At 46.5% G+C, this 117173-nt stretch overlaps 3 protein-coding genes across 4 annotated transcripts; 2 read left to right on the top strand and 1 right to left on the bottom strand.

The window, feature by feature from the left end:
• Nucleotides 1-12649: 12649 nt before the first annotated feature.
• On the top strand, nucleotides 12650-17499 carry LOC144139606 (uncharacterized). The gene is made up of 3 exons (XM_077671901.1): nucleotides 12650-12735; nucleotides 13639-13789; nucleotides 17169-17499. Exons 1-3 carry the CDS (start codon nucleotides 12650-12652, stop codon nucleotides 17403-17405), a joined length of 474 nt encoding a protein of 157 aa, XP_077528027.1. The 3' UTR covers nucleotides 17406-17499.
• Nucleotides 17500-31833: 14334 nt separating this feature from the next.
• LOC144137950 (cytochrome P450 3A24-like) lies at nucleotides 31834-64497 on the top strand. Of its 2 annotated transcripts, none has more exons than XM_077669987.1 (15): nucleotides 31834-31915; nucleotides 33398-33517; nucleotides 39571-39667; nucleotides 40801-40853; nucleotides 42051-42147; nucleotides 44250-44375; nucleotides 46130-46379; nucleotides 47394-47524; nucleotides 50329-50404; nucleotides 51970-52045; nucleotides 52363-52471; nucleotides 53845-53933; nucleotides 54780-54920; nucleotides 56439-56604; nucleotides 64196-64497. In XM_077669987.1, the coding sequence occupies exons 2-15, from the start codon at nucleotides 33462-33464 to the stop codon at nucleotides 64277-64279; spliced, it is 1551 nt and encodes a 516-aa protein (XP_077526113.1). In that variant the 5' UTR covers nucleotides 31834-31915; nucleotides 33398-33461; the 3' UTR covers nucleotides 64280-64497. The 2 variants fall into 2 exon arrangements, with proteins under 2 accessions (XP_077526113.1, XP_077526112.1); XM_077669986.1 differs by lacking the exon at nucleotides 31834-31915 and adding an exon at nucleotides 31924-32135.
• Nucleotides 64498-78426: 13929 nt separating this feature from the next.
• On the bottom strand, nucleotides 78427-89366 carry LOC144139102 (uncharacterized). Its single transcript, XM_077671573.1, has 2 exons — nucleotides 89213-89366; nucleotides 78427-78889 (listed from the first exon to the last, which is right to left on the bottom strand). Exons 1-2 carry the CDS (start codon nucleotides 89331-89333, stop codon nucleotides 78576-78578), a joined length of 435 nt encoding a protein of 144 aa, XP_077527699.1. The 5' UTR covers nucleotides 89334-89366; the 3' UTR covers nucleotides 78427-78575.
• Between the last annotated feature and the right edge of the window lie 27807 nt (nucleotides 89367-117173).

Here is a 117173-nt window from a genome sequence, read left to right as displayed (position 1 = left end):
ACAATCAATGAACAGTTGCAGCATCTAGGACACGGTAATTGTCTCCATTCTTTGAATGCACAAATTTATGTGGAGGGAGATAATGATGGTGCTATTTGAGCATAGCTGAGATAATTCACCTGTTTAATAAAGCAAGGTAGCTGTCATCAAACCAATCAACCGTTGACTGCCGAACGTGTGTACTTCACACAGTTTAGTTGCTCAAGCAAGGTGTATAAATAAAAAGCGGGGAGCATCATTTAAGAAAATACAAATGGCAAGCTGGTGCAGTGTGCAGTTGGCCTCAGCCGTGTGGTGGCGCCACCTGCATAAGAGTTGCTCAGGAATCTGGCAACATATAAGAGGAAGAAAATAGGCAGCCGCAAAATATGCATAGCATGCAGCTGGCCTGTGGCGTGAATCATGATGCAATCGCATCATGCCTCAGCGCGCGCGCGAGTGCTTGATCCGTGGCATCTCTGCTGCTTGCGCGTTAATTTCAAAAAGGAACTGCGAACTTTAACATCTTTACACTCATCTGGTCTCGATAACAATGGAAGCTTAAACAGGTAACCAAGATTGCGTGAAAGGCGCAACTCGTGCATTCAGCTTCACACACTGTGTGTGGGAAAACGTGAATTTCTGAAATTATGTTTTATTGTGCTTGTTTACAAGGTTCCAGTTGTTGTGAAATGTGAAGGTGTAAAGAATTACAGGCAATTCTGCATTTTGACTTCATTTTACGCACCAGGTACTAGGTAGTACTTAGACCCCTGAGGGACTAAGGGCCGGAAGCACATGCGCTGGTCCGGTGTGCAGCCAAGTCTGGCAGAAAACACCCCCACTCTCAGATGGCAGTGAATCTTTGTCTAGGCAAGCTGCCGTAGATTTAGCAGTACTCAACACTAAAACTCTGTCGATCAAGGTTAGCTTGGAAGGAAAAGGCTTTGGGTGGAGCTCATGATTTACAAAGACAGTAGGGAGTGCGGAGGAATTCTAAAGCAGTAGTGGGGAGGTCATGGCTGTTATGACCAAGCTACCAAGTTAAATAAGAGACGCAAATTAAATTAGTACCAGCTGGTGCACCAACCTCTAGTTAAGGGGATGCCGTGGCCACAACGAAGTTAACTTTGCTCGGTAAACAATAGCAATGGGAGGCTTGGATGCACAAATTACACCATCTTCCCGTAGGGGAACCCTGAGTAGTACGAGAAGCAGCCATGACATCGACTGAAGTTCCCATTAGTTTTCAGTTCGTTGTTTCCGTCGACGTTCAGCTTCGCGTGCCTTCGTTGTATCAGTAGCTTCTTGACGTATTTGAATGAGTGAAGGACATAAGGCGCGTTCGTAGCACATGCTCCCGTCTCGGTTTGTAGCACAGTGGGAAGAGCGCCACGTACCTCCCGTTGCGGCCAGAGTCGTGGGATCGAAACCGAGCGCCGCCTAGCTATTTCTTTTTATAGTGGACTGCGCTGACGTCAGCCCAAACGCTGACGGGGCTGAAGAGACGCGCATGCGCAGTAGATTGCGGACGGCGGACAACGAGGGTGGTAGGGGACACAGGCCCGCGCATGAGATGCTTCGCATCTAATAAGACAGCGCGTGGGTAAACATGCAGTTGTGCACCTAATTAGTTGTAAAACTGAGCAAGGAATAGTAAAACTCACTTCTGCAGTTAACGTTTATAATTATTCGGTTATTGCTAATCCTATTGTTTATAACTTTTTTTTGGCTCGATGCAATGGACCTTTTTCAGTACCGGTCCCTCTAGCGGCCGCCACGGCGAACTAAAAATGGCAGTAAGGCACACCCCCAAGAAAGTTTGGCTTTCGGAGAACTCGTGCACAAAATATCCTGGTCTTGCTGCCCCTCCCGCACTGACCCGTCACCCGCACCTTTCACATGAATGTCCCGGTAGCAGGCGAACGTTCTCGTGACTAATCTGCCGTGTTCGAAGTGCCCCCCCCCCCCCTTTTTTTTTCATTTTCGTAACCCCCTCACTTGCAGCCATGTGCTGGCAGCGTGGTCAGTCTCAAGTGTCCTTCGCCCCTTTTCTTAGAAAGCCATTATTGTATGCACGTACGAACCCACCACGAGGAGTCCAAAGAGAGAGAAAAAAAAGAAAACGTGCAGATTATAGCCGCTCCTAACCAGAAAACCGAGGGGCGCGCTTGTGTTTATTTTGCCCGAGGCGACTGCCAAGAATGGCGGACCTGCAGCCCGCGCATGCGCAGATCGCTACTGGAAAAAGGTCCATTGCGCCGCAGTGTGTTCTTTAGCTCGCCATGACAGCTTTGCCGCGAACCTCGTGCCAACTTTAAAGCCGATCTTCATGCACCTGCCACGCACATCTCAAGGTTTGGAAAAAAACGCTAACTTGTAACACAAAGTAATTTTATCAAGGTAAATGCCCGTTCTAGCACTCAAAGAAAGTGGGGAGGGAAGGGGGTGGCGCTGCCTGGACGTGCACGGTTGCGGGCGACGGCACCTCCAACGCTCCCGCCGGCAGCGCCACTCACCGATTATCCTGGGTGCTGCCCAGCAACTCGCTGTCTTGCGACGTCAATCGGCGGCCTGTTTCGATGACGTTTGACATATCGAAACGTAATGCGAGGCCTAACGTCAAGATGGCGGAACTGGCGTTCCCCCTCCCGCTGCACTGCCAGTAGTTCGTCTCACCCCTTGGCAACAGTGACGCCATTGCAAAGGCTTCCTCTTATCCGCGATATCGATACAGGTAGAGTACAAGTTACTCCGCTTTTCAAATAAAATTAGCAACCTTCATGCATAGGTAAGAATGGACCTTTTTCCAGTATCGGTCCTCCTAGCGGCCGCCGCGCGAACTAAAAATGGCAGTAAGGCACGCCCCCCCCCCCCTCCCCTTCCCCCAAAAGAATTCGGGCTTTCGGAAAACTCGTGCACCAAATAACCTGGTCCTGCAGTTCATCCCGTACCCACCCGTCATTCGTACCTTTCGCATGAATTTCACGGCAGCAGGCTCACATCCCCATGACTAATCAGTGAGAGAGGGTGGGGTGCAAACGATGGCAATAAATAACACGTTACGTACTTACGTCTCTCGTCTCTCTCTCTCTCGTCTCGCAACCCAACTACCCAACCCCTACGACAACAACAACTACAACTACCACAACCTACGCCACGTGACCACCCCCAATGCTCTGCATTTACTCGTGTCCCTCGCGCGGGGGCATGCGACGGAGGTTTTTTTTTTTGTCATTCTCGTTACTCCCTCACTGGCAGCCATGCATGTGCTTGCAGTGTGGTCAGCCTCAAACATCTTTGCCCCTTTCCTTGGAAAGCCTTTTTTTGTATGTGCACGTACGAACCCACCACGAGCTGTAGAGGAGGAGGAATAAACTTTTATTGTGCACACCACGATGTCTCAGCCTATAGAAAGAAAAAAATAATAAAAACGCGTAGCGCGCTAGACAGCCGCTCCACAAGCAGAAAGTCGAGGGACGCTTTTTGTTTATTTTTCAGGAGGCGCCGGCCAAGAATGGCGGACCGGCAGCTCGCGCATGCGCAGATCGCTACTGAAAAAATGTCCATTGACGTAACACGAAGCATTAGCGAGTGCATCAAGAAATGAGTAACGTTCAATTTTTCAATCTCCCATGTGAATACGTGGTCAATCGCACCACCAGTTCTTGACGTAGTCAGCGGTGAGTGAACGCATGAAATCATCCGACAGCAGAGATCAGCTTGCGGCCAAACGACGCGGCGCAGCGCAACTCCAGGAACGTTTCTACCACCAAGAAAGAAAAGGGAACAACGCCCTCCTTCTGGCTGCGCCCTCTTTTTCGCTGTCTTGGCATGCTTGCGCTCAGTAATCTTCGTAAAGCGGTTTTTCTTTAGAACGGCGCATCTAGAGATCTCGCACTGAGACATAAATGTTCTCCCGCCGTTCTGGCCCAAACACGTGCGGAAACTACACCAGGAATCATCACTAACGGCATGGGGTAGCCGTTAAACGTGCTAGACATTTTGCCTTGGCCGCTTGAAGAATTCTGAAAGGCGTAACCAGAGAACGGTTGGCCGTTGGCCTTAGGAGCGCATGGTAAACAACTAACGAAGCAGTGCAGGCAGATATTGGCTGGACGTCGTTTGAAGTTCGAGAAGATCAGAGTTATGTATGTTTTCAGGGGAGTTTGAGAGAAATGGATCCACGTAAGTGTACAGCTTAAGTTTTAAGGTTGTCTTTGTCAAAATTTTGTGGGCCACGGCTAACGTGGCCGGAGCAGGCACGCGGCCACGAAGCGGCGCTCCGGCTGCCGCTATCGGCTGGTAGCGCGGCTAAAGAGAGCGAGAAGAACTTTCGCTCTTGCCTTCGTCTGTCCGGCGCGAAGTACCTGCGCTGAAACCATGGATGGCTGAAACGAAGTGCCACGCACTGCTCTTGTCGCGCTAGCCACACAACAAAGGCAAGAGCGAAAGTTCCCCTCGCTCTCTTTAGCCGCGCAACCAGCCGATAGCGGATAGTGGCCGCGTGCTTGCTCCGGCCATGGTAGCCGTGTCCCACAAAATTTTGACAAAGACTATACATGAAAAGCGTGGGCGCGCAGTGCCTAGGGAAGAGTAGGCTGACGATGAAATATGGAAGGAACACTAGGCTAACGATGAAATGGGGAAAGAACAGGGGAGAACCAAAGACAGTCAAGGTGTAACCAAAAAAAGAAACAAGGCAGACAGAAACAAACAAATGAAGAGAAAAAATGGAAGCAGAAACGTCCTTAGTGATGTACAAGGCAGAGAAAATGGACATTAGAAAGGAAAATTTCCGCGATAATTCCCAGGGCAGTGCTTCGCTTTTTGAGGCCAGAGCAGGTTTAACTGAGGACTAAGACCTTTGTGGGGAAATATACACAAAATCATGAGATATGCGTGGTCTGCGCAAAGGAAACAAACTATGCGGTACATAGTGTTGGAATGTGAGTGTATCCATCCAAATATATAGAGCGAAATATTTGGCTTCCCGAAGCTCCGGGATTAAAGGGCAGCACAGAGGGGGAAAACTTCAAGGCGGTAGAGCTGACTAAAAGAACATTGTAGTGCTGGTGGGAGAATAGCAGAGAGGAGAATACAGCCACCACCTGTAAGAAACACAATTTATTTTGAGCCTGCTCTAAGAAAACGCTAAAATTAAACCAGTACAGCATGGATATATTAGATTTTTTGGTCAGATGACGCGTCGTCAAAAAGTTACAATTATGTTGTTTCGGGAGCAGGCCTAAATTTATTCGTGTTATGTACAGAAAGTTGAGCTGTATACGTAATTACCCGATTCTAACGCGCCCCCGATTCTAACGCGCACCTGATTTTCCTGGCAAAAAAAAAAAAACGAAAAAACTTTCACCTCCGTTTGTAACGCGCACGGAACTTTGTGAGCAAGAAAAACGAATGCGAGAGAAACCGGCGATTTATGTCTTCAGGTAATGTCACTTATCTCACTCCTCGTCGCTCTCCGCTGACCACAACATCTCGTCCTTGGTGCCGTGAGAGTCCTTCAATAAAGCATTGAAGGACTCTGGTGCCGTCAAGCGCGTTCGCGATGCCACACTTCTGAACGAACGTTCAACCATGGTCGATGGGATCGTGGCCCACGCTTCAGCCGACCGCTCGTTTTGAGCGCGTGAGAGCGTTGCTGCCATTGCTGTTATCAAGCGCGCAAGTGGAACGCTTTGGCGATTTGTGTGAACGCCGATAGAAAAGCCTAGTCGCCTATGCTTCCTGCGTCCGAAAAATCGTTGCTGAAAGCTTTGGCGCCATCTTGAGATGGCGATGGCGATGGGTGGAACGAAATTTCCGCTGTTCCGGCAGTTTCGTTTTCGTATCCGATTGTAACGCGCATGCAATTTTTCCACCTATTTTTCAGGAAAAAAAGTGCGCGTTAGAATGGGGTAAGTACTGTAATTGTACTAGCTGGTTTCTGCTAACGATTTGCTGATTCCAGGAGGTACTTATAGCAAAGACCATCTGGGTACCAAGAAGTCCTGGGAGCAACTGTTGGTTCCAACAGCAGCCCTGATAATCCCAATTGCAGCCCTGCTGGTCCCAACTGCAGCCTTGTTGGTTCCGACAGTAGCCCAACTGGTTCCAACTGAAGCCTTGCTGGTCCCAACAGAAGGCCAGTTGGGACCAACAGTGGGACCAGCAGCAGCCGAGCTGGGACCAGCAGCGGCCCAGCTGAGACCAGCGGAGACCAGCTAAAACCAGTTCAAATATTTTCTCTTGAGAAAGGGGGTACCATTAACAATCACATCAGTCAATCCGCCCTGCGGCCGCAGCCAATGACAGCACTGAACGCGAATTCGTTATTAAGGACGACCGTTGTGTTATGCAGGGACGCACCTCTTCAAAATGTAGCCAAGCCGGCTCACGTTCCGCAGGCGCAGAATGTGCCTCGAACTGTTTTTTTATGCTTCGACGCAACCTCCGTATGTTTTATTCAAATCCCACACAAAATTTTTGACCGGAATGGCCGCTAAAGATTTTCAAGAGGAGCTCAAAGATCGCTACACCAGAGAAACGGAAACAGAGTCTCTTCCGCCATTTCAGGGCCTTGAGAACTCAGTCCTGGACAACCCAGTCACGATAGCCGAAATAGGAGCTGCAATCAATAAGCTAAAAATGTGATCGGCGGCTGGACTAGGCAGTGAACAAGATCCTCTGAAACGTAGGCTATGGGTTGTAATCTCGCAACATATATGCTGGAATGGTGGAACACACGCTTGCTTCCTTAAGAATGGAAACTTGCTCAGATAATCCTAATCCCAAATCCGGTCAAGAAATTAAGCCTAGGAAACCTGAGATCTATCTCGCTCACGTGCGTAGGAAAGCTGATGGGCCATGTCGGGCAAACAAAACTGACCAACTACATGGATAGTCACGATCTCTATCCAAACAACATTATAGGCTTCCGTCCACCTTTATCAATGTGTGACATTATGCTCCAACTGAAACATCAAAATTTGGAAAACAAGACAAGTGAAACCAGAGTGAGTGTGGCGCTTGACGTTGCGAAGGCCTTTGCCAGCGTTAAAAACACAACCTTCAAAGCCTTCACGTGGGGGAGAAGATCTACAACTACATCAAGAACGTTCTCAGTGAGAGGAAAGCAAACACCACAATTGGGCAATGCTCACTTGTGGGGTAACAGAGGTACCCCACAAGGGTCAGTTCTATCATCAACCTTTTTTAACATCGCCATGATAAGACTCACTGAACGCCTCTAGAAAATAGAAAATCACAGCATATCTAAATCACAACAAAGCCTAAGCTACTCCTTAGGCCTTTTTTGTTTACCAAGTAGTCTGCCAGTTTTTGTTGATGTTTGATAGCTTCGAAATATTTCGTGCTAAATAGTATCATATCAAGTTTTGCCAATTCCCCTCACCTTTCGCGTTTTGGCCGGCATAGTATGTCGGCAGATCTCACAACAGCTAAACGGGGCACACGATTACTCAAGACATTTTTATTCAGTTGGTCTTCAGTTGATCTTTAATAACAAGCTGGAATTTATTAGCTTACTCAGCGATCCCCAATACCATCTTGTGGCATGGTTCAATTCTTGCTTTCCACATCATCATCATCACCACCTCGCCATCCCACCACCGATAATTTTTCTAAGAGGCTTAGCCAGAGAGAGTCTTTGAAGGTCGTTCCGTCGTATCAAGCCGGTTTCAACAAAATGAAGTCGAAAAAATCCCCGCTATATTTGTGTCAGATTCGATTCGATTAAGGTTTAAATTCGTTTTATTTAGGTTTAGGCTAGTGTAGGTTAGGTTTAGGCTTACTTAGGTTTAGTTAAAGGGGCACTGACACAAAATTTTGAAGGCGAGATAACGTCGGAGATAGATTGGTGGGAACACATATACATCATCTGCAAAATATCAGCGGCGAATACAGCCTAGAACATATTTAAAATCAATTTTGAAGTGTGCGAAACGCAACCGAGCAGCCAGCAGAGGACCACGCGCAATTGTAAATAAACAACATCCAAACACGTCACGAGTTTGTGTTTGCCGCTTCCGCACTACCGGCGTTTTACGCGGGCTCGCCCGGCTCGCCGCTCCAATCGTAGGGCCGGAGGGCGGAGCTTCTGCTCTCGAGAACGAACGACCCGATCGTTGGCGGCGGAGGCGCCGTGATTTCGTCAGCTAATCGGGCAGCTGGCCGCGACCAAAGTTCTACAGCGATTCCAGGCACTCTGTTTCTATTACTGTTTATTACCATTGGATGCGAAAACGCGCCGGAGGCACGAAAAGCCCACTGAGCTAGCCGCACGGTCGCTGTGCAGGCGGCGGCCACGGCCGCGAAGTGGCCCAGGCCGGCGCAGGTAGCTCGAGTGATAGCTTGTTACCGCTGCACGAAATTGTCCCCAAGTCCCGACCATGGTGGCATACATGAGAAAGGAGTTAATGATGCGATGGCGGGTTGCATTAAAAATTGTCATCTGCACCGCTTACGAGAGCGGCACTCGAATATCCGCCGCAGTGCTGAGCCGAACACATCTGTAGGCGGACCTGTAGGCAAACCGGCCGGCTGCTCCCAGCGCGCGTCTTGCCACCCACCGCCTCGAGCGTCGCGCGTCGTTCTTTAGCCGCGGTAGCATTTGCACTCGCATCGCCTGCGTCACATCCACGGTCGCTTTTTAATTAAGCGCCTCACGAGATCAGTACGTGGGGGCATTCGCAGAAACTGCCGTCGATGCGGATTCGGCAGTGCTACGGCGGCTCTGCTCTGTGATATCCCTCCGACGGTCACGTGGTCAGCTTTGTTCACACAAAATCCACAAAATCCATCGTTTCGCGGCACTCGCTGAAACCGAAACTGCGACTGGCCGCATTTAAAATCTCTCTAATTAAAGAACCGTCGCACGCTGAAGCAAATGAGGTTTCTACAGGTTATAAGTAGGTCACTAGCTACTTATCGCAACGAAAAAAACAAGATGCTAAATTTTTGTGTCAGTGCCCCTTTAAGCTACGTTACGTTGAAACAGACTTTTTAGGCAGGTCATGCGACGCAACGACCTGCAAACAGACACTTCCGCATAGCCAGGAGGGTTTGCAGTCGTTAAATCAGGTGGAAAAGAAAACGAAGAACAATTGTCACGAGCCGCGGGCGCTGCGATCGCAGGAGGGGCAGAGGGCTGGAATAACCTCGGCGGAGCAGACATGCTGGGCGGAGAGCCCGTGGGCTACGTTTGCCCCCACCATGCGAGGGCAAAGCACGGCGCCCAGAGCGGAGAAGCTCCGCTGTTCTGCTTCTGCTCACAGCCCAGCTTCGGAGCCGGCCCAACCTGCGCCCACGCTGCAGGGTGAGTTGCATTCCATCGTACTAGCGCTGAGCCGAGGCACTCGGGCATTGGCCGCTGTCTTCGAAGTGGGGTTCCACGCGCCGAAGCTATCACCCGCGGGCTCTGAGGCGTGCCGGAGGGCACGGTTACGGATTACTTTTCACCACCTGAGGTTTTTAAAGCGATAGCTTTCTTCGTGGGACCGATGGCGTCCCCTCAAACCGATGGTGTCCACTTTGCGGCCGCAGCGCGACGCTCTACCGACTAAGCCACGGACGCGACGTTGGTATCAGTGTTAGTAACGCGCCTTATATCTTTAACGCATTCAAACTACGTCGTCAGCGGCGTGCGTTGGCGACTCAGCGGCGTTATAGCGGCTTGATAACTGCGTGGTGTACACGTGATACTACAAACCCGCTAGTTCTGCATTCTCTCACGTGACTGCGCCTCCTCTCCCTTCACTCCGGTCGGCGCTTCGCAGCTGCGGTGCGCTGCGGTGCGGTGCGCTCCTCCTCTCGAACATACACGTTAATTCACCAAGATTTCCGCAGAGGGACAAACGAGGCGTGTTAAGCCGAACGTGATCACGAGGGGGTGTTAATGTAACTAACGGGCAAAATGCCACCAAACTTCAACAAACTCCCCCTCATAGCATCACCCCGTGCTTCGCACTTCCTCATACTCCCCTTCGGGGAAATGCGGGGGAATTTTTTTTTCCCCTTTTGCGGAACCGATACGCAATGCTCTTGAAGTTGATACTCGCTCGGAACGTACACGTAGAGCGGACGAAGTCGGCAGGGGAGAAGGTTTTGTACATCGTTAGCGTTTATCTGGGCACCTATCTACTGATGTACGCAAATATACCTGGCTGCTACGCCCGCCTTGAAGAGGTAGGAAAGTCACTTAGTTGGGGTGATCAAAAAAAGCCGAAAAGCCTGACGTGTGCTCGCAATTTTAGGGGCGAAGCATCTTAAGGCCGAGGCTTGTCCATCCGGCGTCCCGTGTCCGTGCTCACGGCACACCACCGTGTAAGTCGAAACATCTGTGAACAATAAAAATTCGCAAAAGGTTAACAAGAACAAAATAAAAGGTTCACGAAAGGTTAGATAGATAGATAGATAGATAGATAGATAGATAGATAGATAGATAGATAGATAGATAGATAGATAGATAGAGAGAGAGAGAGAGAGAGAGAGAGAGAGAGAGAGAGAGAGAGATCCTGGAGAGCCGTGCTGCGCATGCGCAAGGAGTGTTGGATTGGATTGAATTGAATTGAATTGAATTGGATTTGATTGGAATGGATCGGATTGGAATAAATTGAATTGTATTGGATTGGAAATCGTTTTAGCAGCAGGAAGCACTCTGACGGGTTATTTACGGTAAGAACGATCCCCAGTGCTTCGACCACTCGTCATGATTCACGTCGTGGAGATGCGTGAATTTTTTTTTTCTAGAACTACGGAGCACCGTTTCCCGGAAGCTATATGCTTCAAAACGAATTTATTGAACGAAATGCCGACGGTACAGAACACAAAACTATAACCGTGGCTAGGAAACACCAGTGTCGGCAGAAGTAAAGCGAGCGTTAAAACAAAGGGATCAAAAACCAACGTTATGTATAGTGACGTTTTCTAGCTCTTATGTTCCCAGCCGTCCATTATACTGCAAGCTTCAAATACTCTCAATCTTGCTTGTCCGTGAAATGAAGGTCTGCATAGTAAACGAAATTTTTATTTGACATACATTTTCAAGAAATGTTTGTGTTACCTACTAGGAACACTAGGAATGCTAGTAATGTGAATTTCAACACAAAATTCCTGTAGTCAACGTCTACTGCAATATTACGGAGCAAAAGTTTGGAACACTCTACCTGTGGAAATAAAAATTGCTAAAAACTTTATATCTATGCTAAAAAGTTACTACCTACACAACATCGCACGAACTCCCGTTCTTTTTGTTCTGTTCAGTTTTATGTAATTCTTTGATTTTAGTGCACTGTATGTAAGCAATATCTTTCAACGCACCTGTATAATGTTTGCTGCTGTATTGTATATTTATGTAATGGGCTTAACTAGCTTCGGCTATTGGCCCAAATGTTTTTGTTATGTATTTTGGGCAAATTGACGGTAAATAATAAAAAAAAACATGAATCTGGGAACAGAGTCCTGATTGTTAGAGTACTATCTCAATGAAGCACTTAACATGAAGCCTAGCCTTTTTGTTCGAGCGTGTATAATGAGGCGTGTGAATTAGAAGCCAGGAAGCTGAGCCATTTCACGAGGATGGCATAAAGGAAGGGTCGTATTCTTCGTAGAGTTCTACGTACAGAATACTCCTTTAACATGTACGAGCTGAGCCTGATCGTGGAAATACACCCACGCTCTCTGCTTCCTTGCATACCCTGAGAAGATCGATCGCTGAAGTTCACCGAAAGAAAATTGAAACTGTGCAAGATGCAAAGAGTGGAAATGAGACATCGTTGTTTTTCCCCCAAATATTTTGTTACTCATACTCTGAGTCAAAAAATACGTGTCAGGTCGAAACAAAAAAAAAAAAAAAAAAAATTGGCCGCCTGGCGTCTCTGCCAAGTAAATGCCCCCTTCTCTTTCCCGCTCACCTCTCATGCTGTTTCTCTCCGGTTTCTATCCTCCCAAGATAACACGCTAGAGGTCTGCTCAAGTGAATTTAAATTTACCGCGTTCCACTGCTCCAGGGCGGGTGCCTCGATGCCAGCGCTGCCGTACGTCAGAGACGCGCGCGAATCGAGGTGCCCTACTCCAACGTTTATAGAACCACGTTGCCCTACTCCACGAGCGTTCCAAGCGGAACGTGTAAACTATCTAGTGCAACCTTTTAGATGCGACTGCATCTCATTCACTCGCCTTGTCCCTCCATACGGCGTTGTTGTTGTCCGTCCACATGGAGGTAGAAAAATTCCGTCCACACCCCTCCCCCATCCTCCTCGCCGCGCGAGCTGCGCTCTCCGCCGCTCACCCCTTCTCCTCTGCGAACACTCTCTCGCGAGGGGCATTGTATTGGATTCGATTGGGTTGGCTTGGCTTGGCTTGGCTTGGATTGGATTGGATTGGATTGTGTTGGATTGTGTTGCGTCATAGCCGTGCCACGTTGCCGCGGTCGTTCCAGCACCGGCGTTCCGATTTCCATCGATGCGTTGAATGGAGCCAAACAGTTCTGCTATCGCCCAACAACCGTAACAAGCACCGATCACTGTGATAACAGGCACCACTGAAGACAAGGCTGCGAAGCGGCGTGAACGGCGGCGTTACGGTCACGACCGTGTACCTCGCACCCAACCTCTCACGCGCTCAAATCGAAGAGTACGTGCACAACGCGATGGAGGAGTCTCACTACAGCGTCAACTCGACCACACCGTTCCTCTTGGCCGGAGACTTCAACGTGGACGTGCGCAGGCACGATTGGTTCGTGCGTCACATGGCGGTCAAGTACTCGCTGTAGTGCATGACCACTAGTGCCCCAACAACGATACGGGGCGCGTGCATAGACTTGATCTTCGCTGCAAATTGCACGGTGGTCCCGTTACTTCACCATCCACTACCCGTACACTTCAGCGACCACAAGGCCGTCATCGTTGACGTTACGCCGCGTGAAAGAATACATCATACGCGTTCCTCACACGTTTCACGCAATTAGAGAATCAACCCAACGGAAACACCAAGTGAACCCCCAAGATGCGTCGCATCACCACAGGGTTCCCCTCGCGGGAAGGTGGGGTAATTTTTCGTTACTGTTGCCGTTTGAATTCTTAAATTGTCGCTAGGAGCTATAGTAGCACGGGCAACAGCAGGCGACGGAGTGAGTTTTTTTTCTGGAGTAGATGTAGTATTTCATTTGGTATTGCAAAAACCAAGCATCCATGAATTTTTCAATAAAAGAACACCGCAATTATCACTTATGTATTTATTTTTTGCCTCATAGTTGTGTAATGTCTTGTTCTTGTTCAACAATGTTGACATAACAGGCTTAGACAGACAGACGGACGGACCAACATTTCTTCGTTTAAGTAGCCCAATATCGTCTTTAATTATAGAATGTTTTGGCGAAAGAGGCAGCCGTGCATATCTCTTCACTTTGCACTGCTGTGCTCAGTGTTGCGGCAAGTTAACTTGAGACCACAACGTACCCCAGCCAGAGAAGGCTTCCCATGCGTTGATATGTGAAATCTCTCAAAGGGATCTTGAGATTTTATCCTCTTAATAGCTTTAAATTTTCAACGCTTTGCGGGCACAGCTATAGACTACATCCGAAGTTGTAACGCTTTAATAAAACCGGCTAAATGTTGCCAAACCTTCCTGGGAACTCAGGTCATCCACGGCTTGGAACCAGCCAGCTGACGGGAAGGGTGACCTGCCCAGCATCCACAGCAAGACCCAGTTGCCGGTTCCCCTCCCGGAGCCAGAACAATCCGGCTCGGTCTCATTCAAGGACATCCTCCAGCGCATGTCCGACATTGAAGTGAGTGCGGAAAGTGCATACGCAATCGCGATGGCGCGCAGTAATAGTTTTCGCAGTCCGTCTTTTCCGTCGTTACGTAGTTACCGTGATTACCGGGACCCGACTGTGCCTGCGCGTGCGGAAGGATGAGGAGGAAGGGCGAGGAGGCGCACCCTACCGTGACAGATGCACGAGCATGGCGAGGGCCTGCCCGCCGAACAAATTTCCCTACCGCGTCGAATGCGCAAGTGCCCAGAGGGGTCCCGGTCAACACGGTAACCACGTACAACACGAAACAAACGTACTGCTAAAACTCTCTATTAGCTACGCCCAACCCATGGGCGCGTAATAGCGGCGTACTCGAGCATGGACAGAGTTCGGCGTAAACACGTGCAGATGGGTGTAACTCCGGCGTACAGCGAATGCACTGGTACGCATCTGTTCCGCCGAAGTTTGTCCGAACCGCGCGGAAACTAGTTCCGCTTGCTGTCCAAGCCGGCCCACGGAGTAGCTAGGTAAGGAGAGCGGGGTACGGTGCATTCCCTTTGCGTTTCATCCGAGGTTGGCAATGAGTTGTCATGCAAAAAAAAAAAAAAAAAAAGAAATCCGGTTTACATTGTTCCTCGTTCGGGTGCAGTTGAATAGTCAGAAATGTTGAAGACAATCTTCGGTTGAAGCGGGATCATTGGCGTTAGGCCTATATTTCATCTCACAAGCTAGCTGCAGCACTGTGGAGGCTACATTGTTATCAATAGTGTGCCCACTGAGGGCGCCTAATCCGCCGTGAAGGGGGTCCTGAAAGGACACTCCCTTCTCCCCTCTCGGCAAGTGGCACCGCACGGCCCCGGCGCCTTTTGTCACTTCCTTCTCGGTGAGTTAGGCGCCCTGAGGGTGACAACAGTTTAGCCTCCACAGTGCTGCAGCTAGCTTGTGAGATGAACTATAGGGTGTACAGCGGGGGTTGCTAGGCCTCGCGGGTGTACTTTTACGCGCGCCTACGTCGATGTGCGAATATTACGAGCCCATGTGGTTGGGCCGTGGCCCTCGCGCAGATGCATTGGACAACCATAGTGCACTTCGTGTGTCTTTGCACCCGCATTACGTCACGCGGCGTTGCGTTGTTATACTGCTGGATAAGCGTTTGACGTAGCTGCCTTACTGGGAACATAAAATCCTCGAAGTCCGAAAGGCGTGTATGCTCGCGTTCGTTATTTGGTTTTCTTGGTCTGAACATAAAACTCGTTTTCTTAATTCAGAAAGCCTATATGATTTCCTTAAAGGGGCCCTGAAAGGCGTTTTGAGCACACTAAATTGACTAGCGCAATCGTTAGATTGGGTCGTCAACATCATCTGTGCCAAGTATTACTCTTTTACGCGCAGCGGAAAGCTCACACTTTTGTTGCAAAGTTTGTCGCTTTTTTCTCACCCTTTCCTTCGTGTTTTTGGACGCCGCCATCTTCACATGTCTACATCATCGATTCCCAGATGTTCGTCATGAGCTAGACATCCTGCTATTGGGCGGCTTTTTCACGCACTTCCGGCAAAGAGATGAGTCGTCTGCTCAGCGTCGGCTCGCCGGCTGATCTGCCAGCGGAGTGCCGGAGTGCTTGGACATTTTACGACAAACGAAACAAGTGTAAACAAACGCTTAACCGTTTGTATTGAATGAAACAGGGCCATAACACGACATGAATATTATCTTACTTGAGTACGTTCCATAAAGAAAGCGTTGAAGCCCCGTGGCACTTCTTTCTTGCAATCGCAGAGAACGCCCTGAGCCGAATGCCCGGGTTTGACGCATACATTTTATTCAACTTCCAAACAATCCAGAGATGCGTTTCGAACGAACACAACGTCACAACATGCGTTGCAAGACCGAACCGCGATTGACAGACGATGGGTTGCCTCCTCCTGCCCCTCGTAAATTCGGCACTCACCTCGCGCGCGGTTTGCGGGGACGAACAGCAAGTCACTTAACTCTGGCGCACAAACCGAGATGGCTTTTAGCCACGCACACTGCACATACCCCATGCGAGGTTGAGTCGTACGCCGCTTGAGAAAGATAATCCAGACCATGGGAAGCACTATCCACCCGCAGAAGCACAACGTAGCATTTCATCGCGAAACAAAGGCGTCCACAACACACACACCATCGCCTCCTGTAATGCCAAACGCATCTCGCACTTCCAAATAGGAGTGTGTAGTATGCCTGCAGTGCCCATATGCCGCGAGGTGGGGCCCCAAGCTGAACCGGGATCACGCAACCGTAACTGACTTGTAGAGCGGTTTGTGCCTTGTTGCCAGGGCAACCGATGTTTAATATTGTCAAAGAAATGGTGCTCGCTCCAGCGCTAGAAAGCTCAGAGCCGCGCCGGAGCATGTTTTGCCAACGTTGCCGCTCTCCACCACGCGTCGCCCCAAGCTGAACTGGCGTTTTGTGCACGGGTTCTGCATCGGTTTAAAATGTCTTTTTCACATGCCGCCGGCAGGAATTACCACCGCCGCAAAATAAGACCCGGCACCAGCGGGGCCACATCTGATACGGCGCTTTTTGGATAAACAGTGCGCTGTGCATCCAAGGGAGCGAGCGCAGGATCCTCCCGGTGCGGCTGCGAGTTCGCCGCCGATAATAAGTCGCGTGCCGCCGATAGCAAAGTTCTGCAGCAACGTACACCGCGAAAGGGCAAGGCCAGGCCGCCGCACACATGGGGCCAGATTTTTCGTTCGCTTTTCCAGCCTTGAGCGGAGCGCGTGATTCATGGTGTCAACAAAGCTTGCCCGTAGCAGACGGCTGTGTGAGCAGCGCAATAGCGGAAGTACGTCACCGCCGGGGAGCGCAGAATCATGGGAGGGAAGGCTCGCTAGCCGTCAACAGCGGAGAGTAAGTTGAAAGGAGGAGGAAACGCGGCGCGACGATAATGCGCGGTTTTTGATTTCCGATTTCTCAGCTAATACTCATCGCTTCAACAAAATTCTTGCGGGAGGAGATTGCTAATACATTGCTTTATTTGGTTACATGTACATCCACGCATCGGCGGAAGGTATTTCAGGACCCCTTTAACATTCTAGACCACTGGCTTTCTTTTCTTTACTCTTTAACGAGCACGTCACTGCTACGTAAATTAAGCCGTGTAAATTTGTCTGTGCGTGCGGGTGTGCGTGCGGATGCATGGTGAACACACTCATCACCTGTCATTACATTCCAGAAGGGTATGCTGATGGGCCAGTTGGTACATTGTTAGACTAAGAAAAACAGCGCAAACGACGGGACGAAGTGGTTTAGTCTTACCTGTCTTCGTCCCGTCGTTTGCGCTGTTTTTCTTAGTCTGTCATTACATTCTGTTTTCTTACGAATTCTCCCGAAGAAAACCTCGTTGCCTCTCTTTTTTTCCCCTTCTAGGTGAGCATGGAAGACATGAACAGCTCCATCAATGAGATCCTGGAACGCATCAGGGGTCGCTCGGGGCCCAGCAACAGCGAGAGCGGCCGCAAGGCCAGCAGTGGCGCCAGCAGCAGCGCCTCGAGCAGCGCCAGCGAGACGAGCGACAGCGACGACGATGACAGCGCCTCCACCGGCGCCAGCTCGGCGACGGAGAGCGACGACGAGTCACGCCCCGAGTCCCCGGCAACCCACTAGCGAGGATTTTTGGTCGGAGAAGGCAATCTACAGCAGCTTGAAATAAAGCTCCCGCAACCTATTAATTTGTCGGGAATAGGGTTGCAGGCGAAAGTGCCGCGCCCGTGGAATTCGTTATGTTCGCTACGGCGGCCGTATAGGTATGTACATGCATGCATATTGTCACGTGGTCAAAGACGACGCGGTTGTCTTCAAGGAAAATAAGTTTCTTGGAGCGAATTTGTGCTCCCCTAACAACTCAAAACAATACAGAGGCGGCGAAGCAGTAATCAACCAGAGTGACTTGCGCAGACGAGTGTCGTCGAATCACCCGCCGCGGTGGCTCAGTGGCTAAGGCGTTGCGCTGCTGAGCACGAGGTCGCGGGTTCGTTTCCCGGCCGCGGCGGCCGCTTTTCTGATGGAGGCGAAAAGCAAAAACGCCCGTGTGTACGAGATTTCGGCGCACGATAAAGATCCCCAGGTGGTCAAAATTAATCCGGAGCCCTCCACTACGGCGCGCCTCATCGCCTGCGTTGCGTCGGCGCGTTAAACCCCACAATCAATCAATCAGTGTCGTCGAATCGAATGCCGCGGCCTCTGCTCTGCAGGCTTTTATCTTTCGGCGCAAGTGTTTCTGAACCGTTGATTCACATCCAGAACATTGTTGATCACAGAAGATTATTCTGGGCTAGCGACGTTAGGGCGAAACAGTCTGCTTATCTGAATGTGATAGCCCGTGCGGCATAAAAATAATGGAAGACTTTGCTTGGAACGCAGATAACACAGCCGGGCTTGACCCGGCAGTAAAAACAAACAAACCCATACATGGTTCGCGGCAATATGTAGGCACATTCTATACCTACATTACACAAATACATACACATACATGCATACATATACATGCACACATACATACATCATACATATACGTATGTTTTCCATTCTCATGTGACATAATACCGTGAGAATATATATACTTATTCCATCATGCTCACAGCGCAAAAAACGAACCCCGCAAGGCCATCAGTGGCGCCAGCAGCAGCGCCTCGAGCAGCGCCAGCGAGACGAGCGACAGCGACGACGATGACAGCGCCTCCACCGGCGCCAGCTCGGCGACTTGTTCTCTGTCCGCGGTCCGCTTTTCTGCGCTAAAAACATCTGAAGTGACTTATTTTTATTAGTAGCACTTAGTGTTTGTATTGCACAACCTTTCCAGTATTCCTGGCCAGCCCTGGCTGTGAACTGGTACCACTGTGCTCGGAATGGGACCCGTGATGATAATAGCAACCGGCATCACGGGGCCCATTCAGAGCACTGCAGTAATAGAAGGTACCGTCGAAAGTCTGAAATAGATACTGTTGCTAGCGAACGCAAGTCAAGACATAACAGTACTCTGCGGGATTAAAATTGCCCATGAAGTTGCACAGTGTGGGGTCTATTCGCCACTGTACTTTTCTCTCACGGATTGTAACCAAATAATCAGGCTTTTTGTCTTGACTTTTAAAACAAAAGCTCTATTACTCCAGGTACAAATTCCGAAAAAGCTTTGCTGCGTCAATCTGACTTTAAAGCTCACTTAAGGTCAAGCCAGCGCCTCCTGCTGTTGCGCAGTGAAAGCATCTAATCGCTTGTTGTGTGGAGAGAGTGATACGGAGAAAGAGAAAGGGCGAAAGCCATTGGGAAAGGATACAAGGAGGCGCTGGCTGCATTCAGTTTACTGGACGTTCGCGCCTACAGCCCGAGCAGGGTCTGTTTTGTCTTGTGATGTGCGCACATTCACTGCGCGCTCGCTCTTCCCACCCATCAGTACGTCGCCTTTACTGGGCGTACCATCCACCCGACATACGCCCCACCTGCGTTCCCGCATCGCTTCCTGGGAGGACTGGCTGAACCCGCGCCATGGCGGGGACGGGGTGGCGGCACAAGACTCCTGGGTGCCATCTTCCGTTAGTTAGGGACTCTGGGAATTCTAGGGACCGGCCGTCTCCCAATGAAGAGACTAAGAGGCTGTGGCATGACGGCCCGGACTAGGGCTCTCTCTCTCTCTCTCTCTCTCTCTCTCTCTCTCTCTCTCTCTGTCCGTCCGTCCGTCCGTCCGTCCATCCATCCATACATACATCCATCTCTCTCTCTCTCTCTCTCTCTCTCTCTCTCTCTCTCTCTCTCTCTCTCTCTCTCTCTCTCTCTCTCTCTCTCTCTCTGTGCGAAAACCGCGTTCAAGCACAGCAAATTTTGTTTCTTGCATACACGTTAGGTGATGACCACAAGAGCTGCGGGTGGCAAACGAAGTTGGAAAAACCTATCGAAGAAAGTCGTTAACTCAGGGGGCCCTGCAAACTGACTTACCGCCAATACGAATGACCTTTGAAATGAATTTCGGTAAATGCGCGGGAACAGTATATCTCTGTCACACAAATGGGAGGACGATGACCTGTCTTCTTGTGGAGAGTCGCATTGTTCAAATGCTATTGCGTGCGTGCAGTGCTGAGAACACAAATCTCCGTTCGAAGACGCCGAGCAACCAAGCCTCTAGATCTAGCGTGGCGAGAATACAAAGGCTTGGGGTTATCACTCTCTTTTAGTGCGACAGATTGCCGTACGACATAACGGGTTATCAATCGAATGGCATTGAACAGGTGTTCAAGTTAAAGGGGTACTGACACACATTTTGAAGGTGAAATAACTTCGAAGATAGATTGATGTGAACACGCATACATCATCTGCAAAATATCAGCGGCGAATACAGCCTAGAACATATTTAAAATCAATTTTAAAGTGTGCGAAACGCAACCGAGCAGCCAGCAGAGGACCACGCGCAATCGACATCCCGTGGATATTTTGTAAATAAACAACATCCAACACGTCATGAGCTTGTGTTTGCCGCTTCCGCACTGCCGGCGTTTTTCGCCGGCTCGCCGGCTCGCCGCTCCAATCGGAGGGCGGAGCTTCTGCTCTCGAGAACGAACGACCCGATCGTTGGCGGCGGAGGTACCGTGATTTCGTCGGCTCATCGGGCATCTGGCCGCCACCAAAGGTCTACAGCGATTCCTGGCACCCTTTTTTTATTACTTTTTATTTACATTGGATGCGAAAATGCGCCGGAGACACGAAAAGCCCACTGAGCGAGCCGCACGGTCGCTGTGCAGGCGGCGGCCATGGCCGCGAAGTGGTGCAGGTCGGCGCAGGTAGCTCGAGTCAACGTTTTTAGATTAGGTTAATCTAAAAACTTTGGCTCAAGTGATGGCTTGTTGCCGCTGCACGAAATTGCACCCAAGTCTCAACCATGCCAGCTTATATGAGAAAGGAGTTAATGATGCGATGGCGGGTTGCATAAAAAATTGTCATCTGCACCGAGCAGTGCAGATGACATTGCTCGTAAGATATCCGCCGCAGTGCTAAGCCGAACACATCTGTAGGCGGACCTGTAGGCAGACCGGCCGGCTGCTCCCAGCGCGCGTCTTGCCACCCACCGTCTCGAGCGTCGCGCGTCGTTCTTTAGCCACGGTAGCATTTGCACTCGCAGCGCCTGCGTCACGTCCGCGGCTCATTAAGCGGCTCACGAGATCAGTACGTGGGGGCATTCGCAGAAACTGCCGGCGATGCGGATTCGACAGTGCTACGGCAGCTCTGCTCTGTGATATCCCTCGGACGGTCACGTGGTCAGTTTTGTTCACATAAAATCCATCGTTTCGCGGCACCCGCTGAAACCGAAACTGCGACTGCCGCATTGAAAATACCTCTAATTAAACAACCGTCGCACGCTGAGTCAAATGAAGTTTCTACAGGTGATAAGTAGGTCACTAGCTACTTATCGCAAAAAAAAAAAAAACAAGATGCAAAATTTTTGTGTCAGTGCCCCTTAAAGGAGCCATGAGGAAAAAATACAACTTTGTTGAATTTGAAAGAACTAGGATTCAGTATCTCACTCAGGTCCATTACAGCCACAAAAGATGTTTTTTAACGAAAAAAGCAAGAAGTATTTAAAAACTTTCAAATTTCAGTTTTCCGAGTCCTGTTTGGGAAAGCTGGATTCCACTACAGACACAGTAGGCACTTATACAGGTATGGCCGATCGCGCTGTATTCTTGCATGCGGCGTTGTGTTTTTGTTGGTCCTCAACGTCGGAAATTCAATTTCTTAATCTGCGTATCTTAAGCCTTGCATCTCCTGACTAGAATGCTATTTGGCTGCAAAGCGCCCGTAATCATATTCAAAAATGTGCCTATTCATAGCCTTAGCGCCCCGAAGAGCAGTACTTAATGCATTCCAAAGCAGTGACACCGTGCGCCATACATTAGGGTACTCTGAGCTATCCCTTTCAGCATTTGCTAAAACGAAATACCCAAGCGACCATGGCGTCAGGCTTGCATGCAAGTTACTCGGATTTTAATAGGGTGACATTTTTTTATTCATTCGGGAATAACAACATTTTTATCACAAATTTAGCTAATGTTTTACTTGTGGGCCGTGGTTGGTTTTGCTACTTTTACGATGGCTTTCATAGAAGGCGCTGCGGTTTTTGTTGACCTCTCAACGTTATACGCAGATGAACTTGTTTCCTTGGCTTCTTAAGGCTAAAAGTTGGGTTAATTAGTTCCTGACTCGAATAGATATCACAGCAAAAACAAAACAAGAACAGAGAACCAGCTGCGGTTTGTCTGTGTTGGAACGGTGTGAAAGAGGCTTCAATTCCGAGAATTTACATCGCGTATTGTAGATGGCGTCGCAAGGGCGAGCGATGATATTCGCATCTTTCTTCCTCCTTTGTTTTCGCCGGTGAAATGCATCCTCGACTGAAAAACGGAGACCGGTGCACCAGCTCACCAAAATCGGCGACTGGAAGCCACGGACCTTGGTTTAAGTTCTGTAGAGCAAAAAAGGTGGTCAAAAGAGAGTCCCCGGCGCCGCGACTACCTTTTACGCTTGGTGAGTCAAAAAGATGTGAGCTAGCGCCCACTTGTGCAGGTGTTCCGCACCGTGTCCCTAGTTAGATGCATACTCGCGGGAGGGCGCAGCGAGCCCGAAGGAAGGCAGTGGTCCTCGATTTGAAGAACATCCCCCTCGCGAGGGGCACGATCAAATGCAGAGCATTTCCGGGGCGCACGACGTTAAGTAGTTTGCGTTACGTTAATGTTGTTGCACTTGTGGCAACTGCTGACGAGAGAGCGCTCGTCAGCAGTAATTTGAATGAGTCAACGATATAAGGCGCGTTCGTAGCGTACCATTCTGTGTCGGCTTTGTGGCGCAGTGGGTAGAGCACCATGTACATTGCGTTCCACCCGCAGGGTCGAGGGATCGAAACCTGGCGTCGGATAGTATTTTCTTTTATATAGTGTAGGGGGAGGGGTGCGGACTACGACTACGGACGTCAACGCGGGTGACATCGTGAGTTACTGAAATGCTCTGCATTTAAAAGTAACCAATCATTGTTTCCACAGACTGCAGCGGAACAGCGTCGGTTCGGCATGACGGCATCAGCGATGGCTGAGGGGCTAAGGCGCTGGGTTGCTGAGCACAAGGACGCGGGTTCGACTCCCGGCCACGGCGGCCGTTTTAAGTGCGAATGCACTTCTTAAGCGACCCTGAACCTGCGTCCACCGGCGATGTCCGCGCACGTGGAGATGGGCGCGCGCAGCCTGGCCGCTGACATGGCACATACCCACGTGGGGGATTGGCCAGGAATCTCCTCGTCTTCCTTGGCAACGGGGGGAGATGGGCGCGCGCTGCCTGGCCGCTGACATGACACATACCCACGTGGGGGATTGGCCAAGAATCGGGCGTGAGAAGGGCTAATGCACCCGCTTAAAGGAGTACTGACACGAAATTTCAAAGCTGAGATCCGCTCTAGCAATCAAGTACAACGACAACACAAATAGGTGTCTGTGAATAAATGCATCTTTCTTTCTTTGTAGTTGTGTGTGTGTGTGTGTGTGTGATCTCTCTTTCGCGAACATTACCGAACCGCGCAAATTCAACTCGTGCATTCGCACTTTCACATTCTTCCCCTCGGGGAAATGCGGGGAATTTTTTTCTTGTGGAGGCGAAAAGCAAAAACTCCCGTGTGTACGAGATTTCGGCGCACGTTAAAGATCCCCAGGAGACTAAAATTAATCTGGAGCCCTCCATTACGCCACGTCTCACAGCCCAGGCATAGCTTCGGTGCGCTAAATCCCCCAAAGTTTGCAAAAATATCATGTAAAATAGCGAGAGTAATGAATATATATATATTTGAAGTGTATTTTTTTAATTTAGCGTAGAATTAACGGAAAATGAAATATGACTATAATGAAGGAGAAAGTTGCGGTGGTATAAGAGATACGAAGTAGGGCGAGGACTTTGAAAAGACATACTCATTCCAGGACTCACATTGGGAAACTCAGTACTCTGCTCATAACCAGACACCGCACCATGCCTAGCAGTGAACCATAAAAGGTAGGAGAATTGGTTTCAGGAGCGCATGGCAAAGCAATTAATAAAGAACAGAGCGGTCGATCGGTTGAGCGCCGTTACAGGTCAGTGAAGCTGCATAAAACTGAAATATGTTTTGAAAGGAAATAAAAACAATGCATCGACGTAAGTGGACAGCTAAAGTGTTAAGCTTCCTCTACAGAAAAACTCCGTGTAAAAAAATGAATATGCTACAACAACAGCAAAGGCGTTACGACAGTAAGATAACTAAAGAGATGCAAAAGAAACAGAGGAATAAATGCGAGAGAAAATGAAATCGAAAACGTTGTTAGAGATGGCAGTTTCTAAATTTCCCCGGCTTTAGTGACCAAAGTAAAAGCAATGCATAAGGCGCTTCGCCATCTATGCGGGTGGCTTAATCAGTAATAAAACTTGCCAGTACGAAAAACCAAAAACCTATGCAGGTTGTTGCCTTGTGTATTATTGACGCCTTATGTATTGACGCTTTATATATTGACGCCTTATGCTTTTACCCTGTTGACGAAAGCCAGAGTGTTCCAAAAGTTACCATTATGTCCTGTGGCTTTTGCAGCATGATTTCGCGCTGTTAGAAATGTGCAGGCTGACAAGTGGGATATTTGAGTGGAACATTTCAATTCGATAGGTCCAAGGGTATAGGGCTTCTCTTTTTTAAGCTGCAGCGAGTTGCTTGCGTACATAAAAAAAAATCGCTGTAGGGAAATATACCCGAAAGGATTGCGCGTGCGTCATCTTTAGAGGGAAAACAGAAACGATTCAGCGCATTTTTTTTTGAAATGTAGTAAAATATCCACACCAATCAATGTTAGATAAATGCCCCGTTGCCGAAGTTATAGTGTTAAAATTTACCAGACAGAAAGTAAACGGAAACCCGTGGAGGTGACTAAAAAATGTTCTAATGCTAGCCGAGCAGAATAAGACGCAAGAATGTAGCGTGGCACACCACCACCTTTTACGAACAAAAGTTCTTACTCGAGAAAATCACTAATATCAGCTATGAAATTAGCAGGGTAGTGTAATGTGGATGCATTCGCTTCCAAGATTTGATGGCACATCATCCCCCCAACAGGAAGTGGACAGCGAAGCATTCATTATCACTATCGTCATCCTTAGCACTCCTCGTGCGCTCGGCATTTCACAATACAGAAATATAGGTTCTGTTCTTTTTAATAATGAACAGCCTCTCCCATCTATCAGGATCGAAGGCTATAACCCACGTGAGTATCGTTCCAGATGAACCGAAATGTAGAGAATGTACTGCTAATGTCCTAAAATAAGAAGCACACTGCTGAATCGTGCTGACTTTTCCGCACAGTTTTTGTTGAAACACGCGACTATTGGGGAGGTACATGTCCCTGCAACCGCGGAGAACAGGGCTTGTATGACGTCATCTTAGGGATCGCCGCATGTGGTAATTACGTAACTCGGGCTCCACTTCACCACTGTCTTGTTTTTCGCTGCTGAGTGGACGTTTGATGATAGTTCGCACACGGTGAGAAATGCGAAGGATGAGAGTGGGAAAGATGGAGTGCTAACGATGACGTATTTTAGCCAAGGGTAATTTATATCGTAAAATAAAGTTCCCAGTCGTAAAACCGCTACAAGATTTTTATAGGTGGGCGCCTTGACGGTTTTTGTTGCTGCTGTAGTTGTTGTTTTTGTTATTGTTGGTTGGTCGGTCGGTCGGTCGGTTGGTGGGTCGGTCGGTCGGTCGGTCGGTCGGTCGGTCGGTCGGTCGGTCGGTCGGTCGGTCGGTCGGTCGGTTAGTGGGTTGGTGGGTTGGTTGGTTGGTTGGTACCAAAAATGAATGGCGTGCACCCACTCTGGGGGATTGGCCAAGTCAGATTGGGTAAACTGGTTAAGGATTCAAACTAGGTAAAATAGAGCTGTTGTTACAGGTGTAGTCGTCGTCGTCGTCGTTGTTGTTGTTGCTGTTAGCGCTCACGGCTAGTGCCCGCTACTTCGCGAACTTCCGTGCAAGGCGTCGGAAAATCAGCGCCGCTTAATACTGTTAATGTCTATTGGTTCTCTTGCACATTGAGCGAGCCCAGAAGAAGCGTGAACAGGCCACCTATTAATCCCAGCCAATTGGGTATAACGAAGAGGATGCAACAAATGAGAGAAGTCAGGTTTTCGTTCTGTCGTAGGTCGTGGAGTACGCAACACGACATTTCAATGATTGTTTTTGAGGATTGTTTGCAAGTCGACTTTAACATAGTTGTTTGTAAAAAAGTTGCTGAGTGGTTCAGAACTCCATGTGATTACCTCACAACTTCAGGAAGCATTTCCTTTAATTTGAGTGGCATGTAACAAGGCTGCGCAAATTCCTTGTGCACCCAGGCGTTTGTATTTTAGTGTGCTAACAAGTGTGACATGAAGCTTTTGCATGCAAAGACATTTACTGTGCAAGCCCTGACGCTTGCAACATGGCCGGTTGAAGCTCGAAGGTTGTCTGTGGAACTTGTCTGTGAAGGTTGTGTGTGAAGGTTGTCATAACTTCTCGTAACTAAAGAGAGTTTTAGCAGTCCGTCTGTTCCATCGTGTACGTAGCTAGCGTGTTGACCGGGACCCGTCTGGGCACTTGGGCATTCGTCGCGGTAGGGGATTAGTTCCGCGGGCCTGCCTTCGCCATGTCAGCGCCTCCTCGCCCTTCCTTCTAACCCTTCCGCGCGCGCAAAAGTTGGTGTTGAATGGACTCAAAAGACAAAAGTAATTATTTTTTCTGCCGGTTCATACTGAAAGGTCGGGACCGGAGCAGAAACAGACCATAACTTCTTATTCACAAACCTAATGTCGACTTTAAAGGAAAAATAAGAAATATACAAGTTCTGTATGGTCGATTTACGCTAGACGGTCATCTGCAGAGCAGAAACGTGTGCAATAACTCCATATATCTTCTCAGATATATTGCTGGTTTGCAAGGAAAAATGAAGAAGTAGAAGATTTTTTTCAGGAGTGAACAAGTCAGAATACCAATCACGCCAACTGCAGCGCATACTTGAAACGAAAAATATTTTGGAAAATTTGCCTGATTTCCAGCCAATTGATCGCCCTGCCTCTATTACGTCAGGGTAACTGTTTTGCGTGATTGGCCGTCACTAACAAAAGCTGCCGCCAATAAACATGATTTGGTCACGGCAGTGGCGCTCCCAGTTTGGTTTACTAGCACGTTTCCAATCTATCACGCAGTTAACACACCCATTACTCTGTTTTTAACAACTCCGTACCGGCCGCACAGCTCACATTCTGTGGCGAGACATTTGAAATTTGTAAATATTTGAGATCTCTTTTTTTATTGCTTGAACGCAAAGTTTTTGAGGATTGAAGTTGAACTGAGCGAGTTATAACTGACTAGTTCTTCCAAATCGAACAGGTAAGTAGGCTGTCAGAATGACGCTTTTTTTTCATCGCTCAGGAATTGAGAGATAGAAGTCTAAAGGGGGTGACTTGGAGGTGTACTTGCGGACACCTTCTCATTGCAACGCAAAGAAGGCTAGCTTTTAGGTGCGCGCGCACATGAGCCCATGCGAAGTATATATTCCTGGGTGGTCCGGCATTCCATTTAGTTTCGGTTGTGTTTGACTAGCGGTGCTTGTGTGATTCGCTGGAGGCTTTTCGAACCAAAAATGTTCTTTATACCATCTTCTCAAAGGCGTTTTGAGTGTACTTAAGTTCTTCAATGGGCTCGGTTAAGCCCTAAGTATCTGCCACAAATGATAAGACAGGAACTCGCACTGGTATTGCAGTACAGGCAACGAATCAACTATTTATTGCGGAGTGCTTCTCGAGAGCATTCCAGTCGATGTATATTTGCATGACTGATTTCTTTATCGCAGTTCAGATGGGTAGTGATACCATGCTAGTCTCGCACCGGCATGTATTGCGGTTTCTTGTTCTATTTTCCGCCTCTTGAACTTCATGGCGACATAAATGTCGTCTACAAAACCCCGCAATGAGCTCTCGTAATCCGAGGAGCTTTGGTAGAATGGTGATCGTGCTCCTGAAACCACATGGCATAGGTTCGGCCCTCAGTACGTGAAGTAAGGGGGAAAACAACACTCGAAGAACGCGACAGGGGGAGGGAAATACAAATACTGCGCCGGATAGCAATGAACACATCTGTTGTGGGTGCTATTTAGCGCATGTGTTATCGTCTTCTTTTTTTGTCTAATCCCACGCGCTGTTTTCATTCATTTCGTAAGAGGTTCTCCAAAAAGAATGGACCCCCCGTTCTCATCCTACCCCACCGGCCTCTGGCCTCCCCTTCCATTAGAGCTCGCAGCAACAACAACAATTACATAGCAATCATCCCAGGATTCAATATTACTGAGAAGTATGCTATATCTTTGTTTGAAATGTCTGCTGAAGTGCCCCCTCCAGCACGCACGTACGCGCGCATAAAAAGTGGACGATGGTTTTGGAAGTGCTAAAGGTATTTTGTGCCTAAAAAAGGGGATGTCTTTCGCGACTCTAAAACTGACCAAAGGGGCCACGAAGACAAAAAAAAAAGTTTATTTCATTAAAACGACTGCTTTGGCCGGAGAACAATACCAGTCTTATTGCGAACTTTGAACAAACAATGGAGATATTAAAAATACATGGGAAGCAGTGGCGCCTCACCAGACACTTTCCGGGAACTTTTGTTTGACGTCACAAAATCTTGTTTGTGCGATTGGCGGCCGCCGAACTGACCATCGCTAAGACTCGCGACTGTACGATTGTAGTGGGGCCTCTAGTTCCGTTTGATCGCATCACTTGAAAGCTAACGTGCAGCTAACGTGCTAACTGCTAATGAACTGAACTGCTAACGTGCAGTTCACTCTAGTGCAGCTAACAGACAGGCGATTACGTTAGTGCTGGCCCATATAAAGTCACTCCTGCCCATACACGTCACCGTAGCGCGAAATTTGGAAATTTTTAAATACTTCTTAAGTTCCCTTCGGTTAAAAAACGATTGCGTGGCTGTTATGTATCTGAGTGAGACACCAGATACAAGTTCGTTCAAATTAAACTAAGCTGTTTTTTGTTTTCATTGCATCTTTAAAGGGACACTGAAGTGAATTTGTCAAGCTCCCGGTTTTGCTTGCGCTGCGTAGGCTGGCTCAAATTAACACACTTCTCATCGTTTATCCGGGCGATAAGGCGATATTTGTTTTATAAAGCTTGAAAGAAGAAAATATACCACGCGTGGTTTGCGGCGGCTGCACCAACTAACAGCAGTGACGTCAGGTAAAGACGCTACGTGATTGGACGATGTTCAAACAAGTTTCAGTTTTGGTTCTGTAAAACAACATGCTGGGCATCCGATGTCATCATTGGATGGGAACTCTCCATATCTCAGTAATCAGCATGCCGCGCTTTTTCCGTGTTGTCGGCTGTAAGCACCAAAGGTGGGGGCAAAGTGAGTCGTATTTGAGCGTGTCCGGTGACGTGGAGGGCGTTCGTTCACTGCGTACGCCTGGGGTGGGGATCGTTACGATCCTAAGCTGTGCCGGCAGGCTTATCTGACGCATTTTACAGCCGACGACATGGCAGATGCCCAGCATGCCGATTACTGAGATATCCAGAATGCTCAGCCAAGGATAAAGTTGGATGCCATGCATTTTATTTCACAGAACCGAAACCGAAACTGGTTTGAATTCTAATCTCGAGCTTCGTCCAATCACAGCAGCACCTCGTGTGGACGTCACTGCTGTTAGTTGGTGCGGCCACCGTAGACCGCACATGTTAATTTTTCTTCTTTCAAATTTCATCAAATAAATATCGCTTTATCGACCGGATAAACAATCAAAGGGGTGTTTATTTGAGCCCGTCTACGTAATGGAAGCGTAAAGAGAAGCTGGACAAATGCACTTCAGTGTCCCTTTAAAGCACCTGACAGGCTCGGGATGAACTATTTTAGGCGTCACAAGCAGGTAGGGAAGAGCGCGCAACGTAGACTTCCAAAGCAGGCGGCCATACCACGTGATATTTTGCGCTCTAGACATTTGGTTCACTGGGCTAAAACCCTGGCTTGTGGCGTATAATGACGAGCGGTGGCACCTGTATGGGAGGAGGAAGGAAGGGAATAACTTAATTTCCCACTATTTCGGAACGGGTATCTTTTTCTTGAGGAGGGGAGGTGCCATATTTTAGGGCCCCTGTAGCCCTGGCCTCACTCGCGACCAGTCGTACCAGCTGTCATTGATCTTCCGGGTCCGAGCTTAGCAGCGCATTTTTCCACCGGTCAAAAGTTGGGTTGGGTATTCGGGGAATGTTTGGGATGTCGGGACATGCACACGTAACGTGGTCAAAGAAGGCACACTCAGTACAGGAAGAGCATTTGTTTGAAGGGTGAATACAACAATGCTCGAACTTCCCTGCTCCAGAATGGCGGAAGGCATTAAGTTTGGGTGCTGCGGTCGTGCACATGCTAAGTGCTATGTGGTGTTGGGGGTTTTGGAGGATGCTCCAATACCCTCAAAACCCCTCTTAAGGGTACTCGAAAGGGTATGTGAGGGTTGATATTTTCAGAGTTGTTGTGTTGTGGTATGCGCAGGTTTCTGGTTTTTTAATGTGGCGAGGTGGAAGCAGAAAGGAGGATGTAGCAAACCAAAAATGAACGCGACACAGCCTCTCACGTGCTCCCGCAGCGCCACACATTACCGAACCTTTTGAACAGTATCAATGCACAAAATGTTGACTTTTCGCGCATATCATTTGCAATTTTGCAAACAATCCTTTTTCTACAGTAGTTTGTAGTTCTCTCCGTTTCTTGTTTCGTATTCAGGTTATTTCTGTTGTCATTCATGTCTTTACGATGGAGGTTGTGTACCAATTCTGTGTCAATTGGGAATTTTTATAGCAGCCATAATTTGTTGAATTATATCGCATTCGAAGTATCGTACCTTTGTATTAGGCTTAAGTTTCGTTTTTTTTCGCTTTTACGCTTAGGCTGTGTAATTGGCGGCAGACACCTGCACAAATATATTTACGTTCCTCTTTTTTGTGTGCGCTGGCAATGAGTGTGTAACGTTTGCCAAAGATGCCGTGCGTACTGTATCAGGGTAGTGGGTATGCCAAGATGCCTTGCGCAGCCTTTGTCACTCTCCTTCTTGTGTAAGTTGTAGGTAAATAAATTGTATATAAATTGAATGAGAGAAAGAGAGTGACGTACGAGGTATGAGGTAGATGAGTTGGCATGGACGATGGGTGTTGCAGTAGGCATTTGTTTGTAAGCGCCGCCAAATAAACACTTTCTGCTAGGTTAGTTGATCGGATGATAAAAAGACGGTAAGTCGAGGGTTTGAATATTTGCGGGGGGATGTCATTGTAGTGAAATAGAAGTAACACGTCACCGCAACCTGAGACGCGGGCCGACATATTAGCACACACATGCGCATGCACGCACGCACGCACGCACGCGCGCACGCGCACGCGCACACACAGGCATTCATAGATTAGCCGGAATCGGCAAAATCATTCCGTAGCTAGATGGGTACTCAAATTATCTTTAGTGTACTTTCTGGGTAATTTTGTGTTGATTTTTATAAATATTTGCGCTGTGATTGACGCGCAATTTATCATACACTCCGATTTATGCATTTCTTGACTGAAAATTTTTGTTTGCCATGCACGAACAAGTTGGCACAATTTACTGCGTTTTTTTTTCATTCTGCTGTTAGGCTGCTTGTGGGAAGCGTTTATGACACGGGAAAGTTTCCAAGAGCAACTGTTTGCCATATTCTACGCCATAACGTACGCTTTAATGTGGAAACAAACAAAAATTTACCCGAAATCCGCAATGCGCACGTGCGTCACGCTCTACGGCACAGGAACTAATGCAACCTTCATGCCACATGCTACGAATTCGGGCTTTTCCCCAGGCTTTAAAACATTGCCTCCTTCCGGCCCGGAAGCTTGTTCGCGCAGTTCATGCGATCGACGACCATATGTAGGAATAAAAAAAAAAAACGACGGCGTTTTTTTTCTGCTTCCGGTTTCGCGCAGCTGGCATGCATCTGTTGCCAAACACACTAGGTGGTTTCTTTTTACTCCGCCGATACCAAACGCTGCTGTAGTGCGGTGGGCACTTCATCATCACGGTGGGTACTACATCATCCTGGAGGGTACTTCAAACAAACCTAGCTGCATCAGCGACTTTTTTAACCTAACATTGTAATAGCAACTTGTAAAACAAAACCTCTCTCTGGTGGAGCTGCCACAGTAGGCATCCAAAGAAATCTGCCGTGTATCTACCTACGTACTTTCTTCGCTGCAACTTCTTTGAAAGACGCTGAACAGCGTTTAAAGACGACCTGCTAGGTAACTCACACATCCGCCCTCCAAGTGCTTTTTCTCCCCTTTGTCCTTTTCCATGAGAAATATCATGAAAGTACTTGCGTTAAGCTAGTGGTTCAGCATGCGGAGTCAGAGATGAGTTTTTTTGTGAGTTTTTTTTTTCAGGCTCAAAAAACCAAGTTTCTGGTAGCGCTTTTGATGTTGTTAGGTCCTCGTACCTGCGAAGATTGTAGGAGTGGTATTTTTTTAAGTGAATTGGTTTTGGCGAGAAGGTAGGGTGTTCAGCGCGTTTTGACCAAGCTTACACGTGCGGATGTTTAAGTTGTGAAAGCTAAAATATTTAAAGAGTATATGTAAAGTTATTATATATGGCCGTTTTGATGAATATTGCGTCGTTGTGGTAAGCACTCAATCGCAGTTAGTGTTCTACTACTTAATTTGGGCGGGGCAGGGCAGAGGTAGAACTCTCTGAAAGGGCTTTAAGTTTAACCGTAGCTTAAAAATAAGAGTGCAATTTAAATAAAAAAGAACATGTCTTTGTGCGATCAAAAGATATATGTTGGTGTTAGTTTTATCGAAATCAGACGAAATTGGGCAGAGTTATGGCCTTAAAAAGATCTGGCGAAATAATCCCGGGCCATCTCCACTAACGTGAAACCTGGGGAGGGGCGAAGCATGCGGTGTACCAGTGTATTCTTGATGCCTTGGCGGTTTTGCTCACGGAGATGAAACTTTTGCGGGGTAGAGGTATACAACTTTGTGGTAAGTCTGGTGTCTTTGAAGAACGAAGCATTATAGCGCGAGGCGTCGAAACACGTGTGTCCTGGAGTGTTCTTTTAGTACGCGTTACGTTCTAGCACGGGGAAATGGAAAACGTGTGTCCTAGTTTTTTTACTACCGTGACTACATGAAACGACGACGTCGACAGGAGACGCCGACAGCCCGAGGCCCTAATGGGCTTCGCCCCTAAAATAGTATAAGGGCAGATTGCAGAAGCTAACTCAGTGAGACCTTCCTTGGCGGCGTCCATGCGGGAAGCAGTTCTTCGAGTGACAGACAGACAGACAGACAGACAGACAGACAGACAGACAGACAGACAGACAGACAGACAGACAGACAGACAGACAGACAGACAGACAGACAGACAGACAGACAGACAGACAGACAGACAGACGGACAGACAGACAGACAGACAGATCATAGCTTTCACGTTTAGATAGCCCAAGAAAGATTCTCGTCCGTATTGAATAGCCAAGTAAGCGACACACTTTCGGTGCTTTATTCAGATCCCGCCGGCGACCTGCTGAATGATTCCCGACTTGGTGCTGCGGAGAAAAGGAGCAATTACAGATGGCTGACTTGCTTTCCCTAGTCCTCTTCGTAACCATCCTGTGCTCAATCTACGCGTAAGTAGCTCAGATCTATTATTCTTTGTTTTCTTTATTACAAAATAAGTTGCACGTTTGGATAGAGAACAATATGTTCGAATGGACGACGCGATGTCATTCTTTTTTAAAATTAGTCCGCATTCTTGGTACTCTCTGTAGTGCCGGGCCCGCTTTTATGCGAGTTTTGACGCAAACTGCGAAAAACATTAAGCTACCTTGACGTAAACTGCGAAACAGTTAAGCTACATTGTAAGGACAAGAGGCAAAAGAATGATTGCTTGCGAGAAGCTGCCTTTGTGACATTACAAGGACATGTGCGTGCGCTTGGCGGCAGCTCACATTGTAAAGATGGTTGCGCGATTGAAGTGAGGCTTCGGGTTCTGTTTTGTTACATTGCTTGAATGCCATCGTAAAGTTACCCCGCAGATTACCCTTTTTGTGCCTAAGCAGTAACGGTGCTCAACGTTGCGTAGCTGTAATATTGAAACAACGACCTTATTTGTTACCTTTCTTGGGAAAACAATGGTATTCAGAGGAGGAGGCTAGTTGTGCTAGTTATGAAAGGTTAGTTCTTGCAAGGAATAACGGTTCAATGTCGTCTTTTATGATGCCTGTAATAAAAAAAACCTAAGTAGACAAGTGGTGAGAGTGGTACTCTATTTCATTTATTTGCCTAGAAACGCCCCAGCACACTACATAAACGAGGAAGGGGACAGACGAACCAGTATAGTGCAAGAAAATACTAGTGCAAGAAGAAACAAGTGCAAGAAAAAAAAAAGAAAAGAAAGAAGAAAAAACGCATAAACTACTTAAAAGCTGTCAACCTATTCGAAGGAGAAACAAGTATAACACATCAAGTAAATGGGTATAGCAGCAGCCAAATATATTAGGCAATCAATTCCCGCGGGGAAATGCGTTTGTGCCGTTGTTACCACGAAAAAAACATACAACAAATTTTTCTTAAAAAGCAAGCACTCTTCAAGGTTTTTGAGGCTACAAGTCACCGCCTTTCATAGCTTTTGAGACCGTCCGAATAGCTTATATCCCATAGAAAATATGAATCAAGTGACACAATTCCGGCTTCCTGTTATAATATTCTAAATGGTTTGAACTTTCCTGTGATTTACGCAAAACACAGTTCACAATGTTACTATGGTTAGGTTCTCGCCATTCTAAGGTTCAGACCCACGTGTGCATGATAGTTCGGTGAACGTTGATAAGGAGTCCTGGCTATTATCAATTATTCAGTAATTGATAGCAGTTGACTTCACTTCTGAGTGAAGCTTCGACTCGTAAAACTTTTGATTGGAAATTTTCGAGTCACAAAAATGCACCCGTGAATATCGTGTTTAGAATAAATTTTATTGTCATGATTACATCGTACTTGATTGTAGTAACGCCCATGAAGGTAAATATTTTTCGTATTAGCCAAAAAAACATCACCGAAAACAACTCACAAACTGTGAGCGTAGTGTATTCAATGAACAACATCTCGAACAACACGCAAAAGATATGGATGAACGGTAGTGTTGGCCACTCGACTTGCTGCTGAATTTGGAAGGTGATTTCTGCGAAATACATAGGCTTAAAAGAACGTCTATGTGCGCAGTCGAGTTGTGAGTAGCCAAGATGGGGATCACATACATTAACACATTAGGATGTCTGCACTTCGAGGTTTATTTGGTTGCAGGCGTGTTTAAATTTCGCAATTAGTGCGTGAACAACAAAAAAGGTCGACCACTGGCTATGATAGAGTGAAGAATCAATTTTACGCTGGTGACACATGAAAACAGTGCAGACCAAAATGAGGTCACTACGGCAGCTTGAAAGCCAGCCGCTAACGGCATACGGCGGTTATTTTCGCGATCATTTAGCACAAATTAAGGATGCAGACTACCGTCATGCAGTCTAACAATGAGTTACGTGGGTAAACATGCACAATGCAGCTAGTGTAGCAAAAGTTTGCTTCACTGTCCCAAATGGTATTTGCGGTGTAATATGCTGAATAATTAGGATGGAGAGCTTGTAGGCCCATAGGTTGGTAGGCTTACTCACGAGTACACTCACCCCTCCACCCCCTCACTACTCACAAGTTAGTGATGAGTGAGCCTCGATATCGTTTTGACGGGGTGAGTGAAGGGCGCTCACCACTCACTAGTGGTGAGTGTACTCGCGTGAATTGCGGGGCTTACCGCGGTGAGCGCCACTCGCGTTTGTACTCGCCGCCGCAGGAGCAGCTCGCTGTGGTGGTTGTTAATTGCGCAATTATGTTTAGCTTCAGGAATATGTCGTCACTGCACTCCTGCTATGGGGAACCGTGGAATTAGCTCTCTGGTGGCGTGTTGACTTAGGAATACGATTTGGGTGGTCTTCTGACGCCGTAATGCACTAATACCTTTCCGTGTCGTGACTCATGAAGGAACTGCTGCGCAGACTAGCGTGCGACTGGTATCGACGAATGGTGAGCGCGAGCGCGAGTGAGTGTGGCTGGTGAGAGTAAGTGGTGAAGGCGAGCGGTGATGGCGGGTGATGAGCTTGAGCGCGAGTGAGTGCGAGTGGTTACGGCGAGTGGTGAGCGTGAGTGCGTGAGAAAAAATATATTTTTCTGAGTGAGTGAGTGAGTGAGTGAGTGAGTGAGTGAGTGAGTGAGTGAGTGAGTGAGTGAGTGAGTGAGTGAGTGAGTGAGTGAGTGAGTGAGTGAGTGAAAGTGAGTAGTGTCCAGTTTTGCCGACGCATGTGTAGGACTTCAATATTTGGCACAAGAAGGCGCTCACTAAGCCACACATTTAAAGGTACGCCTTTTCTACTGGCCGGGTGCACAACATAAGTCATTATCCTTTTACGTGTGTTAAAATCGTGGAGATAAGTCGAACATCTGTATGATGCGACGTACCCATTAGGCTGATGTTTTGATGCCATTCTATGCTAGATGGAAAAATCTAACTTTAAAATTGCAACTCTCGGCAAACGATAACGAGCCGTTCGGCGGCAGTTCATCGAATGATGTCGTTGAAGACACCTCTGAGAATTTGAAGGCCCCCGGTGCTGACACAGTTCGGCCACGAACACATCACTGCTGCGAAATACGAATGGTTCTAGCAAATAGCATGCCGAAAGAATTGGTGCAGAACAAAGTGACATTTCTGAAGTCTGAATAGCCTACATTTCCAAGAAGGACGACGCAGAGATGTGCACAACCCAAGTCCACTACACAAATTACCCGCGCATGGCGACTACTGTTTGGTATACACCTCTCCTTCATCCTTCTCAATTTGCGCTGTCCACACTGAAGTATCTAATAGGCAACGAAAACAATCACAGGAATTGATAAACGTGACAGTGTCGCCGCATATAGGATGGTCCCAGAATGTGAAAACGATTGCCATTCCGCGGTGCTGTGTATCTACCTAGTGGTTTCTCGAGATTTTCCTATGAAAATTAAGAACGTTTAGAGCACGTGTGCACAGCATGCGGCCAGCTGGGATATTCTGTGCGGCGTGCGCGCCCGCAGTGAACGAAGAACGTTCGTTAAAAACTGCATTGCCTGCCACGGTAATGATTGACGGAAACGGACACCTTCGACGATTTATTTGTGAGCGGGGCGGCAAATTTATGATTAAAAAGTCTAGCAAAAAGAGATGACACAAAACTGTGCCAAAGTGTGCGAGAAGAACGGACTCATTTTGTGTGCGTTGTATCTCGAAGCCGCAGCTGCCTAGAGGATGTTACTCCCTGAGCGTGCGGCCTCGAACAGAAAATCCCGAGGGCTTTACCTTTCATCGGGGTCGTAGAAAAAAACTGTGCTGAATTAATTGGAGCCGGTGTAGCTGTCGTCGTTGTCGCATCCGGCCGGATGCAGTACCGTGTTGCCCAGCGGAAGCAGCTGGAGTGGAAAGCAGCAACGAGAAACATTTGGCGCAGCATGCACTAAGGGTGCAAGGTTGGAGAAGCAGCACAGCTGGCAGCCCCGCTCCCTTCTTATAGGAGACCCGGATGTTGCATTTGACATGAATTTCCAAACTTCCCGCTGAGAGTTTACCATGACTGGTAGGCCTGTTGCAGCTCACATGGATTTCCGAACTTGCCGCTGAAAGTTCTCTATGACTGGCAGGCCCGGATCGTTTTGTCCGCAGCCTTTCACATCTCTCCCAGAGTGGACCGCGCTAGCACATGCTAGAACCCGCGGCAACCGGCTTCGAGAACTCGGCGTCTGTGCTCGCCACTTCAGGCGCGAACGCCCCTGAACTGGTGAGGAGAAGAGCACGCGAGAGATCACGCCACGAACGCTGGGCAGAGTGTTCTCGAAGGTCGAGCTTGCCTACGCCGAGCGCTGCTCACGATGCGCACGCCCACGTGCGCTCGATATTTTAGATGCAAAGCATCTCTTGCTCGGGTCTATGTCCGTTGTCCTTGCGGCGTCCGTCCGCACCTCTCCTCATCTCCACGCCAGCTGTGATAACGTCACTCTCTCCCCTCCACCTCTCCACACCACCTGTGTGCGCTGCTCCTCCTCTCCCCCTCTCCACGCCAGCTGTGATAGCGTCACTCTCTCCTCTCCCCCACTCCTCGCCACTTCAGATAAACCAGGTCCGCGCCGCTGCTCCCTTCAGTTGCTGCTTCGGTCTGCGCCGTCCAATGAGCTGACAATGGACGCCAACGATTCTGGCAGTGACCTGCCGCGGTGGCTCAGTGGCTAAGGCGTTGCGCTGCTGAGCATGAGGTCGCGGGTTCGATTCCCGGCCGCGACGGCCGCTTTTGTGATGGAGGCGAAAAGCTAAAATATCACACCATCTTCCCACGTGGGAACCCTGAGGAGATGCAAAGCATCTCGAGTTTGCGCGAATTTGCACGGCTTTGCATCTCCTCAAGGTTCCCACGTGGGAAGAGGGTGTAATTTTTTTGCTTTTGCACGAATTTGCACGGCTTTGCATCTCCTCAAGGTTCCCACGTGGGAAGATGGTGAAAGTTTTTATTTGTTTTTTTTTTAATTCCTCACGTAGCGGAAGCCCACGCGCAAGCCTGAACGACTCCGTGCGCTCCTCACAAAGCGCACGCTCACGTGAGCTTGGTGTTTGTTGTTGGTATTTTTCCTGAAACTTTTTGCGAACGCCACCGGCCAATCTCAAGCTTAAACAGCACTGCTGTTTAAAAAACTGTAGAAGCGTCATTGGTGAAAATTCAATATTTTATGACTACGACAAACTTCTCCCTCCCAAACTTGCGGCTCGGCCAGCGCCGCCACGCCAGAAGGTTTTTTTGTTATGTACCCCTAGTTTATAAAACTAAACCATGGCTTCAGTAGGCCTCAAGGCCTGCTGTAGCTTGCGACAGATCTGTCGCAAGCTACAGCATTTTAATTGACACGTAAACGAGAAGAGCATACCAATGTCAATGTATGGGTAGCAAAACATGGTGAAAAAAATCAGCAACGTCTTTTGTTCATCTTAGCAACATCGCGGTGAAATGCTGAAAGCAAAGAAAGTTTTTTGGTGCACGGACGGAAACGCTGTCAAGCAGTGTAATTAACGTCTTATCACTATTCTTGCTAAAGCAGAAAGCACAGTTCGAGGCGGGATCATGCGTTATATCGTGTTATCCCACTCTTCAAAAGGGCGAGGATGGTGGTGAGTAACGCCATCGTGGTCCCATTATTGGGACCATGCAACTGTTCTTTGCATTACTTTACTCAAAAACGCAACGAGCAGCGCATATAGGAGCGGGATAAGCTGGATGCTACTGCACCTACTCGCAGTTCCGTGAAGTCGGCAGGAAAGACGAGGGGGTCATGACCTCTCTCATAGTCAATGGCAGAGGCCTCTCATCTTCCTCCTCACTAATATGACTAACCTACAGTAGAGAACATCTAGGATACTGGAACCGCCAGAGACAACGCGCATACGCAGACCCAGTCTCCGAAAAGGGAGGCAGTAACGATTTCAACGTTAAACACTTGCGTCACAACAGCGCGCAACGTCACGAAATCACACAGCATCAAATTAATCCAGCTGCCTGAGTGAACTAGCAGGTCTAGGACAACACTGTCTCGATTTATATTTTGCCGTTGTTTTCAGATGGCGGAAGAAGAAGTTCAGCTACTTCAAAGAGATGGGCGTACCCGGACCCCAGCCGAGTATTATATTCGGTAACCTCCTTGAAATCAAGAGCCGAGTAAGTGTTCCCGATTTTTGTTTTAAAGACGATAGTCTTTCTTGTGCTACTTGAGCCCAGAAATTTTGGTCTGTCTGTCTGTCTGTCGGCTGTCTGTCTTTGACTCGATTCAGCTACCCGGTCAAAGTAAAATAGATACTACGCAATAGTCTTATATACTCACAGCCAAATGTAAACGTCTAAGCCCGGTTTATATGTTCATACTTGTCAACTTTGTTGACCAAGAACAAGACATTCCGCAAACACAAGACAGGGAATCAGTACATAAAGGATATTTACAGTGTTCCTTTATTTAAAAAAATTATGTATGCTTGGTTTTTTGATAGCAAATGATATCCTACATCTACTCCAGAAAACCTCCGCCTGCTGTTGCCCGCGCTACCTCTTGGCGGCATATGAGAAATCACGCGGCAACAGCAACGAAAGGTTCAACTAGCTAGGGTCCACGTTCTGCTTGGAACGCACGTGGAGCACGGCAACGCGGTTCTATAAACCTTGAAGTCGGCCGCCTCGATTCACGCGCGTCTCCGCCGTACTACAGCGCTGGCATCTAGGAACCTGGCCTGTAGCAGTGGAACGCGGTAAATTCAAATCGCCTTGAGCAAACCTTTAGTGTGTTTACCTTGGGATGAGCGCGACGGAACAGGAACAGCTAGCATAAGAGGTGAGCGGGAATGCAAAGGGGGCATTTCCTTGGCAAATATCTACAAAGGCTATGGTCTTTTGACGACATTTGCAACGAAAGGAGCAGATACGCGGCCATTTTTATCTTTGTTATCACTCACGAGTCTCGCACGGTCGTCGAAGAGGAAATTTTCGATATTGTTTTCATGGCGATGTCGCTGCCGACCGAGAAGAACTTTAGAAAGCTTTTTACCGCAGTGATTTTCAGCTGCCTGGATGTTCTGTCACTGAGAATTAGTTGATCCTTGATCTCGTGTAGCATTTTGTGCTGTAATACCGGGCCATGAAACTGCGCACGAAATGTCTAACTTCTCTTGCTTTAGCTTCAGATATATGTCAAAAATTGCTTCTTATTCCTGCTCAATAAAAGCAACGGAACATTCATGGTGACATCCGGAATAGCCGATGCACATTTTATTTTCAATAGACGGAAAATTTTACCTTTACAGGGTGCGGCAGAGATGTTCGAAGAATGGATAAGGAAGTACGGAAACATCGTCGGGTATGACTGTACTTTTTTATTAAATAAAAGACCCACTCTGAACGTGGAGTTGTTTTTCAAGTTAAGTTCTACTAGTGTCGGCTTAAAGGTATACCAGAAAACTTTTTTTCTGGCATAGCCCTGCCAGCATACATGAATTTCACCGTAGGCAACAGGCTTGTCAGTAGAAAATTTGCTTAATTCTGGAAGCTTCTTTGTAATAGGTATATAATGCGCCCAGAGTGTTCTATTATAATGCGCTCTCGTTATAATAGCCTTAAAGCATTGTTAGTCTAAAAACTGGATTGACACATTGTATGAGGCATGTTCTGAGCTAGTGCGCAGGGAAAAAAACGCTACCGGGGCCAGCGTCATACCTGTGTTCTCTTGTTTACGAATTCGACGTTTTACCGACTTCGCGTCACCTGTTTGTTGTTCCCTCTAAGAAAAGCGTTGTAAGTAATCACTTCCGATGACTTGCAGGTTCGGTGAATAGGTTATTCTTCCTAGGGCGATACGTTTTCAAATTTGCTCACTAAAATGTTTCTTCATTACTCCTCCCCTCTATTATTTTAGCGCAGGTATGTTTGGTGGCGGCAGCAGGCGACGCGCTCGTTATGGGGAACTAATGCTCACCCTCACGCTGTTATATAACTGAGAGCTGAAGTTGAATGTGCGCCCTGTGTTTTACACAACGTAGTTAACCCAACGCAAGGTAACGAGTAAACGCACTGAAATGAATTAGCCCCTTTACAAGTAAAGCGCCCGGATTGTGGTGCGTTTTTCGCAAGATGCGCCGTTTCGAACAATACGAGCAACCAGCATCGAAAATATAAAAAGAACAGCCCTTAAAATGAAGCCGCAAGTTACTTATGATTAAGAACATTATACGTGAACTTTTATCAAGGTTTGATTTCTGCGAGAAAAGTTATGGGCGAACAACTATACCATCGTGTACCACCACATCGTGTGCAATTTCTGCGTGCGGATTGTTTTTAGTTAGAAAAAAGTAACAAAGCATAGGCTGAACATTTTCAAAAAAAAAAAAATATGGCTTACGACGCGCATACTGTCGGTGCCTTATGTTCCTGTTTTGGATATACCATCCAGCAAGCAGCTTAACAACGGTCTTGGTCGTCAACATGTTGCTTTTCAGCGCCCGTCTAGCTGACGTGGGCACCCTTTTTCACATGAGCACTCGTGCCGCCTGTGACGCAGGTTCTACAACGGCGCCATTCCTTTCCTACTAGTCAACGACCTGGACCTGCTAAAGAAGGTGGAAATTGAGGAGTTCCACAATTTTGCCGAGCGAGGGGTGAGTTAGAGCGGCACAATCGTGCGCACGCAAAAGTATCCACACACACCTGCTTAAATAGGCACATGGGTACGCCCACAGAAAGCGTACACACATCTGCAACGGAGGAAAATGCAGTCGAAGATTTTGCAGCCAACATTTGCGACATTGTAATAAACAGCCATGCTATCTCGGCACCACAGAGGATCCACATTTGTTCTTGAACGTGTTTGCGCTGCAGTACACAGCCCTTCATCTTTTAAAAAAGCTTTGAAGTTTCCCGGCGTCTGATTTTTTGTTCCATGTCGTCTTCAACTCTGTAACTTTTATGTGTAAGGGTAGAGTTGTAGTTAATTGTAAAACTTGCTAAATGCCATAAACCTCAATTCGTGCGCCTTCCCAAGCAACTACCGTCAGGTGGTCAGGTGCAGATAACATACCAGAAGTATTTTTCGCAATTTTGGAGGCCACATAGATATGCACGCATTTCAGTATGTGCGTTAAGTCTTTGTGTATTTCCTGACTTCCAATTAAAAGCTATTCACCATCAATTCCGGCGCCTATAAATTGCGTAGGTACCGTAGGAAAACAATACAACTCTTCTGAACTCGCTTCCACACTCAAAACAGGCATGACAGTTGGTGGAAAGCGAACTGAACTCGACAGTATAGAGCAATATGGCACGTACGAGAACTAGGAAAAGTTTAGATTTTATCTTCTAAGAAGTTGTGGAATGTATACTATACGCGACTATCTTAAGCGTCTTGTTTTGGCGAAAGATTGTTCCTCCCGTGAAAACACAGAGGTGTATATTCTCTTTTTCACCACGTGGCCCGGGTTTAAGTGCTTGTGCTTTAAATTGTTGAACTTTCCAGTAGCTTCTTAGTGTTTAAATTGCGCTGCGGGTATTGGAAATATAAGGTATATATTGTATAGCCGTTTACTCTTTTATTTAGTTCTAGCATTTCAAACAGATTAGGTGACTATTTGTTGTATAGCGCTGGTGCAGTAAGCGTCCCCCAAATTTCCACAATATTTCACGTCTAGGAATTGCATTTCTTAGACGGAAAAACGTTCGCAGATGCATAGTCGTGCTGCTGATCGCTGTGCTTGCTCACCAAGCGCAAAAAAAGTGCTTCCTGCTCCCTAGTTTCACGCTGTGCGGTAAAAGTTTCAGTTGATTTTATTTCCTTAGTACCTATATTGACTTCGCTGGCTCTTCTCCCGCCTTCAAGTGGCCTTAGATTTTCCTACTAACGTACCAGTCAGCGAAGCGTCGCATGTGCGCTTGTGCAGGGCTTGGGTGGAGCGACCTGGACTTGGAGCTTGATACAGTGTACAAACTAACAAAGTAAAGAAAGGCGCATTCTTCCATCCACAAACGTGTGGGGCTTAGTTTCAACTGAGTGAACGAATTGCGATGACTCGTCGGCGGCCGGCGGACTAAACGCTGGGCCGACTGACTCTGTCGGAAGGTCGGCGAGCCGTGCAGTAGCGTAGTCAAGCCAAGCCATCTCCTCCTGACGTCACACGAAAGCCTCACAGAAAATGGGCGAGCATGCAGAGAGGAGGACAGCGTTTTCGAATTGATTTTGCTACTAAATAAATTCGCGTATAAACGCACTCAGAGTGGTCGAAACATGGCGTATGGACTCCGGGATACAATTTGCGATAGTAATCCCGCAATGTTTACAAATCACTTCAGTGTCCCTTTAATTCGAGCAGCCGAAGAAAGCCAAGTCCGGGAAAAAAAAAAGAAACCTTTTGAGCAGGTTTTTAAGTTATCTGATGAGCAGAGAGCAGTAATTTTTGGCTGAGGTAATTTGTGACTTCTTATTCTGAGTACTCGATGTGTTTGTTGATCCGTTTTGAAAGCATTTAGCATGTAGAGAAAAGTAAAAAAAGGTTGCAGGGTTCCTCTAATATTTTGTTTCACAGATGTATATTCATAGCTGTACATATAGTGTTCAATTAATTCATGAAATTCACTTCCTATATTCAAGAAAGACATGTTTATACTGGAAGGCATTCGGAGCCTAATATTGCACCACTGCCTCAAAATCGAGCTTCAAATTGCTATTATTGTCTTAATTGCTTCTTTCCTCCAACTTCTTATTATCCAGAGGGTGATCGAGGTGCAAGCGGTGCCCGACATTCGTCAGAAGTTAATTGTCACTGCACCTGTTAACCGCTGGCGCGAAATGCGGGCAGTACTAAGTCCAGCATTCACAACCAAAAAACTGTCGCAGGTAAGAAGTAATCCGGTGTATGCTGCGTAGTATGCGGCAAACATACTCTCACCACTTTCCCTTCCTCGCCACCAGTTGTTGGAGGAGTGTAATGAATTTGCATAAAAGTGCCTCGTCAGGTCACCTGTTTACCCCCCCTCCCCTCCCCACATGTTCCTCTCCACGAACATAACGCCAACAAAAAGATGGATCTGCACGAGGTTGTGGTGCAATGGGGTGCAACATTAATTAACGCTGGCGGGGTGAAAGGTTTATGGCTGATTATAGACTCGAACCATTATTGCAACGAATTGTTTGTTTCCTTTTATCATCTCTGAATTACAGGGACTCTGCAACACTGCCGATAAACGCTTTCCCTCTTTTGTTCGTGTCTGGAAGCACTGAGAAGGCTGCAGTTATCGCCAGTCCAGAGCGGCATTGCATGATTTGCTCGTCGCAGCAGATGTGCCTTCCGTTTCTACTTTGGTGTTGTGGAATTATTAAAGTGGCTATCGAATACACTAATCGCTGCAACTGAAGGTGTCACTGCGCTCAAGCTATCCTCCTCCCTCCCGACTCTTCATTCACGCCGCGTCATTGCCTACCTATGCCTAATCCACAAATTCTTTTACTGGCCACAATCTAGGCACGCTTTACTGAGGTAACTTTACAGAATTTCATCTCGTTTAAATCACAGTCGTCCAATAGCTCTTATTACCGGCAGTACATCAGCATTTAGCTCATCTTTTCTTCCTAACGCTGTAACACTATGGAACGCGTTGCCCGACGACATCGCCACATGCATTGATAATAAACGTTTTAGAGATAAACTAGGAACAAATATTCCCACTCAAGATTAACCTTCAACCTTCAAGTTCTACTGCTGTAACAGATGATATTTTGTGCAAAATGTATTGTTCAACTTGTTCAGTGTGTACTGCTTCGTCCTATTGTAGCCGCTGTATAATTATGTAACTTATTTTGCAATCTTCCCACCTTAGTCAATGTCTCGAACTTTGGTGTTTTAGTGCTTTTGTTTTTTTCTGTGTTTGCAACAATATCTAGGTTCATTTGTATTTTTCTAAACAGTGTTCCGTGGCACCCCTCCTCCCCCTTATGCAATGCCTTCGGGCCTTTATGGGTATATTAAATGAAAGGAAATGAAAGCCAATCAATAGCCGCTACACCGCTGTAATGACGTAATTGGAACACACGAAGAAAAGCAAAGCCCGGGAAAGAGAGAAAGTTCTTTTCGGCAAGTTTCTTAGTTATCTGACGGGAATATAGCTGATTTTTGGCTGAGGTACTTCGTGACCCGTTATTTTATGTACTGAGTGTGTGTATTGACTACGTTCTTAAAACATTTACGATATTAAAGAACGTAGAAAAAAAGTGTTGCATGCTTATTTTAGGGCTTAATTATTAAAACGTAATTATTTTACCACCAAAAAAGCAGATTTTGTGAGGCTACGTGCGAGAACCGAGCTTCTAACGATACGCTGTTGTTCCATGTTTGCCTTCTTAGTTCGTATAATCTCGGAACTGAGAAAGCGCTTGCCACGTTATACATGCCGATGCCGGTATGTATAAGGTTGGTAGGGGTAAATTAACTTTATTTCTCAATATGAGCAGGCAGGTCACGCCATCAGGTCTGCTACCCTCGCATTACGTAACTTCCTGCCTGTATTCAAGCTGCAAACGCACACTGTCGCGCAGAGCTTTATTGAACGGGTCTGCTTGCCGTACGACAAAGGTCTCTTGACGTCTCGACGCAGATCTTCCCGATTATGGACAAGTGCAGTGACACCATGATCGAGTTGCTGGACGAGAAGCGTATGGCAGGGCAAGCCGTCGAGGTGACGCTCGCCTTCCGCCGTGCAACCATGGACACCATGTTCAAAGCCGGCTATGGCGTCGACCTCGACGTGCAGAGAAGCCTCCCTGGCGGTCCGCTCGACCAGATGGGTGCCGGTGCAGGAGAACTCATGCGGAGCGTGCCTTTGCGTGGAGTGACTTTCCTTTCTAGTGAGTGCTGCTCGGTGTGCGTGGAAACGTATTTATTCATCTTCGCTGAAATTCAGGTCCACGCTTATGGTATTCAGGAAGGAGGGCAACACACCAAGAGCCACAGTTGGGGATGGGGGCTAGGTTGAATGCACTTACGTTAGCAATAGGATGTTCGTATTCCTTGGCAGATACACGCAGATTAGATTAGAGTTAAATGTATGCTATTCTGGTGGACAAGGACGTCTTCTCGGTTTTTCGAGAGAAGCTTGTATTGGCTGACTTGCGCCGTCGGCGGTGGCGTACGCAGAAACACCTTGCGACGAAGCCAATTTTATCTACCTGCTCTAATGACGATGATGATCATGATTATGATTATGCCTTTGAAGTGCTCAAAACGCAGCCACTCGAGGGATTGGCAAGGGATAAAGTGCTGACTGTGCCTTTGTTGGAGCATATAGCACTTATCCGGGATATAGCCTAAGTGTCGCGCCAAACCACACCACAATGAGAGCCAATCAGCGTCGTCACTCGCAGCACGCCACATTACAGGTGCGGTGACTCGCTCTGGTCGGGCAGTTCCCTTTATAGCATGACATGGGTAGGCAGCGCGTTGTTCTCTCCGAGGAAGAGTGGGCAGGCACTGAAGAATGTAAACGTTGTCAATGAATGCAAAAGAACGATCTACAAAAACGTATACCGCACATTTACGGAAAACTCAGCGAAATAAAATGATTTTATTTTGGTTCATCGATTTTTTGTGTTTTTATTCCGGTCATTTCGTTTTTATTTTCATCGTTTCCGTTTTCGCTGAGGTCAAGCTTTGCGTGCACTTCTATTTCCTGCGGGAAGGGGTTCGTTATTTTTTTAACTGAGACAATGGCGACATTAGTTTTGGTGAATATCTCCGCGCATAATTTCGCTAAATATAGCTAAAAGTTTTGTCGCACACATGAAAATACATGCCGCATCAGGATTTTTCGCTAAGTTCTGATTTTAAAAAAAGAAAATGTGCCGTGTTAATTTTCTTTGCAGATTGCTTCCCGGAGTTGCATCACATCTGGTTTCTCCTCACCTGGTTGACATCACGGCTAGTTGTTCCTTACTTCATGCTAACCACCAAGCTTATTCTTCCTGTCATGACGGCAAGGAAGGCACAACAGCTGGTGAGGTTATTATCAGACTATTAGCACTGAAGTTGATATGGCTTACGTTTTCACGGTCTTTGAAGAGGTGCAGGTAAGAAAGTGGGTAGGGGGCAAGCAACTCAGCAAAATACAGCGCTCATTAAAAACGTAAAAGCGTGGTTTACTGCTTCGTAGTAAAATACGGAGCAGAAACTTCATTTTAAGGCGGCTGGCACCGAATCTCACCAGATAGGGTTATACTTCGCTAAAAGTGAACACGACAGTATAAGTTGTATAACCCGTCATGCACGTATTAATAGTTCCCATCCGGATAAATTCGGATGATTTCAAGTTTTTGAGAACATTCTACAAGGGCTACCAAGCAAAAGGCGGCCTGTACAGCATGATGGTGCCCAGGCAGCGGTACACCTTACACCTTTGCCTCAAACAAAATACTCTACCTAAAAGAATATTAGCTATGAGTTACGCTTATATTCATGCATTACAATAATGCATGAAACACGTACACATCATTCTGTCATTAAAAAAAGCATACAGGTAGCACACCACTCAGCCATAGACTGCATCATTCTATTAGGCGAACGCAAAGCGTTATAAAAAAAAACTAGAAAGAAAAAAAAAAGACACCAGTATACGCGAAAAAAGATGTAATTTGAAATGTTACGCAAATATTAAAAATGAAGTGAACTGTGAGAATATATGCAATAATGAACGCAATGAAACAAAATCTCGATTTTCAGCACCCAAAGAGATATAGTCAAGATGTTGATAGTTCTCATAAATATCACACTATCTGGCGCTCTAAATGGTCATTTTACATGGCTAACAAGGACGGGACAAGGAAGGAAGACACAACACGGCGCAGACGTACTACGAAACTGAGTTTATTATCCACGCGCTTAAATACTAAAACCTACCGGCACGTGTGTAAAAAAATTGCTGAGGGTTAGCTTTGGTTAACCCTCTTTGATAGCGAAAGCTTCATTGCCCTGGCTAGGACCATTGTCGATGTGTGGTCGAGGTGTGGTTTCGCAATGATATGCAGACATGTTTACCATAAATTCACTGTTTATTCATCATTTTTTATTCACCGAGGCGAATCACAGTCTTTCATCGACGCTCCGTCTCGCTTAGAACACGTATAGACGACGAAGAATATACTCACAGGTGAGTTCGGCTGTGCGTTGACGTTGCCGTGTTTCAGCAGCTTGCTTTCGGCGTTTCTGCAATCTTTCCTTGCGCTCGTCTGGAATTTCAGTAACTTGCTTCCTCTTTTTCGCCCCACGGCGTTGTTTAAGCCTCACCGCTGCAGGAGCGACCACAGATGGATGTTCGTCTTACTCCATCGCACACGGCTTTGCGCCGCACGTGGCCTCCAGGCCTTCTTTCGTGGCGCGCGCTTATCGCTGCAGCGGCGGCCTGATCGCCTTCCTCCGCCAGGTGGCGACACGGGTCCCGAGTACGTCTCTGTTCCCTCCTGGCCGACCTCTTTTCTGCCGCCTATCTCTCCCCACCATCGGGCTGCTTCTCCGTGCCAGACGCTTGCAGAAGGGGGTCTAGTTTGACCTCTAGCTCTGAAGGTCAAAACTGGCCCCCACGAAGACTGCCCGAGGTAGTGTAGTCTAGCTTTCACTACAAAAAGGAGAAAAACAGACTAAACACACATTCACTGAACACGCAAGCAGTCACAAACCGGTCAGCTTTCATCACGAAACGCGATTTTTTTTAGAAGGTAAAGATATTTACGCAACACTTATGCACTCTTCGCGAACACACGCAATTCATCGGGCTTTTATAATCGCCCGTGTGAGCAAATCACGGCTTCTATAGCGATTACTTCGGTTTCGTTTAACATAGGGAAACATCTGCAATTATGGCAATAAACAGCAAGATGCCCATTGTTAGAATTACAGACAGTATTGCTCTGTTCACGTAGCCTGTCATTAATGCATTATTACGCTCAGTTTGCTGACTACTGCGCTGTACTGTGTCTTTCTTCCTTGTCCCGTCCTTGTTAGCGCATTCCTTTTCATCATCGCATAAATATGTTGACAATTTTTCCAGAACGAAGCAAAAATTAACCGAAAACCATTCTACAATTTTCTAAAATGTAGATAAGTTGCATCTACATTGCAATTCTGTAAAAGCAAAATTGCTTTTAAGATTGGTGACTTTTGTAGGAACTTATCAATCATCGCATAAAAATTACGATCGGTAAGTTTATAGGAAAATATCGCGAATCTTTTTCAAATCTCAATTTAGTGTTGACAATAAGAATGAATAGGTATGTTTCGTAGTGGCGGTGCTGTGTCACTGAAATGTACGTTATAACTTTCCTTCGCGTACGTGTCTAAAGTAAAGGTAAGGGAAACTATGCTTATACATTTTGTCACTTACTCTCAATGGCTGACGCGGGTGTCGTGCATTTGCGTCGATTTCATTTCTATTAAGTACTGTGGAGGCACTCTAGCACACTGCATCATCGGTTTCTGCAAACGGACACACCCACAGAGCGATGGCATCGGGAGAGGTCACTGCCGCTCAGACCTGTCCCTCGCGCACTGCCAACCGCGAGTGCGGTAATAAACAGAGACTACGATTTTGGGTTACGCCAAGGTAGATCCAGTGTCCGTCGGATCCAGCCATACGTGGCTTTTTTTGGCAAAGTGACGCCCAACGCCATAAGCTGAAGAAAATTCTTCGGACAAAGGAAAAAAATATACATTTCTAGTGTTGTGAGCCAACTAAATAACTAATCGGTGGTCGTTCTTGCATCTTTCTTTTCGCTGATAATAACCTTCCTTGATTTCTATTTTTTTCAGCGAGAGAAGGTTGACGTGCTGCAGCTTCTCCTAAACAAAGAGAACACGGGGGAGCTGTTCAAGAACGATGGCCACGGTAAATCTCCATTACCTAAACAGCGCAACAAGTGAAACTGAGTTTTCCGTACACTGTCGAAAAGCAAAATATGCTTTCCAATACACAATAAGGCAAAGAATACTTTCCGAAGCTGGTTTCGAGTGCTGTTAAATATTTTGTGCGAGAGGTGAGCTACCCCTAAAGCAGTCGCGACACGGCAGACGCGAACCCCGCCGTAGCGAGGAGACAATAGAGAAGCTGCTGTTCTCCAAGCAGACGCACGGGTAGAATTCCAGACAAAGAACGCAAGCTGCGAGGAGTTTGCTCGGATGGCAAACAAAGAGGATGAACTGTCACGACCGGCGTCAGAGCGCGGAGCTCAATGTGCCGCAATCCTTGCTGGAGTGAGTGAGTGAGTGAGTGAGTGAGTGAGTGAGTGAGTGAGTGAGTGAGTGATATATAAAGTGGGAAAGAAGTGAACTGGGGATATTTTGAACTCCTTTGGGAGTTCACCAACATACAACCCAGTCCGGGTAAGGGGAGAGGGGGAATGAAAGGGGATAGGCGAGAACCAATGGGGATAGAGAAAGAGGGAGAGAAAGAAAGAGATAAGGAGTGTGTAAGGCTGGCCGGCAGGCATTGGGCTACAGTCGTTTGATAAGGTCGGTCTCCTCGAGGAAGGCCAGGACAAGTCGGAAGGCTTCCCGCCGGATGGAGTTACATGTGTCACATAATGCGTACACCGTGTGTGTGTCATTGAAGCAGCAGTAAGCATGATAATCAAGCCAATCTTAGACAACCAGGAAAGCTAAGAATAACCAGCTGAACCTTAGCTCACGCTACGTATATCCTGGCATAGCCGAGCTTAGCCACTGCTGATTTTTTTTTTTGTTCTAGCGGACAAACATGAGCCTGTCCGTTTTTCTTCCTGTAGACGCCAATGCATTGAGAGCAGACGAGAATTCCGCAATAGTTACAACTTCATTATGAACTGTAAGATAATTATGGCCAGCAAATGATACTTGGCGTAATGATTGAGTTGTCCTAGCGTCAAATTGCCATGAAATTTGTTTCGGGGCAGTTCTGATAGAAACATGGCTTACACCCGTTTTCTGTAACCATACTCCCTAAATCCGTATCTACATGGTGCGAATTTCCGTTCTACGCGACGGCGTAGACGCAGGCTATGCAGAAAAACCAAGAGGTATACAGCTTCCCTCTAATACACCTCGTTTTGTTTTAACCTAGTCCGCAGCCTTTAGCTAACGCTTGATGCATTTTCAGGGGCAGAACAAACCGAGAAACCTTTTCGAAGTCGCCCTGGTCAGACAATTCGAAAGCTACACAATATTATTTCTTGTCGGGAAATCACGCTATTCTATTTGAATTTAAAGTCCCCTTTCCGCGCGGCAGCTTGCTTCATTATAAGATTGTGGTCGGAGTTAAACTCAACTTCTTAAAACAATTTGCTCTTTTTTGTCACGCTTAACTGACTTTATATCTTGGTGATTCAATTTAGTGACCGAGCGTTGTTTTGCACCGCAAGTCAAGAGTGGCAAATGGGTAATTCAATAAAATGGTTTGCTCTGTTTTCTACTAAACAGGATTTGACGGGAAGACTAAGCTTGCATTAACCAAGGGTGAAGTCATTGCGAACTCGGCCTTCTATCTCATAGCCGGGTAAGAAAACAATTATAGCGCATATTTGATAAGCCTCGGCGTCAAAGCTCAAAACTTCAAGGGAAGATTGCACACATTGCTTAAGCAAGAGAGGAAAAGTTTCTTATCCACTTAAGTCGCAGGTAGGAAGCGTTAGAGCAGTTCCATTTTTACTTTTGCGGAATTCATAATATATTTCAATCATAGATGAAAATAAACTCTGTGATATTAATCTAAAATAATGTTACTTAGCAATGCATGCTGTGCGATCATTCATTACATTTGCCTTGAGATCTTGGAAAAGCACGCAGCAATATAATTTTCGCTTTCTTTTGCAGAATGGAGGCCACGCCAAATACCATGGGTCTGACCCTGCACATGCTCGCGTGGCACCCAGAAATGCAGGACAGGCTCCGGGAGGAAATCTTTGCTGTGCTCAAAAGAGACGTAAGTGTGGGCTTGATACTCACAAAGAGTTAATGCACCAGCCGTTTTGGCTTAAAGCTTGGCAATACCTGGATAATTAGCTTAGTATTTTTGGGCATTTTAAAGCGCAACAAGAATATGCTGAGAAATTATTGTCCATACGTTTCAACAACTTCCCTTTAAATCCAGAATTATTGACGCATTTTACTCATGCAACTGAGGCGAAACCCATCTGCAATAGCTGCAAGGTAAATGGCGGTTATAGCGATGACTACGTATCTCGAAATTTCATATGTATAACAATTTTTCGTCTATGAGAAGGTCGTCCACCAGAAAAAGTCCCGGAAAAAACTGTTGCCAGTCACTTTTATTACCATGGTGAACGAACCCGGGTTTTGCCCACACAGGTGCAACTTTAACGAGGAAAACCTTCATTGTTTCAGGCGTCTTTCACGATTATATTTCAGGACCTAGCTATGTGTGCTTTGAGCAAGGAGTTCTGTTGCAAATAATTGCTGCAGAAACAGTAAAACAGTCAAAAAGTAAGAAGTTTCAGAACCCGTACGGGTTTCTTGTTCACAATCTTGGTGTCCTTTGTTGATCAAATAACTCTTTGTTCAGTGATGGTTTTACTGTTTCTCTAAATAATGCGCCACCAGACCAACTTTCGTCGAACCCTCTACTACAGGTCATTGCTGTGTTTATCCTGTTATTTTCCCTGTCGTGGTCCGAATTTACGTGTTTTTTTTATTTTGTATCCAGCATAACCTTGTTATATGATATCGTACAGAACAGGGTTTGGCAGCCTGCGGCCCGCGGAGCAGTAATTATGCGGGCCCCAGCACGAAGTCAGAACCCCCCCTCTCCCACCCGGGTCACCTCTTACCTGAAGGCCAACATGGCAGTTTTGACCTTCCAGTTTCTATTCCATGATTTGTATTCCAGTTTTGCCACTGCAAAACTGGAAAGCATGCCACTGCAGTGATCGCACACACAACGGTTGTAACATTTGCGATCTAGCAAGGACGCAGTTCATGATGGCGGCCTTCTCGAAAAGAGCGCTGCTGTTTTAGCCACCCGCTCGCTGAAAATAAACAGTTCAAATTTCAGTCTTCGCTAGGTTTTTGCACTTGTCTAATCACGGCCCTAGTCTGCACACAAAACTTGTCTGTGGGGGGATGCACATGCGCAGTGAAAATCTTTTCACACCGCATGGAGGGCACTCACCTTTGCGGTTCCAAAAAATAGTGTAATTACAAACACTGAAACAAAATGAAATTGTGCGTGCGCGCTATTTTGATGTGCCCCAGCTCTTCGTATTTTCTTTTTTTCTGTTTGTAAACCTGCATAAAAGATGCTCGCCGGTATTCAAGACGCTGTGCGTTATTTTGCAGGGTGTGTTTACGCAGAAAAACGTGATGGAAATTCCCTACCTGGACATGGTTTTAAACGAAACGATGCGCTATTACACCGGAGTAGTAGGGTGAGTTGACCATCAGGTATATATTCCTGCTTTTCTGAATGAAGGCAGGAGCTGTGTCTTCGCGTCTTTTCATGTGTATGTGAATGTTTTATTTTTAGACAACCGAAAAAGTTACAGGGGAGATGTTACTGAGTAAACATCGTAATGAACACATAAAAACATCACAGAAGCGGTTGTCTTCGGGGGATGCCGAAAAGGCAAACGAATTACCTGAAAAAGTGACATCCCCCGGCCACCCCTCCCCCCTCTACACACAACTCAGCAGCAACGTGACTAAGTAAAAAAATTTCGAGCTCAGAAAACATAATGCAGAAAACATAATACAGAAAACAAACTCCATTTGATACAAAGTTTACCTAACAGAAGTAAAGGTACAATTTGTATTACTTAAGAATTGGCATAGCAAGTATAAACAAGATCACAAAGTACCATGCGCTGTTAACCTAATGGTGAACATGCGTGTACCTATACCTGGTGCAGGAGAAATTCATGCGGGCTTTAAGGAGGTAATTTGAGCTGGCTACATAAATACAATATTTAAAAGTAACTGCCTTTATTACAGTTTCCAGTTGTAACCGTGCATTTTGCACTAGCATCTGCACGATGATGAATGATTGTGGGTGGCCTGTTTCGCCATGTCCTCCAGACGCTGTTGGGGATCCGGATATAAGCTGTACAGTTGACTCGCATCTAAGTAATTTTTTCTAAAGTTCTGTATGGCCGCCTATCCCAGCCAAGCCTGTAAAAATGAACGGCACGGATACGTGCGTCGCGCAACACTAATAGGGATTATGCCTTTTGGGAAGGCAGAAATTTTACTGGTGTCCATGTCTTCATTTCTTTCAGATTTGTTTCTCGGCGAGCAGAAAACGACTACGAGTATAATGGTGTGAAGATTCCTAAAGGCCTGAGCATTATGGCGCCTGTGACGTACCTCCATCACGACCCAGAGGTGTGGCCTGAACCGGACAAGTTTGACCCAGAGCGGTAAGCCTTTTCGCCTCTTGCTTTTCAGATATGAGCAATGTTTTATCGCCCTCGCTTCCAAAGAACAAAGTTTTCAGGCAGACCCAAACAAATTTCTTCAGGCATGCAAAAGGGAGAAGCGGCCGCAAATTCGATTAATTGAACGATATCCTATATTGTCCAGGGGGAACACATTCGCGATTTTCCGGATATTGCTTATCTCAAATTCACCACAGGCGTTTGAGATATCTCAAATCAGTACGTTTGAGATATCTCAATCAGTCATCTCAAATCAGTACAAAACCACACAGCTCACTTCGCAACTTAACGGTGCTCTGAAAAAAAAAACAGCATAACCGCACCAAAGACGACAATGCAGGCACATATGCTATATAATTTTGCGCCTTTGCCTTTGCCTTCTGCACAGCTCTAGTATCGCCTACAATAAGAGCAGCAGCTTCTAAAGCCACCAGACAAAACTTCTTCCTGCATTGACCAATAAAAACCCATTTCACGCACAAACGGCCGGGCATCCACAATGAAACGGCCGGGAATCCACAATTTCGAATCACCTTCCCAAAAATATGGCTGTTGGCCCGGGCCGTAACTCATTCCGTCAAAAGCTGCACGCCCCGCTACAATTCCATTAAATGGTCGACCGATTGCTGTGCATATCTTTTGTTCGCATACGGTACGTATTAATTACAGCTGCAAATTATTGCTATCCCGGCCCTTGCATAAGGTGGAAATTATTGCTATCCTTATTCTCGGTTATGACTGGCTACTAGGCAAATGTTCATTTATGTATTACGTGCGTTGTTTTATATACCAAGTTCTAGATCCCCTCATTTGATCCTCCCCGCTCTTTTATTCATCATAATTATAATGGTAAATTGATTGATTGATTGTAGGGTTTAACGCGCCGACGCAACGCAGGCGATGAGGCGCGCCGTAGTGGAGGGCTCCGGATTAATTTTGACCACCTGGGGATCTTTAACGTGCGCCGAAATCTCGTACACACGGGCATTTTTGCTTTTCGCCTCCGTCAGAAAAGCGGCAGCCGCGGCCGGGAATCGAACCCGCGACCTCGTACTCAGCAGCGCAACGCCTTAGCCACTGAGCCACCGCGGCGGGTATAATGGTAAATTACGATGATGTGCGATAGCGCCCACCGAGCACATGCCCATGCCGGTCTCTTGGTCGCCCGAAGGGATGCAGACAATGAATAACCAGGGCTGGTGCCATCATGTTCGTTCTGGTAGCCCACGAAGCAGTTTAAAACTTCCCCATTACCTCCACTTATGCGGGCATTGATTGTCATTGTCATATCCGACACACTGCAAACTCTGACTTATTAATCACAGTACCTTTTGAAATTAGGTTCTTGTTAAGAATGTCATGTTATATAAAAATCTTCCAAGAGCGCAGAACGTATCCGTCTGTACCGCGAATAGAGAATTGAGCTCAGCATACCTGAAAGTCGCACATTTTGAGATGGTCACTTGCCTCTGCTCTCAATATTGGACACTATTCTCGCAGGTTCAATGCCGAGAACAAGCACCGCATCCATCCGGCCAGCTTCCAGCCTTTTGGCAAAGGTCCTCGGGAGTGCCTGGGGCGCAACTTCGCCCTCTTAGAGATGAAGTTGATGTTGTCCAAGTTCCTGGCCAGTTTCAAAGTATCCGTAGATGAGGAGCATCACAAAGTTAGTTCGATTGTTTCTTCTAGCGTATACTGTTGAACTGACGGTGCTCAGTAAGTACAGCCACGACAGGGAAGAGACCAACTTGATACAACTGCAAAAAAAAGCACTGCAGGGCACATGGACACACAAAGTGTCATTCCTAATTGCATCTATTAAAAAGGTGGGAGAAGATCCCTATTTATTGCAGGCGCTGGTTCTGTCGAAATGCAATACCGTCGAGGTCTATAATTGCTGAATCATTAAATGGGAAATTAGCTAAGTTGCCGGCCCCTCTTTAAAGATTATTAGCATTTATCAAGAGTACGTTAATTATGACATCCTCTTCAGCCGCTAAACTTCATTCAAAAACGTACCGCGTACTGCTGGGGGCACGCGTTGCGTATTGTGCTGTTGCGTAGTGCTACTATCGGTCCCATTCAGTGCTTTATCAAACATTTTTGGGGGAGTGCTATAGGCTGCCGGTAAAAATAATAAGAAGAGCCTGCGCCCAAACAATACCTCAGTGATTTTTACGCTTTAACGGGGTTGTTTTTACACCGGAATACCCTGTTTCCCCTGGTTATGCCCCTGGTACGAATATTTTTTGTGTTACCTCTGCATGAGTGCAATAAAGAACAATCATAAAGTGTAATCTCGCTTGTCCTATTATGAATTCCACTCGTTCTATAAGCATTTACGTGGTATAAAACAGTAATTATAAGTGTGGCAGCCCAATTTCCTTCTTTTTTTATTTGTGAATTTTTTTTATTTGTGAATACCCTCAGTGTGAATACATTGAAGAGGGGAGTGGGGTACGAAATACAACAATAACAAAACGTAGCAGCGTAAGTACAAAATATGTAACAATAGACATTGTACAGTGGCTCAAATTGCACGTACATGCGATAATAACAGCAAAAGGTGTTTATACAGCGCACGCCGCTTTGTTAAAAATAAGGTTACACAACGGTATTATGAAGAGCAGCATTAAACAACTCGGAATGAACGATTGCAGCAATGTCACGGGGAAGGTGGTTCCAGTCTTTTGACGTTGACGGGATAAATGATTTAGAAAAAGTTGTTGTATGGCATGAAATTTCGCCTACTTTGTGGGAGTGGTCAAGACGTGAAGATAGATATGACGGCGGGGTTATAAGAAAGTCGTGAAGGGTATCATGATAAAAGATTTTATGGAAAAGGCAGAGCCGAGCGATTTTACGACGCGTGGTGAGCAATGGCAGTCCCAAGTTCAATTTCATTGTAGACACACTGGATGCTCGCTGATAATTTGAAAGAATGAAACGCGCAGAGTTGTTTTGTATCATTTCTAGTTGATGAACAAGTATTTCTATGTGAGGATCCCATATTGATGAGGCGTACTCGAGTTGGCTGCGGACAATGGATTTGTAAAAAAGTAGCTTGATAGATGAAGGAGCAGACTGAAAGTTTCGTTTAAGATAACCAAGCATGCGATTTGCTTTGTTGGTGATGAAATCAATATGTTTTTTCCAGGAAAGATCGGTTGTTATATGAAGGCCGAGATATTTGTACGACGGGACAGATTCAAGAGCAATTTGATCCAGGTGATACGAGGGTGGGATTGTCGAAATACGTGAAACGCGCATGAATTTACATTTTGTAACGTTTAGCTTCATCTGCCACGTGTCACACCAGTTGGAAATGGCATTGATGTCACTTTGAAGAGCATGAATGTCGTCATTAGTTGTTATTTCTCGGAAAAAAACACAATCATCGGCAAATAAATGAATCGAAGAGGAAACGCAGTTAGGCAGGTCGTTTATGTAAATAAGAAAAAGTAAAGGGCCGAGGACTGTTCCTTGAGGAACGCCTGATATTACGGGGGCAAGCGATGAGCTAACGTCGTTAGCTGTGACAAACTGTTGGCGATTAGTAAGAAAACTTTCAAGCCACTTTAATACGTTAGTTTCAATTCCAATATTGCGGAGTTTTAGTAGAAGTAACCGATGAGAGACCTTATCAAAAGCTTTTGCAAAATCTAAAAAAATGCAGTCTGCGAAAGAACGACGGTCAAGAATAGCATGAAGTTTGTGAGTGAATAGGAGCAGTTGCGTCTCACAAGAGAATGTTTTGCGGAATCCATGCTGGGATGGGTGAAAAAATGAGTTGGACTCGAGGAAGTTGGAGATGTGCGAATATATTATATGCTCAAGAATTTTGCACGGCACGCTAGTGATGGAAATGGGTCTGTAGTTTAAGGGTGAATGCTTATCTCCAGATTTGAACGCTGGTACCACCTTTCCGATTTTGAAATCATCTGGTAATTCGCCGGTGTCCAAAGATTGCTGAAAGATTTTAGCTAACAGAATGGAACAACATACATTGGTGTTTTTTAGAAATTTAGGACTTATACCATCAACGCCAAACGCTCCCGATGTTTTAATAGAATTAATAATCTTAGAAATACCACCGGTGTCAATTATTATTGGATACATAGGCACATACGTATTGCGGGGAAACTCTGGTAGTTGCGAACATGACGGCTTTGTAAACGAATCAGAAAACACACTGTTTAATACGCTTGAGCATTCTTTGTCGCCAATTGGTTCACCTTTAGGGCTTGTAAGAACTATTCTATTGTTTTCGGGGGGGTTGAGAACATTCCAAAATTTTTTGGTGTTATTAAGCAACATGCTTGGTAAGGTGTTTTTAAGGAAATCCTTTTTTGCGGTTTGAACCGCTGAAACATACGCTTCTGCAGCTGCGCGGTACAAAGTCCACCGGTGTTGGCTTCGGGATTTTTTCGCCAGGCGATACAAGCGTTTTTTTCTGTTTGAAAGCCGTCGAATATGGGCGTTGTACCAGGCCGCTTTAGGGTTGTACGAGATTACGCGTGCAGGAACAAAACGGTGGGTCAGCTCAAGGATTTTGTTTTTGACTAAACACCAGTTATATTCTACAGAGTGGTTCTCAAAACCTGTCAAATACGTCGTCAGGAAAGTGTGTAGCTCGTCATTGATTTTGGCGAAATCCGCGTTTCGGTAATCACTTAAAATTTTGGTTGTTCTAGTAAGCTTTTTTACTGGAATTGAAATAGAAAAATTCAGTAATGAATGATCACTCAACTTAGGCATGAACGTTATCGGAGAGCACAAGTCTGGGCAAGTTGTAAGAACTAGATCTAATAAGTTTGAGCTTGTGGGGGTTGTCCGAGTAGGTTGGTCAACTATTTGTGTTAGGTTAAATGTGGAGCATAAATTTATAAATTCCTCACAAATTGAAGAGAATGGGTTTGAATGTGGCGTCGGTGCGGTCCACGTAATCCCAGGGAGGTTAAAATCACCCAATAGAAAGAGGGGGACTGAAGGATAACGGGTTATTACAGAATTTATGGTGTCGTGAAGCTCTGCGGCAAAAGAGGAGGAGGCATTTGGCGGTCGATAGCATACGGCCAAGATAAAGCGGCGATGGGATAGTTTTACGGATACCCAGACTATTTCTAGATTTGTCGGAATATTGAGGGCAAAGGACTCAAACTGTTTACTTATCGCCACAAGCACGCCCCCACCTTGCCTCGCTTCTCTATCGCAGCGATAAATGTGAAACGTGCTGGGTGTTTCGAAGATTTCAGAGTCACGTATATTACGGTGAAGCCATGTTTCCGTTAAAACAACGATATTTGCGGAACATGAATTGATTGCCGCGGAAAGTTCTGTACGCTTTTTTATTACACTTCTAATGTTCGTAAACAGAACAGAAACATCCTGAAATGAGGATTGTGTAGCCACACCCCTCGCCAACCGTTATTGCGATGTGTTTTTTTATGTTAGAAGTGCTGGCTACTGGATCCCTATGCTGGGTGGAGGATATGTCAGAGGATTTTGGCTGTGTTGGTGCACGGGAATTAGTATCTGAAGCATGGGAAATCGTCCCGGTTTCGACGACTTCGGCCATCAACGGATCATACGAGTAGTATTTCCCGTTCAATAATAGTTTTCTATATTTCAATTTAAAGGAAGGGGTACCGGGCTGGGATTTCGCGAATTCGATTAGCTTTTTGTGAGCTATGCGCGTTCCAGGCGAGTAGTCTTCGCTAACACTCACATCCAGTTCTTTGAGCTTTGGTTTCGCTTGAAAAATTCTATCTCTTGTTTTGAAACTAGCGAATTTCACAATTAAAGGACGACACTTTGCCTCATGAAACTGCCCAAGTCGATGCGCACGTTCAATGCAGCTATCGTCGATGTGAGTATCGGGACATGACGATAAGAGTTCTAATATTTTTTTCTCGCTTTCGGCCCAACTTTCGTTTTCATCGGGAATTCCATGAAACAGAAGGTTTTCGCGTCTGGCCCTGTCCTCTTGCTCATCAACACGATTTTGCAAAAGTACGTTTTGTTCCTGAAGCTCTTTTATCGTACGATCCGCTGACTTCACCACTCCGCTGTTTTCTTCTAGATTTTGAATTTTTTGTTCAGCAATGGTCAGCCTGTTCCCGAAGCTAGCTAAAGAAGATTCAATGTTTCGTTGGCTGTTGCGAATTTCTGCCACACCTTTTTTTAATTCTTCGTGGCTAGCTGTTATCGCCGATGACTGTGCCTGAAGTTGTTTTAGAATATGTAACATTTCACTGCTTTCGTCTAGTTCGGTAGACGAGTCACTCTCGGAGGGGTTAGGAAGTTTGCTTTTTTGTGAGGGCACCTTCTTTTGAGGACCGGGGTTGGCTTCTATATCCCCAGCCATTAATAAAAGAATGCCAGTGTTAAGGCAGTCAGACAGAACTTCACAAAATACCCGTGGGCACGGGAGCAGCAAAAGACAGAGATTGTCACTTTTTCTAGCATACAGTGAAGTACAGTTACGCACCTGAACGAAGAACGAGAGTGGATTTTGAGCCATTGCGGCCCGTCCGCTGCAACCGTGCCCACTGGTGAATTCCAAGAAGGACCGCTCTTTTATAGCTGGCGCTGCTGGGGCTGTTGATGACGATGAAGCGCTCGGGCAAGGGAAGCGAACATCGACGGAAGAAGTCGTAAGCACGATGAATTCCGTCACTGGAACACGGTGCGCAGACTGGAGTGGTTTGGCGGGAACCGTGACTTGCAGCTGGTAACCCACGCAGGCGTAGAAGGGCGTCGTGCCAAAAGTCAGGATCGGCAGCATCACCTGAACGAAGAACGAGAGTGGATTTTGAGCCATTGCGGCCCGTCCGCTGCAACCGTGCCCACGCACGGTTTCTGTTGTAATATGGTTTCTGTTGTAAGGCCTGTCGCGGTGAAGCCTCTGTGATGGTCCCATCTCGTACAATACCACAACCTATTGCAAAAATTTAAAGGGACCCTGTAACACTTTTTTCAACTTTTTAAAATATTAAATTCTTGGAACGTAGTCGACAAACACATCGAGTACTTAGGTTGCGGGGTAGTGAAGTGCCTCAGCAAAACATTAATGCTCTGTGCTCATCGGACAACTTGAAAATTTGCTCAAAAGATGTTTCTCTCTTTCCCGGTCTTGGCGTTCTTCGACCGCTCGAATTACATCATTACAGCGGTATGGCGGCTATTGGCCGGCTTTCCTTCTGTTTCAGTAATGGATGCATTCGATGGACACTTTAAGAAGAAAGCCATAAGAGCAAAGCATAAGTGGAAGGGCTATCTGCTGCGACGAGCAAATCCCGCAGTTCCGCTCCGTGCTGTCGATATCTTTATATTTTCCAGTGCTACCAGGCGCGAATGAAAGAGTGAAAGCATCTATCTAAGTGTTGCAGAGTCCGTTTAATGCTGCAGCAGTGGCTGCAAAGGTGACTGTTAATTCACGAAAATGTAATCTGCTAATAAGCGAAGACATGAAGTTCTTAGCCACGTCTTGTGTGGAGAGCTTGTGATGGGCGTGGCAGCAACAATAGCTTTTTCTTGTGGGTGCCAACCTAATAGTAAGAAGGAAAAAGAAGTGAGAACATTCATCTCTTGGGGTAAATGAGAGCTTGCCTCCAAAAATCCTCGAGACTAGCTTTCGCACGAAGAGGGGCTTTGTCTGTTTAGGGTTACACGTTTATATACGTATCTCATAGATAATTATTAGTCAAAATCATTACCAAGCCACCGCTTCCTGAAACAGCTTCAGCAGCCTCACTAAGTTGGGCGCAACCGCGAAGAAAGGAATTTCACAGCCTGATATCGCTTTTCTAGCATAAAACAATATTCATAGCAAATTTTATTAAACTAATTCTCTCTGGAGTAAGCTAAATAACTAACTGAAAGGGGTGGCGTTTAGTTGGTCGCACTCCTTTTGACAACGTTCAGGTCAACTCGGTCGTAAAAATGCGGATGATCTAATTCAAATAAATTCAATACATCCAATAAAATTCAATTCCAATACAGATCATAGCATAAACAACTTGGAGCTTAGAAGTAACCTAGGCGGAACTTAAAAGTGTACAGGTTGCAAGCAGGAAATTTTTGCAAGACTCTGAAGTATTCGTACACTGTAACTCAGTTCTGTGACCAGCCGTACTACGTTGCATTCTATTGACCAATCCATACAGCCAAAAATAAAATTTCGGCAAACTGCGGTGCCAAACGTACGATTTTGACTCGCAAGTGTGGTCGGCGTTTTGGCATTCCGCAATGCAGGCATGATGATCTTCATTGCAACGAGCAACTGCACAGGTCACATTTTTGAATAAAATTACATGCACGGTGTTGTTCTCGTCGAATTTTCTTGTTCGTGGCATGGCTCTGTCACTCAAATTCATTTTGGTGGAGCTTACCTTAGCGTTTAGAGTATTAAAATGAAGCAAAAATCGGAACAACACACATATTTCTCTTTAAAGCAATAACTAACTAATCTCGAGACTTGAAACTGGTTATAAATCCTTTTTTTTTCAAGGGCAGCATATTCCAAGAAAGCAGTTTAAAGCGCTTGAAAACTTAGGGTTAAACTATTGTATTGTTCAGAGCCACACAGTGCAAAGCCTGTGGCGTGTGCGTGGGCAATACAGATAGCAATTCTTAGAGAATAAAAAAAAATGAAGTTCCTTTTTAACAACGTTGAAACTGAAATTCGTTTTACCTTTCGGCTAAATATTCCGCATTGCCACACGCATGCACACACCTTAATATTGCGTTATAGTTTGCCGATCTGATCCTTGGCTTGGGAAGCTGTTGAGGAATGCTGTATAAAATACGCTGTTGTCTGCGAAGCTTCGCAAGATGTGCAGGCATAAATATAACGAAGGCCTTCACTATGGCGCGTCTCGTAGCCGATAGCCTACAGGTAGACTTTGCACTTAAAATCCAATGTGATTTATTAACTACAAGCCTAGGCAAACACCCAATCCACCATGATTTAGGCAAGGGCACACATGCACCCAACTTAGAGTATACAGTAAATTCGAAGTGACAACTTGAACACAGGAAAATCCGGTGCTTTGTAATTGTTCTGAATAATTCACTGCCTGTATATTTATTTGTACATGCATGCCTATACGAGTGGACGGGTGGACCAATTTGAATAGCAGTTTGTTTTATTCATAATGGCTGGGCAGCAAAGCTCCTAGAAAACTATTGCGTTGGTCGATGAGATCAGCACTTAATTTAGAAAGGCTAACTGACAGTGTCTTCTTTTAATGCAGGAACCTATCAAGCTAAAATCCTCGTTCATTGCCACCATTGTTCCAAATGGAGTCTGGATGAAACTGGAGAAAGTGCAACCTTGACATGCGCCCCTGAGCACGAACAACTCACTTTCTTTGTGCTCAGGACGCCGACTGTTTTAACGCAATATTGTGAACCTTTTATTTCATTTATTGCTGAAGAGGAACCTTTTTGCGTGACCGTTAACACGTTTGTACGGCTCGCGAGACATTATCACCACTGTTCTTGTACAAAAAAATCATGTTTGCACTGTTAACTCAATTCCTTATAGTGTAAAATAATACGTATTGTAAATAAAGGTGTGCTTGTGATTTTACAAAAGGCTATTTTGTTCTTATTGTTAAGCGTCTTGTGAGGTTATTTTCACCTGTACTGAAGCAAGGGGATGAAGATAACGCAGTTCTCTTGAGATAAAAGGTATATGCCTTATCCCGTACAAGACCCACAAAATGACATTTTACTTGAGCCCAGTAAAGGTGATCCCATTTATACTTTTATGGACACAAATTGCAGTTTCTGTTATAGTGGTATCATTGGTACACCGATCAAGCTGACAAACATGAAGAAAAGGAGATTCTGCAAAAATCGGCTGCGTCCTCCTCACTTCGCTGCAAATGTCGTCGAAAGACGCTATGTGTTCTGGCATCAATGCCACGTTAATGTCTCTCTTGCCTCTCCCGCCCACCTCTCGTACTCTTTCTCACCATTTCCATCCTCCCACAACAAACATGGAGGAAATTATCTAAAGCACTGTCAATATTACCGTGTTCCTCTGCTGGCGCCATCTGCTACAACCCTTTGTTACTTTTGAACCCGGAATACTGCCGCGAGGACCAGACTCGCGTGAGCTATTTTTTTATTTTTGGGTCAAAAGATTTTTTCAACGCGTGTTTTCTATTTACTATCGCAAATACTACGCACAGATTTCTTTTCAAAGAACACTGCGAGTACCAGCTGTGCAATAATGTTTTGCCTCAAATATGCTTAATTTTTTTTTCTGAACAATATTGACAATCAAGTTTCCAGATTTGATGGTTCGCAAAGGTTATGGCTATGTAAACTTTTCGTTCAAGATTTCTTTTAACTTTTGGCCCCATGTCTAAATCGGCAGACAGACAGACAGACAGACAGACAGACAGACAGACAGACAGACAGACAGACAGACAGACAGACAGACCAAAATTTTTGGGTTTAAGTGGCCCAAGAATTTGTGGTTCCATCGAAGGTCCAGTATAATCCTAGCATAGCATGAAAAACATGACTCGGCAAGGTTTTCACTGGGCACATGACTGTACGTTTATTCGCAGAGTAGGGAGTATTTTCCGTACTCTTCTATCAAAGATTTACACAAGCTGTAACTGGGCCGCAGAGCTGTGGTAACGCTCTATGCGAATTTTCTTCCAATTTTGTCCGCCACTGCCGTGTAGTGCTCAAATCGTAGAGTCAGAGAAAAAAAACTGCTTGTGTAATTCAGTAACTAGTAAACACTAATGGTCGTATTCTGACTCTGCCCTTTACTCCATGCATGTTCCCTCGACTCTACTGAGTGGAAAAGGATGCATTGTCTTTACGTGCGAAAATGGCTTTCAAGTATCTCTTTGGCTGGAGGCTTGAGTGGAGGATATGGGGATAAGATCCCGTAGACAAATACACAACGAAGGTGTTAAAGCACGTAGCCATGACAACAGCTTCTTGCTGAGAGGGTTCCTACCCAACCACGAATGTTTGGCACCTAACATGACACTACGATAGCGCTACAAAATTCAATTTCGCCAAATTAAAATATTCCATGAAGTCTTAGCTCACTCAGCCTTACGAAAGTGTAATAAGGCACCGGTTACACTCGTCACCTTAAAGCTAAAGCATTTGTTACTGTAAGCACAAACAGCAGTGCCTCGGAATCAATGAGGCAACTAGGTCATAAAAAGTCTACGCATATTAACCTTTGTTATAAGCATTCTATTCGCTGTCGCCGGATTTCGCATGCTGTCTTCGGGTCGATGGCATCGTGAAGTGCTTCTCGCCGTGGTCTATATAAATGCAAGCCATCTTGTATAGGCGTAACCCACTCTTTTGCAGTTCGTGTTTTGTTATAGAATGTCCACACCGTTTTCTGCCTACCCACCTTCAGTGTGATCTATCGTAACTTTTTGTACAGTCTTTGTGAAAACTTGTCTGTTTCACTATTAACTTAAAACTACACAACACATTATTTCCAGCCGCATACTTCTTAACGGTATAGTATAAAGTGGCTCATTAGGTGAAAAAGCTGGTGTCCTGCGGCCTTAGCATCAAAACGACCCCTGGACTTCTCGTTAGCTTCAGCGTTATCAAATACGCTAAAAAATGTGCTGCCCAACGGTTTGGAAAGCATTAAGGAAAGCATTAAGAGCTTGTTCAGTGAACATAGTAAGGAATGCCAATAACAAATAAACGCCAGTGAGGGCATACTTACAGAAGCTGTTCGCCTGCCTCTTTTCGCGCGAAAATAGGAACTTTCGAATGGTAGGAAAGACACGGAGAAAAAAACTGTGGCGCTGTCACAGGAATCGTCAAGGCACGAAATTGAAATGTGCAGCGAAATCGGCAGCGAAAGGATTATGATTTGCGGGTCGGCGGCTGTCTTGTGGGTGTGCTTGGCGAGCGACGTCCTGCTAGCGGGTCGCTTCGGCAAAGTTGCGACACCTTCGCTCCTGCTTCGTGGCGTGTACGACAGAAGGTTGCGCTGCGACAAGCTCAGCTTGTGGAACACGAAAGGCATGCAGAGTTCATAGCTAGGACTGCGAACGCGTTCCGCATCCCGCTGGCGTTTCTCTTCGCAATTAGTCTCGTCCACGGTATTTTCCCGTTGGCGTCGTTGCCTTCTGCGGCACACAACGGGGCCGTAGCACTGAGAAAGGACGGAACTTACGCTGCTCGATCGAGGCGCCAACTGTCGGCGCTCGTTAGCGTCATGATGCACTACTTCGCTTCGCTTCTTCTAGACGGCAGCACCATCCGCGTCAATGAAACGTTCTCTGCCGTTTCTCCCGGGGTCGTTGTACTGGCGTCATTTCCGTCACGAACATGACGTCAGTGAAATCTTAGTGTATCCCGGCATAAAACACTTTCGTGTTAAAATTTGCGCTCTGGGTAAGATCCGAACCCACAACAGATCGAGCTGCATAAGCGAGTGAATTCATCTCCATTTTCTCGTGTACTTGTAAGTATTTAAGTATTTCCAGCAGCACTGCTGCGGCAACTTCTAGGTAGTTGGGGCCTTCTTTCTACCGCCAGCGGCAGTGAGTGTAGTGTCGCCGCGTTAAGAGCTGTCCACTGGCCGTGAACACTCGTATTCTACCTGTGGCACCCATTCTGCCAGAACCGATACCCTTGCTGCCATGATGTGAAGCGCAACAAATAAACACGGACGAAGAAAGTAGTCAAGACAGGCGCTAACTTCCAACTACTTTATTGCGCTCGCATGTGCTTATATTCCTGTAGAAAAAGAGAGAGCGAGAATGAAGGATAGTACACATACACAGATGATAACAATAATAGATATGTTTACAGATTGGCGAGGAGGCGAGGGAGTTAGCCCAAGGGTATTATATCAGGCAGGGAGCGAGTGACTGTGTTAGTGATACCTCGATGGCACTGTGCAATAGCGAAACGGGCTTTCTGAAAAAAAAACGTACTATAACCATATCTATTTTTGTTATCATCTGTGTATGTGTGCTATCTTCCTTTCTCGCCCTCTCTTTTTCTACAGGCATATAAGCACGTGCGTAGCGCAATAAAGTAGTTGGAAGTTGGCGCCTGTCTTGTCTACTCTGTATTATTCGTCCGTGTTTATTTGCTGCACTTCAAATCACGGTGGACTATTCACCAGTTAGCCCAGCAGGAAGTTCTTCTCAAGACTCTTGCTATGCGTGTGTATTGGCGGTGAGAGGCTTCTCGAACAAAAATAGCAAGGAAAGGCACCAATCGAATATTCAAAATGAGAGCCTAAGCGAGCAAACACGTCAATTTTTTTTCCGTAACAATATAAATTTCAGAATGGTTAGCGAAAAAGCGGAATAAATATTTCTTCCCTTTTTTCTCTCTTCTGTCTTCATTCTGACGCACAAATGCTAAGGCGATTGCGTCATAAGACTGACCAGCTAGAAAGCGCGAAGTTCACAATAAACACGGCGTATACCGCAACTTGTATGCCTTACTGAATGTTTCGTTGCAGAATGCTGCAAAACATAGGGAGGCATATTCGAGATTGCAGTTTTGTTCATACCTCCAAATCGCGGTGGAAACCTGTGTGCAGTTTGCCATTTTTAAAGGTAAAAAACGCCATTTCTGCGACTAGAACACGTCAGCGAGAAAGGGCTGGAAATAGAGCATAACATACGAAGTTACTCATCTTTGGGCCTTAATGCAATTATGCTCCTCGTTCAATTTGTTGTGTGCATGTTTCCCCCCTTGTTTTACAGCAGCAACCAGGTGGCCGGATTCTTCTTCGCACTAGAGCAGATTTAAAGCCCTTCGTGCTACGGACCGTAGCGTTTTGTGTTTTATTTCACCCGAAGACAATGATATTAACCGGTTTAGCTGCAAGCAAAAAGTTGATACCATACCATTTTTCGTCAGTGGGCGTGCAAGAAATAAGGAAATTCCTTAAATATCGTCTTCATGCCTATTTGCATCTTAAATGCTGGCGGCAGAACGATCATCAGTAATTATTAAACCACGAGCGCTTCACAGTGCCAAGTAAGTAACATTTTACTGCTTTGTTATCGGCATATCGGGAACTTCAACAAATTCCCTAATGCCTTGGGTGCGTACTTTAAATCTCCATCACTGAGCCAGTGAGCGTAACAAACGATCAGAAAATAAATAGCAAGCAACTAGTTTTCTGGTAATAAACCCGCCGCGGTGGCTCAGTGGCTAAGGCGTTGTGCTGCTGAGCACGAGGACACTGGTTCAATTCCCGGCCGTGGCGGCCGCTTTTCTGATGGAGGGGAAAAGCAAAAACGTCCATGAGTTCGAGATTTCGGCACACGTTAAATATTCCCAGGTGGTGAAAATTAATCCAGAGCCCTCCACTACAGCGCGCCTCCTCGCCTGCGCTGCGTCGGCGCGTTAAACCATAAAAGAAATCAATCAATCAATCAATCAATCAATCAATCAATCAATCAATCGATAAATCAATCAATCAATCAGTTTTCTTGTAATAATATGCCAAACGATATTATGCCACATTTAGCCACCAAAGCGCTTTCCTTCAGATTATGGGGCCTAACTCGCCGAAGATACCTCTGGACTAGGAGATGTGCCGGAGGGGAGGGCTCCGGTTTAATTTTCACCCCCTGGAGTTCTTTAACTTGCGCCGAAACCTCGACACACGGGCGTTTTCGATTTTCGCATCCATGAGAAAAGCAGCGACCGTGGACGAGATTAGCAGCCACAATGCCTTAGCCCCGGGGCCGCCCTTGCGGGTACAGCATTTTCGTAAGCGAAATAAATGAAAACACGTAAAAAAGGGAGCGCCACCAGCCACGTGATTTGCTATGTCCCAAGTAATGACTGTGCATCCGCGCACTTTGTTCGGTGTGCTTTTGCAAAGAACCTCGTTTACCAATCAGCAATACCTCCGGCGTACTTCTTAGCGAGAACTTGTGAAACTGCATGTAGGGTGGTGCTTGCTTTTTCACAATTTCTGCCGGGAGCAGAGACGTGACAAAAAATGTAAGTGATTTGAATTCCGGTTTTGAGCCCTAAGGTTTAATTAGTGACACTGTATGTTCTTGCCGGAGACTCTGCGGGCTATAAAAATTCATGGCATGAATAGCCGTAGCTCTGCTTGACTTTATACCTTTCAAACTTGTATGGTATTGAATGTGTGGAGGCGTCAAGGCTATTGGTATTGTCGACCAATAACCTTGAAGCCTTGAAGCGAACTCGGCCTCTGTGCTCCCCACGTCAGACACGAACGCACGCTAGGGGAAATCCTCAAGGTGGAGTAAGTTTCTGCGATGGAAAAATTGACATCCACCTCAATGCAGCCGTATGGCCACATGGAAAGCTGTACAGCTTTCTTAGAAACATCGCAGTTGGAGAAAAATTCGTCCTGGTCCAGGAACACTGGACCAGGACGCACGCTAGTTAGCTCACTTGGTAGAGCGACTTCCATACATAGGCGGTGGTCCCGGGATCCTATCCTCGACCACGAGGAAATTTAGGGGCGAAGCACCGTAGGGCCCCGCTTTGTCCGTGCCTTGGCGTTCGTGTATACAGTGTTGCGCATGCGTGAGGACATTAGATTGGATTAGACTGGATTGTTTTGGATGGAATTAGATTGGATTGGATTGACATGAATTAGATTAGATTCGATTAAATTGAATTGTATCGGATTGGATTGGATTGGAATTGTATATACTGTACACACGCGTTGTCACACATTTACATGCGCGAGTGGGCAATGCCACGGGTGATTTACGGTAATAACGATCCCCAGTGCTTCGCCCCCTCGTCATGATTCACTTCGTGGAGATGCGTGAATTTTTTCTTCAAGTGCGAAGTTTCTGGGAAAGATCTACAGGCTTTCCTTTGTGGCCGTACGACTGCATTGAGGTGGATCTACAATTTTCCTTTGCTGATGGTATTATATACGTCCAATGTCGCTTTATAAAAGCCCACGCGGTAAAGAGCAAAGTATAACCTGGTTTAAATACCCGTTGCAATTTTCATGTGTGCACTTTTTGTGCAACTATTTACTTTTCTTCAACGACTGACACGTCATTTTTTCATGTTTTATTTGTGAGAGAATTCAATAGCCATCATGGTGATGTTTTATGCCAAGACAGCTGCTTGTGTGGCTGAGGTTTCGTGTATTTTTCGTTTCTGCGAACAAAAAAAATTGGCGCAGCTTGCTCTAGTCGTGCAAGGCGGAAGAAACAGCAGAGCTGCCGGCCCCTCTCCATCCGTCGGAGATCCGGCTATTGCACCTCACATGGATTTCTTAAATTCCCGCTTAAAGTTTTGAATGAATGCAGGCCCGGATCGTTTTGTCCGCAGGCTTCCACATCTCTCCCAAAATGGACTGTGTTATCACGCGCTAGAACCTGCGGCAACCGGCTTCGCGCACTCGGCGTCTGTAGCGCGAACTAGGTGTCTGTGCTCTCCGCTTCAGCCGCGACCGCACGTGAACTGGCGAGGAGAAGAGCACGCGAGAGATCACGCCACTAACGCTGGGCAGAGTGGTCTCGAAGGTTGAGCTGGCCGACGCCGGGCGCTCCTCACGAGAGAGAGACAGACAGAGAGAGAGAACAACTTTTAATATGAGCATTGATCAGAAGATCATGTGGGAGTGGTTCCCTATTCACGGGAATTCATTGGCCGTCTTGTCCACGGCTGCCCTCTCGACGAGGATAAGCTGGCCCCGGAGGGAGGGGCTAGACAGCAGTGTCTCCCACTGCTCTTGGGGGGTGGGCGGAAGGGAATATTAGGGGCGGCAATCCTGGCGTAACTTTACATTCTACAATAATGGGCCTGGGTGTCCCTGGCTGCTGGCAGAATTTGCATCCGGCTGAATATTGGCTTGGGTCAATTAGGTTAAGTCGGGTGGGATGAGTATATTTATTGGATTGACACGCAAGCTCACGTGGGCTCGGTATTTCGTCTTTGGTATTCTCATGCGACCTCCTCCCGCGGCGCAAGCGCGTACGCTAGCTTGGATGCCACCGAGAGCTCCTAACGAGGCACACGCTCACGTGCGCTCGGTGTTTTTCCTTGGTATTTTTTTTCATGGTAACGCTGGACGGAGGAAATCAAAGATTAAACAGCTGTGCGGTTTAAACTTCATAGGTTCCCAGTCTCTAAGAAGCGCGAGGCGTTCTGTACACTCTAAGAAATCGCCGCACGTGGGCTTCACTAGAACGTCCCAGAACAACCAATCATCGTGACTAAATGTGTGATGTGGGCGAATGACGAGGCCCAGCACGCGATTAGAGTGAAAAATAGGATCTCCGCTGGCACAACAGCGCGCTCTAACCGCAAGCTGGGCGTAGTCATTCGCAAAATCGCATATTGGGTCACGATGATTGGTCGTTCTGCACTCTACAATGATTTACACCTTTTTTGTCTATAACTAACACCCTTACACACTATCAAAAACAAAGAAAAACACCCTTTGGAAGGGTGTAATTAACAGAAAAAAACACCCTTAAAGGGGTGTATTTCTGGGTGTTTTCACGTGTGTAAGGGTGTTTTAAACAATACACCCTAAAGGGTGTTTTATTATGCTAGGGTGTAAGGATGTTACTACCCACAGTGATTTACAGCCTTTAGGGTGTCAGTCAATTTACAGTGTGGCACGGTGTGGTGATGCCCACGTGTGACGATCTCTTGGAGTGTAGCGCGAGGCTTTGGAAAAATTAAATTTCACACCGCTCCAAACATGATCTTGACCCTCAAGCTTATGCGTCTCCTCATTTGGATATGCGTCGTGAATAGATTATTAATATTAGGCACCGTTTTCAAGATCAAAACATTCCTTATAGACCTCAAACTTTTATGCTCGATCGCTTGTATATCCACTTTTAGTAGATTACTCATCAATGGGCACCTTATTTAAGATCAGAAGAGTAAAAAAAGTTTGGTGTTTATGTTTTTGAGGATGGGGGGGGTGTTAATTTGCTCGTACCTTCATAAAAAGCTTCGCCGGTCATCTACCCTAACAAAGTGGAACGACCCATGATTTCCTTTTTGTTTTTGTTTTTGTTTTTTCAGATCCTCGAGCTCATGAGCAAGGGCCCATTCTTCACATAAACCATCGTCTGAGAACACGTCCGCCTGAAACAAGTCATGTCTTCAGCCAAGAGAGCTCACCGCCAGTGCTTTCTCTGTTGGATGGTGACGGCTGTGATAACGGTCGTGGCGCTGTACGAGGTCGTGGTGTGTCAGCAGCTCCAAGGGGGACGCGCCGAACGTCGGAAGTTTGGTTGCGACAAGGAAAAGTGTCATAAACTATGCGTTATGTGGCGTCACCTTACGGGCGTTTGCCTTGAACTCTGGCCCTACGAAGACTACATGAGGTGCCACTGCTCGGACGTGTGGTAGCACCGAACGAGGGGGAAAATCTCAGTTGGGGTCGTTTCAAAAATTCACGCATCTCCACGAAATGAATCATAACGAGTGGGCGAAGCACTGGGGATCGTTTTTACCGTAAATCACCCATGAGAGTGCTTACTGCTGCTAAAACGACTTCCAATCCAATCCATTTCAATCCAATCCAATTCAATCTAATCTAATCCAATGCAATGCTCCTCGCGCATACGCATCACGGCTATCCAGGAGCACTCTCTCTCTCTTTCTTTCTCTCTCGCTGTCTGTATAACCTTTTGGGAACCTTTTATTTCGTTCTTGTTAACCTTTTGTGAACCTTTTGTTCACAGATGTTTCGATTTACACAGTGCTGTGCATCTCTCTCTCTCTCTCTCTCTCTCTCTCTCTCTCTCTCTCTCTCTCTCTCTCTCTCTCTCTCTCTCTCTCTCTCTTTCTCTCTCTCTCTCTCTCTTTAAGCTTTTGTGAACCCTTTATTTTGTTCTTTTATTTTGTTATTTTGTTTTGGAAACCTTTTGTGAACCTTTTGTTCACAGATTTTTCGATATACATGGTGCTGTCCATCTCTCTCTCTCTCTTACTAACCTTTTGTGACCCTTTTCTTCACAGATGTTTCGATTTACACGTTGCTGTGCGCCTCTCTCTCTCTCTCTCTCTCTCTCTCTCTCTCTCTCTCTCTCTCTCTAACCTTTTGTGAACCTTTTTTTGTTCTTGTTAACCTTTTGTGAACCTTTTGTTCACAGATGTTTCGATATACATGGTGCTGTCCATCTCTCTCTCTCTCTTACTAACCTTTTGTGACCCTTTTCTTCACAGATGTTTCGATTTACACGTTGCTGTGCGTCTCTCTCTCTCTCTAACCTTTTGTGAACCTTTTTTTTGTTCTTGTTAACCTTTTGTGAACCTTTTGTTTCCAGATGTTTCCATTTACACGGTGCTATGCCGTGAGCACGGACGCCGGACGCCCGACGAGCCTCGGCCTTAAGGTGCTTCGCCCCTAAAATGTTCATTTCGCGTCCATTGCAATCGTGACGTAGTTCCTTTTGCAAGGCCTCCGACCAATGACATGCACAAAAACCGACGCCCCGCCTTGCTCGTGCTGCGTCACACCCGGGTCATCTGCTTTCAGCCAATCAGGGCTTGCTCCAAACAGACACTTTGAAACGGACACGAAGTGGACAAAACTGGGGATTCCACCCCAAGACGGGTTAATTGGTGCGGACGCCGAACCACAAGGCAGACCTGGCAAGCTTTGCCGGTTTGCATCAATTTGTGCGTCGAAAAGCTATTTCCCACCAGAGAAATGACTGCGTAGTACAAATGTCGTGTTATGCAGATTCATTAGCAATAACGCTCTTGAGAACCAATACACAAATATGTGTGAATGTTCAAAAAGAAATTATCACCTCTCTTCCGCCGACGAAGGTCAATCGTCACACTTTATAACCGCATGCGAGTAAAACTGCTCCTATGTTGGAGGACATAAAGCAATGAAATTTCCGCAATCGGTGCCATGTTGCTGGGCAAGCAGCCGCGAGGACGGCCGGCCACAGAGGCAGCCTTTCTCGGGTGTGCGGAAAAAAATGACAAGTGGTCAATGTTTTGACGAACGTAAAATATTTTACGAAAGCCAATGTTGAGTCGGTTGGTGTTCACTAAACCATACCTTGTAACTACAGCTCGCATCCAAACTTTGAGCTTTCTTCTGCGTTTGCATTATGTAATACAGTAAAAGCTCGCTAATTCGAACTTGGTTAATTCGAACTGACGCCCTGGTTCCAGCACAGCCCCGTACATGTCAATGGGGAGAACTACCGATAATTCGAACGCGTCGGAATCTAGAACGGCGAATTCGAACTGGGATCCTCTGGTTTCCATCGCTCTTCGCAGAAGTCGGCCCAGAGTGACTACGATGTGTCGCGAATCCGAACCAAAGCAAAAAATTTGCCGCGTGTCTGCTCCTTTCGCTGCAAATGTCACCAAAATACGATAGTCTTTGTAGACATTTGCCAAGGAAGTGCTTCCCTTTGCTTTCCTGCTCACCTCGCATGCTGTTCCTGTTCCGTCGCACTCATCCCAAGGTAAATACACTAAAGGTTTACATAAGGCGATTTGAATTTACCGCGTTCCACTGCTACCGTTGGTCATTAAGGGTAACAGAGTGGATCCCTAGAGAAGGCAAGCGTAGCAGGGGGCGGCAGAAAGTTAGATGGACAGATGAGATCAAGGAGTTTGCAGGGATACATTGGTCGCAGTTAACACAGGACCGGGGTAGTTGGAGATTAATGGGAGATACCTTTGCCCTGAAGTGGGCGTAGATAGGCTGGTGATGACTGCTACAGGCCAGGTTCCTAGATGCAAGCGGTGCAGTTCGGCGGAGACGCGCGTGAATCGAGACGGCCGACTTCAAGGTTTATAGAACCGCGTTGCCGTGCTCCACGTGCGTTCCAAGCAGAATGTGTACCCTACCTAGTGGAACCTTTCGATGCTGTTGCCGCGTGATTTTTCATATGCCGCCAGGAGGTGGCGCGGGCAACAGCAGGCGGAGGTTTTCCGCAGTGGATGTAGAATATCATTTGCTATCGAAAAACCAAGCATCTATAAATTTTATAATAAAGGAACACTGTAAATATCCCTTATGTACTGATTCCCTGTCTTGTGTTTGCGTAATGTCTTGTTCATAGTCAACAAAGTTGACAAGTATGAACATATAAACCGGGCTTTTAGACGTTTACATTTGGCTGTGAGTATATAAGACTATTGCGTAGTATCCATTTTACTTTGGCCGGGTAGCTGAATCGAGTCACAGACAGACAGCCGGACAGACACACAGATAGACCAAAATTTATGGGTTTAAGTAGGCCAAGAAAGACTATTGTCTTTAAAAACAGCGTAGCGCGCGCGCTACGCTGTTGTTTTTCTGTTTCGTTCTTCTGCTGCGACAGCTTCATCAGCGGGCGCCGCGCCGCCGGCGCAAGTGCTCCTGCGCTTGCCGTTGAAGCTTTTCTTTGTGCCGTGGTCGCCGGTCTGGCGTCCTGCGATCCCGTGGTGTGCGCAACAAGCTCAGCTGGGGCGGCATTCTCGTGTTTGTCCGTTTTAAAACGTCTGTTTTGCGTCCGTTTTATTGTGACGTACTTCCAGTTGTAGGTGGGCTTTGGGTTGACTTTTGCGCAACTGTTTCTGTAAACACATTTTAAAAGACTAACCCTATTTTAAACTATTTTTTATGTGTTTATTATTCCGCCAGCGAACCAACAAGGCGACAACAAATCGTCTGCCCCAAATCGTCTGCTCCGAGGAGCCGCGGCTCATAGCTCCGCCGTGCTTGGATGGCGTCACATCCGGGCGTTCGCTTTTAGCCAGTCAGGGCTTGCTCAAAGGGGACACTTTTAAAACGGACACAAAACGGACGAAACATGAGAATATCACCCCTGTTGCTTGCGCCGCGTGCGTAAGTCGTCGTAGTCCTGCTTTTGTTTGGGGCCCGGTGGGTAGCCAGTTTCTCGTGTCACTTCTTTCGTTGCCTCAGCGCTTCGTCAGCGACTGTGCCAGTCATGGTGAGTCGGGAAAAATACTCGGCGAAGCGAAAGGCAGCTCCTAATTCGCAATACCAAGTCCAGAGGTGGATTCTTTGTGTTCTGCCGGCACAGTGTGTCGCAATGTCCATTCATTCAAGCGCCCGCCCGCCAATTCGAACTCTGCTTAATTCGAGCAATGTTATGGCTCCCTTCGAGTTCCAATTAATGAGCTTTTACTGTATCTATAATCTGTTAGGAACTGTGCCTCGCTCAGGGGTGGAGGCACAAAAGAAATGTTCGCATAATAAAAAAAAATATTGGCTCCAATCCACGCTGTGAAGGCGGTTGGAAAGCAAAGCTTTAAACGACAGCCAATTGTCCATGCGACGTCACATGAATTCACACACGTGGCTCTACAAAGAGTGAAACCAGAGATCCTGCCAGCCGTTACCTGGAATTCGCGGGGGCGGCGTCCCGAACGCAGCAGCGGCGCCGGCAACGGCCGCGCTCGAGCGGCGGACGCCACCACTGTAGCCCAGCCGTGAGTCGGGAGAGAAAAAAACGGAAAGGAACGTCTTTCGAAGGGTGAGACCGCGGAACCTAGCCATCCTGATGTGCTAGCTTGGGGCTACACCACCGCGCGACACAAGCGCAGACAAAGAAACAATTCGGCATGTGAGCTTAATGATTCCCATTTATACCGATTTAAACTAGTTATTTTAGCAAGTTTAAGAATTGCGAGAAGGCCGAGGGAATTTTTATAATCGCTATTCATTAGAACCAGTTGCAACTTTCGCCTTTTGTAATACGTCCTAAAACACAACCGAATTGGTAATCACCAATTTAGAAAACTGAGTCTCATTCGTGACAAGCAGTGCCCAAAAGCTAGCGTTTCTCTGGCTGCCAGATGCCTGTATGTGGCTTGTACATTTTGTTTTCCCGACCTGCAAACCAATCCTTAACGTATGTTTGCCGTACGACCACATAATTCCGTCGAGTGCGGGTTACCCTGGAGGTGCTGTCGAACAATTTAATCAAGCCGAGCGAAGGCACCGCGCAATGTATGGACGTGAAGCTGCACCAAAACACGCCCAAAACAACCGTCGCTAAAGCAGACGACAAAGCCGTAGCGCCGACGCCGCCGCCTGCGAGCAGGCACTTCCGCGCGGGGAACACTGGGTAAATTTGCCGCGCCATCTCTAGTGGGCTCTGTGAGTAAAACCCTCCGCACCCTCTGCCTTCTCCCGCCGCCGCCTCCGACGCGCTGGGAGTTTGTTGTCCCGCACGCCACGAAAGAACCGTTGGCTGGTAGAGCTAGAAAGCTTTGCTTAAAAGTATTCGATTGGGTATCTCAGTTTCAACATCTTGCAGCATTTTAAGCAAGCAATAACGTATTTTGCATAGCTAGTGATCACCTCGATAATAACGCGCCTCGATCTTGAGGAAGATGCACGCTATGGTCGGTGGCTCCATGGTTCTGCCCGCAGTATCTTACTGGACTACATCCGGGACGCATCTTCTAGATTCCTAGATATATCCCGAACCCGCTACTCGCTCACTAAGTTCTGAGGCTGTACAATAAACATAATCACGACAAGTTAGCATATCTATTTTAATACGTCAAAATGGCAGGTGTTTGACGACAGAACGATCGCTGCAGCCGGCTTTACAAATGTGATGCCGTAGTTTGCGCTGGCATGTTGCTCATCTTGCGCGGCGGGGTTCTTTCGGTCAGGGATGCAGGTCGTTATCCAAAAAAATATCCGCAGCTGCAGTAGCTCATTCCGTTCATTAAGTAGTGAGGGTGGAAGCGGCAGACGGACCAGTCGTATCCGTTCGCGCCGCAGTGCTCCCGGCAGGCATCCTCATCGCACCCCCGAAGTCCGTCTACTCCTGAAGGTAAGTTAACGGCCAGGACGAACATCACCAGCAGCAGCAGTGGTGACGGACCACACCCTGGAGGCGTCTTGCGGAAGTTCTTCGCTCTCGTAGCGGCCATTGTAACACCCTGGCTACCGACGTTCTTGCACCTCTTGGTACTCGTGCGCAGCAGGACGGCTTCTGCGAGCGCGAAAATTCAAATGTGTAAAATCATACCTCTCATACCCTGAGCACAGTTTGATGTTTCGAGTGCGCCATAAGGCTACAGCAGGATGAAAAGTGAATAAGTATTGGACAGCTCATTTAGTGTTTAGTAAAGGGAACAAAATTAAACAGGTCACTCTACTTTCAGCAAGTTCGTCTCTTCATGCTCCATGACGCCGTTTTTGACCCGAAAGTGTTTTATACCGGGATTCACGAGGATTTCAGTTACATCATATCCGTCACAGAAGTGACGCCAATACAACGAAGCAAGCGGCCTGTAAAGGGTGCACTCCTGCACACAGGGTCTTCTTGAGGGGAAGCAACATTTAGTACTCAAGAGTACGTTGTACTTCGGGTTGTTCATTTTCAGGTTTTATATTTTAACACGAAAGTGTTTTATGGCGGGATACACCAAGATTTCAGTGAAATCATATCCGTCACGGAAATGACGCCAGTACACATTTGCCGAAGCGACCCGCCGGCAGGACGTCGCTCTCCAATCACACCCACAAGAGTGCCGCCGACCCGCAAACCATGCTCAGCTGCAGATTTCGCTGCGCATGTCACTTTCGTGTTTTACCAATTCCTATGATAGAGGAATCAACCACAGTTTTTTTAGTGAATCGGATTATTTCTATCCCCCGTATGTTCCCCCGCATGTGTTCTCAGGGTATATCCCGGCTGGCTGGCGTCCGTATCGGGGACGGAAAGCATTGCGATAAAGCCAACTTTATCGCGATTTCTCCTCAGAAAACGGTTTTAGCTCATTTTTATCAAAAAATATCTTTTAAAGATTATATGGACGTTCGCAGATAACACGAGTCTGTCATTAGGCCCGGTCTTATGTATTTGTTATAATTCGTTGCAAGTGAAGTTGTAAACTTCACAGAGTTTCTGTCTGCCGTCAATACGGGGGCATTTACGGGAGGAGTAGGCTCACAAAAAACGGCTGTAACTCTCGTTTGATTGAAACTGTCCCGCAACAAATTATGTGACAGCTAGGTGATAAGACGACTCGATCATTGCGGAGAGTTCCATCTACCTTTCATGATTGGGTAATTCGCACTGAGTTGTGGAATTCCCGTCCGCGCTTAATAAATTCTGCCACTTCAAAGTTAAAAACACCATCCTCTCCAACGTTAAGGAACTGAAATATACGCACTTCACTATTTCCGGGGACGATTCTCTAAATACCCGCGTATAGCCAGTAAAAATTTGATATAGTTTGTCAAATACCAAAATAAATCTTTTAAACTTCGTCAGACAAGCTTGTAATCGGAGACGCAACTTATCTATTTGACCACAGCTGTAACAGTGTTATCCCGCGCCACGTATACCGTCAGTCAAAACGAATTAATTCTCGAATGATACTCCTTGTCATGTTTTTATACGAATATCAGGCGCGCTCTACCCAAGTATGGTTCGCTTGATGACCTCATTGATAGCACGGAATGTAATCTCGTTGCACTCACCGAAGCGTGGCTTAATACTGCCATAAGCGACTCTGAAATAGAATCTGCGTCTCCTAGCTTCGACATTTTTTGCTGCGATCGATCTAGTAAACGTGGCGGTGGCGTACTGATAGCTGCCCACAGTATTTCACAGTGCTCAGCCATAAACGTTCCTTCCCCTCTCGAGTTGCTCTTTGTACGCTGCCATTCTTCGTACCCGCCTATCGTTATTGGCATTTGTAACTGCCCGGCCGACGCTGACCATTCCTTTATCATTTATCTACACGAAGTGCTTCGTCCTTTAATGCTTTCCCATCACCAGGCTTCTATTCTTTTTTAGGTGCGGAGTACCTTAGGACCGCCCAATGTCCATCCGAATCCATGCGCATAGCATTTACAATCGCAAAAAAATCACACAGGCACCGGCAGGATTCGAGCCTGTGTCTCGTAGACCAGACAGAGTTAGTGTCAGTCGTCTTACCCATTGGGCTACGACCGTGACTTAGTACCCGAGAGTCAAACGGCTTACTCCCTCGCTTGTAACGGTGCGGAGTACCTTGGGACCTCCAAATGTCCATCCGGGTCCATCCGTGCACACACCACCATCAAGCGAAAATCAAGCGAAATTCCATTTCAGCCGTGAGTTTCAATTTTATTTAGGGGAAAATCAAGGTGAAACTAACGGCTCAAATCGAATGACAGTCGGGGCGCAACTTGGATGCCATTTCGAGTCCCCGTACTCCGCACCCTCGCCATCATCCACGGAGAGGAGATGCTGCCATTTTTCAGCGACTTTAACCTTCCGGCAATAAATTGATCAAATCCTACAGCGACAACAGCAAGGCAAAACACAAGAGATGATTTGGGGAACAGTACCTTACTCTTGGTTTAACCCAACTCGACACTAGTCCGACTTGACAGACCGACCACAGTTCTACGATCCTTCACCTTGATCTTATATCTAACCCAGACAGCGTCTCATTCAATACTCGGGGACTATTGGACCATTCTATTATCCATTTTTCAGTTGAAGGTACTGTGCCGGCCCAACCATAAACTGAAAAAAATAAAGCTCTACGATAAAGGCGATTACCGTAGTATGAATGCTAACCTTGAACATTTTTATGAAGTATTTTTCCCAAAACTTTTTTATCGTTCTGTTGAGAGCAACTGGTTACTTTTCAAAAATAAAACAGAGTCCCTAGTAAAAAAATACGCACCCACTATTTCTGTAACTGAACGACCAACGGCTCCGAGGTACAATAATCCACTCAAACGTCTCAAGAACAAGAAGTGCCAATATAAGACAGCTAATCTAAAGAACAGTGATAGTGCTTGGGATAGGTATCACCAATCTGAGAAGCTTTACCTTTCGCTTTTGGCTAAAGCCAAATGGTCTTTCTTTTCCACGTCTCTACCCAGCGTGCTATAGAGTAACCCTAAACAATTATGGAAAGCAATTAACCCGAACAATTCAAAACCCATCTGTTTGCGTGACGAACACAACTGTCCCATTCCAGCTTTTGATATTGCCCGGAAATTAAACTGTAACTTTGCCTCGGCGTTCCCCAAGGAGCCCAACACAGAACCAACGCCCTTTCCTTTCTATGACCACCCAGTTCTGCGTGGCACTACCTTTGACGCTAACGTTACCTTGAAATCGATTGCATCGATCAAGCGCACTTCGTCATCGGGTGTGGATGGCATAAATTGCAAAATACTAAGAAAACACTAAATACATATCTAGTGCAATACTTTCGCTCATTTTCCAGCAGCCTCTTACATTTGGAGCAGCCCCGCAGGATTGGAAGGTGGACAAGGTCATTCGAGTGTCAGAGAAGGTAATCCATCGTCTCAAAATAGTTACCGCCCTATCTCGCTCATTAGCATTCCGTGTAAATGAATGAAACACGTTATTTACTCTCACATAACAAAATTCTTATCCTCCCTTAACTTTTTCCACCCCAATCAACATGGATTTCTTAAAATACTATCATACGAGACCCAGTTAGCGATATTAATTAACGACATAAGTGATATCTTTGACATTAATGTATCTATATATTTATTATTTATATATTTTGAGAAGGTGTTCGACAACGTTCCACATAACAGGTTATTCCTAAAGCTATCTCGTCTATACCTTGATCCCTATGTGCTCACTTGGTTGCAAATTTTTTTGACTGACCGTAAGCAGTTTGTATTTGCTTACTCGTATTGTTCTAGTCATCCCCCCTTCTCTCAGGAGTGCCTCAAGGCACAGTTTTAGGGCCCTTGCTATTCCTAATATACACAAACGGCCTGCCATATAATATCCAACCTAACATACGTCTTTTCGGTGACGATTGCGTCCTATATCGTCCTGTCTGCAATAGTAAGGATAATGCAATCCTCCAGCGTGACCTTAGTGATATTCAAAAATGCTGTGACACATGGTTAACTTCACTAAATATCACTAAAACGTCATTATTTTCATTCCATCGCAGGCCGACCTACATCTCGCATCGCTACCTAATTGGTAAATCTGACGTTTCATCTGTAGAAACGTATAAGTATCTAGGTGTCCCTTCAACCCAGGATCTCACTTCCACAACTCACATTACGAACGTGACCAACGACGCTTACCGTGTTCTTGGTTATCTGCGCTGAAATTTACCTTTTAGCCCTGCATTCGTCAAATTGCCAACATATCAAACCCTTCTCGACCTTAGGAAGAGCACGCGTGTGCAGTCTGGGTTCCCCACCTCCATAACTTATTTTATACACTTGAATCTGTACAAAGCCGTGCGGCAAGGTTTATTTATACGCATTGCTACCATTGCATTAGCGTCACTAAACTAAAACGCCAAGCTATATAATCTTGCTCTACTCGAAATAAGGCACAAAGGTAGGCGGCTTTGCTTGTTTCGTAAGCTTTATCAATCCCGAATTGCTTCCAACGTCATTGAAAAAGTACATCGTCACTCTGACCGCGTCCACCTCCCGTTGGCTGTTTATACAGGAAGACGTTTACGTTTTACCAAAAATAGTCAGACTGGAATTATCTTCCCGCCGAGTTTGTGGTCCACTCCAGGTCATTCTATTTTCATGAAGCCATCGAACACATTTTGTACCGACTTCTAACGCTCTCTTATTTGTGAATGCCCACCCCCACCCCTCATGTAAAACCACTGAACCGGTGCCTTCGAGGTAAAATAAATAAATAAATAAATAAATAAATAAATAAATAAATAAATAAATAAATAAATAAATTTGTGCCTACGGGGGGTGGGGGTAAGAAACAGCCCCAAGTTTTCAGCTACAATAACACTCTAACCATTCAGAATTTGATTAAGCTAATTAGCTAGAAGTATGCTCAATCGCAAATTACAAACAAACGCATTTTGTTTCTTCCAATCGTATGTACTCATTATAATTTTCAATTAAATTTTAGTAACAGTCTTCCACCTGAGGTCACTTCCTGCAGGAATTGTATATTGGTATAAGTAAGGCGAATACGAGGAATGGGTTTAATGAGATGGGGAGCTCGGCGTATTGGTTGGCATTGTTGGCGGGGCTTATGGTTTGAAATTGAGGGTGTGATGTGCGCGTGCATACTTTCTTGTTTTGCCTGAGTACGACTCGGGGAATGACAATTCAGTGTCGGCGATGAGGCCCCGCCTGCCACGTAGCTTACTCACTCGCGCCTCATGACTACTTGAAATCAAGCGCTCTGCTGTTCTATTCTCGACGCTGTTAAATGCTGAGCTGTCTGATGCGTAAGGCTACGTTCAGACTACCGACGCAAAAGCCATATCATGATCCATGAACGTAAAAAAAAAAAACAGCGTGTCACGCAGTTTGGTTGGCTGAGACGTGAAATGACGTTATTCTTTAAAGTTATTACGGCAGTTGCGGCAAGAGTCTGAACCAGGCCTAAGACCAACAGCGGCTTCGAAACGTCCTTACGTGTCATTTGATTTCTCCGGGTTCTAACCATGCCAAGTTGGAATCACAAGTTCTAATCCTAACCTCCTCGGTAGAGCATGTAACTTACCACAGATCAAAAGCGAAATACCACGCAAAGTAAGCCCATGGCATCCGGATTTCATAAACACGAAATCGTTGCTAAATTACCCGCCGCGGTGGCGCAGTGACTAAGGCGTTCCGCTTCTCAGCACGAGGTCGCGGGTTCGATTCCCGGCCGCGGTGGTCGCTTTTCTGATGGAGGCGAAAAGCAAAAATGCCCTTGTGTACGAGATTTCGGTGCACGTTAAAGATCCCCGGGTGGTCAAAATTAATCCGGAGCCCTCCACTACGGCGCGCCTCATCGCCTGCGTTGCGTCGGCGCGTTAAACCCTACAATCAATCAATCAATCATCGTTGCTAAATTAACATTCCGATACCCATGCGTGCCCCCGTGAAGTACCCAAAATGACGGCATCACCAAAGCGGAAACGACGACATCACATCAGGAACTGCCAGCTTTCCGACGGGAATTAGTCGTTGCGTTCCGCTTTGAGGTCTTACGACGTCATCCGGTACTCGCAGCTTCACATAAAACTAATCTCTCATTACTTGACACGTCGTCAAGTTTAACGTTAAGGCTACCAAACTCTCAAGACTAAGGCTACCAAATTCTTAAGGTTTAACGTTAAGGCTACCAGACTGCAATGTCAACGCTACCAAAGGCTAAGGCTACTTAAAGGCACTCTCCAACATTTCCGATAAACGCTCGATTCCCGGCCGCGGCGGCCGCTTTTCTAATACAATCGAAAAGCAAAAACACCCGTGTGTTCGAGATTTCGGCGTACGTTAAACATGCCCAGGTGGTCAAAATTAATCCGGAGCCCTCCGCTACGGCGCGCCTCATCGCCTGTGTAGCGTCGGCGCGTTAAACCCAACAACCAATCAATCAATCAATCAATCAATCAACCGATAAATGCTTGCACCCTTTCCTTCGCGTCTGGAAGCATTGTGAAAGCTAGTTTTCGCCAGCACGGAACGGCACTGCGTGATTTGCTCGTCGCAGCAGATACGCCTTCCGTTCCTGCTTTGATTTTGTGGCTTTCTTTTTTACGTGGCTATTGAATGCGTTCATTTCTGCAGGTGAAGGAAAGCCGCCCAATAGCCGCCACACCTCTGTAATGGCGTATTACACCAGTCGAAGAACGCCAAGACCGGGAAAGAGAGAAAAATTTTCGAGCAAGTTTTAAAGTTATCGGATGGGCATTGAGCAGTAATTTTTGGCCGAGGCACTTTGCTACCCCCTTGGATGTGTTGGGTAGCTACGTTCTGCCAGCGTTTAATATTTCAAAAAAGTTGAAAAAGTGTTGCAGGGTCCCTTTAACATCTACCAAGCAAGGGCGATTGGCAAAGACGCAGTAACTGTGAGAAGGAATGGGTATGAAAAAAAGATGGTGGCGTCGTTTTCGATCCCACATGTGAAGCAACACAAACCGAGATGTTCATTGACAAGTTTAGGGGAAATCCCCAAGGTGGAGCAGGCTTCCGTATGGGAAACTGTGACACCTAGCAGAAATGAAGCTGTACTACTACTGAGGAAAGCTTAATGTGATTTCAGAAACTTCGAGGTTGACGAAAAATTCGTCCTGCCCCTGGATTCGAACCCGGGACCACCGCCTACGAAATCGCTCTACCAACTGAGCTAGCCAGGAGAATATCCAGGAGGGCTAAAAAAACAGCGCGATGTTGGTCAGTTCGGAGCATCAAAAAACTGTTCGTAGTATGGCGCCAGCGCTACAATACGCTCGTTGCTTTCTTCGGGAATAGTTGCTCAGGCCGTATTTTTCGTCCGACAAATCGACCTCGGCATTCATTTTCCAAGTTGCTGCTTCGGTCTGTGCGACTGCGCTCTACCTCCGCCTCTTGGGGTCAGCTACCATTTATTTGACCATACTGCAGGCCGAAAATTTGGACCAACCAGGAGTGGGTACAACGTAGAGTGCCCGACACTATTCGCACAAAGAAAGTCACACATATTTACAAGAATTAATAAATGTTTGTCCCCAAAATTTAATAAGAGAAATGTTTTTCTAACTCAGTGACGAAATTGGAACAACGAAATAATTATGCAGGAAGGGAATTCCGATCTTCAATTGTTTTAGGGAATAAACGGTACTTTTAGCTATTTGTTTTTGCGAAGATTGGAGCCAATGAATGTTGATGATTGGGACGAGTGCTCAGCGTTCCGAGAGGTTTTACATAATCGGGTAGCTTTATTTAATTTTTCCTGGGAGACAGTTGTGTGAGAATGCAATGCGACTAATTTTTCTGCGAGTTTCCAAGGTTTGAATGTGATTATCATGCATTAACTGGGTGGAGCAGTCCTCTCTTTTGTACTTCACAAATATAAATCTCACGGCTTTGCGGTTGACTCGTTCTCACCGAATTTTATCTTTTTTCGTATATGTGTCCCATATTGCCGCTGCATATTCTAATTAACTCCTTAAAAAATATTATAAGCTAACATCTTAGCACTAGCGCTTCTGGGGCGCTTTAGAGTTTTCTTCTGAGATATTGATTGGTTGTTGGATTTAACGCGCCGATGCAACGCAGGCGATGAGGCGCGCCGTAGTGGAGGGCTCCGGATTAATTTCGACCACCTGGGGATCTTTAACGTGCGCCGAAATCTCGTACACACGGGCGTTTTTGCTTTTCGCCTCCATCAGAAAAGTGGCCGCCGTGGCTGGGAATCGAACCCGTGACCTCGTGCTCAGCAGCGCAGGACCTTAGCCACTTCTGAGAGAATAAAGCTTGCGCATAGCGGACGCACAGGTTCTCGAGATATGGGCTGACCATTTTAAATCGCTCGTGAATGCGACGCCAAGGTATTAGTGATCTGTGACCTCAGAAATAATGCTATCTTGAATTTTATAAAAATATGTGCTCGGTACCTTTTTTTCTGGTCTAACGCATCAGTACAGTTTCTTCCCTGTTGCCGGCAGGTGAGATTGATTGATTGATTGATCAACTGATTGATTGATTGATCGATTTATTTATTTATTTATTTATTTATTTATTTATTTATTTATTTATTTATTTATTGTTTATTGATTGATTGATTGATTGATTGATTGATTGATTGATTGATTGATTGATTGATTGATTGATTGATTGATTGATTGATTGATTGATTGATTGATTGATTGATTGATTGATTGATTGATTGATTGATTGTATGGTTTAACTCACCGACGCAATGCAGGCGATGAGGCGCGCCGTAGTGGAGGGCTCCGTATTAATTTTGACCACCTGGGGATCTTTAACGTGCGCCGAAATCTCGTAGACACGGGAGTTTTAGCTTTTCGTCTCCATCAGAAAAGCGGCCGCCGCGGCCGGGAACAGAACCCGCGACCTCGTGCTCAGCAGCACACGGCAGATGAGAGGGAATTGCGTTAAACCAAGTGGCTGGTTAGGATTTCTCACGCTATTCAGTAAATACTGAGCCGATACCTAGCTCAAGTGCGCTTTCAGCCCGACTGTGTATATCGCATGTGAAGTAATTTTTTACATGTCTATCACCCAGTTTCGTGATGACATAGACAAGGCATTTCGAAGGCTCCCCAAGATATTTTGTATGCTCCCTGTGAACTAGCTCGCAACCATCTTGCGGAATTCTTGCGAAAAAGCACGCTGAGATCTGTTAGCAGGAGTGATTTTTTTTTCTCCCTTTTATCTACGCTAGGACTTTCCGCTTAGGAGGAACTCAATTAAATGAGCGAGAAATGCAGTTCGCTTCTTGACAAATTTCTTGCTATGACCTGGTATCCTCCGTCGTGTCGAAAACGCGATAGCGCGCGGTATAGCTTGGGTCACATGTGTGGCACATAGGGTACAATGCATGAGTGGTCCAGACAACCCTCAGAGTATACCTTTGACTCGTCTTCCCGACAAGCCTAGAACTTGCGCGAAATTCGGAGCGCTTCAAAACAGTATCAACATCGTGAAATTTAGCGATAATATGCCTTATTATGTAGGATAATTATTGATGAATGCGCGCTGAGAAATAAATAAAGATTTTTTTACCGCTTTGGTGAAATCGTGCAATCTTACGGGAAGCTTTTCGCAAATTTTTCGCGAGAACACACTGCGTCATCGACATTTTCAAAGTAATAACTCTCGGTGTTAATAATTGCCGGGTTAAAATACAATTGGCTGGATATTTCCAAGTTGATATTTTCTCGCAAGTGAGAAAGAAATAGCCTGTTTTAATGGCGCACTGAACATTACGCGCTGATGCTTGCTTCAATAAGTGTGTTTGTCCGATTAAAACGGAGATGGTAAAGGAATAGCTGTTGACGCTTGTGAAGCCCAAATTTCTACTACAATAGGTATATTATGTCCGCTTAAAATTAAATCAAACCGACCAGAGACGATGCATCTATGAATGGAATTCGCTACCCGGCAATTAGTATCTTGCACTGACCGCGCATCTTCTCGAAAAAAATTGGACGACCATTATCACCACTCTAAACATCAATGCTGATTCGTACTCCTTGCTAGTTGGAACCTCTGCAATCGCTCTCGCTTGTCTTTTCTTTCTATGTGCTTTTTTCTTAGTCTTACAACTAAACCAGTGAATTATGTATTAGTTTTCTCTTATCTGCCTTTTTTGTTGCTGTTAGTTGTGCTGACTGATGCCTGTCGTCACTATTTTTCTTTTTTTCTCTTCTTTTTTTTTTTTGATGACCAGTTGCATATATCTTATACTTCTTCATTTTCTTCCATATATGCATTCAGCCCCCCTTGTGTAATGCCTTCGGGCCCTTAAGGAACTAATAAATGAAATGAAATGAAATGAAATTAACGCTGGTGAGACGTGCAAGTAAGGAACATCGTCACTCACCTTCAGGTGTGCGAATGGTGTTTCTGACAGCGGGGGCTTTGGCGTTCGACTTTATCGGCGGTCTCTCCGTTCTTGCGGCTAGTCTGTCAAAAACACGGGCAATGTGCGCTGTGACGTTCATACGTGGCTGACAAACACGGTTGCCGCGGTGAGTCTGCAATGGAAACCCTACGCTGAGGTACGTGTGCTTTGTCTTTGGATCCGCGGGCGGCTCAAATTTCTCGCCCGTGCACGTTGCGCCGCGCCACGATATGTACCGAGATATACGCGAGAATAACTTGTTGCTGGGCGAATTGGTGAGTACTTGAAATAATGGTTTTAGCTCAAAAATAGACAAACGCATGAGCGCTTGTCTTGTCACCTTTCACGTTTTAAGTGCAGAGCACTTTAGGCGCTCGCCTTGTCGTCCTAGTTCCCTCACTCTACCCAAGTATATAGAGCACCAAGGCGGCGTCCCGGGGTAACACTGTTGTTTGCGCCGTACCCCAGAAGCTTCGAAACCCAAGCGGTTTGTATTGTCATAAGCGTTCGAAACCCGTGAAACGCTGGCGCTTGTCATACATCTTCCCGTTGTTTAGCGCAAAGAAAACTATAGACACGTTTGAGGGAAAATGTACCTAATTAACCGGCAGCACCCGCGTTTGAGTTAAGGACGCCCGTTAGGTTGGTTTTTACAATAGTAAACGCAAAAAGTGGCAGTGCAACGCCGGCACGTGCGGGGAGAAAAGCATCATAGAGTTTCTCTGTGAAAAGCACAGAGAACAGAACTCCCGCTGGCGCAGTTGCAGGCAGGGGGCGCGCGAGCAGTACGAAGGCGGGAAATTTGAATTGCATAGGGTGGTAGCAGTAGGCGGATAACGGCGGTATACAGCCCGCAATGGCGAATCATTGCTCTGAACTTCCGGCAGCTTTCACATTGAGTGGAGCGGCTTTAATTTTTTGTCGAATTCGGCGCTAAACCCTTGTCGTCAAAAGGCGTTCTCGGCATCCATCCGAGCGTTCCCCTGATCGAGAGAGAGAAAGAAAAAAACATTTTATTGAGCATCTCCTTAGGTCAGAGGATACTCGTGACCACAGGCATGAGACTAGCGGCGACGTCGGTAGCTCGGGTGACCAGGGTGGTTTGCACGCCTGGGTCCGGGCTACGCAGTGCCTTCTCCTGCTCCTCGGATGTGATGAAGGGAAAGCTATTTTGAGGGCAGGCTCATATTATGTGAGGTAGATTGGCTGGGGCGCCGCATAGGGGGCAATCAGGTGTGGGGTATATTGATGGGTGAATGTGTTTTAGCCTTGCAGGATTTGGGAAGGTGTTTGTCTGTAGGAGGCGCCAGACGTGGGCTTGCTCGTTGGTTAGGTTTTTTTCCGCCGGAGGGTAGACCCGGCGGCAGGGGCAGTAATGTTGCGTGATGTCATTGTAAGACACTAGTCGGTCCCTTGCAGATCTGGCTCCGTGGTTTGGATACAGGCTAGCTCCAGCCCGTATAGTGAGGCCTCGGGCCATTTCGTGAGTTGCCTCATTTCTGTCGAAGCCAGAGTGCGCCGGTGTCCAGTTCTACGGGGGACAAGGGGGGATTTCGGTTCAAACTTTTGAGTGCTGCTTTAGAGATTAAGCCGGCCGCAAAACTTTGAATTGCAGTTTTAGAATCTGAGATTGAGATTACTGTGGTTGCGGTGGGTTGCAGTGAAAGTGATATGGCTATCGCCGCCTCTTCCGCTGTCTCAGGACTGAGGGTCTTGACAGTTGCGGTATCTAAAGGGGACCCTCCGGCGTTTACTGCGGCGATCGCGTAGGCATCGTGGTGTCTATACTCAGCTGCATCAACATACACGACGTTGGGCTTGCTTCCAAATTTTGTCTGAAGAGCTCGAGCTCTTTTTTGCCTTCGATTTACATGGTGTACAGGATGCATGTTCCTTGGGATTGGCCTAATTATCAGGTTTGCGTGCGTGTCATGCGATATCTGGAGTGCGCCAGTTTGTTTAGCAGGATGTTTGATACCTAAGTTATGCAGGATGTGTTCTCCTGTAGGGGTTTTGGATAATCGGCCGTATTGATTTAACAAGTGGGCTTCAATAAGTTCTTCGGCTTTACTGTACACTCCTAGTCCCTCGAGTCTGGCTGTGGACGTGTGCAGGGGCACGTGCAGTGCGGATTTATATATTTTTCTTATTAACTGATTCACTTTCTTCAGTTCTGCAGTGCTTGGGTTTAGATATGGTAAAAAATAATTTATTCTGCTGATGATAAACGCTTGTACCAGCCTAATCCTCTGATCTTCTTTCAAACATTTGCGTCTGTTTGAAATTCGGCGAATCAGACCGATTGTTTGGTTGATATGTCTCTCGATTGTCTGGAGGAATTTAGTGTTTTCTCTGTTGTTCTGGATTTGGAGGCCTAGGATTTTTAGGGATGAGACCTCTGGAATCCGATTGTTGTTAATGTGTATTTTAATGTCGGGGAGTTGCTGTTTACTTCGTTTAGGGAGGATTAGAAGGAGTTCAGATTTATCTGGTGAACATGATAATCCTGCCTTCTTTTCTTATTCTGTTACAACCTGTGAGGCCCTCTGCAGAGTCCCCTCTATGTATGCGTCGCTACCGCCTCTCATCCACAGAGTGATATCATCTGCATACAGACTAAATTTCAGGTCAGGGATCAGGCTTAGCTTTTTGGGGATGTTCAATATTGCCAGGTTAAATAGGAGCGGGGAGAGCACTGCCCCTTGCGGTGTGCCCTTGTCTGAAAGTAAAATAGTGTTCGAGGTGACGCTTCCTATGTTAAGTACTGCAGTTCTGTTTGTAAGTAAGTTCCTGATGTAGTTGTATGTGCAAGTTCCTGGGTTGGTTGATTCTAGCCCTTCCATGATGGCAGCGTGGGTGACATTGTCAAAAGCCTTGGCAAGATCTAGTGTCAGGATTGCCGCCGTGTCTAGGCTATTTGAAGGAGTTATAATGTCACGAGAAAGCTGGAGCAGAATATCTTGCGTAGACAGTCCGGTCCTGAAGCCTATCATTGTGTGTGGGAGCTACTGTGTATCTTGTATGTGCTGCGTCAGTCTTGCTGGGATGATATGTTCCATTAGCTTTCCCAAGCATGAGGTTAAAGAGATTGGTCTTAGGTGTTCGAGAGTTAAGGGTTTTCCCGGTTTCGGAATAAATACAACTTTTGCGTGTTTCCACGCCTGAGAGATGACGCCTTCTTTCCAACACAGGTTGAAAAACTTCGTGATGTTAGTAATAGACTCGTCATCTAGATTCTTCAACATCTTGTTGGTTATTTGGTCTGGGTCAGGGGCCAACCCTGAACGAAGTTTAAGTATTGCCGCACGCCCCTCTGCCTCCGTTCTTTCCCTGTACATCACCGGATTTGGTTGCCCGCCATACTGGGGGAGGAATTTTGGACTTCCAAAGGAGAGGTAGGTTTTTCTGACTTGTTCTATCAAGTCTCCGTCAGTACCTCGGAAAGCTTGATTAGTTTAGTCAGTCTGTGTCTTTGGTCAGTTTTGCTCTGATCTGGGTCGAGTAGAAGCGCGCTGAATGCCTTTGTATATGTCTTTATTAAGTTTACATGTCTGAGTTTTTGGTTGCTTTTGTTTTTTCGCCATCTTCTTTGTATGCTTTGTAGGCTTCCCACAGATGGTTAAGGTATGGGTCAACAGCTTCGGACGCTATTTACAGATCCAGGTTTTTTGTGGCGGCTTTTACATTTTTTACAGCTGTTCGACCCATTGATCTATGCCTGTTATATTCTCAATGCTATTTGGTTCATCGCTCGACTCTCGGATCTTTCGGAAGTCGTCCCAGTTTGTGATGCTTTTCTGCCTAGGAACGCGTGTGATTTTATGCGCTAGCGTCAGTACAGTCTGTATTATGTAGTGATCGCTACCGAGAGATGTGTCTCTTACATTGCAAGTGGCTTTCCTTATGAGTAGTGTGAATGTGAGGTCAGGGGTTGAATCTCGCTGTACACTGTTGCCGATTCGGGTTTTGGCGTGTTAACTTCTCTTTCTAGCATGAGGTGATGTATTTGGGCCTGATTCCAAAGGTCTCGTCCTTTAGGGTTGCATGTTAGGTACCCCCATGCCATGTGATGTGCATTTAAGTCTCCCACTATGATCAGAGCATGAGGTCCAGCTTCTTTACGCGCTAGTGAAAGTAAGAGATTAAATTTATGGTCTGTAGCTTTCGGAGCACTATATAAGTTGAGTACTAAGAGTTTGGTTTCTCCTCTGCTTTTGTTATAAATCATGGGGAATTTTTACGCTGTCGAATTGGGCTTATAGGCGGGTAGATTTCTGTTTACCAAGACTGCCATTTTGGGATCATCAGTGTTTTGGAAGGCTCTGTAGCCTGGCAACTTCACTACTGTGCACGTTTCCTGTAGTGCTATTATTTCAGGAGGCGTTTCCAGGCTTTGTATATGAAATTGTAAACTGCCCTTTTTCCGTTTGAATCGTCGGCAGTTCCACTGCCAGACTCGCACTGTGCCGAGTTTTCTATTAGAATTGCTAGCCATATTGGTTATCTATTTGGGGTGCCTGCGCTGCGGAGTTGCTTACTGTGTTGAAAACACCCTGCATACAAGTGTGCAGCTCTCCTCAAAGGGATTCTATGGCAGCTTGCAAGGTTCCCATATCGGTATGTAATGTGCACATGTAGTAGCTTTTCTAAATTTCCTTCAACTCGCTATGGAACTCTGTTATGTGTTTCCTAGTCCATGAGGCGTTGCCTTCTAAGATGGTAAACCTCCTTTCATGGTCACTTAGGTGGGCTGCTTCTGTATTATCTGTCGTTGAGACTGTTTCAGTGGTTTCTCACTTCTTAGCAGCCGGTGGAGCCGACCCCGATTCGTCGTGTTGTAAATTTTCAATTTGATTTCGGAGTGTTCTGTTCTCTTGTCTTAAGGCCTGATTTTCCTGCCTGAGCAGCATGATTTCGGCTGTAATGCTAGCTAATTCTTTCGCTAGATCGGAGTGTATTGGAAGGGGATTTTGTGGAGTTGAGGAGCAGCGAGAGGAAGCACCGGCAAAGCTTACCTACTTGTCGCCGCCCGGCAGCTTGTCTTGGGTTGCTTCCGGGGCCGTGCTCTTGGTAGAGGCGATCTTCCCCGTTCGGCTAGTGAGATTTTTTGCCGATTAGCTGAGGGGGATCTTGACTTATGTCGAGACTGGGACTTGGACCAGCTTCTTCTTGACTGGTGGCGGGTATCTGATTTAGACGAGTTTCTTCTTCCGGTGGCAGTGTTTGATCGTTCTCTTCTTTCAAGGAGGGCTGGTCCGTTCCTCCTTTTCCAGGTCTCCTCCTCTGCTTCTGCGACGGCTTGAGCGTATGTTTGCTGTTTTTGTCGCGGCTGGAATCTCTTGGGACAGTCGGCGGAACCCGTGATGTGCTGTCCTTCGCACACCACACACTTGGGGGCGCAGTGGTGTCGTCCTGCAGGGTCAGCTGATCCACACTTGGAGCATCTGGCAGTGGGCGTTGAATTTGGGCACACATCTTGACGGTGCCCAGGCTGCCAGCACGCGATGCATGCTTCTGTCTTGCGTCTGAATGGCTTACACCGGTACGTGGCAGCCCGGTATCTGATTCAAAAGGGGACCTTGGTGCCATGAAAAAGGATTTGCGCGTTGTTGGAGCTGCCGAGACGCCTAGCTTCCAAGATCTGCAGATCGCGGTTGTATTCTACTATGCTGCTGGTAATTTCTTCCGGTGTGTCCTCTTTGGGGATGTTAAAAATGACACCCATGGCCGTATTCACTGGCGCGGAGACATGCGTGGCCATCTCATGGGATTTGTTCTTGACAGTGAGCGACTGGATACAGCGTATTTCTGGGCTCGTTCTTCTGACGGGGTGGTGATTAGGAGATAATTAGAAATATGATGGACCCAGATCTGGTCTGTCGGGTTTCGGGGGACGTTGGCTGCTTGAAATATAGCGTCGGCAAGAGAAGTTTGGGCCACAAACCAAGGAATCTCCGAGAAAACTTGCCCAAGTGAATCCTCTAAGGTTCCGATGCCGATGAATGACAGATTTGAGGGTCCGGGCGGGGAATTTCGCCGCACAAGGCGAAAAAACACAGAGCCCAAGCGAGGCGCGTTCGAACATGACGGCGACCACAGCGCCCTCTCTGATCAGGGGTCAGGGGTGCCGGGACAGCTTCTGGAGGTGTTTTTTTCCATGCCCTCTGGGTCCTGAAGACTTTACCAACCATTCGGAGTCTCCTGCCATCGCAACATCCAAGCTTCTTACCTCTTCGGGGAAGATTTAATAGCCTTTTTTGACTGATAAAAGCAAATTAAACAAGCATCACTGTCTTTCACGTACTGATTAGGACCATCACCACCACCACCATCATCATCATCAGCAACAGCAGCAGGAGCCTGTATTGTGTCCATTGCACAATGGAAGTCTTCTATATTTCCAACCTTCTCCATCCCGCGTTCGCTGGAGCCAGTCTTTCCCATTGGTTTTTTTTAAGTGCGAATGCACTTTATAAGCGACCCTGAATTCCGTTGACCGCCGTCTGTCCACATAGCAACAGCTGCGGGTGCGCGCGCTCCTCGTCTTCCTTGGCAACGGGGGGAGATTGGCGCGCGCTGCCTGGCCGCTGACATAGCACATACCCACGTGGGGGATTGGCCAGGAATCGGGCGTAAGAAGGGCTAATGCACCCGCTTAAAGGAGTACTGACACGAAATTTCAAAGCTGAGATCCGCTCTAGCCATCACGTACAACGACAACACAAATAGGTGTCTGTGAATAAATGCATCTCTCTTTCTTTGTAGTTGTGTGTGTGTGTGTGATCTCTCATTCGCGAACATTACCGAACCGCGTAAATTCAACTCGTACATTCGCACTTTCACATTCTTCCCCTCGGGGAAATGCGGGGAAATTTTTATCTCACCCTCCACCCATACTTGTCTTCCACCTCTCACCCCATCCTCTATGGTTCCTGTCTTACTTGGAAGGTCCATCGGTTGTCCGCAAGCCACTTCACATGGTAAATCCACCCTCACTTCTTGCACTGAATCTCAGCTATTATGCCCTAAACCCGAAACTGTTACCTAATCCATGACGTTCATTTCCTATTCCAGAGCGTTACTCATATTTTTTTCTGTCACTATTTGGGCTAAGCTACGTTTTCTTTGAAGGTGCTCAGTAAGACCCTAAGTCTTGTCCCGTAAGCTATCACCGAGAGCATGCACTGCTTGTACACTCTCTTTTTGTTGCTGTTGTAATATGTATTTATTAATCCTAATTACACTCCGTGCCTTGACCTTTGTCATCACCGGAGGGGGAGATGGGGGAAGGGAGTTGGAGAAAGGGGGGGGAGGGCGGTGAGTGTCCCGACTAAATGTGGTCCTTGTAGGGCAGCTTCTCGAACATATACGAGAAGAGAGTCGAGGACCATCTTCCTGTGTTCTGCCGCACAATTACAAAAAAATACACTCTCTTTTTTGTGATAGAGGAAACAGTCTGTTCTTCATTCGAGTGCGCTTTCCGAAGGCACTCAAGCCAGTACAAGTTCTACGCCGGATTTATTTTCCGTACTCAGAAACCCTGTGTAACATAACTGTATCTATCGGCAGACAATCGTAATTTTAAAGAATGCCCGTGTATCTGCTCCCTTCGCTGCAAATTCCGTCGAGTCTCCTGCCGATCCTGCCACGTTACTCCTTCCCTTCTTTCCACTCCTGCAGATGGCGCTCCTCAGCGCCATCTACAAGACCTCTTCGCTTCTGCTGTGCTTGGGGTAGCTCGAGCTGACATTCTTTTGTGTTTGCATTTTTTTGTGATTGTTTTGCTTGTCCTCATCACTTAAATTACTAATGTACAAAACACTAGTTCGTTCTAAACTCGAGTATGCCGCATCAGTATGGGTACCAAGTTTCGTTACTTTAACACAATCGCTAGAAATGGTACAAAATAATTCTGTTCGTTTCATTCTCTCCAATTATAATCGCACTGCTAGCATATCTTCGAAGAAAAGTAGCCTTCAACTGCCAACATTATCTTGCCGCGGCAAAGTTTTCCGCTTCTGTTTGTTCCATAAAATCTTTCATCGCCCACACCTACGTCATCAGCTTATTTCGCCTCCCCATTTTATCTCGTCTCGTCTGGATCACGCTAATAAAGTTGGAATACCATCGTCAAGAACCAACTAATTTTTTCAATCCTTCATACCCAGAACTGCAGTAGAATGGAACCACCTTCCTTCATCAACAGCTGTCATTATTGATCATGAGTTATTCAAACATGCTATAGCTAATATTGTATAATTACAGGTTCTTTTGTTGGCCTTTCCCTTCAATGCGCATTAGCTAACATTGTATAATTAGAAGCCAATTTGTCATTTCTCTACTTGCCTTATTACGCGCCAGCTATAATTGTATGTTTAGAAGTCATTTTTGCAACCTTTAAATGCCATCTACTGCTTTTGTCATTGCTGGATTGTATCTAAACCACTCCCCTCTCTAATGGCGTATGGCCTTGAAGGTAATGTAAATAAATAAATATCTCCCCTCTCTTTGACACTATTTTGAAGTCGTTGTTGTTTTTCTTTTTTTTTTTGCTATTGCATACAGCAATCAATGCGGATTTTTTAATTAAAAGAACGCTCTTACTCTCGGTAATGTGCTCAGATTTTTGATCAAATATGGCTGAGGTTTCGTTTCCGCTGAATAACGTGGATGTGTACGAGCCATGCTAGCAGCTTTAGCGGTTTGTAACAGCATATTGAACTAGTTCACTCTAGTGACGGTCTCGCCTGTATATACTTCGTGCTGAGCGTTATTTCAACTGTGTTTCTGGCAGGGCCGTTGAATTGAGTGACGCACAGACATAAGGACCGAAATTTCCGCGTTATAGGAGGCCCGAGAAAGACTATAAATTTTCGTAGCCATTGTAAAGCATGCGGAGCTGTACAATGTATTGTATATAATGAAATTTACATAGTTTACCCCATCGTGGGGCAGTGTTGACAAGTCAGAGTGTATGTTGTTGGGTACCCAACACTCTCTACCATATGGTCTGGGAGTGCCGACAATCACCATCATTAACCCCCCAACCAAACCCAACACTGGAGCAGTGGGAGGACCAGCTGACCAGCTCACGCCCTCAAGACCAGCAACGACTGGTGGACAGGGCCGGCCGGGCAGCCAAGGACCAAGGCTTCGTGGACTAAGGAGCACTCCCACAACGGAACTAATACAGTTGAATAAATGTTTATTCCTCCTCCTCCTCACCCCATCGTTCTTCGGTAGGGAATAAAGCAGCGCACTTTGCAAATTTAACCCCATGCTGCCACGAAAGAGGGCGCTGTTTATTTATTCCCGGCAGCCAATGTGTGGCTTTCATGTAAATAAAAAAAAATTTGACGAACGCCAAGAAACCAATCTCACTTTGGTGGTATGCACTAAGGCGCATCTCGTAGCCCCAGCACCCACCCGAATTTCGAATTTTCGAATCCATCAGGACAGTATTTTCATTCCACAGTATAATCTGTTGTCTACTGCACCTCGCTCAAAAGGAGATGAAGCAAACGTTGACATAAGCTAAAGTATCCAACTGGACAAGTTTGTTTAGGCGTTTTGTCAGCGTTTCAAGCAAGCAATGGCGTAAAGGTAGTATTAGTTGAAAAGTTTAGCTGTCAGTTTCTTCGCTTGGCTTCACTACAAACGGCCACAGACATGGCCGATGCGCCACGGAAACGGCGCGGTTTGGAACGCTGCGCCCGCACGCCGAAGAAAAAAAAACACCGCCGTGCGTCGTCTGCCCCGTTTCAACCCGATTCTCAACGGTGGTGTCAACAGAGATATTATTAATCGCAGTCACATTAGACTCGAGGCAATACTTAGCGTTCGGTGAGGTAGAGTTTGTAACGAGCATGGACAAGTACCGCCATCCCGCGGAGCTCGACGTAACCAGTGACGGCGCTTCATGGCCTCCGAGATTCTCCCGCGCGCGTTTTGCTCCAGCCGTCCCAATCGCCGCGCGCTCCAGCAAATTTTGTAATCGCGCTGGTTCCCCCGCGCACCGCCCGGCGGCAGTGCGCACCTATGCATCGAATGCATCGTTCAGCCCGTTGGGCCGCTGTTTACGCGGCCTTTCGCGGCATGTCGACGCTGCATTTTTAAGTGCGAATGCACTTTATAAGCGACCCCAAACCATCCACCGCCGGCGGTGGCGGCGGCGGCGGCGGCGTCCGCAGTGCTCCTCTATATTTAAAAAAAATTCCCCCGCATTTCCCCGAGGGGGAGAATGTGAAAGTGCGAATGCACGGTTGTCGGCCCGCTTGCGGCGCTTGCGCTCGGCCCCCGCAGCCCACCGCCTCGCCGCCTTCTCTTCCATCTCTTCCATCGGGTTTGTAGTATCACGTGTACACCACGCAGTTATCAAGCCGCTATAACGCCGCTGAGTCGCCAACGCACGCCGCTGACGACGTAGTTTGAATGCGTTAAAGATATAAGGCGCGTCACTAACCACGGCCTCCGCGATCGGCTGCCGGCGGCGCGCCGCCGGCAGCCGATCGCGGAGGCCGTGCACTAACACTGATATCAGCGTCGCGTCCGTGGCTTGGTCGGTAGAGCGTGGCGCTGCGGCCGCAAAGTTCTCGGATCGAAACCTGGCGCCGGATGCTGTTTCTTTTTTAAGTGCATTCGACGCGACGCTGATATCAGTGTTAGAGACGCGCCTTATATCTTTAACGCATTCAAACTACGTCGTCAGCGGCGTGCGTTGGCGACTCAGCGGCGTTATAGCGGCTTGATAACTGCGTGGTGTACACGTGATACTACAAACCCGATGGAAGAGATGGAAGAGAAGGCGGCGAGGTGGTGGGCTGCGGGGGCCGAGCGCAAGCGCCGCAAGCGGGCCGACAACCGTGCATTCGCACTTTCACATTCTCCCCCTCGGGGAAATGCGGGGGAATTTTTTTTTTTCCGGTATTGGCACGAGCGTAAATTTGCGAGTTTATTGGCCGCATTTCTGCTCAGCTCCTGCCGAAGATGCTGACACAAAACACCTGTAATGGATGTGTCCTTCATTGGAACAGCCCAGAACTCGACCCCTTCGAGGCAAAGGCCTTCGCCCTTGCAGGTCGAGCCCCCGATCTTCATTGATTCATAAAGGGACCCCACCACTGCTCCCTCGCGCTCTTCCGCGGAGCGAAATCCAACATAGAACTGTAACATCCGTTTTATGCCATGAGGCATACAATCGCATTTAGAAAAAGAGCAGCCTATCGTTGTTGGATGGTTCCAGAGCGAACGTATACACAACCGTCGAGTACCCCACGTACGGCCCCAAATGTGGAGTCCTGGATTTCGACAGAATTGTACATTGGCGGAGTTCATCTAATTGATCGGTACAAAGCGTGGATAAAGATAATTAGTCGAATCTAATTTAGAAAAAAATACATAAAGGAGAAAAATAAGAAATATGGAAGTGATATTAACAAATTCAAAAAGATAAATCTTATACAGCTCCTCCACAAAGAAAAGGAGAAGCGAAAATAATGACAAAAACGTGAATTAAAAAATCTCGCGAACAGATAACCTTGTAACGCCCTGCATTTGCACAGAAATGCATAATAGCGCGGATACAGATAATTGATCGAACGGAATCTTCAAAACAGAAAATACAAAAGCTAGAACAGAATTGTAAAAGTGAACTTACGAATTCAAAAATACGACTTCTATACATCTCCCGCGCAAAGCGACGAAAATAATAAAAAGCTCGGACAAAAATTAACGACGGAATAAGCAAGAATAAAAAAAATCATGAAAACAGACCAAAGTGTAACGCCCTGCCTTTGCGCAGAAAATGTACAATTGGCGGGGCTAACATGCGTAATTAATCGTTATAAGAGTGTGAACGGAGATTATTTGTCCTACGGAATCTTTAAAAAACCAAAAGCAGAAAATAATTAATAATAAAAGCTAGCTTACAAAATAAAGAAAATACGCATTCATACACGCCCTCCAAAAAAGGAAGACAAAAATAAAAAAGCACTGAAAAGAACTACGGAAACACGTACAAAAATATCATGAGAACGACCAGCCGTGTAAACCCCCGCCATTGCATAGAAGGGCATAATTCTCATGATAAGATGTTTAATATATTAAAAATAGCCTAAATGGAACTAATTAATTGAAGGGAACTTGAAAACAGAAAAGACAACAAAAATAAAAAATAACAAATTTTCAAAGTGATCTCAAGAAATAAAAAAATTGAGGAGTTAGCACATTTAATTGCTGAATTTATATGGAACCACCAACCTAGCTGAGCCATCTGCGCGCACAGGTATACAAGCAAAAAGCATTCTCAATCGTAAACACAGACAAATAATAAGCCGCACATCCCGCGATAATTATGCAGCTTTATATGCTACGACGTATCGTGTAGTTTTTACAGACCATGATTAGCTTTTATTAACTGCCGCGCAAATGCGCTACATTAGTTCACAAAGCGCTCACTAAAACCTCGCAAATACTCACTGGCACTGGATTGCAATGCACGGTGGTGCCTGAATGTATCACCGTTGGTTTGTGTCGGACTTGCATGCTTAGATTTTCTAATGCTGCCTTAAAAAGCCGCGGCAACAAATCTATCGAGACATGCATACCAATCAGAAACAATCTTAAAGGGGTCCTGAAATACCTTCCGCCGATGCGTGGATGTAGATGTAACCAAATAAAGCAATGTATTAGCAATCTCCTCCCGCAAGAATTTTGTTGAAGCGATGAGTATTAGCTGAGAAATCGTAAATCAAAAACCGCGCATTATCGTCGCGCCGCGTTTCCTCCTCCTTTCTACTTACTCTCCGCTGTTGACGGCGAGCGAGCCTTCCCTCCCATGATGCTGCGCTCCTCGGCGGTGACGTACTTCCGCTATTGTGCTGCTCACACAGCCGTCTGCTACGGGCAAGCTTTGTTGACACCATGAATCTCGCTCTCCGCTCAAGGCTTGAAAAGCGAACGAAAAATCTGGCCGCATGTGTGCGGCGGCCTGGCCTTGCCCTTTCGCGGTGTACGTTGCTGCAGAACTTTGCTATCGGCGGCACGCGACTCTTTATCGGCGGCGAACTCGCAGCCGCACGGGGAGGATCCTGCGCTCACTCCCTTGGATACACAGCGCACTGTTTATCCAAAAAGCGCCGTATCAGATGTGGCCCCGCTGGTGCCGGGTCTTATTTTGTGGCGGTGGTAATTCCTGGCGGCGGCATGTGAAAAAGACATTTTAAACCGATACAGAACCCGTGCACAAAACGCCAGTTCAGCTTGGGGCGACGCGTGGTGGAGAGCGGCAACGTTGGCAAAACATGCTCCTCCGCGGCTCTGAGCTTTCTAGCGCTGGAGCGAGCACCATTTCTTTGACAATCTCAAACATCGGTTGCCCTGGAAACAAAGCACAAACCGCTCTAGAAGTCAGTTACGGTTGCGTAATCCCGGTTCAGCTTGGGGCCCCACCTCGCGGCATATGGGCACTGCAGGCATACTATTCACTCCCATTTGGAAGTGCGAGATGCGTTTGGCATTACAGGAGGCGATGGTGTGTGTTGTGGACGCCTTTGTTTCGCGATGAAATGCGACGTTGTGCTTCTGCGGATGGATAGTGCTTCCCATGGTCTGGATTATCTTTCTCAAGCGGCGTATGACTCAACCTCGCATGGCGTATGTGCAGTGTGCGTGGCTAAAAGCCATCTCGGCTTGTGCGCCAGAGTTAAGTGACTTGCTGTTCGTCCCCGCAAACCGCGCGCGAGGTGAGTGCCGAATTTACGAGGGGCAGGAGGAGGCAACCCATCGTCTGTCAATCGCGGTTCGGACTTGCAACGCATGTTGTGACGTTGTGTTCGTTCGAAACGCATCTCTGGGTTGTTTGGAAGTTGAATAAAATGTATGCGTCACACCCGGGCATTCGGCTCAGGGCGTTCTCTATGATTGCAAGAAAGAAGTGCCACGGGGCTTCAACGCTTTCTTTATGGAACGCACTCAAGTAAGAGAATATTCATGTCGTGTTATGGCCCTGTTGCATTCAATACAAACGGTTAAGCGTTTGTTTACACTTGTTTCGTTTGTCGTAAAATGTCCAAGCACTCCGGCACTCCGCTGGCAGATCGGCCGGCGAGCCGACGCTGAGCAGACGACTCATCTCTTTGCCGGAAGTGCGTGAAAAAGCCGCCCAATAGCAGGATGTCTAGCTCATGACGAACATCTGGGAATCGATGATGTAGACATGTGAAGATGGCGGCGTCCAAAAACACGAAGGAAAGGGTGAGAAAAAAGCGACAAACTTTGCAACAAAAGTGTGAGCTTTCCGCTGCGCGTAAAAGAGTAATACTTGGCACAGATGATGTTGACGACCCAATCTAACGATTGCGCTAGTCAATTTAGTGTGCTCAAAACGCCTTTCAGGGCCCCTTTAATATTTATTATTGCATTTGTGCGACAGATGCTTATGCAAGTCTCCACTCTTGTAAAATAATGTTGGGTGAGAACGTGAGGGGTTTTTCAAGGGCACCGCGTGTAAATACACTTCGACAAATCTAAAAAAATCAAAATAGGGACGCGAGACCGCAGCAGAGAGTGCCAGAACCCACTGCGCTTCGCTCGTATGATTGCTGCTTAAACTTTGTACTTGGCTCCTCATATTATTAAGTTAACCATAATAAATTTGTTGGTTAGTGTCTTGTACCTGTCATTTTAAAGCTGGCTGCTGAACTCAATTTGACTGCACGCTGCGAAAATGCGCGTTTCCTCGCTTGCGCCAAGCTGCCGTGGAATAGTTGATGCATAGGTTGCGAGCGCCGTGGTGCGGCGGAAGACGCGGTCACGCCCCCTTTTCAACTTACGCTATCTCCGGCCGATTGGGACGGCCGGAGCAAAACGCGCGCGGGGTGATCGCGGAGGCCATGGGCGCTCTCACACGGTTGCCTGCATGCGCGCCTCGCCAGTGAATACAAGCAATTGCGTAGCAAGTCAGCATCTTTATTCTGCGTCAAACTCTCAGTTGGTGGCTGGACGACCACATGCTATGTAAGGTGACTTCAAAAAGGCGCCGCCATCGCTTGCATGGACATCCTCAACATCTTGCTCAAAAGTCTCATTTCTAATTGAGCTTTGGAGCCTTGCCGAGAAAGTAAGCACAGCGGCAGACGCTCTTTCCATCCAGCGCGTAATCGGGGTGCTTGCTGCAAGCGGCCCAGTCGTATCCATTGCCGATGCAGCGCGTCAGGCACGCGTACTTCTCACAGGGCTTATCTTCGTAACGGGAACCGTCTACTCCTGCAGGCAGGCTAACGGCCAGGACGAGCACAGGCAGCAGCAGCAGCAGCGACAATCCACACCCTGGTGGCGTCTTGCGGAAGCTCGTCGATCGCGGAGCGGACATTGTTGTAACAGCCTGGCTGACGATCGTTGAGGACCGCTTCGTGCTCGAGTGCAGGCAGAAGTCTACTGCGAGGGGGAAAATTCAAAGGTCGGAAATCAGGGATTTCTAGCCCTGAGTACACTTTGAGTTTATCGAAAAAAGCGTGAGTACAGTTTCAGCTTACCAAAAAAAAAAACACACATAGAGGAAGGTAGACCAACAAATGCGGTACACTCGAAACCATTTATTTAAATGACAGGAAGACGCCGTAATTAGGTTTGTAAATAACATTTAAAATATCTTGTAAAAGCGATCAGCACACCTAATGAAAGTAACCAGCCTAAGGCATACAATCTAAAAAACAGAATTAATGGCTAAAAAGTTATAACGCGAGTTCACTAGTCCACTCGTCGCGATTTTTTAAAGTAAAGTGAGCTTCCAACAGCTCACACACCTCTGTGCCACAGATTTTATCGATGGTTATTGCACAATCACGGGAGTTGCAAACCAGTGCCATTCCTGACCCATAAATCATGCCCGTGACAGCGGTACTCCATACATCATTGGCTACTTTGGTCAATGTGAACTGGTAAACAATGTTTGCTAGGCAATACGAACTTTACACCTCCCTATTTCCCTCTCTTTCGCCTTTTTTTTCTTTCCGCTGATGCAGCTGCCAAAACCAGCTAACTTGTTCGTCGCGGGAAAAAAATTAATTTAGCACGACATATTTTCTAGGACACGATTAAGGTTATGAGCCACTCTACGCGAATGCGGTACTACATCAGGTCTTGTTTTCTTTTCAGTTTTCACCGAAGATCTGCACTTAAGTTCTCGCTTCAGTTTTCGAAGCAGCGGCTTCGATACAGTCGACAGGAGTGAACGACGGTGCCCGGATTCCAACAGTCGCCACACCTGGGAACCTAGCTTGTATAAGGTAATGACATGAGTTTGAAAAAGCTGACCGTAGCACATAAAGACGATCGCACGTCCTATAATCTTTATTTTTAAATACGAAAATCTTTCAATGGCTACTTAAACGTGAAAATCTTGGTCTGTCTGTCTGTCTGTCTGTCTGTCTGTCTGTCTGTCTGTCTGTCTGTTCAGTCACCACGACCAAGAGTAAAAAAAAATTTGAACTAGACATCTATATATACGAAAAACTTTTCCAAACCAGTAAATCTGGCAACAGTATACTTGATACTCGTCAACATCATTCAGCACAAAAAAAACACTAGGCACATTTGAGGGGGAAATAAATACATAACTAATGCTAAAAAAGGGACATGCCAAGAACCTTAAAAGTTACAGACCCATCAGCCTACTCTCAGTTGCTTACAAGCTGTTTACCAAAAAGTTATAGTTACCGCATAGGTGACAAGCCTGGACAGCCAACAGCCCAGAAAGCCGGCTGGGTTTAGCAATTAGTACTCAACCGTGGATCACATCGATGTTGTCAACCAAGTCATAGAAAAATCCGCATAATACACTAAACCTCTTTACATGGCATTTATAAACTATGAGAAAGCGTTTGACTCAGTACACACTGCAGCCTTGCTAAAAGCCTTAAAAGACCAAGGAATAGAAGAGACCTACATAAGACTTATAGACGACATATATAAGGGATGTACGGACAGTATAACACTTCACGAGCAAAGCGATAAATTCCCATTCCGCAAGGGAGTGAGCAGGGAGATACTATCTCGCCAAAACTCTTCCCATCATGTGTGTGTGTTTTTTTTTTGGGGGGGGGGGGGAGGGGGCTATTAAGAAAGCTTGACTGTGAAAGCACAGGATTAAGGATAAAGGAAGAATACTTGAGTCATTTTAGGTTTGCAGACGACACAGTCTTGCTGAATGAGATTGCAGAACACCTGCGCAAAATGCTTGAGGAAATACAATCAGAAATCACGGCCAAAAATAACTGTGAATAAATATAAAGTTATGTGGAGTAAGCATGCTGAACGCGCCCTCTTTAGCTTAGAAAAGGAAACGCTAGAAGAAGTAAAAGGATATAACTACCGCGGACGGACGATTAGTGCTGACCCCAACCACGAGAGAGAAATCCGGCACCGAATATGTATGGGCTGGGGAGCACTCGGCAAGCGCTCCCAAATAATGAAAAGTAAGCTACATGCATCACTCAGACGTAAAGTATACAACCACTAAACAACTGGAAAGCAATCTTAGATCGGCTCAACGAACCATAGAAAGTATAATAATAGGAGTAACACTTAGGGACAGGAAAACAGCTTCCTGGATGAACAAACTCGAGTAGAAGAATATTATAGTTCAAGTAAAGAAAATTCCCCGCATTTCCCCGAGGGGAAGAATGTGAAAGTGCGAATGCACGAGTTGAATTTGCGCGGTTCGGTAATGTTCGCGAAAGAGAGATCACACACACACACACACAACTACAAAGAAAGAAAGATGCATTTATTCACAGACACCTATTTGTGTTGTCGTTGTACTTGATTGCTAGAGCGGATCTCAGCTTTGAAATTTCGTGTCAGTACTCCTTTAAGCGGGTGCATTAGCCCTTCTCACGCCCGATTCTTGGCCAATCCCCCACGTGGGTATGTGCCATGTCAGCGGCCAGGCAGCGCGCGCCCATCTCCCCCCGTTGCCAAGGAAGACGAGGAGATTCCTGGCCAATCCCCCACGTGGGTATGTGCCATGTCAGCGGCCAGGCAGCGCGCGCCCATCTCCCCCCGTTGCCGAGGAAGACGAGGAGATTCCTGGCCAATCCCCCACGTGGGTATGTGCCATGTCAGCGGCCAGGCTGCGCGCGCCCATCTCCACGTGCGCGGACATCGCCGGTGGACGCAGGTTCAGGGTCGCTTAAGAAGTGCATTGCACTTAAAAAAGAACTGGACTTGGGCTGGTCATGTAGTGAGACGAACGGACAAGCGGTGGGCGATTAGGGTAACTGAGTGGATGGATACCAAGAGATGGGCCTAGAAGAAAAGAAAGGACAATAACACGATGGAGAGATGAAATAGGAAAATTCGGTGGCCAACAGGGGACTGGAGCAGCGCAGGAGAGGAGTGGTTGAAATTCAATGGGAGAGGCCTTCGCGCGGCAGTGGACCTGAGGAGGCTGCTGACGGTTATACTGCTAGAAATGTTATTTTATTAAAATAGACAAAGCCGTAGTATTTGCTATCGAAAACAAAAAATGTGGTAAAAACAGTATTTTAACCACAAATTACAAGGGTTCACGCCCTGTACTCAGCGGCCGCGTCTGCATTTCCCCATTTCGGGCAGTTAAATATTCCTCTCATCACGATCTGCCTCTCACCCGACCAGCTCATGACGCATCAACAGACTTAAAGGTCCCGTGACGCCTTGTGACGCTCCTCTATGTCCCCGGCGCTTGCAAACTTCGAGGGAGTCTTGGTCACATGCGATTTCAATCGCTAAAACCATTGTGCGACGCCAAACCACACGGTATTTACCACAACGCCAAAAAAAAAATCGAAGCCGCTCTCTTGAAAGAAAAATGGGTGAAGACGCTAAAATTTTTGTCATGCAACCTGAGTCGAAGTCCAACTCCAATACTTAAAGGAGCCATGAAGAGAAAACACAAGTTTGGTTCATTCGAAAGATTGCCTCGTTAGAACCATAACGACACCACTTATAACGCAAACTTCGCTCAAATAAGCTACATAATTAGGAAAAAAAGGAAATGACCATGCGACCCACCAGCTCATTTTCCACAACAGAACCTATGATGTCACTCGAGAATGCTCTGCGATTGGCGGAGGCCGACAAAAGCAAACGCATGTTAGGCAGGGCTTACAGTTTGCATAGCGAGCAAAATGCCTGTGAAACATACTGCACATTCTTTTTATGACAAAGAAAGGAGTAAACGGTTGAAGTTCCCAACGAACACGCAAGCGTGTATGCCAATGCGTACGAAACTACCGCCAGCCGAACTCGACATCTCGCCGTCGCCACCGTCGCGCAGACGAATTTTCGGGTTCAAGGCTCTTCGGGGCCAACGAACGTCCCAGCACGCACAGCCGCGACCTTGCTTGGTATCGTAATCCCTTCACAGGAGGTTGGCCGTCATATCGCCAACCAGCAAAGGTAAAAATAGAAACAAGGGGAGTAAGGACCACAGAGCAGCAACGATATAGTGCCACTCGTCGCACAGGTTTCGGTATGGAGGTCGTGTTGGCTTGCTGCTGTCGTTACGAACTCGTTTACAGTTTACAACCACTGAAAACTTCAGTTTGTTCGAGTACTTTACAATGAAATTTCGTTGCTGTGTTTTGAAATGCCCATGTAGTACGGGCAAATCGTCGAGGGAGTGCGACATCCCCGCCGGTGAGATCTCCTTTCATGTGCTGCCCAACGACGAACCTCGGCGAAGCAAGTGGCTACGTTTTGTGAACTTTGCAAACGGAGGAGAAAGAGAGCTAAAGGAAGTACGAGTGTGCTCGCTTCATTTCCGAGGAAGTGATTACGGCAGGGACCCGGACATGCTGGCGCTCGTCGCCGACTTCGTCAAATCGCCGCCAAAGCGCTCTGACCTTGGGGAAAAAAAATTGCCGTACACACCGCGCATTGACGCTCGAATCTTTCTGGTCGGAGCAGAGAGCTCGAGCGAACGGCTTTCCATACACGACACCGGCCAACTGGCATAAGCGATACTGCTACTGAAATTGAAAATACGGCACATACGTACCAGTCTGTATTCGTCCGTCGCGACGGGGCTGGCGAGGCAGCGGTGCCGACCCTGGGCGTTCGTCTGTTGTGGCTATCGCGGAATGGTCGCTTTCCCGTCCACCGCGTATCCCACAACTCTTGCCGCTCGTGCACTTAGAAGCATTGAGCGTTCAAGTGGTGTGAGGTTGTTAAATGGAAGCCCGAGCTCCTCGGCGAGAGTTTTGTTCTCCGGATCAGGCAATTCCATGACTAGGGCTGCGGGTGCACTAAGTTTTACTAGTATTTTTAAAATGGCCGCCGTCTCGGTCGACTCCCGCGTGTGGGTGCTATATGGAGTCGACATACTAAGTATCTGTTTCATGGACCGGCTCGTATGACGCCATTGTTCACGTGACGAAATGTGCAATTTTAGCGGGAGATTAAATTTTGGCTTAAATTGCCTTATTTCTCAGTGAATAAAGCATCATTTGCTTCCGGGAAAGCGCTTGGGGTACTATGAAACACCTAATCTTTCAAATAAAAAAAACTTTTGTTTTCTCTTTATGGCTCCTTTAAACTGCTTCAACCGTGTCGGAATGACGGGATCTGATAGACGTCGCATTCATAGTGCGACAGACCCAGGTTCGATTCCCACCACGGGAAGTGTTTTGTTTCGAGGCGCTTCATCATTATCATCATAATCATGACGATATCTTACGCGGTAATTTGGTTTCCTGTAGTGGTTTTTGGTGTTAGGATCTACGGCGCAAGTGAGGCATAGAAATTTTCTCTTTAAAAAAATTTGCTTTTAAAAAATGTGCTCCTTTTAAAAAATCTGCTCCTTTTGTTGAAAATGTCGCCGAAGGACGATAGTCAACTGGCGCCCCTGCCGAGTAAAAGCTTCCCTTCTCTTTCCCGCTCACTTCTCACGCTGTCCCTCTCCCGTCTCGTTCCTCCCAAAATAACACGCCGGAGGTTTGCTCAAGTCGATTTAAATTTACCGCGTTCCACTGCTCCAAGTCGGGTGTCTCGACGCCAGCGCTGCCGTACGGCGGAGACGCGCGTGAATTGAGGCACCGTACTACAACATTTACAGAATCACGCTGCCCTACTCCACGAGCGTGCCAAGCGGAACATGGATCCCATCTAGTGAAACCTTTCCTTACTATTGCCGTTTTATTTCTTAAATGCCGCCAGGAGGTAGCGCTGGCAACAGCAGGCGACGGTTTTCTGCCTTTTGATATAGTATTTCATTTGCTATCTCAAAAACCAAGCAACTATAATTTTTTAAATAAAGGAACACTGCAAATATCACTTATGTACTGATTTTCTGCCTTATATTTGCGTAATGTCTTTTTCTTGTTCAACAACGTGGACAAGTGTGAACACTGACACCGGACATAGACGTTTAGATTTGGCTGTGAGTATATAAGAATATTGCGCAGCTTTTGGTTCACTTTGGCCGGGTGGCTGAATCGAGTCACAGACGGACAGACAGACAGACAGACAGACAGACATACAGGCAGACCAAAATTTCTGCGTTTAAGTAGCCCAAGAAAGATGATTGTCTTTAAAATACAGCGCAAACACTACAGAAATCACGTGACCTGCAGGCACCCATTTCTTTCGGTGACGGCTGCCGAAATATCTGCCGATGGTAGTGGCGATGAAGATGTCAATTAATTTCAGTCATTACAATGAACCATCATTGTGGTGATGGTGACGATGGGTCTTGACGTAGGTAGACTCATACTTCTCGTCAGCATTCTTTTTCAATGGGGCGATCAATGGCAGGATGACTTTAAATCGTGGTTGCGTATATGTACAAATTCCCGAATTCTGTAAACAAATGCATCAATATCGGCTGCGGCGGCACCATTATCCGTCGCTGGTAATGTCACTGACAGGGATTCTATCACAGTGCCCCCATGCCCGAGGGAGATATGGTCGGAGCGGAAGGCGCTTCGATTCGAGTCTATTTGAGGCCATACACTGCTATGAGTTCCTATAACCAGCCACAAATTTGAGAAAAAATGAACACGTGCATTCATTGTACTCCTAAAACTGCCACCATCATCGCGATTGCTCTTCAACCACTCGTCCTTCACCTTTCCTAAGTCGCTGGCACCTTCAACAGCCATCTCAGAATTGGGCAACGGCTGGTGCCCCCTTTCATTTTTGCCTCCAACGCAGCATGCATCTTCTTTGCACGAGAATTTTTTTTGCATAACGTGGGTACGCCTCAGGCCATTTTCCACCCCTTACTACGTAAAAAAAACGACTGGGAATTGACGTACGTACTCGCCGTGTTACAGTCGGTTGCAGCCTGCTTTTAGTCCCAGCGGAAGTCTTTGAGGGCTACGTGGCATTCGTACTGCCCAACAATGAAAAAAAAATATGGCACTCTAAAAACTCATTTTCCTCGCCTCTTTATCAGCTGTTCAGCACAAACAGCTGTTGAGTGACCCTCCATTCTACTTATAGGACTTTTGCTGCTTATACTATACAAGCAGTTTTGTGTTTGGAACAAAACGTGATACGACTACCGCTGCTTTTTGTTTGTGAGGAGAGCAAGCACTCGCTAAACGCTCTTCGGGCGTCTTTTGGTGTGTGCAGGTTTTGTTTGCTCTTATATTGCATATGTTGCTGCAATTTCATTATGAACCTGCCTCGCGTGTATGCCTGTACCATCGACCATCACCCATTGGGGAATGTGGTACTCGCCCTGCCCTTATGTAATACACCGCAAGGGGCCTTAAGGGTACAATAAATTATTATTATGATGATGATGATGAATAGCCATTTATACTTTGTAAGCTGCTCGCAGGTGACATAAGTCATCGGCAGCCCTTTTCGCCTCAAGGACGAATTGAATGACGATCATAATAACTATTTCATATCATATTTGATTGTGTCAAAGCACTTCAAATGAACATTGTAGATATTGAGGGAAACAAATTAAGCAGTGGCGGCTCCTCGGCCGCTTTCTGGCAACGTCTATATGACGTCACAGAAACTGGTTTGCACGATTGGCTGCCGCCAACCAAAGCCACAATAAACATGACAGCACGCGGTTGTAGAGGGGCCTCTGGTTCCGTTTTATCATACCACTTGAACGCTAGCAACAAGTTAACACACTGATAATTATGTTTTAGTGCTGCCTCACATCACGTCACTCCTGTCCATATTGCGTCACCGCAAGTAGCGGGAAATTTGAAACCCTTTTTGCCATTTTCAGCGTTTTGTTTTCAGTGAAAGAGCCTCTTTCGTGGCCTGAAAGCAGTGAGGTACAAACGGCTAGCTTTTTCGGTTGGAACAAAGTTATACTTTGTTTTCAAGGCACCATTACACTTCGCTTTCGAGAGTATCATGTGGTAGACGAACAAAACCGGTCGTAGATGTGCCATCCGTACTCGTAAAAACGACGACTCTGAAGAGCGCCCCGCACATGCAGATGGAACTGCATCCACCGAAAACGTGCTCTCCCCTCGCGGGTGGTGCTGTGGCGCTGGTAGGGATGTGGGGCTGGGATCCTGTGGGGCTGTGATCGGTTGGGGCTGTGATCCTGACGTCATCGTGACCGACTGGTCACAGCCACCACCCGAATGACCTCGCGACTGGTGGGAACTTTCCGCTCTTCCACGGGCCTTCCATTCGCCCTGAGCACGTCGATCAACAGTGATTTTCGCGTCCAGCGCTAGGCGGTGGCTTTCGTTCTCCACGAGCTCCTTAGTACTCTCGCGGTGAATATATCAAGCCTCCATAAGACAAAGAATTTTATAAAAGTCCTACTTGCATGTTTGTACTGCCAGTACTGAAAATCGAAACTGCCGAGCCGCGAGGCAAAAGAAACACGGAAGTCTGAAGGGAGGAGCTTATTTTCATCCACATCGAAAGCCCCAGCAGAATAAAAGGCATTCGGCTGAGGAGCAGTATCCTAAATCCCTCACGAAAGAAACGTAGAGAAGAATCTCCCTGGAGTATGTATTGTCTTAGCGATGCTTCGAGACATAACATCCCATTTTAAAGCGAAGCTACGTGTAAATTGTTACGGTTATTGTTCCTTAGTTACTGTTATTGCTACCCAGATATTGTTATAGTTAACCCGTAACAACATCTCGGTTTCCACATCTAGCGTGCGTGGATAAATTTTTCGCACCAAGGAGGTGCTGTTTTTCTTCTTGAAAGGCTCCCGTGTGGCATTGTGGCAAGTGTCTTTCACGCCTAAGCACGCGAACTTCCCCGGTTTCCCCTTTATGCGTGCACGAGGGGTAGCGGGGAAGGGGGGGGGGGGGGGGGGGACGTGCATGTGCAGCCAGGCGACGCGCGCTCACCGATTTCACGAAGATTGCATCGTGTTCGTCTCTTGACCACATGCCAACTTCCTGCTGCCCTCTATAGTCGAGTGGTTTAGGTTGGTGCGTTACGCAGGCAGTAAGATGCATGCCCACGACGTGGCAGGTAAACGGAGAGTCACATGTTCTCCCGCTGGAATAAAACTAAAGCCCTTCTAAGTTTCATTCAACTAGTTAGCTAAAAAGTACTTTCAATCGCAAATTACGAACAAACGTGTTGTTTCGTGTTTTCTTGCGCCCAGATTCACAGAATAAAAGGGCACTGATTTTTTTTCTGGCTGTCCTAATTTTCTGGTCGTCCTTCTTGAGAGTGCAAGGGCGCTGAATTTTTTTATTTGCTCTCCCGATTTTCTACACTTCGCAACACGTTCCATGAAACAGAGATCTAAGGCTAAAAGGAGCCATGAAGACAACATCAAAGTTTGTTTTATTTGAAATATGTAATGTTTTATAGTGCCCCCACCGCCTGTACAGCAGCAAACGATGCTTTATTCACAGAGAAATTAAACAATTAAAGCCAAAATTTTAATTATCCCGCTAAATCGTGTGTTTCCTGACGTCCGCGATGACGAATCCAGGGCAGATGTTCAAGCGAACGTTGGTGCGCTGTTTCGTCTGCAGCTAACTGCGAAACGCCTTGTTTACCATCAGTCCTCCTAGTTGCGCCACAACACTGCCCAGGGTCACTGTCTGCCTTTTCTTTCTTTCTTACTGCATTTCATCTGACTTGTTTTTGTTGCGGTAGGTAGTCATCGTTTCGTCAACCATGGGGTATGCTCGACAAATAGGGTCACGCAAGGCAATGTCGCTGACACCAATCGGTCGTGTGAAACAACCCCAAAGCGCCGGACTGCTGTGCAGAATCTTAGTTCGTGCAGCACCAACAGCAACAGGCAAGAGTGATCTATGACTACGTGTACTTTCGTAGTTTGATTGTCTATCCTACCATTTTTACCGCGATAAAAACAATAACGGCAAATAGCTCGTTCACAAGCTTATAAGCACCACCTAACTTGCATGTGCTTTTGCCGATCTTAGCCAACAGCACAGCTGTTCTTTTGACCCGGTTCTCAGCGGTGGTGTCAAGAAAGATGTCATTAATCGCACTCCCATTGCAGTCGAGGCATTGCTTAGCGTTCGGTAGGGTAGAGTTTGGAACGCCCAACACACGTCATGTGCTTAGCACGGACAAGTACCGCCATCCAGCGGAGCTCGAAGTAACCAGTGGCGGCGCACTCACATGGTTGCCTGCATGCGTGCCTGGCCAGTAAATATACAGGCTATAACTTATTAGGGCGAAGTTGACGGTAAAATTCGTGTCAGTGTTATTCTAACGAGGCAATCCTTGGAATGAACCAAACTTGCGTTTTGTCTTCATGAACCCTTTTTTTCTTAAAAGGATTTGGTTTCGTATGGTTTATATGAAATTTGAACTCAGGTCTCTATGGTAGAAGATCAGGTTGTCACCACTGCGCTTTATCAACATGTTGCCAGCGGTGGAAGGAAAATTAAACCAGTGCGTGGCGCGTGACAAGTGAACGTAACAGCACGTGAGTAAAACAGGTGCATCCCAACCGCACAAAATTATAAGGAATCTGTGCCGTGGGTAACCAGTCTGCCTGTTGAAGTATTTCGCAACGGAAGGCGGAGAAACTAAGGCGAAGAAACAGGCGCAAACACGCCTGTCGCCGTAAACAAGGGTGTCAAAGTAATTTGCACCTGAACACGAAGGAGTGACAGTAAAGGAAGAGACGCAAATGCAATGTAGCGGTAAAAAAAGTACTTGATAAACATTGCCACGTTTTCACCATTAAAGAGTCCAAGTAGGTTTAAACGCCCCCCAAAAATGAAGCAAGCTCACACTAACGCGGAATACTTGAAGGCAGCGAAGCTGTACGCAACCTTCATGACCATTACGACGGTTTAAGTCCACGATTGCAGCCGATTAGCTTTTTCTTCGCTGCCGCAATGACCTTTTGCTCCATCATTGCTGCTACGGTAAAAGCTCGTTAATTTAAACTTACAATTAATTCGAAGTGACGCCCTAGACCCGGCACAGCCCTGTATATTACAATGGGGGAAAACTCCCTACAATCCTAATGCGTTGGTATCCAGAACGGTTAATTCAAACTGGGATCCCCCGTTTCCATCGCTCCTCGCAGAAGAAGTCAGCCCAGAGTGATTACAATGTGTTGTAAATCCAAAAAAAAAACCAAAGTTACTAAAAATGCAGAACAGCGAAACATAAAAGCAACAATGTAGCGCACTCGCTACGCTGCTGCGACAGCTGATTTCGCTTTGGCAGCAGGCGCTGCTCGAGCTCCATGAACATTATTTACGAAATAAGCTGTCACAAATTTGTAGTAGCGCCCAATTCGCGATAAGGAGTCCAGAGGTGTCGTCTTTGCGTTCTGCCCGCGCAGTGTGGCGCGATGTCCATTCATTGTAGCGCCCGCCCGTTAATTCGAACTCCGCCTAGTTCGAACAATTTTGTGGTCCTCTTCGAGTTCGAATTAACGATCTTTTACTGTATAAGTGCGAGCTTCTCATTTTTTGAAAGTGCCCCTCACCTTGTAGGGGCATACGCTACCCAGTCTAAAATCACAACACGAATACCGAAAACAAGAATTCCTGTCGTACGACAACCAAACTTTGCTGTGACAACAGAAGTTCTGTTGTTACGACAAAGCCATCTGTTGTTACGACACACATTTCTGTCGTAACGACAAAGTAAATTTTCTCGACGACAAGCATTCCTGTAGTCACAACAGAACTTCCATTTACGCTACTCTTCACAATGGGAATTAACAATCAAACCATGTTAAGCAACTACTGATGGAACATCAGGTTCACGACAAGACAGGAATTCGGCACGACGGAACATCAAAATCAGCACAGGAACAGGACACATCGCAGAACATCAGAATTCCGACATGATAAGAGTACGACAAGACGTCAGTACGACACGCGAAAATACGACAAAACTACAGGAATTTTTTCTGTGGTCTTTTTCGATTGGGATATATGACGTGTCTTTCTCGTTGTAAGCAAATGTTCTACGATTACGGTGATCGTTGGAGTCTTTCTCGTTCCGAGCAAGCACTGCCACTTGAGTTTTTCTTTTTTGGCCAACCTTTGCTAATCTTCCTAAGTGGGTATGCTTGGCTTGACAAACATGCGCCGGGGACGCTGGGCGCTCACAAGGGCGCTCGGCATTTTCTTTGTTTTGTGACTACCAGGTGGTAGCCGCGAGGCACCCGCTCCCGTGCACTCGACATTTACTGCAATTTGGTAACTGCGCACAAGAAAAATAGCGATTTGCTAAGCAGCTTCGCTGTGAAAATGTTTTGCTTTGCTTATTGTATGAAAACGCTTGCTTTGCACACTCGACGACGTTCAAGGGTCAGTTATACAAGTAAATTTCACAAGGGTGGAAGCCATAGCAACTTCTAGGTTTGAAAGTGAATTGCTCGTAAGTCACACGATAAAGATAAGCACTTCGTTGTCCTTGTGTATAGTTAGGAACCACGCGAACAAATTTATACGGGCAATGAGTAAATCAAAAACGAGTTTGTTCTGTTGAA

The sequence above is a fragment of the Haemaphysalis longicornis genome, unplaced genomic scaffold (genome assembly GCF_048455015.1).
Source record: "Haemaphysalis longicornis isolate Haplotype H1 unplaced genomic scaffold, Haemaphysalis longicornis Haplotype H1 scaffold_5, whole genome shotgun sequence".
Classification (NCBI taxonomy): domain Eukaryota; kingdom Metazoa; phylum Arthropoda; class Arachnida; order Ixodida; family Ixodidae; genus Haemaphysalis; species Haemaphysalis longicornis.
Note: the sequence above shows the minus strand (reverse complement) of the source record. Positions and strands in the feature narration are given on the sequence as shown.

Excerpts from the sequence above, each read along its gene's own strand:
- LOC144139102 (XM_077671573.1), bottom strand. The coding sequence starts at position 89,333 with ATGAACGTCACAGCGCACATTGCCCGTGTTTTTGACAGACTAGCCGCA. Across the intron at positions 78,890-89,212 it reads CACCATTCGCACACCTGAAG|AAGCCGTCCTGCTGCGCACG; the intron begins GTGAGTGACGAT and ends TCGCGCTCGCAG.
- LOC144137950 (XM_077669987.1), top strand. The coding sequence starts at position 33,462 with ATGGCTGACTTGCTTTCCCTAGTCCTCTTCGTAACCATCCTGTGCTCA. Across the intron at positions 50,405-51,969 it reads GTTCAAGAACGATGGCCACG|GATTTGACGGGAAGACTAAG; the intron begins GTAAATCTCCAT and ends TCTACTAAACAG. Across the intron at positions 52,472-53,844 it reads TTGCTGTGCTCAAAAGAGAC|GGTGTGTTTACGCAGAAAAA; the intron begins GTAAGTGTGGGC and ends GTTATTTTGCAG.
- LOC144139606 (XM_077671901.1), top strand. The coding sequence starts at position 12,650 with ATGGAGGAGTCTCACTACAGCGTCAACTCGACCACACCGTTCCTCTTG. Across the intron at positions 12,736-13,638 it reads GACGTGCGCAGGCACGATTG|GTCATCCACGGCTTGGAACC; the intron begins GTTCGTGCGTCA and ends CTGGGAACTCAG. Across the intron at positions 13,790-17,168 it reads AGCGCATGTCCGACATTGAA|GTGAGCATGGAAGACATGAA; the intron begins GTGAGTGCGGAA and ends TTCCCCTTCTAG.